The 142,668-nt window shown below is 52.4% G+C and overlaps 1 protein-coding gene across 1 annotated transcript; it reads left to right on the forward strand.

Moving 5' to 3' along the window:
* Positions 1–3,995: 3,995 nt before the first annotated feature.
* ZBTB7C (zinc finger and BTB domain containing 7C) lies at positions 3,996–107,321 on the forward strand (the record flags this gene model as incomplete). The annotated part of the gene is made up of 3 exons (XM_080821494.1): positions 3,996–4,122; positions 95,988–97,214; positions 106,670–107,321. The coding sequence occupies exons 2-3, from the start codon at positions 96,004–96,006 to the stop codon at positions 107,319–107,321; spliced, it is 1,863 nt and encodes a 620-aa protein (XP_080677620.1). The 5' UTR covers positions 3,996–4,122; positions 95,988–96,003.
* Positions 107,322–142,668: the final 35,347 nt, after the last annotated feature.

Below are 142,668 nucleotides of genomic sequence, written 5' to 3' on the forward strand. Positions count from 1 at the left end.
AGGGATTTTGCTGAGCCTTGAGGGCCACTGTGAACAGTTTGGATGGCATTTTAAGCGCCCTGTGGTACTGAGCTGAGGGAGCGGGACAGGAGCGGGAGCAGGGGGACCCTTGAGGAGGTCCCTGCAGAGGTCAGGGTGAGAGGGATGGTGGCCCAGCCAAGGGCATTGGAGGAGGAGGTGGCAGGAAGAGAGAGGACTGGAGATCTATTTTGGAGCTAAACTTGCAGATGGATGGATTGGCAGGGGTGGGGTGCAGAGCAGGCCGGAGAGGGAGGCAGCCAGGGTGGCTCGGAGTTTCCGGCTTAAGTAATCCTCAGGCCCAGGGCTGTGCAAATTCCCTAGGGAAGACTTGCTCCAGGGCTTTTTACCAGAGAGCTCCTCACCCCCCCCCCCCAATCTCAGCCTCCTCCTGGCTAATAATAGCCTCCTGGTGCAGGAAGAGTCATCAGCCTGCCTGTTCAGCAGCTGGAGAAACTGAGGCACACATCAGCAGAGCAAACTTCTCCTAAGAGAGCCAGCTATAGGAGCTAGACAGAGCCAGAGCTGAGCCCCAGAAACAGTCTTCGGGCACCAGAGTTCTGGAGACCTGGTGTCCTGTCCCGTTTTACAATTCATCGAGCCCCCTCACCTTGAACAAGTGGTGAGACCTCCGTGAGCCCATTTCCTCATCAGTAACATGGGGACATAAGAGTATCTACCTCATAGTGAGGTTGCAGAGGTGAAGAGGGTGGGGTACACCCTCAGTGGACATTGGCTGTTTCTGTTTCCGGATAGCACGGTCCAGATCCATCTCCACCTCTCTGTACCCGTGCACACAGGTGGTCTGTCTGTGTGCACACACCTTCAGAAGCCGCGGGCGTGTCTACGTCACAGCCCCGATGCGCAGGCACCACCGAGGTCGAGTCGGTAGCCGGTTTGCTCCCTGGGCTTCCGTTTAGCCTTCTGAGCCATGCTGGGTGGTTGGAGTAGGAGCTTTCATCCTCCCTGGACCAAGAGTGAGTTGTGGGTTTGGAGGCAGATGTGAAAAGCAAGGCGGCTGTAAGCCAGCCTGTTTCCAAGAGCTCTGATCAACCTGACCCAGGAAGAGGGGTGGGGGTGGGAAAGAGCAGGGAGAGGAGGAAGGGCTCAAGCCAGGGTGGGAGGGGAGGCAAAGAGGGCCTAGGAAGAAGCCACATCCCAAAAGGAAATGCACAACAACAGATCTAGAGTCTGGCCAGCCCAGAACCCCTTCTGTGGGTGGCTGTGCTAGCCTCCGCAGTCTCCGTCCCCCGCCCCAGCCCTCCGAAACTCCTTTCTGTTCCCTTTCCCAGCAGGCACCTGGCACGGGGACTGAGAACAAGGAGGCAAGGCTGGAGGGGGCCGTAGGGTAGGGCTCCCCACTTTTTGCCCAGAGTCCTTCCGAAGGGCGTGCCCCAACTGGGCACACACAGACAGTGATTAAGGGGGAGGGAGGAGGGAGGAATGACATTGACTGTCCACTGCGGGGCCGGTGGGCTGGCCAGTGGCCAGCTCTCCCCCCAGGCTCTTGGCTGCAGCGTCCCAGGCCCTGGCCCCACCCACTGGCCTACTCAGACACTCCTTCAGGTTGGGGCTGGAGCCCCGCTAGGAGGGGCCGCCTGGGGACAGGCTGGGCTCCGCACCGCAGCTCTCCCCCACCCCTTCTGGCATCCTCCCTCCACCACCACTCTGCCCACATCCAGCTCCAGCTGGGGTTGAAAGAGGTGCTCCAATTCTCCCTCCCTCCCTCCCTCCCTCCCAAGCAGGCCCTGCCCTGCACTCTCTTTTTCAGCCAGAAGCTGCATCCCAGCAGAAGCTGCGTCCCTAAACTGGTTGCACCACACAGACCCCAGCCTGATGTTGCATTCACTGGGAGAACCTTCTATGCCTGGCCAGCTGCCTCCTCCCCAAGCCTTCACTCCTGCACCTGACATGCCCTCCTGCTCCCAGCAGCACTGACATCCCAACCAGCCCAGCCCCCCTCCTGCAGTCCTTTCCCTGAGCCCTGTCTTCATGTCTTCTCTTGGCTCCTTGTCTGCTCAGCAGAACTAGCGCCCTGCTCCTTAAGGACCATTTACAGGGTTGTAGGTGCCCTGCCGCACACTGACCGACCCCCTGTGCTCTATCTCCCCACAAGGCATGAGGCTTTGAGGGGGGCGCCCTTCTGCACCACCCCACCCTGTCTCCACACAGGCCATTGAGGTAAACCTCTTCCGGGCACACAGCAAACACTGCTGGATTGATACCACTCCATCCGGGTCCCAGACTGGCACTTTCACATACCGGGTCCGGGAGTGGAGTAGGAGTTCCAAATGACTGGATATTTAATTAGTGACTTTGTGGACAAAGGGATTTGGCTTTTTGTTCCTGGGTTTGGATGTTCCGGGAATACGTAGTTTTTGATAAAAACACACACACACACACACACACACACACACACACACACACACACACACACAAACTATGGAGTCACCCAACCTTGGAAACTGTCCACCTGCCCCGATGAAGTGCTTCCCCTTGTGAACTTCAGTGACTGATTCCCGGATGTTGCACCCCTTCCCCACTTTATTCTGCGCCTCCCTGGCCCGGAGGCTCTCTGTCCCCCCTACGCTGCTGTCCATGACCCTCCCACTGTAGCAAGGAGCACCTGACAAACCCATTCCTGCCTTCGCCCATGGATATTTACAGTTTTGGAAGCACAGAAAGAGACCCTTCCTGCCTTTCCAAAGCAATGTTGCCTCCCTGGTGCAGGCTATCTGCAGGGTGTGCCCCACGAAGGAATGAATCACTAAGACTGGAATTTCAGGCAGGGGGCACCTGTTGGAGAAAATGTTTTAGTCTGAACCATCTTCCTGGGGTTCTTGCCCTTCGTGGGCTGATGGACCTGTGGGATTTACCTTTGGCTTTGGGGTGCTTTATGGCTAGTGGCCTGCCCTTGGAAGAGTGGCAGAGGCCACAGACAGCCAGAACTCTGACTGGGCTCCTTCGTTTTGTGCTGATTCTCCATGGCACAGGGTGCCGCTGATCACCAGGGAAGAAGAGCTCCCCTTGGCTCCTTCTTATCTGAGGAGAGCCGGCATAGACACCAAGGGGTTAACGAGGATTTCCCCCTCCCCAGGTGAAAGAAGGTTCTCCGTGAAAGAGGGAGGCGGGGCCTCCCCAGCCGGCAGTTCTCAAAAAGGGTATGGTGTGTGGCTTTAAGGAACAGCCACACCTCTCTGTAGCTGGTGTTTGGCCCACCCCAGATGTGGACTGCTGGATCTCTGGTTGGCATTTCTGAGTCAGTCTTTGAATGGAGACAAAGCATCAGAGAGCCTGTATGACATGTTTGTTGCGGGGAGTGGGAGAGGTTGGGGGGGGGGTCCTGGCAATGGGCTCCCCCATCTTAGGCCTCCTGGCTCCACCTGGGCCAAGCCCAGCTGGACTCCCTGGGGGAGGGAGCTGCAGTTCTGCGCTTACTTCCTGCACTTTCCTCTTTTTTATTTGCCACTTGAACGCTCTCTCTGCAGTGTTTGATTTGGTGAAGTTACACTCAAGACCCTTTGAGAAGAAAACATAATTCTAGTAATTTTATTGGACTCAGGTTTCAGGCAAATGGAAATAAAATTGCCTCTAAAAATAAAAGACACACAGAATTGAGCAAAACAATAATAATAAAAAGCTGCCCTGATTTGAGATAAGTGGTAAGGCATTTTGTGAAATAGTAGAGGGAGAAATAAATAAACAAGGAGCCCCAGGGGCGGGGGCGGGGGATCCCCTCCATCGCCCCCCCCCGCCCTCCCCCCGCTTTCATTTCTGCTTTACCTTTACGAAAGCGTTTCATCTGCGTGTGATAAAGTGAAGCACAGAGCGCGGCTGGTGAAGTTGGTCCTTGCCCCGCGCTTAGCAGTACAGGTGGACGACAGGGGCTGCCTGCCAAATACTTTGGTTGGAGGGAGGGGTGGGAGTGCTCTCTCAAAACCACTCCTGGAATGGCTTAACTCGCCCAGCACGAATCAATGACAACCTCCCGCCGGCTGCGGCAGGCTCCCCTGAGCAGCGCTGCCGCGTGGATCCCCAGCCCGGGACCCTGGCGGCGCTCAGGACTCGGCTCGGGCACGAGCGCGGCGCCCCCGGGGCGGCCAGGTGGGTGTGCGGCGGCCGCGGCGGCTGGGAGCCGGGCGGAGGAGGGACAGCGGGGCGGCGGAGACGGGTAGGGAGGGGACCCCTTCTGGGCGCTGCGGGGACCCCCTGTCCCCGGCGTGCGCTCCCACCGTCCGGATGGGAGTGGCGGCGCCGGCAGCAATTTCAAACCCGCGCTGGGGCCGGACCGAGGGTCCCGGGGACACCAGGGCTGGGGTCCCCAGGGTGACCGCGGGGCGCGCGGCAGCGTCCCTCCCGGCCGAGGGACTCTGGAACTCTGTAGGCAACTCTTTTGGCTTGCTCCGTGCCCCGCCACCCCCGTGGACAGATTTCGGTGGCGGGGAGAGGGGACAGCAAGGCACGAGGGCCGCCCTGGAGGGGAGTGGACGCAGATCGATGTCCTCCCTCCAAAAAAGCTTGGGCTTCCCCAGTGTCAGATGCAAAACTCGGGGGGCAAGGGGGAGACAAGAGCCGTGACAACTCGGGGCAGAAGTCGAGGTCCGGACAGGAGCAGAAATTAAAGGGGCGACCGGCAGAAGTCCCCGGGCGAGCTGTAGGGAGTCGCGTTGCGATCCCCGGGCTCGAACCGCCCACCAAGCTGGGTGGGCAGGGGACCCTTCCCGGGGCCCCGACCTGCGCGGGGTGGGCGGGGCGACTCCCTCCGGCTGTGCAGTCCAGCCCGGGTCTCGGAGCCCCCGGCGCGGCTGTGTGCGCCCCCACCCCTGCCGGCGCCCTGGCGTCGCCCTCCCGATCGCCTGGTTCCCTGAGGCGGGGGCGCGAGGGCGGCGGGCCGCGGGGCTGGCCGGGGACTCACTCTGCGAAGAGCCCCTCGCTGAGCGTCCCTAGTGCGGGTGCAGTTTTCCGCGTGCCTGTGGTGAGGGCTCCGGGGTGCATCCGGTTCGGTTGCCCGCCTGAGTTTCTGGCTTCTGTTGTCCTGGCTGTGGGCAGGCGGGCAGGGCACGACTGCGCTCTTTCTTTGAACCCCCGGTGCTGGGTTGCACAGGGGGCAGCCCCATTCCCATGATTCATTGGCAGGCTGTTGGCATATCCCTTCCAATCCCTCCAAGTGCCGAATTTTGAAAATGTAAAGGAAGTGTTTGAAACAATCAGACTGTTTTCTCCAGATTCGATAGAAGGTTTTGTGGGAAGGGAGGGGAATGTCCTGCCAGGTTCAAGTTTAAGCTCCACTCCTTTACCCAGTGATGAACTGGGGGATCAGAAGGGCCAGGAACCCTCTCTGGATAGATCTCCAGGAAAAGAAGGTAACCTGGCTACCGCCCTTAAGGCCCAACCTGGGCTGAAAAGGAGAAGAAAGTCACTCTCCCTAAAATTGCCGGGGTCAGCCAGTGCTCTGTCTCATACTCTTGGCGCTGGTGTCTCATACTCTTTTCTAAACTCTCCCCAACTACCTCGGCGGCTGTGTGCGTCCCCACCCCTGCTGGCGCCCTGGCCAGTCACCCTCGGGATCACCTGGTTCCCTGAGGAGGGCACGCAAGGGCGGCGGCCGAGGGCCGGGGACTCACTCTGCGAAGAGCCCCTCGCTGGTGTCTCATACTCTTTTCTAAACTCTCCCCAACTACCACAACTAGGGCAGGTGTCTTCATCATCTGCATTTTACAGGTGAGGAAGGACTGAGGCCAAGGGGGCCTACTGAGTCCAGTGCGCCTTACCCAGATCCATGGGACACCAGTGCCACACCCGCCTGGGTTCCAGAACTTCATGAAACTGGTAGATTTGGATCCCACCCAGCACCTCTGAGACCTTGGGGAGATGCAGACAGGAATCAGGCCTGAGCCACTACCTCGGGACAACCACACAGAGATGAGGCTTACATAGAATAGTGAAGCTAGGTAGCCTGGAGACAGCCTGGAGAGGCCCTTTGCAATCAGATCACAGGCATTTCGGCAGCCAGAGGGTCAAGAAGGGCTTCTGATAGGAAATGATATTGAGACAGAGGAAGACCAAAAGAGCAAAGGCCTGGAGTTGCACAGAACTCAAAGCCTATCCTGCTGCGTCAGTGCTAGGAGTAAACCAGAGGGTACATGGCAGGGAAGGAGGAGATGGGACATTCAGAGATCAGGTGCCAGACTGTGCTTGGCACACACTATCTCCTGTAACCCACATCACTCATCAGATAACCACTAGTCCCACTTTGCAGATGTGGAAACTGAGGCTTAATGGGGTTAAGTCCAGCTTATCAGTGACCGAGCCAGGAATCAAAGCCGCCCATTACACCTACAGCCTTTAGAATCTTGCACTCCAGTTAGGGGAGGCAGGAATCCCCTGATGTCATTATAGCACAACACAAAATAGTGTGTAAGTGTTAACGGTAGTAACTGTTTTGAACCTTAGTTTCTTTCCACTCAGTCTGTCATTTATTCAACAACTACTGTGTTGTCTAATGCATGATTCCAGGCATGATGCAAAGCGTTAAGGGCTAAGGACTTCAGCAGGTGAAGTCTGCCCTGGTCCCGGGGCTCTGTCAGTGGGAATGGCAGTGACTCATCCTTTAGTGGGGACTCACTGGATTAATTTATTTATTTTGAATGAGTGGATTTAATGAGGCCATATGTGGGAGAAGGAGGAACGGCAGGAGACCTGGGTGAGGAGGCGGGTGGGCGGCTGGAAAGCTGGCCTGTCCCTATGCTGCAGTCACAAGGACTCATCCGCGGCCCTAGCGGACCCGTGGAAGGTACACAGTAGGCACGCAGCTTTTTGAACCCCTGCAGCTGCGATGATCAGTTCATGGTTGTGGGTTCTGAGATGGGCTTTTAGTTTTGGCACGTCCCAGCTGGAGATGTCAAGAGCCCCATGCAGCCTCCAGGAGGACTGGCCCCTTTCTGGAGCAGGGCCAACAGCCTGGGAACTGCCCCCAGAGCATCACCGTCCTGAGGCATCAGCCGCTTTACACACACACACACACACACACACACACACACACACATACAGGGCCGGAGCTGTGCTCCCAGCCCTCATCCGACCACTGGGGAGGCTCATCCATGTTCGCAGGACTTGGTAGCAAAGCCAGCACTAGAACCCATGTCTCTTGGCCATCTGTAATTCTCAGAGCAGCCCACACTAGCCTGCCAGGGCATTTCAGGGCTCAATGCCAAAGACCCTGTTCCACCTGCTTGTACCCCCACTTCAGGGCCATTTCCTGATGCTCCTGCCCATCTCCATTTTAGCTGACCTGACATATCTGTCCTAATAAAATGGTGGCAGATGAATCTTTGGGACAGAACAGCCATAAATATTCTAGGACATTTGGCCTGTTACCTGTCCTTCCATCTTGAATGGTGTAATAGGTGTAAGATCACTACCTCTAAAATTAACTATCACTTTTGTGAGGAAGGTGAACTGATAAATCTTGCCTTGAAGCCAAATCCCTCCGAGTAATGTTCTGGGGCCTTCCTTCTTTGGAACTGACACGGGCACTTCTGGGAGGACTTTTTTTTCTTCTTCTTTCTCCCCCTCCCATCCCCTTTAGAAAATATCTTGTGTTTGGGAGTCACAAGACCACATTGCACTCTGTTTTGATGTCAGAGTGCCCGGTTAAAGGCATTTCCTCCTGATCTGAGATTATCAGCCCGGTAAGGGCCGTGAGCACCCCACTGCCTGTCCCGTGTTTGCAGCAATCACACAGGTGTGCATTTGCACGGGGATGTTTGTCTGCTCAGCCCTTAGTCCTCTAGGCTGGGCCAGGGACAGAGCTGTTCGCTTTATTTTCCTTTGGCTGGGAACTGCAGAGATGAATAGAGGGAGGGGAATCTAGGGCTGAGAGATTGTTGCCAAGAGCAATTTGAAGTCTCCTTCATATTAGTCAGAGATTGTGTTTTTCCTTTCTGAAGCTGCCTGCCTCATAGTAACTTCCATGAAGGAAATTTTTCCCATCTTTGTGTGTTTGTGTGTGTGTGTGTGTGTGTGTGTTTTAACACGTGCACATGCGTCCTTGTTAGTTTTGGTTTGGTTTTTAACTTGCCAGACTTCTCATGACTTAGCACAAAAAAAGAAATAGCTTGGGGAATGGGGTGATGAAACAGGTCCTTTATACAATACATTCTGCATGTCATTGCTCAATAAATTTGAATAGTGATAGACCCCGAGGTATCATGACGGAGTGAGATGAGTAATTCCTATGGAGGGAGAGTTTATCTTTAGTGGATGACTTTGAGAATTGCCACATAATTTAACTTTCCCACTGCACATCTTGAGCCTGTGTTTAGAAAAAGAGGAATGTGGGCTGTCTTCTTTCGAATTCCCTTTTGTTCCGTAGGGAAGCCCCCTCTGTCGGTGTCTTGCCTGGGAGAGTACCAGTCGGCTCTGCCCCCTGCCCTCTCACGGTCTCCCCTATGCCCCCTCCACTACGCAGGAGGCCAGCTAGCGAGGGGGAAGCTTGCCCTGCGGGGTAAGAGCTCTTCCCCCATGGTGGCCTGGCTCACGCCCTCATGGAGGATGGAATAGGAAAGCTGGCGTGCGCCAAGCCTGCCCATCCTGGGACAGCAACCTGGGGCGGGATGTTTCTACACCAGCAGAGAAGTGAGTTCATCCTCTGAACAAATTGTGTGGAGCAACACCGAGACTCCAAGCTGGAAAAATTGCCTAATAATACAGTACGCAATCTAGGTCGGCTTTTTCAAATTAGATACAAACCAGAAGCAAATGTACACGTGACCCTCCCAAATGATATCACAGAACTGAACTTGGCACACTCCTTTTCCCAGGGCTCCTTCTTTTCTGGTTATGGATCCTGGCTGACAATCCTGTTAAGCTGTTTCTGGAGCGAACAGGTTGGCCTGTTGGTTGTTGCGAATTACGGGTAAAGGCCACTGGCGAGGGGAGAGTGACCCCAGCTTTTGTTGGTGCCTGCCTTCCTTAAGCCTTGGGGAAGTCGAGCAGAGGATGCGTCTGTTAAGCAGAACCTAGATACTGGGAAATTTTCTAGGTTTTGTTTTTTTTTAAAGGTTTTATTTATTTATTTGACAGACAGCAATCACAAGTAGGCAGAGAGGCAGACAGAGAGAGAGAGGAGGAAGCAGGCTCCTTGCTCAGCAGAGAACCCGATGCGGGGCTCGATCCCAGGACCCTGGGATCATGACCTGAGCCGAAGGCAGAGGCTTTAACCCACTGAGCCACCCAGGTGCCCCAATTTTCTAGGTTTTTAAAAATAACAGCCTTATTGAGATATAATGAATGGGTCGTACGAGTCACTCAGTTAAAGTTGTACAATTCAGTGGCTTTTAGTATATTCACGTATGTGCAACTATCACCACCAATAGTTTTAGGACACTTTCGTCCTGCAAAGCAGAACTCGGTCCCCCTTTAGCAGTCTCTCCCCATTTCCTCTCAACTCCCCACGTTCTAGGTCACCAATCATCTACTCCCTATCTCTAAACAGATTTGCCTCCTCTGGCCATTTTGTATGAACCGGATCATGTAACACGTGGCCTCTCGTGACTGGCTTCTTCCCCTTTGCGTGTTTTCAGGGCTCATGCACTCGTAGTATGTATCAGTACTTCATGGCTTTTTATTTGGGAATGACACTCCTTCTATGGGTAAGACCATATTTTATGTATCCATTCTTTAGTGGATGGATGTTTGGGTTGTTTCCACATGTGGCTCTTGTAGATGACGCTGCCGTGAACATTCATGTCCAGGTTTTTGTGTGCACGTAGGTTGGCATGTCTCTCGGGTGTTTACCTAACCCTGGAAATGCTGGGTCATTTGGTGACTCCACGTGTTACCTTCTGGGAAACCACCAGACTGTTCCTCATGGAGGCCACACCATTTTACATTCCCACCAGCCCATATATGAAGACCCCATATATGGGGAAGATGGTGAGAACACCATCTTCACCAACGCTTGGTAATATCTGCCTTTTTATTAGAGCCGGCACATCTTCTGAGGGTTTGTGTGCTCCGAGAGGCAACACCCAGGCAACGTTCTGGATCCCCCTCAGTTACACTGGCTTGCCATACTTGTAGGGAGAGCCGTCTCAACTTCTTGGTCATTCTGCCTGGCTGATGGTTCCTCTGCATGTCCCCGAGTTCTCTTCAGGTTTTCCGTCTGTGTTTCTGTAGGACAGCTCCCATGGTATGACTCAGGGGTTGGTGCTCTCCTTGTTTTCCTAAGGGATGCTTGAACGCTCCAGAGTGCTGGCAGCGGGACCCACTCCCTCAGCCCCACTTTTCCCAGCTAAGGCTGCTGCTGGTGGAAAGCCAGGCCCTGAGAAGGGAAGAAATGGGCCTAATGGAAGTGAATTTAGACACATTGTTCAATGTTTGGGTCTTTGAGTGGGGACTTAGTGGAGATCCTGATGTTTGTATCCTGCGGAGCGACCCCTTTGGGACCACAAAGGAAGCTGTTGGCGAGCCTTGACATCTTAGCCAGTGACAGCGAGGCAATCCAAGGCTACCTCCTTCCTTTCTTTTTGGGGCCTTGAGTCGCTGGCAAGACCCACTGGTTCATCCAGAATGGCTTGATGCAGCTGAGTGCTCCATTTCCTGCTGGCAGTTCAGCTCCAGGGTATAATAATTTTACCCCATTTTCATACCTGTGGGACTGACTTGGGGTAAGACTCCTCACAAAGACAAATTTGAGCTGAGAGGGACAGGGAAACTCGCCCAGCCTGAAAGACTCCCAAAGATGACAAAAAATTACCTGTTCACCAGAACGTGCTGAAAGCTTCGTCAGTGGCCATTCTGGGGCACCATGTTCAACACAAGCCAACCTCAGTACCAGAAATCCTTTCCAGTAGCTTCTGTGAAGTCATTGTCATCGACTTTGGTCTGCGTGACCCCAAGAGCTGCTGGGATCAGTCTCTGCTATTAATTTACTCTTCACCTTCAAGCCAATGCTTCATGCAGCAATTCCTAAACCTGATTAGAGGTAATGACCTATAAAACCTTTTAAAAGCTTACAGGCGTCCCAGGCCCCACTCGGGAAGAACAGGAGTCCAGTTGCCTGAAAGGTGGTTGTGACGGAGAATGAGGACACAGCTTGACCTCTTTGGGCCTTGATTTCCTTTTTCAGCATGAGAAGCTGGATTAGATTGGTGTTCTATTTTCTTTTTTAAAGATTGATTTATTGATGTGAGAGAGAGCGTAGAGGGAAAGACAGAGCTGAACGTGGAGACTGATGCAGGGCTTGATCCCGTGACTCGGAGATCCCAACCCCGCATCATGACCCCATCTGAAACCAAGAGTCAGATGCGCAACTGACCGTGCCACCCAGGCACCCCTAGTTTGATGTTCATTAAAGGGATTCACTGAGCTGATCCCAAACAGTTCTGTGTGGTCTGTTTTTGCACAAAATCTTATTTGTAACAAGGGGGCTTCTACAACTCTAAAAAAGTTGGGCAATCCCCTGAGTAGTTGGTTCCTGTGGTTGAGCTAAAGCAGTTCTGAGTATCACCTTCCCAGAGGAGGATTGTCCCAACTTCTCCGAGGAGGGTGGTGTATCAGGAGTGGCTGATAGCAGCCACTTACTTGATAATAGAGTCCTGCTCTTTGAGGAAAGTCCCCCTGCTGCCCTGGCTGGCCCAGGGTACAACAGTGACATGGCAGAATTTGACCTGGCACCCCTTTCTTCTCTCCACCCCCTTGGTGGCATCCCCACCTGTTTCCCTTGAAGGACCCAGAGCTTTCTGCCCCTACTTCTATTTCAAACAGGAGCTGTAGTGTCCTTTACTCACGCATTCATTCTTTTAACCCCTATTTCCCAAATATCTCCTATCAAAGACAAGTTGACTAACACTCCATGCTGTCCTCAATATGCCAGCATATTTTAACCGGAGAGGCCGCCCGAGGCTGATCCCTAGAGCTACAATTTCAGGGCTCTTGATTTGGAGGCAGATCAGGAGCGTTTTGGAGAGGCCCAAATTCCTGGCATGTAGGTAGGGTGACCCCACCTCCAAGCTGGTCAGCATGCTCTGCCTCCCTACCCTCCCCCACGAGGGCTCTGCCCTCATCTGGCTGCTGGGAAAATGCTTCTGTCATCCCAGGTCTCAGCCAGAGCCATGCCCTCCTCCTCAACTCCCACCTGGAGCGGGCAGGCGGAGGAGGGAAGGGAGGGCTGCTTTCCTCGGAGATCTCAGCTCCACGCTCCAGCCCTTGGCTCCCACCCCGTCACCCTGACTGGACAATTCACAGGACTGAAATAATCACTGTTTATGAAGGCTGTTGCAGGGAGGAGGGAGCAGGCGGAGGAGGGAAGGCAGGGTCGCATTTCTGCCTTCCAACAAGAGAGGCCAGGTGAGGCCCACAGCCCTCTCCCTCTCTTCCTGGGACTGTACACACCGCTCGCTGCCAGGATTTCGGAGCCTCGCTTTGGGGTGTTTTGAGAGATTTTTTTTTTTTTTCTAATGAAGGAAGAACCTGGAAGGCTCATTTGAATAGGGATTAATGTCTCTGTGGCCTGGACCTGCAGAGAAGGAGAAATTCTAGAAGGGTAGAAGTTGCAATAAAAGGAAGTGGGCCTGATCTGCCCCCTCCTGCTGATTAGTGCGGCCTCCTTGGCTGGGGACACGTGTTTGGGGAGGATTTCTGGGCATTGCCGTGTTTTCCTTGGGACCGTGTGTGTGCCCGCGTGTCCTCTGTGACCGCTCCACACTAAGGAAACTGACCATCTAAGCTTTGAGCTTCTGGCCAGGTGACGGGGACCCCGGGGAAGTTACAAACCACCCTGAGTGTCTGCAGCCCTGGCTTTTCCTCACTCTGCGTTGGCCATTTTTGTGGAGGGCAGTGAAACAGGCACTTACTGTCCACTTTTTTCTGGGTACTTCCATGCTCTTCATTCACAGCTCAAATTCCTCTCCCCCCTGGGGCCTGCCCAACTGGGAATTACTCTGTGTTCCCAAGTCACCCACCCCACCCCCCAACCTTCAAAACTCTCACTCGATGCCCCCCCTCTGATGATCTGACCCAGTTACTAGGAGAGAGCTGGTTCTTTGTGCTAATCCGCATGAAGGTGTAGAAGACACTGGCCGCTGAGTTACCCCCCCTTGGCAGGGGTGGGTAACTGTCTTTGAAAGAGGAGCCGTGCCAGCCCACGGTTCTCACGGTGGGTCATCCGGCATGAGGAGAAGGGAGAATCAGTAAGTCTGGGCAGAGCAGGGGGCAGTTCATGTGGGAATGGGGACCTCTGTTCTGGAGCTACTTCAGCCAAGCAACTTCAGCCCCGGCTTCTGATGCCTGGGCTCAGAGGTGGCCCTGGGCTGTGGGGGCAGGGATGGAGAGGAGGCTGAATGAGTGGAACCAGGGCACCCTGGGCTGCACTGTGGGGAGAACCAGGCAGGTGAGAATGGTTCCCCTCTCTACAGGTCAGGGGGTTGCTTCAAGGTGACACGGGGTGTGACCCGCGGGACCTGGGAAGGCTGGGGAACAAATGAGTGAGGGCCAAGATCAAGATAAGAGGCTCTGCAGAGGGTGCAGGCCTTGGGGCAGCGGGCCCCTTGGTGGGCACTGTACACAGCCAGCTGCGGGGTTCTCAGCTCGGAGGCTCCCTCCTTCTCGCCCTCTCCTGTCAGGGCTTGCTGCCTAGGGGTGTGTCCCCGCACCACCCCTGCCCTCCCTCCGCCCCCACTCCCGGGGTGCACCCTCTGAGTGAACCTGGCCTCCAGCTCTTGGAAGACTTTCCAATAACACGATGGTGAACTCTTTGCAGACCCAGGCAGAGGCGAGAGGCTGAGCGTGAGCCAACCTAGAGCCTGAGTCCATGCTGGGATGAAAGAGCAGGCCAAGTGAGCCTCCTGTGGAGGGAGCCAGAAGAGGATGGGAGGGGCCCTGTGTGGAGAAACTGCCCTGTGGTCAGAGGGGCCCCTGCAGGTGACAACGAGCCAGCAAGGACGGAAGTGGTGGGCCCATGTGCTGGCTCCAGAAAGGACAGGGGTGTGGCTCTTGCCCTCGCCCTCATCCTCCAAACATTGTCATCCATTTACCCAGTTAGGACCAGAACTTAAAATGAAGCAAGATTCTATAGAATCGAGTGTTACACTCGGCTGAGTGGTCCAGAAGGAGGCTGCCATTCAGTGTCAGAGCACAGGGTGAGAGGCGGAGCCTGCAGGACAGGCTTCATCAAGGTGCTCCCAGCTGGGGCGGAGGGTGAAAGAGTGCTGCACGGCCTTCTAGCACAGAGGCTCTGGGGCCGGGGCCAGGTACAAGCCACCGCTCTGTCATTTACATACTTTGTGGCCTTGGGCCAGTTACTTAACCTCTCTGTGCAATGGTTTTCCCATTTGTAGGAAGGCATGAGATCCCCCCACCCACAACCTGGGGTTGCTGTAAGCACCAGACAGGAGAGGCCCTCCAGGCCCAGCCTGTAAGTGTTGGCCTTCACCATTTGGGCAGGACGAACAGTGATGTATCACGATGGCCCATTTCAGGCAGGTGGCTGCAGGTGACATGAAGCTGGAGGGAGGCATCCTTTGGTCAGGATCTCCCCTGGAGCCTGGAACCATTGGAAATTTTGGAAATAAGCTGAGCAGCACCCCCTGGGAAACTGGAGATGTGAGCCCACTATAGGTTTCAGGTGACTGGATTAAAGCCACTGGTGGGCATGCTGGGCAGGGCTGGCCTCTGAGCCCTGCTCTGATGGGGATAGAGGGGGGACAGCACATTGGGACTATCTTTAAGTCCCCGGGTAGATGACAGATACAGTTCTTCTGGTGTACTTAATAAGAAACTCCTTAAACCTATGACAAAATCCTGGCCTGCTCTCAGACCCTGTCGATTTCCCAATGATGATGAAGGATTATCTTATCATGGGTATTTCCAAAGTAATGATTACCAGGCATCAAATCAGAGCAGGTAATAAAGGAGTGGGCAATCAGCATGAGAGATAATAAAGGAAATAGAAAACATCAGTATGGAAACTTTTAAAATTATACCCTCTGAAGAGGTCAAATGTTCTAGAAACGATGTATCATCGAGGAATGGCCCTAGAGCCAAGTCAGCAGAGCTTCCCAGAGCATATGTGTTGCCATGCTTGTGGCCCCGTGCCGGTCAGTCCTGGCTGCCCCGTTCTTGGCAGGGCCCTGCAGGGATCACTTGCCTGGAGCGCACCAGGGAAAGGGTTCTCCATGTCACCCATTCTTAGAATGCACCGCTGCCTACCACAGTGCAGTCACACCGCACCAGAGGGACATCTCCTGGACAGTGACTCCCACGGCTGTCTGACCCAGCTCAATGCTCTGCATGGCCAAGTCCACTGAGGCCACCACGGAGGAGAGGCAGACAATGTCGGACTGTCAGAAGGGCCTCTTGCTCCAAAAATTCTTCCCCACAGATGGCAAAGCCAGAACATGGGTCTACCTACCCCGAAGACCACACTCTTGCCATGGCCTTGACCACCTCTTAGAACCATTGCATTGGTACAGCGAGCACTCTCCGTTATGCTTCGCCAGCCTGCTCTGACCTGAGTACTGGAAAGTGCTGAAACAAGGTGCTGTGAGTGGTGGCTTCCCAGCACAGAGGGCTATCTGTACTCCCTGGGATCAAGGGGGCTCCCCAGCAGGGAGGCTGGAGCCAGTAGCTCGGTGGGGGGCGGGGGGGGTAGGGCAAGAACAGATGTCTGGGAGGCAGCCAAGAGGAGACACACCATTCAGGGCTGGGAACCTTGTTCTTAGGACACTGCTGACTCCAGAATCCCATTCAGGAGTGAGACCCCTTCTGTGGCTTCAGCAGCAGGAAGCACTTGCCCAGGTGAGGATCCCTTAGGCTGAGCTCCCGTCTCAGCTCACGCGCACCCACCTCCAGCCCAGTCACTGTGGACTTCTTGCAGCCTCAGAGCCTTGGATTAATTCATCTGTACAATGTGAAAATTATAGCTGCCTTCCGAGCCGATGGAAGAATTTAATAAAAGATAAATTATGCACCACATCTAGCACAGACTAGCCATAGTTTGAAAATAGTTTTAAACTCAGAACTTCCATACAGCCAATTTCTGGCCTGCTGTCCCCAGGCCCGCCAAGAGCCCCTGGTTTCCCCCATGTGTCCTGTGTTCTACCCGGGATCCTGGCCCTTCTCTTCGCGCCACTGCAAAGAGCCAGCGCCAGATCAGTGGCCACTGCTCCTAGGTTTCGCCCTCAGTGTCCTCCTGATTGTCCCTGTGCTGGTTCTTGCTGGAGCAGAGGGGCTGGGAGAGAGGGGGACAGCAAGGCTTTCTCCCCAACTAACTCTAAAACCCTTCCTTCCCATTTTGTAAAGAGGTGTCTTTGTTTTTGTGTTTTCTCACTCACCTCTGTGCTCTCTCTCTCTCTCTCTTTTAAAATTTATTTATTTTAGAGGGGGAGAGGGAGAGAGAGTGCAAGAGTGAGCCTGCACAAGTGGGGGAGGGGCTCAGGGGGATGGAGAGAGAGAGAATCTCAAGCAGACTCCCCGCTGAGAGCAGAGCCCATGGGGCTCTATCTCATCACCCTGGGATCATGACCTGAGCCAAAATCAAGAGTCAGAGGCTTAACCAACTGAGCCACCCAGGCACCCCACTCACCTCTGCTCCTCGAGGAGCAGGAGCCCCTCCAGGGTCAGCTTAGACAACTTGACAGACACCAACCAGTATCCCATGACTATTTCCAGGTCCTCAGCCAGTGAGGGCAAGTGCCCTGGCCTCACTCCCGAGGCCCTGGGACCAGCCAGCCACCACCCCCAAATCCCACTGCACCCCAAAGATCCTGTGGTCCTCCCATTGGTAGGGCTTCCGGTAGCTGGTTCCGCCGGCCAGGCCTGCAAGGATGGGCATGCAGACTGTCTCCCATCTGCTGCACCAGCCAGCGATCTGTAATGATGATGAATGTAATCAATAATAACATAAGGGATAATTTAGTAGTGGAAGCATCTGAAAAAGGTAATTAGTAACAAAACGCCGCAATTCTCCAAGGTAGTTGGTTGCATTTTGTTTGGCTCTGGGGACTACGGTGCAGATTCTCTTCCAGCACGTGCTGTTGGCTGCCGGTGAAGGTCTATGCTACCCTGTATCTCCTAACACATTCACATAGGGGCGCCCATTCTGGCCTCCTCCCATCCCAGGCTCACCCAGGGGTCTCAGGCGGGCAGACAGACTGCAGGCTTTGCTTGGTTCTTTCATCAACTCTGCAAAGTTCAGCATTACTAGGTAGGGGTCACCACGCCCCAAAGGAATGGATGCCAATTAAAGGCGCACAGTTTGCCTGGAGAGTTGGGGAGATAGTACCCAGTCTGTGATCCCCAGGTCGTGGGGTTAACATGACAACTGAAATGATTCCTCGCAGACAGCTTTGCCTTAATTGGCATTTTTCCTGGCTGGCTGAGCCCTGCAGGAAAGAAACCATCTCACTGTCCCCAGGCTACACCACCTCCTGTCCATCAGGGACCCCAGAGCTGAGCATCATACATAAAATACGAGAGAAGCAATGGTTCATATTAATAAATGAGACTCTAACGTATATGAATTTGTGCTTTACAGGTTAATTACTAAAAACTTAATAATTGCTAAGGAGAACTCTATTTTCAGGAAGCATCTCGCAGCATTTATTTCTACACCCACTGTTCTTCTAGCACTTAGAGTCTGAGCTATAGAATTAATGCTGAGAGCTACTGTATGAATTATGTTCGGTCTTGTAGTCCCTGTTGCTCCAAGACTGGGGGCTCTGGGCAGTGGCCAGAAGGCAAAGTTCAGTATGAGGACGTTAGTTAGGAGTGCCCCAGGGAATGGACTCCTACAGGAGGCTGAGGGAAGGAGCTGGAAGGGTGGAGGAGAAGCTGATGAGGCAGCCCCGGCAGCTTTAGCCAACCCCTGGGGACCTTTGCAGGCATCCTCAGACAGACACGACGTGGGGTCGGTGGCTCTGTAGCCCAGGCAGTCCTGCAAGGGCGGTTTGGAGCTGAGGGCTGACCACTGACTGCTTCCCAGCAGCCGGCACCACCAGGGAGTCTCAGAGGGGGATGGTGTGACTCAGCTCTGTGCCCTCTGTGGTGTGTATATGGCCTACCTTTCTCTGCAGACAGGAAGGATATCCCGCAGGGCTCTCTCCTCTCCCTGCGGCCCCAAGCACAGAGCGGAGCACGTAGCAGGTGGTCATGAAGCAGTCAGTGAGCCATGTGGCGCTAGAGGCATGGGTGGCAGGCTTGCTGGAGGTCTCTGTGTCTGGGGACCCCGCAACCCCAGCCACAGCTGCCAGGAGGGAGATGCTGCAGCTTTGGGGTCAGCCCCAGGAACAGGATCCCCCTGGCCCCACTCCTTATTTCGGCAGGGAGTCAAGGTCTGAGAGGGAATAGGCCGACTGTTTGGGGGGTGGGTAGTAAGGCTGTGAGCTACACACGCTGCTGCCATTGTGTCTGTTCCCTCACTCCTTCCTTTCTTTGTTCATTCATTCATTCATTCATTCACTCTTCCATTTACTGAGATCCTCCAGGGAAGCTGGTATCGTGCCTCGGGGCCTGGGGTGTGGGCTCTATGCACAGCTGGCCGGGAATCCTGGGCTGTGATAAATCCCCAGCCTGGAACCGCCCCCCCCCCCTCCGGGGAAATCTGGCTCTTGGCCTCCGGTTCTCTGCTCTCGCTTCGCATACCCCCACCCTGGTCCCACCCCTTACAGTTTGCTGCCCATTCCAGACACTTCTCCAGAGCGTGTTGTAACAGATCGAGTAAGCCCAAAGCTGTCTTCCCAGCCCTCACCAGCCTCGCGCCGTTCGGAGTCCTCTCAGTGAAATTGGCTTTCCCTGCAGGGCGCTGTGGGGGTGAATGCACCACGTGCTCCGAGGCCCCTTCTGCGGGGAAACTGGCACGTGGGCAGGACAGCGTGTATGGTCTTGGCCCTCACCCCGACACAGCTGGCTCCAGCAGTCCGTGTGCCTCTAGAATAAACCTCAAATAACCACTATGTCTTCCTAAGAAAGAAAGAAGGGAGTAACAGTCGAGGTGGTCCAGAATCGGAGAATGGTGATGTCAGTGTTCTCCCACCCACTCAGCTGGACATCGTGTGCCTGAAAAGGACAAAGGCAGACACTGCCCAGCACCACGGACATGGATTCGAGAAGCACCATTAAAAGAAGAAATGGAGCAAAGCTTGTGTTGCCCACAGGGCTCTCCCTCCCCTGGATTATGCTGACATCACCGGGGTCCCTGCGGCTCCCCCTTTCCAAGCCAGATCCACTGGCACCCAGCTCAGCTCCCCCGCAGCCCCCTCCCACTCTCTGGCCCCACAGTCCTCAGCCCCTCCTCTAAGCCCTAATTTCATAGACTCCAGCACACCTGGCCAGGTGGGTGCTCCGGGCACGGTCCTTGCCGTGTCTCCAGCCATCCCGGGGCCATCCCAGACCTGCAAGATGGCCTCTTTCACTCAGGTCAGGGCTTCAAGGCGAATGACTGCCCAGCTGCAGGCAGCTAAGTCCGGAATCGCATTCCTGGTAGAATGAGAAGGAAACGCAGGGAATAACCCGCTCAGAGGGAACTCAGAAACAGAAGCTGGTGTAGTGTGAGTAAATGGGAGTATGGGGCAGGGGTCCTAGTCCAGAGAAGAAGAGCGCTCCCAGGCCCAGCTCTGTGGGAAGTGTAGGAGCGGGCATGGGAAGTGGCTGCCTCCCTGGGAGGAGCCTTGGACCCCTCGAGACGGGCCAGGCTAGTCTGAAGTTCACGTCAGAGACCTGGTGCCCACTGGACTCTCCTGGAACCTTCCAGAGCCTATCTGCCACCTGCAGCCATGCGCCTTTCTTTCTGAGCTGATGCTCCAGGACTCAAGAGTGAAAACTTACCACGTGCCTTCCCAGCCCCTTCCGTCGGGAAGGCCTGGAGTTCACATTATGTGCGCATGGTGCTAAAAAGCCACGCAATTCAGTCCGAAGTAAATCCTTGATGGGTTGATGGGAAGATGAAGGTCAGCGTCGTCCTGCCCTTTGTTTTGGGGTTGTACAGACCCACCTGCTGGCTGGCGGGTTAAATCTCCTTTGCTTTCCCCCCACGCTCCTTCCCCAGTGCCTAGTTCCACAGTGTGTCCTGCGAGCCCTCGTTCCAACACACATTCTGGGACCCGGACCGTTTCTCCACACCTCCCCTGACACCTCCAGGGACCCAGCACCCTCCACTGGCCCCGGATCTCCTGCCTCTCTGCCTCTGCTCTGGAGCCTTCCACACATTCTCTCCCCCAGAATCATCTTTTTAAAACATAGATGGGATATCTGCCCCTCTCTAGCTTCAAACTCTCAGTGGACCCCCTTGTAATTAGACTGAATTCTAAACTCCCTACTATGGCCTAACTTTGTGCTACTCAGAGGTTGGTCCTTAGACCAGCAACTTGGAGCCCACTTGGGAGCTTGATGGAGATGAAGTGTCTCAGGCTCCAGCCCAGACCTATTGAATATTGAATTAAAATCGCTGGGCGGCATGATTGTTGCCCTTTGAGAAACACTAGCCTGGGAGACCCAGTGAGATCTGCTCTATTTGTCCCTTCCACCCTATGGAGGGCCAACACCATGCAGACTCAAAAGGCCCTCTCTGAGTCCTCAAATAAAGGAAACCCCCCATTACTTATAATTCTGTTCTTCCACTTTTTTTCCTTCGGAGCCCTCCTCCCCACCCATGAGATGATTATTTATCTTTTTGTGATACCGTACGCTTTCCCACTAGAATGAAAGTTTCATGAAGGTAAGGCCCAGCCAGTCCTGCTCTCCCACTGTGTCCTCCCAGCCGGAAACAGTCCCTGGAGCACAGGAGGGACCCAGTCAAACCAACACGCATCTACTGAGCACCTCTGACAGGCTTTTGCAGGGTTTCCCGGGCCCACTGAGAGTTTTTGGTCTGGCTGGGAGGACCCACCTGTCATGTGTGAAAGTTAATTCGAAATATGGGAGCTGGGGGCACCTGGGTGGCTCAGTTGGTTAAGTGTCTGCCTTTGGCTCAGGTCATGATCCCAGAGTCCTGGGATTGAGTCTCGCATCAGGCTCCCTGCTCAGCGTGGAGCCTGCTTCTCTTCTCTCTCCTGCCCACTTTGTTATGATCTCTGTCACTATCTCTGTTTCTCTCTCTTAAATAAATAAATAAATACTTTAAAGAAAAAATAAGGGAACTGCCTACTAATGAGAAATGTCCCCAGACTCCCCAAAGTTCATTTGGTTGGAAAATGAGAAGGAAAGGGATGTGCCTGGTAGCTTTAGGGAAGGAACGTGTGGACCATAGGTCTTCCAAGAAGGTGGGATTGACACTTGCCTGTTGGGCTTGTGGTGATGTTCTGGCTTCTTCTCAGTGAGTGGAAACAACCAGTCTTCAAAGATCAAGAAGAACAGACACCAGTGTTCTTCATCACTTTAACCTAAATAGAAACAGGGCAATGGGAGAGAAAAATACCCTTTAGTCTAGAGCCATGGTTCTCAAAGCATGTTGCCTGGACCAGCTGCACGACCAGGGGCCTTGTTAGAAATGCATAATCTCAGGAGCGCCCAGCTGGTGCAGTCGGTTTCAGCTCAGGTCGTGATCTCAGGGTCATGAGATCAAGCCCTGAGTCAGGCTCTGTGCTCAGTGCAAAGTCGGCTTAAGATTTTCTCTCCCTCCCTTCTGCGTTCTCTCCCCCTCCCCCATCCCCCCTCCTGCATGTCTCTCTCTCAAATAAATAAATAAATATTTTAAAAAAAAAAGAGAGAGAGAGAGAATCTGAGACCCCACCCCAGAAGTATTGAACCAGGAAGTCTGGGAGAGGGATCCAGTGATCTGTGTTTTAAGAAGCCTCCAAGTAAGGCATCTAGTGGGCACTGGAGTTTGAGAGAGTGATGTGATAACAATAATCTCTTTTTACAAAAACACATACAGTAATACATTTCTTATAGAAAATTTGGAAAATCGGAGAAGTGCAAAGATGAAGGGATCACTAATTCTAGCACTCAGAAATAACTTCAGTTAATACTATTAATATTTTGGTGTATCGTCCCGCAAGCTTTTCTAAAGCCCATGTGTAATTTTTTTATTTTATCCTAACTGGGATTCTGTTGGTCATTATGCTGCTTTTTTCACTTAGCAGGCTCCTAATCATTTCCAAATCATTCATAGGAAACTCATTCTAAGCACTTCGCACACATTAATATACCACAAACTCTTGGCTTCCAATGTCCTCTAAGGTAAATAGCACCAGAACCCACATCTCGGCTCCAAAAATCTGAATATTTTCTCTTTTTAAAATATTTAACTTCAAAAACAGTTTTAAAGTTTATTTATTTATTTAAGTGATCTCTGCACCCAACGTGGGGCTCAGACTCAGGAACCCAAGATCGAGAGCTGTAGGCTCCTCCGACTGGGCCAGCCACTATCCCAAATCTGAGTATTTTCTTAGGATAAAACGCTACAAGAGCAATACTTAGGCAAACACTGAATATTTTAGGTCTCCAGATGAACATTTTACTTTTTAAGAAGTTTTCAAAACAGGTACATATAACACATAGCAAAAAAAAAGTAAACGTATCAACCCTGTGAAGAGCTTCCAATAACCTTAGAGAAAGGCTCTCAGGGCCATAAAGGAGGAAAAGGAACCAACAGCTGACTGATGTGGGATTGCGTGTGGCAAGTGACCAATTCGCATATGCATAGTTGTTATGGCTCATTACCACTGAAAAACCCCAGGTTAAAGCCCCACGATTCCGCCTTTTTTTTTTTTTTAACTCATCTCTTTCACAATGCCAGCTCGACATTAATAAATAAATAAGGGCAGCGGGGACTGACAAGCAAAGGCCAAGTGAACTAGATATTCCCACCCATGTCTTCTGTACCGCCACTCTGGAGACCAGTTTGGTATGTTTTATTTTTGCTTATTTATTTATTTGAGAGAGAGAAGGAGCACAGGTGCTCTAGAACCGGGTGGGGAGAGGCAGCGGGAGAGGGAGAGAGAGAAACTCAGGCAGATTCCATGCTGAGCGTGGGGCTCGACACAGGGCTTCATTTCACGAGCCTGAGATCATGATCTGAGCTGAAATCAAGAGTCCGTCGCTGAACACGCTGAGCCACCCAGGAGCCCCAGTTTGGCATGTTTTTACTAAAGCTTCGCTCCGTGTGGCTGGCTCACGATGTCATCAAGGCTCCGTCCACAGAGCGTGTGATGCCCAGGTTCTGTTTTACGTGCTTCCCTTGTGTTGACGTGTTCTATCTTCATGACCGTCCAGAGCGGGGCTGGTTATTATTCCCATTCTACAGATGAGAAATTGAGGCCAAAGCTGTCAAGTAGTAGCTTGTCTGTGGTCACACAGTGGGAAAGCAGCTGAGCTAAGATTCGAACCCAGGGAGTCTCCTTCCAACACCTGTGCGTTTCACCTCCCTCTCTGCAGGGAGTCTGCCTTTCAGCAGGGCCAAAGCTGAGGGACAGAAGGACTAAGGGACCCTTCCTGAGCCATCCAAGACCGTAGGGCATTCATTCATCTCTCTCCATTGCCTTCCATCGGCTACAGGCCAGGGTTCCAGTCTGCCCTGCCTGCCAGACAGCCTCCCCCGCACCTTGAGGCATCTGCATTTCAGATAATTGATAAGAAAAGGCTCATGGGTTATAAAGAGCTGGAAGGTTGCTTTGTCCACGGAGGGACTGGTACACCCTGAGATAGTCTGTTTCTGCTTGGAAATAGACCCATGGTTTCCATGGCCGCTGGGTCACCAGAGCGAGGGCAGCAGCTGGCTAGACTCCCAGCTCTAACCCATCCCCAGGACAACAGCATCACTGGAACCTTCGGAAGGGGGAAAACGAAGTCTGTTCTCAGGTCACAGTTTTGTCCTCAGGAGCTCAGAGGTGTTAAGTGCCACGGGAGATGCAGAAGAATCTAAAAGCAGAGCTTCTACCCTTGAGGAATATAACATCCTTCTGGAAAGTTCAGACCTGCTCTCTCAATATGACTGGAGAAGAGCTACACAGGCTGAGTGATGCAGGCCCTGCGCTTTCTCTTCTTCAGACACAAGCTTCTGGTGGGATTAACCGGGAGGGCTTACTGGAGGAGGTGTCACCTGAATGGGTCCTTGAAGGATTTCAACAGCAATACACAAGGAATGCTAGGAACAAACCCATGGTGGTGGCAGGCTCAGGTGTCCTCAGAAAGTGAGCATTCCAGCTTGGCCGGATTAGGGGTCTAGGTGAGGGGGAGTCCAGAAATGCCTGTGGGATCTCCACAGAGGAGGGCACAGCTGAGGAGTGTGGCCTGTGTTCTTCTCTTTGTGGCCCCCAGCCCCTAGCACAGTCTGCAAGAGTGCCTAGGACTTGCTGAGGGCTCATTGTATGTTAGCAAGTGAGCAAGTGAGGAAACCAAATGACTAGGGGATGCTGAAGGCAGAGCCAGGGAGGGTCGTGATCAGAGCTATCTTGTTAAGACAGGTGTTGCTTCGCTCTGCCGATGGGAAGAGAAGTCCCGGGCAGGGAGGTGAAGGACAGGTAAGGTGATGCCCAGCGGAAGGGGATTGTGAGGCACCAGGACTAGGCGGAGAGCCTGCCAGTGCTGGCGGAGGCCATGGCCCCCCGGGAAACCACTGACAGGTGTGTGCCCATCCTTTCGCACCTGCCAGGATCTCTGAAGAATGGCCACACCTCTTTGGGACCCTGCCAGCCCAGCCCTCACCTAAAGAAGCCGCTGGGCACTGGATTCAGCCTGGCTCCTGTCTCGGTCTCAGAGTTTTCCTGGGCCACCTCTGCAAGACGGCCTCTAAACGCCAGGCGCCTAGGACTTTGCCACCCTGGGCAGGAGTGCTCGGGAGACACGAGTTGGGAGAGAAAGGGCTATCCGTGTCCGAGTCCTCGGCCAAGGGTGGTTTCGTTGGGTTGGAAGAATCAGCTCCATGGGATAGGGAGGCTGGAGAAGCCAGCTGGCTCTCGGTCATCATCCACTGGCACTCTCAGCTCTCACAATGTGACAGCAACACAGGAGCCAGACTTGTCCAGCGGCCCCCCACATGGGCGGGGAGAGGACCACGGGCTCAGAAAGGGCTGGGCCTATGTAAGCACTGGCACTGAAGATGGCATGTGCAGAGGGCCAACGTCCAGGCAGGCAGCAGCGAGGACGGCCAGCAGAGGTGAGGGGGTGAGAGCAAGGGCCCTCTGCGGCTGAGAGAAGGGTCAGGAAGCAGGAGAGCCACTGGCAGAGAGGGTGCAGGTCACGGTGGCAGCAGGTCACTGGCTGGCCCCAGTGCGTCCAGCATAGAGATGGGAGGGGAAAGTGACAGGAAGCAGCAAACCCAGCAGAGAGTGGGGCAGGAGCTCACTTTGGACCCAATAGGCCCTGCTTTTAGCTGTCATGCGGACTGAAGGGGAGGTGGCCTCAAGATAGATCTGGAAGCGTCTGGTGTGGATAGCAGGGAGCTTCTCTGTGCTCTGCATCAAGTAGTGGGATTGCTGGGTCAGAGGGCACATGTGTGTCCAGCTTCCTAAGATGCTGCCGAATTGTGTCCAGAACTGGTGGTACCCAGTTTCGCTCTCCCGGCTGTCTCTTGGCTCCTGGTTGCCCCATGTCTGCGGCAATAGCGTTGGCTCTTTCCTTGAACTCCTCTCCTGCCAGTACTCCTGCCTCCTGCAAATTTACATCCAGACCCACCTGTATGACATCAGTCACAGCGTTATGATGACCGCTGTCAAGGACAGAACTACGGCCTCTGGATTACCAAGCGATCCCAGGATCTCAAAAGCGCAAAGGGTCTTTCATAGGACAATACAGCCCTCATTTTACAGATGAGTACACAGAGACCCCAAGTGAAGGGGGACTTGGCCCAGGTCTCAGCCCCTACCCCTGGCCAGCGGTGTGTCCCCAGCACCCCCCCCCCATGTGCCATGAGCAGCCTGCTTCCTGGGTGGCTCCCCTAAGGGCAGGCCAGGAGCACGTCCCGCACACGGAGCTGGCAGAGCTCGTTACCGATAGAGCCGCGGAGCTGTGTTTATACTACCCGCAGCCAAAATGCAACTTGAGACCCAGTCCATGTTGAGGGCTGGGTTTGAGGATGAATTCATCATTTGCACATGTTCCATTTCTGAGATCCTGGAAGAAACTTAGACCTGCGGATTTGCCTGACTTTCCCCTTGATTTGGAGCCAGATGAAAAGCACCCCAGGTCAGGAGGCCGCCCCTGATGAGGGTGAGTGGTCCAGACCAGACAGAGCACCCCCCGACCCTTTCCTCCCGCTGGCCCTAGTGGGGCTAGCGTGAGTTCGGAGTGAGAGGCTCCGGGTTAAGCTGGTTCTGAAAACAATGTAGCTCCGAGGAGCCCGTTGAGCTTCTCTTCTGACTCTTCACTGGCTTGTCTAGTAACTTTACCTGTGATTGTTCTCTGTGTGTCTGGGGATTTTTTCCTTTTGCGTGTACTTCCACAAGCCAAGAAGAGGAGCAGCTCGCAGTATTATCCGCATCTGAGCAGGTGAGGAAGGCCAGGCTTGGAGGAAGATAGCCGTGAGCTGGTGTCATGAATGAGCCTGCGGGCCGGCAGCATGGGGGCCTTTCCCCTGACATCGCTTTCCTGTCCGCCGCAAAACGCCCTTTCGTAGGACCACAGGAAGGGCACCTTCAAAGAGGACTTGGGAAATAGCCCCTGTCTGCTTACTGGCTGTGTGTGGGCAGCTGGTCCCACAATGGGCCCTCGAAGCCGGGTGCCGTCCACGTGGACGACTCCGTGTTACCCTTTCTCTAAATCACTGAACCCACGAAGCACTTAAGGGGCCATGCAGTCTCCAAGTTCAAAGCAGCTTTTCATGTTAAAATACTCATTTTGTATAGAAAGATTTAAACAACAGAAACGCTCATCTTCCCACTGCTTAGAAATGCTATCTGTAATCCCGTTACATATTCTTAGAGTTTTCCTGTCTATTTTCCTCTCATTTTCCTCTCAGTGTACACAAGCGCACACAGCACGGGTTTCTGCACATACGCTTTGCAGACTTTTTTTTCTCAACTATCTGTAATGATCTTCTTTTCCTGGAAAAAGCGTACATAAAAGTAAACTTTTTTTTTTTTAATTGTAAAAGGAACACATGTGCATGGTGGAAAAAGAGAATTAGGAAACCCCAGACAGTAAGAGAAAGAGAATGAGACAACTGTAATCTCCTGCTGAGTGTGATTATTATAAATATATATTATTCTAGGCTTTTTTCGGTGAGCATGTATTTTGTTAAACAAATTGGGATAGCTCTGTGGGGCCGTGTTTGCACGTGTCACAACAGAGCATATCAACATGCCAGTAAAGTATTTATCTGCATTATTTAATGGCTACAAGTCATTTCGTTGTATAAATGTACAGTCTCATACTTTGACTTTTTTTTTTGGACATTTAAATTTTTACCCCACGACATAGCAATACTGAGATTAATATTGGGTAATAAAACCATCCCACATTCTCCGTTATTAGGATAGGCGGTGCGAAGTGGAACTGCTGGCTCAGAGAAAATGTACATCATGATTTTTGGGTCCTATGTTGCTAACTTGCCCACCAGAAAATTGTGTATATTTGTGGTTTTCTTTTTTTTCCTTGTCTGGCTGTGCCTGAGTTTCCTCTGTTTTAAAAGCACGCGTGTTTTGACCAGGTTGGACTCTAAAAATAAATGAGCATGGAGAAGTCCACCCACAGGAAGACCCCAGATTCAGGGTCACTGATGGGGTTTAGCTGGCTCTGCAGCCACGTCACCCTCTGTCACACGTGAGGTTAGGCAGAGCTTGCGTCCAGGACCCCTGTCCTGCCAGCCCCCCCGCCCCTGCCCGGGCCTCTCCCCTCTGCCTCCCTCCTGCGACAGCTGGGATGGGGTCAGCACAGTCCTGGGTTGTCATAAGTCACTCACTTTGGGCTATGAAATATTTAGAAAAGGGAGAAAATGCCATCTCGGGATTCTTTTGAAGGTTCGTATTGACTTTGTAATCTTTAATTGTTCATTTCACAAATATCCCAAAAATCCATTCCACTCCTTGAAGAAAAGGAAAGCATGATAGCGCCTTCCCCATTGACCTTCCCCCCAGGCCAAATACTCCAATTTGTGCTCTTGTTTTATGATATGTTGAATCTGGGCTTGTTTTTTTATTCCAGCTCCAATTCACAAACGGTTCCCGGAGCACCTTTGCCAGGGCTGAGAGAGGGATGCAGGTGTGAGTCAGGCACAGTCTTGGCCTCGGGGCAGCAGTGGGGTCAGTTTAGGGTGGAAAGGGGCTTGGAGGGAAGTGGGAGGTATCCTCGGGCTGCCGGAAGGCATCAGGCGCTGGAGGCTGGTCTGGCTTCCAGACCATCCCTACTGTCCTTGACACAACTAGAATTATCAGAAAGTCACTCCGGGATCCCGAATGGGACCCCCACACAACATATTCACTGATTCTGTTTCTGTCCTGGGGTGATGGAGTAATCCTAGTCTCTCTCGTCCCCGATGAGCCTGTCAGATTGCTGACCACATCTGTCCTCTGCTTCCCTGCCCTGTCTAGCATCCCCCCTAGTCTGGATCCCCTCCCTGCCCAGGCATCCCTCTCCAGGACAGGACCCGTGGGCACGGAGGGGACCCAGCCCCGTAGCCAGGCCGGTGGCTACAGGTGCTCTCGGGTCCAAGCAGAAAGCATGGCTGCTTGGCCAGATGGAGCCATTCCCCCCATCACCCTGAAGAAGAAAGATACTCAGAACTGTATATTCTAGGAAGGCCACACGACGAAAGAAATGAAGTCTCAGGGGTTCTGACGGGGAAAGGAGTGATTAAGAATTGTAATTAATAATTTGACACAGACAACCAGCCTGACAGCAAGGAGCCGCCTCACACAATTGTTCCGTGGGTTTTGCCTTATTATCAGCCTCATAACCTAAGCCTTCCTCTAGATGCACTAATTAGGTAATTAGCTCCCTAAAGAGAATGCCTCTTAAAAATGCTCTCTCTGCAGGCTGGATAAGAGGTGCCGGCAACGGAGAGGCTTTCTGAGGTCCACTCTTCCAACCACGTGAGGGGACAGGGTGACCGGCAAATGCAGACACAGTCACAGAAACCACAGGGCATTCACCCTCTGCTCAGTGTGGTGTGGGACTGCAAGGGGCCCAGAGGACTGTGTGCAAAAGACACACCCAAAGTGATCTCTCTTGTCAGTGTGAGATAAGAACATGGCACCTATGGAGAATGATGGTGATGGTGATGATGGTGATGATGGTGATGGTGGTGGTGATGGTGATGATGATGGTGGTGATGACAGTAAATTCAATCAAGTAGTATAGAGAATAGAAATGATCCTTGAGCTGCATTTAAGGATCCATGGTCTCTCCCACTAATGGCCACGAGCTTGTGGTTAAGTCACTTCATCTCTCTGAGCCTTAGTCTCCCAGCCCATGAAGTGGGGCCATGCCTCCAGCCTGTGGTTCCATCTGGGCTGAGTGGTCCCTGCCCCTTTAGTACCCCACATGTGTTTGCAGACCATCCCTGCTGCTCCTTGGGGCTGCGGCCCATTGGGAGTGGGAGGATACTGGGTTCCCCTAGTCTGGGGTAAGGCAGAGAAGAATTTGTGGGGTGAGGAGCTGCTTGTGTTTGAATCTCCTTCTGTATAAGAAGGCACGTCTTTCTCTTTTTTGGAAATATACATATTTTTTCTCCTTTCAATGAAGAATTGTTGTTTGCACCATGATAACAATAACACATGCTCCGTCTAGAACATCTAGGAAATAGAATATGCCTCTACAGTCCCTGTTCTGCTCCCCTTCTCCACCCTTTGCCCGGGCCCTGCATCAGACAGCCTCACTCAGCCTCTGGCCCCATGTATCTTGCCAGACGGGCACCGTTTGTGTGGTTTTCTGTTGCGATTCAGTGATGAGGACACTATATACAATTGTGTATCCTGCTTTCTCGCTCATCTTCATAAACGTGTTCAAGTTACCAACTGGTCACAAACATGATTTTTTAGAAAGATTTTATTTACTTGAGAGAGAAAGAGAGAGCTCGCCCGTTACGGGGGAGGTGGGAGCACAGGAGGAGGGAGAGGGAGAGAGAACATCGCAAGCAGGCTGCACGCTCAGCCCGGAGCCCGATGTGGGGCTCCGTCTCATGACCCCACGATCGTGACCTGAGCTGAGACCAAGAGCATCATTTTTAAAGGCAGAAGTCATCTCTGCATCTTTCCAATTTTGGAAAGAGAAGGGGCCCTGCAGGAAGGGGTATAAGCTCCAGGTGTTAAAAACAGGGAAGCCATGGGTGGGGCAAGGCCATCTGCATAGAGGGGTGTCGCTCCGCTCAGGGCCTTTCAGCATGGTGTTCCCTGCCCCCTCATTTTCTCCCATGAGCCTCATTCAGCCTGTGACAGCCACCTCTGGCCTGGGGTTCCCGTAGTGCCCCAAGAACCTCACCAGACTGCTACCCTTCTCCTCACTCCACACTTGGAACTCTGTGTCTTTCCCTCTTCCTGCTCCAAGCTCTTTTCTGCCAGGAAGTGTCCCTACTCCAGAAGCTTCTGAGATCTGTCCCCTGCCAGAGCTTTGTCTCACTACAGCTTAGTGCCCCCCCGACAAGTACGCCCTCTCCCCACTCTGCTGCAGCGTTCTAGGCACATTTAACACACCTTGGTCTGAACCAGGCCACTTCACTATTTGGATCACACCATAAGGCAGGATAAATTCAGTGCGCAAAAATCACAGTGCGTCGGTTTCCCCAGCATGGCAGCCTGGGGTTTACTCGGGCATTTTCCTCATTTTGCTGCTGCTGACTTCCCTGCTCACCTCCCTGGTCTTACCCCGGGGTCCCTGTAACTTGCCGGTGCTTACAAGCAGTTGGCCCTGGAGCAGAGAAGAGAGGTCACCAGGGGTCTGGGCCATCATCCCTGGCTTCCTGGGGTTACCCCTCTCTGAGTCTTCATATCCTCAGCTACAAAAATGGTGTCATTAGAGTAGATGAACCTTGAGGTCTGCAAAGCTTTGTCTTTCCCAAATCTGCTCTCTCCCTGGGTTCTCAGGCTTGGGCAAGCATTCCACCTTATGTGTCCTGCTCCCTTTGGCCTAACATTCCTGCTTAGCTGGGCTAGCCTCCTTGCACTTCAATCTCTTAAATCTCTGCACTGCAAGGTTCCGCCTTACTGCTTCTCGTTTCCCACTTTCCTACTTGCATGAGAAAACTCCAGGCCCTGCTGTCTCTCATTCCCTCCACACCAGCCTGCTGTTCCCCTTCCTGGGGCTTCACCCACTGAGGACAACCCTAAGATAAAAAGGGCATGGGCTCTGGAGTCAGACACTGGTGACCATGAGAAGTAACATCACTCTCCTAGCCTCAGATATACTCAAAGGAATGACTTTCTAATGGTGGAACTTCACCCTGACGAATATTTGGGGGGAAGGTTTTATTTCTTGAGGGGAGGAGGAAGAAGTAACATTTTTCTGGGCATAAAATCAAACCCTAGGAAATTCTGAGCTCCTTTTGAGAGCAAAAGAGGATGGTGGCTAAGGAAATTCTCTCTACCAGCTGGTTCTACAGCTACTCTCTGGTAGTCCTGGTCCCAGGGAGCTTGCCCTTTAGTTCACTGGGTAGGTGTGGCGTTTGCTGATGCTCCGTCTTAGTACCTGAGCCAAGCTCATGCTCTAGCTCCAAGGATGGCCCTAGATTCTGTCCTTATTTGAAAATGAGCCCCTAGGGCACGAGGGGACCCTGTCCAAGCAAGCTCCCACGTCAGTGTGACTTGCAGCCTGGGAGTACTCAAATGGCCTGAAGCACCAAAAGCCCTGCCAAGCTCCCAGGTTGTCCCAGGCCCAGCCTCTGGGCCCTGCCTCTGGCCGCCTCCCAAGCCCCTCCCAAGCCCCTGCTTATCTCCAGAAACATCGTCAGACTCCCCTTTCCCTGTTGGCTCCCTGAAAGGTGCTGGCAACCTCCAGGAATCTTCTCAGGGAGCCAGTCACTGAGTGACCTTCTCTTGGCCTTGCTGCATCAGCACCTTTCCCCACTAATTCTCAGCTCTCCTCCTCCCTCTCCTCCTCCTTCTTTCCCTCTCCTGGGCCCTTCTCCAGCCTTTCCTCTTCTCCTGTCCTTCTCAGCCCTTTTCCTCCCCTCCTCCTCAGCCTTCCCTACCTCCTTCCCTCCTCCTCAGCCTTCCCTCACACTCCTCCCTCCTCCTCAGTCTTCCCTCACACTCCAACCTCCTCCCCAGCCTTCCCCCACCTCCTCTCCTCAGCCTTCCCTCACACTCCTCCCTTCTCCTCAGCCTTCCCCCACCCTCCTCAGCCTTCCTCCACCCTCCTCAGCCTTCCCCACCCACCTACCCTCCTCCTCAGCCTTCCCCCACCCTCCTCCCTCTTCCTCAGCCTTCTCCTGCCCTTCTCCCTCTCCTTGGCCCACCCTCCACCCTCCTTCCTCCCTCCCTCCCTGCTTCTTCCTTTCCCTCCTTCCCTCCTCAGCCTTTCTTTCTCCCAACCTCCCCTCCTCTCTCTCCCACCCCTCCTCCATCCCTCTTCTCTCCAGAGCTCCCTCCCACATCTCCACCTCTCAGCCCTTCCTTCTCCCTCCCTCTCTCCTATTCCTTTGGTAAACTTTGCATCCTGGTATTTAAATCTCCACTCATTTCCTGGTTCAGCTGAGGCTCTGATTCCAATTATATCACCTTCATCTTCACAAACAGACAATTCAGGGCAGTCCCATGCTTGCCAGGCAGCTTATGTAAGCATTTCCTCCCCTCCTCCCTTCACCCCTCCCTGCCCCCCTAATCCCTGCAGTTTGGAGGTGGGGAGCCAGAGAGGTCCTGTCCCCCCACTTTCTCCCCCTTTCCAGATCCCTCGCCCTTGTTCTGAGCGCCACCTGAGCTGGTGAGCCAAGTAGCCATCTCCACAGTTTGCCTGAGGGACACTGGGTCACAGCTTCACAGGCAGTAAACTGCTGGAGTTTCATGAGTTCCACTGGATACATTTGCCTGGGAACAAACACATCACCCCAGTCAGGAGAGTGAACCCGTCCATTACCCCCCAGGCACCTCCTGCCCCTGGGACTCCCCGCCCCGCCCCCAGCCTCGAGGAGAGTCCTAAAGACCTTTCTCCTATAGAGATGTTAGTTTTTGCCTCTTCCTTCCGTTGCCACTTTTGGAAATGCAAGGTCCCCTAGGAGGGGGCACACCTGTCAAGTCAGTACCCACCCCCCCCCCATGGGGCTGAAGGGGCTTGTCAGGTGCTTTCTGAAGGGGAGGCCTGGGAAGAGGACATGGGTCCTGACAGGAAGGGAGGCGAAGAGGAAGGAGCCAGAATCACTCTGCCCCTCAGAGGGCCGGGCAGCAGCACTGCCTTTCCTTGAAGCATTTCTCAATTTTCCATAGCCTGCTTCAGGTCACAGTATGCTGTCAGGACTTTTATTAGTAGTATTATTATGGTTTCTAAACTATGACCATACAAAGAATATTCCAAATGATTTCTTAATTCAGTGTATACTTTAAAAAAAAAAAAAAAAGGTTTTATTTATTTGCCAGAGAGAGAGAGAGAGCCCATAGACAAGGGGAAGGGCAGGCATAGGCAGAAGCAGGCTCCCCGCTGAGCAAGGACTCAAACCCCTGACCCTGGGATCATGACCTGAGCAGAAGGCAGGCACTTAACTGACTGAGCCACCCAGGCATCTCTCCGTGTACACTTTTAATTAGCATTCAGAGCCTCCAGAAGACATTGGCCCGGGCCTGGGGTATGCTGGGGCCAGCTCAGGAGCGCTAGAACTGATTGTTAAGTCGTTAGAATTTTGTGAATCAGTTGTTCAATATAGCTGACCTTGGAATTCGTCATGGTGGGAGCCATTACTCCATGGCAATCAGTGCAGTCTCCACCGTCCTTTTACTGGAGAGCTGGTTGTTAAGCTTACCCATGGTGCCACCGATGGGTGCCTGGCAGAACCTTCGAGATCACCCGGGACGAGGCCCCACCCCCACGCACAGGAGCAGTACCTCAAGGACCCAGGGCTATTTGACAAGCGTAAGCAGGAATTCCTTTGGGGTTGTCCTACTGAGGGGAACCGGTGCTGGTTGGGGCCAGGAGCATGGGAGCTAGGTACCCTGCAAAACCCAGCACAGCCCCTGGATTGTCGCACCTGAGATGCTTCTGGGAAAAGCACGGAGATTCCTGGGGGGTTCCTGGCTTTGTAAGGGAGGTCTGACAGTCTAACTCCCTTCCGTCGAAGTGTATCAGGCACCTTGTGTGGTGGGAGGATGAAGGTCACAACTCTCAGTTCTGCCCTCCCGTGGGTCTGCGATCCCTTGGCTGTATACTGGTCGGCCGTGGGCACAGGAACCAAGGCTGCCCCTGTCCTAAATCCTATTCCAGTCTCTCCCAGCGCTGCAGAATTGGGGGCGAGAAAGGAGGGCTTTTCTTCCGAGGAAAGGACAGAGGTGAGGGGAATGAGGCCGTATAGCCTCTTGCAAACACTCTGGACAGTTCCATGGGGATCTGTCCAGACCGTCTCCTGCACCGCTGCTGCGACACTGATCAGGGTGTAGCCAGCCAGGCAAGCACTATGGGAATGTAGCTTTAACTGAGGTCAAGGCTGAATGATCCCAAGATAGCTGGGCGTGGGCTCTTCTTGTATAAGCCCCACACCCAGCAGCCCCATGCTGCGGGGAGTCAGTGCAGGTGTGCCCAGGCCTTGCACAACACACCTACACCCTGCCTGGCCCACTCCCTGTTCTCTGTGCCCCTCACTTTCCAGTCCCAGCTGGATATCCAACCATTCAGAGACCCCTGAAGCCTGCTGCTGGTTGGAAGACGGACTTAGGAACGAGTTTAGGTCCCCACGTTGCCAGCTTCTCTGGCCTCCTCATAGAGCATCAATAAGGATGAGCAGTGATCTTCTGATACAACTGGTAATTGCCAGACACCGCGTACGGATAAGTCCTCCCGTATCCACGGGGAATGCACTCCAAGACCCCCAGTGGAGGCCTGAAACCACAGACAGTACCAAGCCCTGTAGATGCGGTGTGTTTTCCTACATGGACCCATGATAAAGTTCATTTGTAAATTAAGCACAGTAAGAGATTAACCACCATGACTAGTAATAAAATAGAACAATTATGATGATATACTGCAAAGTTACGAGAATATGGTCTTTCTCTCAAAATATCTGATTGTACTGTACTCCCCCGTTTTTCTTCTTGTGATGGTGTGAGGGGAGCAAATGCCTGCGTGAGGAGCAGAAGGGAGGTGAATGACACAGGTGCTGGGATGTCGCATTCGGCTGACCGTGTGCCAAAAGGAGGACCCTCTGCATCTGGGTTGCAGTTGACCTTGGATATGAAACCGCAAGGAGCGGAAGTGCCAATAACAGGGGGCTACTGTGTGTGCCTTTTATATACCAGGCACTGGCTCGACTTTGTGTACACACACACACACACACACACACACACACACACACACAGGTCATTATTGAACTATAATTCACACCACACAACTCCCCCATTAAAAATGTACCATTCACACATTTAGTATATCCCGATTTTCCCAACAATTGCCACCATCATTTTTAGGACATGTTCATCCCCTCCTTTCAAAAGGAACTTCATACCTATTTCCACCTACAGCCCCTGGCAACCAGTAATCTCCTTTCCCTCTATAGATTTGCCAGTTCTGGGTGTTTCACAAAAGTGGAAGTCAACGCCATGCGGGGTCCTTCGTGAGCGGGCTTCTTTCACTTAGCACGCAGTTTCCAGGGCTCGTCCTGTTGTAGCAGGCATCGGTGATTCAGTCCTTTTTGTTGACAACTGATAACGCCACTGTGTCGATCAACCACATTTGGCTTCTTCTCGCATAGGGACATCTGGGTGGTTTCCACTTTGGGCATTTCGGAAGGACGCTCCTGGGCGCATTTACGTACAGGCTTTTTTGTGGACCGATGTTTTCATTTTCTCATATATACAGAGAGGAGCAGAAATGCTCAGTCCTCTGGTAACTCTGTTTTACATATATTTTTACCAATGTGGCCAACTTGCCAAGGCTGCTTGTCATTACCCCTGCTTTATAGATAAAGGAAGCAAAGCTCTGAGAGGCAGAGAAATTGCAGAAATTGCTTCAGACCACAGGGCAAGAGAGTTGCTCTGGCAACCCCGCGTTGTGTGACTCTTCTATGCTGCGATCCGTGCTGCTCTAGGTCAAAAGCATCTGCACCCCAGCAGGCCGATATTAACCTGTCCCTCAGCTCAGCTCAGTGAGCCTTTCATCTGTGCCAGAAGTTTCGGTTGCCAGTGGTGTCTTTGTTGTTTTTCTTTGAATCTTTGCCTTCCTGATGGGACCAGACCTGACCTCTCACTTCTCTTTCTGGGAATATGCTTTCCTGACCTTTGGAAGTCTCTGGCTGGTCTGTGACCCACTAGGACCCCAGCATTTTCTTCTATGGTCTATAAACACGACCACGTCTTCCCTGACTTATATTTGCCTTTCTTGCCTCTCTTCTTTATAAACGTCATCAGTTGAATTGGATTCTGATAGAATTCAAAAGCAAACAACGGTGCTGTGAATTAGGACTGTCTTTTTTTTTTTTTTTTTTAATGTTTTGTGCAAACCTAGTGAGGGCTGACTGGGCGAGCTATCAATACGACGTTGCCATGGGGCTCATGTTTTTTCCCCTTCCTGCCTTCATCCTCCACCAGAGCTCCTTCTCTCCTCTGGTGCAAACCTCCATCTGCTTCAATCACGCTATCTTATTTTCCTGGTTTCGATAACTGTTCCCAGTTGTGTCTGGATGAAAATAGTTACCCTCTCAAGCCCTGTCCACTCTCTCCAGAAAGACTGGGTTAGCTAATTCTTCCAGCCAGTTCTTACTGAGCATCTCCTAGGGCTGGAGTGTTCTGTACCGTTTACCGTTAATGAATATCATTTTCATAAGGTGGTGATGATAACGGTGAGAGCGGCTTCCTGTTATCTTTTTCTCTCCTACTGTGCCATTGTGGGTTTTAAGATGTTCTGCAATGCTTCAATGTCGGAAGTTGCCAGTGTCAGCAGCTTTTTAAGAAGTTGTTTTTTTTTAAAAAATGCTATCCTTTTAAGGCTAGCCTCTTGATTTTTTTTTTTTTTTTCAAAATAATGACTACATGTTGGGGAGTTTCCCAGGAGGAGGAGAATCTCCTGGTGTTAGACACATGCCCCCCTGACAGGCAGCTGGTGGTCACCTATGGCTTCCGTGCCTGGGGGATGTCAGCCACGCAGAGGCAGGGAACCTGCTGCTTCTAGATGGCTTGGTTTGGTGGGGAATTTGTCAGCCCATTCACCAGGTCAGCTGGGGCTCTGCTGAATCTAGAACGAGCAAGGGGCTGATGGTTAAGTATCAAATCTAGGCTGAGCCCAGACCTATAATGTACCCCATTTGGGTGGTAGCGCTCACAAGCTCTGAGCTCTTTGTGTGTGTTTGGAACAAGTAACCTAACCTCTGCCTGTCTCCGTTTTCTCATCTGTAAAATGGGTATAATCATAGTATCTACTCGATGGGGCTGTTGTGAGTGCTAAAGGAATTAATGTATGTCAACTGCTTAGAATGGTGCCTGGCACAGAGTACGTGCTCTGTGACCGTTACTTGGAAAATCAAATTTAAACCTGTTCTGTCCAATATGGTAGCCTCTACCCACATGGAGCTCTTGAGCACTTGAACTGTGGCTAGCCCAAATTAAGATATTTTGGAAGACTTTGTATAAAAAAAAAAAAAGGTAAAATAGTTCTTTAACCATTTTAAAATGCTGAAGTGATAATATGTGGGATATATTGGTTTGAACAAAATAAGCGATTAAAATTAAAGTTACCTATTTATTTTTACCCTTTAAATATGGCGACTAGAAAATTTGAAATCACACATGTGGCTCTGATTTGTGGCTCACGATTATATTTCTACTGGACAGTAACTGGCCCAGTTCGATAAAATGTAGCCAACAGGGATTGTCCAATTCCTGAGCCTTCGGTCTGGGAACATCCAGTATGGACTTGAGGCCTAGCTACATGGGCAATTCGAGTGTGCCTGTTGTAGGAGTCCAGAGGAAGGAGAAATAGGTCTCTGGTGGAGAAGGAAGGCCACAGACCGTGCTGGGCCTGCAGGCCACCCACTTGCCAGTGGCAAGGAGGCATCCAAGAGGGGAGGAGCTTCCAGGCCAAGGACACTGTGCACAAAGTTAGAGAAACAGATCAGAAAGCTGACATGATGCCTAATGAGGCCAGGACACCCCTCGATCTACCTTCTGCCTGTCCCGGGCGAGGGTGTAGTTCCAGTCTCCTGTGGCCAGACAGGCAGCCCTCCTCCCACTCAGGTTCCCAGATTTGCTCATCTGCACCCCCTTCCAGAGCTCAGTCTTGATTTGCGACCTTGTTTTCCAAAGGCAAGTCTGCCTCCTCCTCCCCCGGTCCCCAGGGGGTTGCTCCGGCCTCCATTACCAAACCCTGTGACAAGAAATGCGGCCCCCTTATTAAAATAATGTAATGTCTAACTAAAATAGAAACCCCAGATAACAGTTTTTGATGTTTTAATGACTGGGCTCATTAGACAGACTTCCCACTTAAAGTGTCTGTCTAGCAATTAAGGCTAAAAAAATCATAAATGATGACCACACCTTCTGTGGCTTAATGGTTACTCTGAAGGCTGGTCTTATTATCTCGGTGATACAGTCTGTGATAAAAAAGAATTTAAGATACTCTCCCAAGATTTATTTCCCCATTAGCAAGCTGGAGGAGGAAGGTTAAGAGTACTCTTAAGGTCAGAACTGGAAAGGGAGCGGGTGAATAATAAGATGCCTAGAATTTCCCTCCTGCAGAACCAAGCCTCCTCCTGCCCCGTGGGGAGGTCCTGCACGCCGAGGGGTTTAACTTTTGCCTGTCACAGGGAAGTCTGTGAATTGTTACTCTAAGTGACCCCAAGCAGTTTATTTAGTTAATTGTCAAGCGTGCAAAGCTGAACTGGAGAATCACCTACTTCCACGTAAATTATTTCCAATCCTAGTCTGCTGACGACGGAGGAACGGGCAGAAAGGGAGAGCTTGATGAGAAAACCCTGGGAGAATGCGTCCACCTCCCCCAAACCAAATGTCCAGGGTGAGGGGGCGTGAGATGGGAGAGGAGGAAAGGTAGCATGACTGCAGAGTTGGCTGGGGGCGGGGGCGTGGGGTGAGCGCCCCATCCCAGGAGTGGCTCTGGGCTCAGGCTTCCCTGGAGGAGCCTGTGAAGGCTTACAGATCTGCAGGTTAAAGGAGACACGAATAATTTAAAAGTGAATTGTGTTCAGAAGTAAGTATGAGAGGGAGTGCTTTTAGCCTTTTATTAGGCTTGTCTCAAGTGATGAATGATATTTGGACAACCGAGGCCATTAATGGAGCCATTGTACCTGTGCGGGTGGGCGGGGAAAGGCTCCGGCTACTTGAGATTGGACGCTGATAACCGGGCTCCTTATCAGAACCAGCTGGGGCTGCCTGACCTTAGCCCTCTGCCCCCAGCTAGCACGGGAGGTTGCTTGGTGGGGGCTGCACCTACCAGCTCATTAAGGAATCACACTGCATCAGCAGACTTGCCCAGTCCCTCCCCTGGATCTGTCACCTGCAACCTCTCCCAAACCCCTGGTGAAACAGGTAGGCCTGGGTGTTTCCAAACAGGTAGGCCTGGGTGTATATGGGGGACGGGAGGTGCTGGGTGGCCACAAAATTGAATCCAGAGCCAGAGTGAGAGTGGAACTCCACTGAGATGTTATCTACAGCATGGGGTCCCTTTGGGCTGCTGTCACCCTACGTGGAGTGATTTGGGAGAGCCCCCCGGGTCAATGGCAAAGCACTGGAAGTGTGTTCTTTCAACAGCTTTCAGCCCTTGGCTGTTTTTTGTGTTTTTTTTTTTTTTTTAGATTTTATTTATTTATTTGACAGACAGAGATCACAAGTAGGCAAAGAGGCAGGCAGAGAGGGAGAGGGAAGCAGGCTTCCCGCTGAGCAGAGAGCCAGTCGTGGGGCTCGATCCCAGGACCCTGGGGTCATGACCAGAGCTGAAGGTAGAGGCTTCAACCCACTGAGCCACCCAGGCGCCCCCCTTGGCTGTTATTCTTAAGCGTCTATCCTGGACTGGCATGTGCGAGGAGACATGTTGCAAAAGATGAGGTAACATATTTCACATTTATTTTTCTTTGAAGAACACTAGATGCCCCTTCCTAAAACCACTTATTGGAGTGGTGTTATCATTTATAGCCAGGGCCCCTTTGCTTATTAATACAGCATTTTATGCCCACTCAGTTATTCTTGGGCGCAGTCCCATGCAAAGGATAGCTGCTGTTCGTCCCGTTTTATTGACGAGGTGACTGACGCAGAGTGCAACTGCACTTTTTTTGGGTGCAAATGAGAGAAAACCCAAATCATACTGGCTTAAGGGAAACTATGAACTGGCTACGTACTGCAGGGATTCATGGGTATGGCTGGATTCAGATGCCCCTGCATCCAGACTGAGCAAACTCGGGATGCAGGTTTCTTTGTCTCCTGTTGGCAAGAGGGTAGCAGCAGGAACAGCCTCACGTCTCTCCAGTTCAGATCCAGTAGGAAAAAAAAAAAGAGAGACAACATTTCTTGGTGCCTATTAAAGACCAAGCCTTAGGATTCGTTTTGGTGGGGCTGATTGGCTGTCTTGAGTCAAATGTCCAGTCCCTGAACCAATCCCTGTAGCCAGAGCATGGAACGCATTGATTGGTTTATAGCCAGAGCATGGAACTCATTGACTGGCTTCTGCCCAGTCACGTGCTTCACCTCGGAACCAGTTATGGAGTCCTATCACACCATCTGGTCCAAAGTGGGAGCCAAGAGTGCACAACAGGAAATCAGAAACTCTGTCTAAAAAAGGTGGAATGGATTCTGGGAAGCCAAAGCACAACCTTCAGGACGGAGGGTGCACTGGTGATAAAGCCAGACCTGGAAACCAAGACGTACCAAGTCATTTGGTCCTTCCCCCAAGTCCACAGGGAACTGGGAAGCAGTGGAAGAACAAGCATCCCAGCTGTGACTGAGGCCAACTTTTGGCTTTATTTAGTACCCCCTTTCTACGCAGAACTTTCTAGAACATCCTAAACAACAGAAAAGTAACAAAAGAAGGTATTCCGAGAACCAAAGACAGCCCGGCAGTATGTGATTAGAAAGACACTAAGGCGAATATTGGGTCCTTCCCCGATACTGTGTTGTTGTCTCTCACCTAAAACGCATCTTGTCCCTCTCTGCCTGGATAAATCCCATTCAATGGTCAAGTCCATGCTCAGAATGGATCACTCCCTCCCATGTTCTTCTCTTGTACTTTTATGGTACTCTAGCCCAGCACAGACTTTGAGTTAGCCAGTTTGTGGGGTTTGCTTATGCCAGTAGATTTTATCTTATCTACTAACTTAGCTCAGTTGGTAGTGATTTCTCAATTGGTAGCTCAAAGGATTCTGCGCTTGCCAGAATACTGCTGTGCTTGATTAGTGATGGCTGCTGAGATAGGTGGGGTAGTAACCTTATATTAGTTAAGACACCTGGGATTGGAAATAAAACCAACTCAAGGTAGCTTAAGGCGAAAATACCATTTGTTATAAGGATACAGGGGCAGGTTATAGGTCTTAAACCCTGCAGGAAAACGCTACCCAGGACTCCATGAGCTACTTGAACCAGGAAAGCCGTCGGCAACCAATTATTTCCTCAATATTTGTCTTCCTGGGGCCCTGCCGCTGTCTCATCTTGGCTTGCATCTATACAATTGACTAATCCTTTCATCTCTACAGATTATCTGTCTTTGGCTTTCCTTGCACATGATAGAAGAAGGTCATACGAGATCCTTACTTATATGGCCATCAAGTCTAATCACATATAGAGAAAGTCTGGGCTAGTCTAGCCCAAGTTGTTTACCTAGCTTTGACCTAGTCAACAATGGTCAGAGAACAGGGTTCCCTAGTAAGGGGAACCTTATGCAGGAAGAGAGGAGCCAGATTTTAGGAAAAGGGGGTCATCAAGTTCTGGCCAGACACTCCCAAAGGAGTGTCTATTTATTCTGTATATTTGCTGACCACACCTTGATAGTAGCAATGGAGGCCATGGTGGTAATGGTTGTAGGGAAAATGGCGACGATAGCAGCAGGGGCAAAGATTCAGAAATCAGTACAACTCAGCCTTCCCTCAAGGGACTGGCAATCTTGGAATTCCAAGTCTACAAAGATGATTTAAACCCCACACCGACTCTGATAACTGCCAAAAAGCAGATCCTGGGTGCTGTATCACTGCGTCAGATTGGCTCACCACACCCCCTTGCCCTCTCCCCACCCATTTCTCTCAACCTCCACACAAGATGGAACAACGTTTCACAATCACGTCAAGATTCAGACTTTTGACCTCAGAGGAAAGTATCCTGTCAACTCCCCTTTCCCTACTGAGCTCCATCCCTGATGGTGAGAGCAGTGCCCTCAGCCCCCAAACAACCTAATATCTAGCCAGCCCCTGCCCTCCCTCTTCTCCATCTGCCTATCACGTGTTGTCACATCTTGACAATTATTTTACAAGAAAAGAAAGGATAAAGTCATGTCAGAGCCCGGGAAGCGATCTGCAGCCATGCTGATGTCACCAGGAGCCCCATTTTCTTTCTGTGTAAGTACCCTGCCCAGAAAGTGCATTTGCAGTCCGAGAACTTAGCAGTTCAGAGCCTTCATAAGAAGTGACAGCTCAGCTAGTGACCTGTGTTTAAGGGATCAGGCCTGTGATTCCGTTTCCTCTCTTTGGCTTATGCCTGCTCTCACTCTCTGAAGAAACCAAAATGCCTCTTGTTTTTTAGTTTTCTAATCAGATGTTCCCGCTTGGTGCATTCTCCGTTTTCTCTTTCCCGCTAAAAGAAGGTAACAGAGTTTACCTGCCTGAATTAAAAGGCACTTCTGTAAGAGGGGTGGGAGAGCATTCGTGGGACCAGGGTTCTGCACCCCCAATAAAGGCAGAGCTGCAGGTATCACAGGACTTTAACAGAAGCTTCCAGGGAAAGGGCGGCTTTGAGGAGAGGGTGGGTGGCTGCCTTGATTGCCGCCCGCCTCTCTGATTGAAATATGGCTTTCTGTGCCTTGCCGGGTTCCGCATAGGAGGTTACCAGCTGTCTGTCAGCTTGCAGACCATAGGCTTTCCTCCATCTGGATACTCAGGGGGAAGCAAGGGCAGGAGACAGCCATCTGTCCCTCAGTTATGGGTTTCAGGAGGACAGCTCGGTAAGGCCCATTCATTCATTCATTTGTTTCTTCACCTTATAATCAGCTATTAAGACCCCAACGGGCCAGCCCTGCACCAGAATTCTCCTCAAAGCTTACACTCAGGCAGCTTGCCCTCTCCTGCCTTGACCACCAGGTGTCTGGCTTGAGGAAGAGTGCAGGTCTGTAAATTACTTTGCTTTTGCCGACTTCCGCTCCATCTCTGTGTAAAATGGCAACGCCAATGTGTGCTACACAACGCCTCAACATGGTCCTGGGAATTTAACGACTCCTTATATTTGTCCAGACCCAAGAATGCTGGAGTTCCGACACACAGCATCTTGAGAGTTGTGAGATAATCAGCAGCATTGCTTAGCCAGCCGAAGTTAAATTATGGTTGCTACTAGGAAGGGACAGGGGGGAGATTTTTGCACCAAATTTTCCTGCTCCAGAGTGAGAAGAATAACCTAGAAATGCCTGGCCAGGTTGAAAAGTGCTGTGAAGTGTGGTTGGAAATACAATTACTGCCTCTCAGGTAGGGCAGCTAATGTACGGGCATGGTTGGACGCTGCTTTTCATCACCTTGACTGCTGTTTCCCCAGAGCTGTATCCAGGTGGAACCATTCCGCTCCGTGCTCCTTTTCTCGTTTCAAAGTGTTCAATTTTAATGAAACAGATATGAGGTCAGGGAGCAGAAGTCACTTAAGAAGTAACAGCGTATGCAAACCCGTGTGTAACTCATTACAATTGAAAATGCAGTAAAACCTTGATTAAGGGCACCCCAAGTAACCAGAACTCTCAATTAACTAGGATTTATTTCTTAGAATTCTGCTTTGAGGGGTAAAAACATATGATAATGGGGGGAAAAAATCTCACCTGAGGAATTTTTTATCAGATGTCCTCCAAAGTCTGCCTGGACTCCATCTGCCTCCTCCCTAAGATCCCATTTTCGCCTTCACCACCATTTCGAAGCCTGTTCAATGAAAACTCATGTCAGAGGGATGACCCTAAAATGTATAAGGTCAGTACAGCTCCCTCTTTCACAGACAGGGACCCTGAGACCCAGGAGGTGGCGTGACCTGCCCTAAGACCCCCAGCTGCTGGCTGGTGGCCACATTGTCTCTTCGGTGCTAGTCAAGTGATTGTAACTGTGACATGCCACTCCCCACAACGTGAGCTGCCTAACCTTGCCGGTCCCCAAAAGGTCTTCACGTGGAGTAAAAACGTGAGAGGAAAATGAGAGGGGCCTGCCAGATGATCACATCATTATCCAGTCAGCCATGGCCACATCGCCCATCCGGGTCTGGAACGTCTGACTTTAGGACAGCCGTTGGACAAGAGCCAGAACAGAGGGCCGTGGCCATTTCAATTAGCTAGACTTTGGATTTGGGTTAGAATGGGCAAGAAGCCTCTGAAACTTCAAAAGCCTTGAAAAAAGAACTTGAAAAAGCTAGATGCAGCGTGGCATTGCCTCCCAGTGAAGACTCCTGATTTCCCTGGGCAGTTTGTTGCTTCCTCTTCTGGGAACTGCTATGTTTACATCCAAAGGAATCCCTGTCCCTGTTTTCCCCTCACAGCTGCTGTCAGGCCAGCCTCAGGGTAGGCAGTCGCTTCCTGTAGCACCCTTGTAAGGCACCAAGAAGACCACCTTCTCTCTGCCTTGCCCCCAGATCTTCACTTTTCTATGATCAACCTTAAATGCCACTTGAGTCACTTGGGGGGACTTTTTGGATTTTAGGAGATCTGGGCCAGTCCTGGGCCCATCTGTCCTCCGATTCATTTTTCCCCCTGCTCTCCTCTGTATCCTAAGCCCTGATCCACTACCACTGTTGCCTGGGCTTCCTTGCTGGGTTGGGGAAACTCTAGCTCAGGGCAGGAGAGCAGAAAGAAGGGAGGAGCCAGATATCCCTTCTTCTCCCCTCTCTACATTCGGTGTCTTCTCCATCATGCCTGTGTCTTTGTTGTGGCTCCAACTCCTCCTCCCAGATACCTCACCATGGTTCTGGCCTTAGAGTCTACTTCATTCTGCTAAGACCATCTCCCCTCTGGATAGTCTAGCAGCCTCCCACCCTTGTTAATCATGAGTTCCCTCGCATTGAATTCTCTCTGTTGAATTACCTGGTCTTGACTGGTCCTGACCAATACAAGCTCCCTGTATTAAAATGCAAACCCCGTATACCTCCAACCTCAGTATTCAGTGGAGACCAGCAGTATTTCATGGACTTCTTCTGGTGAGCAAAAATTTGACCCCATCAGCTTTTATTACTTGACCAGAACCTGTAGTTAATCAGTCAACCCAAAAAGTCAGTTAAAGCAGGCGTATACTAAAGGTGTATGAATACCTTCAATGTCTTATTTTAACTTAGAATCTTCTTCACCAAAGGTGGTCAAGGATTTTATTTGGTTATGGGTCTAGTGGTTGGGGTCCTCCACTGTTCTTCTTGAATAAACATCAGCATAAGTAAGACATCGTCTGAGGATTCTAGAATAGATTACAGTGAGGGACGTAAAGACACAAGCAAAGCCTGCTTGAGTGCAAAATCCTTCTAGGTTTCTGGTTTGCTTTCCAGTGTTTTCTTATCTCATGCACACCTAACCCAACAGCATTTTTGCAATGACTCACCCCTGAGACTATCAATTTAGTTTGCGTGAAAACTTGGACGTGGCTTTCTTTTTGCAATTCTGTTTCATCAGTTTACATTAAATTAAATTGTGAAATAATAGTAACAAGCTCAACTGGCATAAACAGGTTTGGGCATAGCTGCTCCCTGCAAGGGTGGGGGGGCGCTCCGCTGAGGGGTGCCCAAGTGTCCGGGCTCCCCAGGGGGGCCCGGTGAGCCTCTAGTGTTCAGAGTGTGGAGGGTGCTCAGAAGGTTTGCAGTGGGGGTGGGGAGCACTGATTACCACAGCAAGTGTAGTAAGTGGAGGTGGCCTGAAATCCCTGCCAGGGCTCTGCGTCTGGAGGTACAGACCCACTACGGGCAAACAAGCACTCAGGCCCGTTGGTTGGATGGTCCCCTCATTATTGCAATAGGAGTGCATTAATGATTCCCAGAATGCCATCTGCTGCCAAGAATTGTGATTGGCGTCCACACTCTGCTTGTTTGCCAACGTTTCTTCCTCCCAGCTCCTTATCTCTTCATGGCTTAACATAGGGTTGGAGGAGTTGTGGGGGGGGGGGGTTGGCCTCAGTGCGAACACTCAGAGCTCGGGCCTCAGCCAGATGGCTCAAGGGAGGCCACGGACTGGTCCCAAAGGTATCACTGGGCTCTGACCAATCGCCACATTTCTCAAGGACACACAGGGGGAGAAGGAGTGAGTCTTCCTGCGCCGGGGAGGCCACACAGACCAAGACAGCACCGCATGCAGAAAGATCATCGGGGTCCTGCTTGCACGATTAGAACTCTGGCCTGGCTGCTGGCTGTCCTCACCCGGGGATTGAGAGCCAGCCATGTCCCTCACAGGGCGGGTTGGTTGCTGGCCTTGCAGCTGAAGGAGTCAGGCAGGGTGGTCCCAAGACTTCCTTCAGCTTTCACATCCAATGTGCCCGTGACCCCTAGTACATGATTCCTGCCCTCAGAGTGAATACGGTCTAGAGACGCCCAGTGCGACAGCTGTGAGCTTCCTGTTCCTCTCAAGCACTTGAAGTGTGACGACCCCAAGTTGGGAAGCACCACGAAAATGAAATACTGGATTTCGATGACAGTCTCCCCCGCTCCCTGCCCCGGCACCTGGCAAAAAAAGACAAAGAGAAAAAGGAACATGCATCATGATTGCTACCTCTTGAAACAATCGTATCTTGGACATATTGGGTTAAAACATATTGTTAGAAATTGTTTCTTTTTACTTTTTTTAGACAGCTACCAGGCTATTTTAAATTGCATATGTGGCTTGTAATCGATGTCTGTGGGCAAGTACAGCCACGGAGGGAAACTGCGTAATGAGATAAGGGGCGCCCAGAGCGGCACCTGCCGCAGGAGCTCAGCGAGGAAAGAGCTGGGCCGGAGTCCCCCAAGAAGATGTGGCGGAAAGGGGGGGCTGGGCCTGATTCAGGTAACAGAGCAGGAACCATTCATCCTGCAGCCGGGCAGCTGGTTAGCCAACCTTTCTGGAAGTGGAGGCTTTGGGAGGGGATCGGGGGAGCAAAGGCTCCTCCTCGTGCCGGCCTGGCTTGGCTCCCCCAGCACGCACCGCTTGCTCTTCCTCCATCCTCCGTCCTTTTCCTTTCTCGAAGCCCCTCACTGAGCGTGCTCAGTCTGGCGCGGCCCGTCAGGATGAGCAGGAGCGGAGAGACAACGTGGGTCCTTCTTCCCACCTGGCTCACTTGGAAGGTCGGTTCAGCGAGGCTCATGGAGACTGTGATTGCTCAGGAAAGAGTGGAATGGCGTCCAGAACTCCGTGGGTGTCGTTTCAACTGACTTTTTTTTTTTTTTTAAAGATTTTATTTATTTATTTGACAGACAGAGATCACAAGTAGGCAGAGAGGCCGGCAGAGAGAGAGAGGGAGAAAGCAGGCCCCCCGCTGAGCAGAGAGCCCGATGCGGGGCTCGATCCCAGGACCCTGGGATCATGACCTGAGCTGAAGGCAGAGGCTTTAACCCACTGAGCCACCCGGTTGCCCCTCAACTGACTTTTAACTCCCTGGGTGAGACTCCCTTTGATAGAGATTCGAAGCGCAGGATTAGGATCTGGTCACCAAACCCCAAAAGAGAGCTCCCCTGGTTGCCAGCCAGCCCGCTGGTGGGGTTCTGCTGGGTGCACGTTTCCTCTCCCCAGGCCGGGCGCCCGCGCTTCATGGTTGGCTCTCAGAGACGGGACATGGGACATGTCCTGTGTGCTGCCGCCTTGCCTTCCCCTTTTATGACCTGACAAAATCCGGGGGCTTATAGGAAAAAGCACATGCTGTCTCTAGATGTGGGTGTTTTCCCGTCACTTTCCAGGCCTGTGTCCCACCCTGTGTGAGCCTTCCTGAGTGCGGGCTGCCAGCCAAGGGCTGGGAAGGGCTCAGGGCTGCCTACCCCACTGCCCTGCCTATTGGCCACACCCCTGCCAGCAGCACCCAGCTCTGGATCCTGGGACGACTCTTGACGCCCTTGCAGAGACCAGTGCTCACCTTCCAGAGTCAGGGATGGGACTCTCAGCCCTTGCCTGCCCCGGCTTCAGGGAGATTTAAGACTCTCCCAGGTCTGGCTGCACCCCCCAGAGTCTGATTCATTAGGCTGAAGGATCCAGGTAGCAGGGTGGTTTTTTAAGCCTTGAAGGGTGGAAAACAACTCTTTAGGTTTAGGACAAAAGACAAAACCTCATCTCCTGGCTGCTTAATCAGAGCGTGCCCTTAAACTAGCAGCACGGGCTTCCCAGGGAAGCAGATTCGAAATGCTAAGTCAGGCTCCTCCCTAGGCCTCTTGAATCGGAATCTGCATTTTAGCGATTCCAGTTCCAGGGTGGACAGCGTCCCCCGGGGAAGAGTGAGGAAGGAGCCCTGCTCTCAGGGACATCAGAACCACCTGGCAGAGTTGGGAAAATGACAAACCCAGGGCCCGGCTTTCTGAACCTGACCCTAAAGCCTGGGCGGGGGCACCATAGCCCTCACGTAAGCAGTGACCCAGATTGTTCTGATTAATTGAAATAATGGGTGTAGGGCAGGTCATCTTTTCAGGGCCCTTGTCCCTCTGTGACATCCAGAGACGTGGCTGACACACCCCCACCAGCTGATTTGTTTTCCAGTCCATCACTATTGCATCCAGATGTCGTCCATGGCTCCCCATTGCCTATCAGATTAAGGCCAGGTTCCCTAGGCTGGCATTGCAGAGGCCCCAGGATTTGACAGCCACGCCCCCGGCCTACTGTCCCGTTCACACCCACCGTTTCTATCAATCCATCCCTCGGATCAATATGGAACCCCTTGATCGTCTGGACACACCACCTGCGTTCTTGTTACTGTTCCTTTGTTTATACAGGTTTGATTTTTGTTTGTTTTTCATGGACCATCTGCCCAGCCCCTTCTCAGCCCAGAGCTTATCTGTCTGTAAATGTTGTCCATCCTTCAAGACCAAGGCTCTGTGACAGCCCAGGCCAGGGCAATGTGTCCTTCTTCCAGCTCCTGTGGGGCCAGCTTACAAGCTTACAACGGTTTCATTCACTTGGTGGGGCCCGGGGTAGCTGGAACCAAGGGAGAGCTTGCTTATTTGGGCGGCATGCGTTCTTCCTCTCCTGTTAGACTGTGAGACTCAATGAAGGCCCAGACCAAATCTTTATGCTGTTACCGTAACCATTTCTCCCATCCTAAGTCTGTCCGGCACTGTAGGCTCAGCCTGGCATGGATTTCGTTTCACCAAAAGTGGACGTTCAGAGTCCAACCTTCATGAAGGGAGGTGTCAGCACCGCTGTCGATCACACCTGTGTATGAATGCGTGTATATATGTAAATCTGCTATTATTGGTCTTTTTGAAAAGTAAAGGGTAGCTTTGAGGAATAGCGAGGAGAGAATGAAGTAGAATAAGGCAAAAGGCAAAAGCGAATCCTGAGAAATAAGAAACACTGGCGATGGCACCTTCCCTGGGATCTAATCCATCCTGGGCCCAAGACTAGTATTAGCAGGCACCGGATAGCAGCCACTGAGCAGCTCCCAGGAGCTGGGCAGGCTTGGGGGGTCAGGGGTAGGGGGGCACACTGGAGCCCAGCTCTCAGAGGGGACTTAGCTCTGACCACTTCAAACAAATCTGAGAAGTGGGAGAGTAACAAGTGTAAGAACATAGCCTATTTTTAAAGCAAGTGCATCCTGGAAAGGAGGCTCTAAGTCCCCCAACACTTAAGTGGCAGGAATCCTTTTTGGGGAGGAGGAGGGGCAGAGGGAGAGGGAGAAAGAAAATCCCCAGCGGGCTTCACACCCAGCCTGGAGACTGATATGGGGCTTGATCTCACAACGCTGAGATCATGACCTGAGCCCAAATAGAGTTGGATGCTCAACCGATGGATGCCCAGGTGCCCCAAGAATCATATTTTAAGGTTACACTTTATTCAGCTTCTTAACTTGGAGAATTTGCCTTCTCACAGGAAACCTAATGTCCTCCTTGTCACCTAAAGTCACAGGTACTTTTGCATATCTTGCCTTTGTTCATAGAACTTGGATGTCTTCCTTTTGGGGCTGGGGGGCTCTCTGGGTGCCTCCTCCAGGCCTGGGAGGATAGTGTGTTCTCAACAGCAAACAGCCAGGGCTGAGGAGTCAGACCTGGAGAACTCAGCGGTGGCTCCAAGCAGCTCCTGGGCAACTCCCTTAGTGTTCACATCTGGAGAGTGGGGGTACTTGAAGCTACTTCTCAGAATAGTGGGAAGGAATTACTGAGAAAATATATGTTAACCCTTTAGCACCGTGCCTGACACAGAGGCAGCACTTACTAAATGGGACCTATCATTATTATCATTATTGTTGTTTGCATCCTGGGACTAATAATACCCCCTCCAACACAGAATTGGATTAATTTGGATTAGAGCATGTGCCAAGTTCACAACCTGTTGCACATCCTATATTTGTTCATTTAACAAATAGTCGCAAGCCTGCTCGGGCAGCTGTAAGGTCAAGGATGCACAGAGGGGACCTTGGAATCCAATAGGGCAGGTGGAATGGTGTTCGCGTGCATCTCCAAAACAGCAAAGAGGGGAGGATGTCTTCTGCCTGAGCGGTAGAGCACTCTTCACTGATTCCATGTGACCCCCGAAGTGTGGACTACACTGCGGTGAGAGACTGGACTCTGGAGGGTGACAGGGTGTCCCGGGCAATGGAAGAGCAGATGTGAGCAGCAGGACCGTGTGCACGGGTGTTGGGGGAACAGGAAGCGAACCTGGCTGACGGAACACTGGGTGTGGCCCCACGGGACAGCAGATAGGAATGCCTGCTCTGAAGCCTGGCTTCTGGGGTTCAATCCCAGCTCCATCAATGAGCTTGGTGACCTTAAGTGTGTTTTCTAACCTCTGTGTGACTCAGTATCCTATCTCTACAAGGAGGATGGTGCTAGTATCTACCTCGTGAGGCTGTTCAGAGCATAGCCTCAGAGCTCAATGAATCTCACTGTAGCTATCGTGCTCGTACAGCAGGGAGGAAAAGAAAAGCCCAGGAAGAAGGTGGGGGCAAAGTGAATGCCCAGTTAAGGAATCGTCCTTCATGCCATGGGTGTGGTACTAAGCACCAAGTACCCATAGTTGGTACAAAGTACGAATCACCCATTGAAGGTGGCTGAGCTAGAGAATGACATGATCCAAATTGTTTGCTAAGGTGAATTGGCCAGTGATGTTCAGCGATGCAGGGAGAGAAGACAGGCAGCCCTGCTGCCCCTCTGCCCTCCCCCCTTAACCCAGGACAACCAGGAGTTGCCTGGGACAAGCCACCCATCAGTGGTGGCCTCTGATGACTTCTAGCTGAGACAGCCTGTGAATGGTCAGGAGGGATCTCCATGTAGCCGGGGATCCTGGAGAAGGAGCCAGAGCCCCTCAGAGGCCTCCCATCCTGGCCAGGGTCGCTGAGCCTGCCACTGGACACAGGCAGGGGCCCTGGCCGGAGGAGGGAGGGGGCTCTGAAGACTCCAGATATCTGTAAGAGGTTCCAGAGTCTGTCCCTGACCAGCATTCCTTATAGTGAGCCCAAAACCTAGTTCCGTACCGTCCACACTCAAGTTTCCCCTGAAGAGATTTGCCAGTGAATACTAAGTCTAGCTAATGTTTACGGAGAGCGTCCTACCAGCCGGGCACTGGACTCACATTATCAACTCTTTCCTCACAAGAATTAATTTTAGGAGGTAGCAAGAGAAGTATCAGTCTCTTCTTATTAACGTGATTTTTTTTTTTTACTTCCCAAGTTTTATTCATGAACATGTATAAATTTTAAAATCAAATATGTATGTGAGGATAAAAGTAAAATTCTATATTTAACAAGGTAGCATAATTTAGTGAAGGGAGCAGGAGGTTTGGAATCTGACCCGCAGCCGTATCCAAACTCTTGCATGAAGCAGCTGGAAAAAGGATGACATGATGCCATCCCTCTCCTGTTGGGACGTCGGGGCTTCCCTACCCCGCCCTCCAGCAGGGTGCTCACGCTCTTGCCTGCTCTTGTCCCTCCCTGTCTGGGGGACCTACCACCTGAGACATGCAGGTCTAGCTATATTCGCTTAGTGAGTGCCAAGTGTCATTTCCCCCTAATGATGCACTTTCATCATCTGGTAACCTGTGGCAAAGCCTGTGCCTCTCTCCGTTGGCCCCTTAGCCTTTCTGAATGGTATGTGGTCTCTGGATCCTATATGTTGCTTCCAGACCAAAGCTGCCCTCGGTAGTCACAGCCAGGCCCACCCTCTGCCCTTGCTGTCCTCTCTCAGAAACTTTAGTCTGTCCCTGGCTTTGCTGCTTCACCTGCCTCGTTATCATAAGCTGGGACACGCATACCACCGTTCCAGTATATGACAGCTCATCACCTTGTCCATGACCTTATCTGGGAGCAAGCACAATACACTGGCCCACTGATGAAGCAGGAGGCAATTGCATCTTTTTGCAGTGATTCTAGAAACTACTAATGATAAGTTCACCCAGCTTACGAACTCTTTTGATCTTCACAACAACCCTAGGAGGTAGACACTGCTAACCTCCCCGTTTGACAGAGGAGAACGCTAAAGCACAGAGAGGTTAGATCGTTTACTCAGAGTCGCAGCTAACAGAGCAGAGCAGGAATGCAAACTGTGGTCTAGGGGCTGTGTTTTTACATCCTCTACTCCTTATTAGTTCACATGTGTTCACACAGTGCAAATTCCCATCCATGATTAGCCTGTGACCGATGTTTCTGGTGAAGAAAATTCTACTGAGGGGGACGTGAAGAGTCCCCACGGGCATGCATCACAACGTGCCCAGGTGGGGAAATGGGGCTCTTCCTTCCCTCCCCCTCCTCCTCCTTTCTGCAGAACCTTCCCATCCCTTCTTCAAAGCCTGCTCTCAGAAAAAGAGCCCAAGGCCTATGGGCCTTTAAGCAAAGACTGCGTCTTCTCACCTTTCCATCCACCATAAGGCCCAGCAGAGGCCCAGACCAAGCTAGGCCCTTGAGTTCAGCTGAATTGATTTGAATGAACTCATTCATTCTAAGAGGTGAATGACTGATAAGATTTTAATGATACCACTCCCAGGGATGGGCATTTTAATACGAGCTAAAGTCCAAGTTTGGCTTGCCCCAAAGGTATGAAGCTTTGATTGTGGGATTATGGGCATCAGACAACCAAGGAGGCCCGGGGGTAAGTAGGAAAAGGTCAGGGTGAAAGAGGCTCTTTCTAGCTCCTGATACCCTACCCCAAGAAAGCAGCTGTCATTTCTGCCTGTGCGCTGCCAGGTGCTGCAAACTAGGTCCTCTAGAACCCAAGAAGCATGTGGGAGAGCTCCGCCCTGGCCCAGAGAGCCCCAGAAGCCCGTCTGGGCCCTGCCGGGTCTGAGTCTGTATAAGCAAAACCCAGACCTGGTGCTGGGGCCTGAGCCACTCACCCATCCCTGGCTCACGGTGCACTGGGATCTCCGGGGGTAGGCTGAATGGCCGGGGGCAAGTGTAGATTGCTGCCCACACTGGAGTCAGGCCTGAGGGGCACAGGAGCAGTGAAGGAAGGCTGGCCAGGACCCCAAGTGTCACCTGCCACCACTCCTAAGAGTTATCCCAAAGCCAAAGGTGGAATAGGTCCGAATATGACAATTGAAATAAAAGAAAGTGAGAAGTGAAACAGAGCACTAACTCGTCAAGGCGACAGGTAGAGGGTCACTAGAACATCCAGCAGTCGGGTCGGAGCGACATTTGTTTGGCAGGACCTCATTCTTTGTCTGCTCCTGGCTGCTGGTCTAGGCTCCTCACTGCTGGTTCCCTTCCCTGGCCTTCTGAAGGCTGAGCCTCCGCTGGGCTCCGGCCTTCCCCTAGCACCCGTCACCACCCTCCTTAGCTGCCATGGGGCTGGGAGCACGTGTCTCTGCTTGCCTCCCAGTTCAGGAAGCCACCCTTCCCAGCGGGACATCCACCCAGGGGTAATGAGCAAGAAACCTGGATGCAGAAGAGGCCACATGCCCACAGAAGCTTCCAGAATGCTCAGGTGTAGAGGCTTTCCACAGGCACTTGGCAGCAACTTCTTGCTTCTCTGGTTAAGGCTGTCCCTGCAACAAATCCCCAGACAGAATCTTGCTGTGTTTAAAGGTCTGTTACTGCCAACACAATTTAGCACTCATTGGTGGGATTAGGGCACGTTCAGCTCCTCATCCTAGGCCGCTGAAGGGACAAGGTAGGAAGAAAAGGGGTTGCTGAAATAAGGCAGTTTATTAACTGAAATCAGAAGGAATAACGGGGTCACCTTGTACAGGCACCACTTAACAATCCGGGGAACTACTCAGTTCCCTCTTTCTCTGGGCTCTGAAACACATTTTCCTGTAAACCCCTGTTACAACCAATTCCATCACAGAGAAGTGCTCCATTATAATACAGAGATTTCCATGTCTCAGCGAATGGCCTCCAGAAAGGACAATCTGGGGGTCAGAGGCAACATTTCATACGGCAGCCTCCTGGTCCCAATCTCTCGTCCCAGCCTGTTCTGGGGTGCAGACAATCGTGTTCTGTTCTCTGCCTCACCTGTGTGAGGAGGGGGGTGGCTGGTGCATGAGGGGGGGAGAAAAGGAGTTGGAGGGGCAGGAGGAATATTGAGAAGGAAGGAAAGCTGATCTGAGACGTGCTCACAGATTTTTGGTGTGGCGTCAGGAAGAGACCCTTAGGACATTAGTTCTGGAGAGGCACTTGGAAATCAATCATGTAGGACCATGTTTTTCAAACTGTAGGGGGGAACCTATGATGGGTCATTTAATTCATCTAGTGGATGGCAATCTCCCAGCTTAAAAACATAGAGACAGAAAATAGAATAGAAAATAACAACATGCCTCATTATGTAGTTAAAATAAATACTCAAACTTTTCACAGTTTTACACACATACAGATTTATTTCCTAATCATGAAGAGAATGTTATAATGAGTTATAGTCTTAAAGTTAAACACTAGTCTTATTCACCAATGCCTACATTTTCTTCTCAAGAACATTGAGTTTCGCATCCCCCAACAATTTCATCATCAGATCCTCTCCGTGGAGGGGCAGTGGGAAGCAGCCCACACTAGGCTGTGTCCCTGAACCTTCTGAGCCTTTATCGGCTTGTCCATAAACTGCGCCCACACCCACCCAGCAGGGGCGTGGTGAAGATAGTGGGGTTTCCTAAAACCCGCATCCGGCGTGTGGAAGGGACTCAGAGAGTGCAGTTTGCCTAGACTGTCTCTTCTTTTCTGAGTTTCCGGTCACATAATACAACTCCCCCAACCAATACCTCGCCACAGCTAAACATCCCAGAGGGCAGCCAAGGAGCTGAGACTGCACAGCCCTTCCCTCCTCAGCCAGATTCCGGCACTTCTCTGTGCTGGCTTCTTCTCCACGGAGGGTCTGCGTGACGGCTCCGTCTTGATTTGGTCCCTGCCGATAAGTGACATGATTGCTAGGAATGGAGGTGGGTTGAGAAGCTCCGAGCATGGCCAACCTTGTGCTCACAACCAGAGACCGTTGTGGGAGACTTTCACCTGTAAGCCTCACCTGTAGGAAAATGATGGATCAGACCCCCTGTCCAGTCCCAGATGCTCCCCCACTCTGCTGCCCCATTGAAGGTTTGGCACATTGGAGTCTTCTCCAAGCAAGTGGTGCAAGGGAATGGTGCACAGTTATGTGGCAAACAAATACTTTTGGGGGACTATTTTAATTTCAGCTCATTCAGAATGCCCCAGACCCCAAACCATTGTGAAGCCCAAAGTGTGGGAACAAGCTTTCCTCTCCTGGCATCCCTGGGGGTATAGACCATCACTGTCTTATAGGCACTTAAAAAATTTTCCTAGTAGTCACATTGAGAAAAGAAAAAGAAATAGGTGATATTAACCTGAGTGATGTATTTTATTAAACCCAGTATATTCAAAACATTATCTCAACATGTAATTCATATAAGAGTTATGAGCGCTCTATTTCCCCCCATCTTTTTTTTTTTTTTTTTTTTTTTTGGTACCAAGTCTTCGAAATCCTGTATCTATTTTAGACCCACAGCCCATCTTCATTTGACTGGCTGACTTTCAGGTGCCCACAGTGACTGAGGGCCAGTGGCTTCCATGGGGAAGCCTCAGACATAGAGTCGCAGGTAGCAGGGGTTCAAAATGTGTTGCTGAGCTGGACCCGACTCTGGCGCTGCTGACCTGCAAGCAGGAGGTGGGATTGGGGAAGGGGGACTGGGTAAAGCCAATGGGAGAAAGCCCCTGATGGGGGGTTGGAAAGAAGTCCCTAGAAGGAGCATCGTCACAACCCCATGCCCAGCCCTGATTCTGGAAGGCACAGGACTCTGAGAGGAAGTCCAGGGCCTCATGGGATCTATCATAAGAGGGCAAACCATCAGTATCAGGGGCGGAGAAATGCTCGTCATGGGTCTGTAGAGACAGGAAGGAGAGAGCCACTGTGGCCAGGGGGAAGAGGGGCTGCCTGGGGTGGTGATGGGGGTTGGTGGGTAAGGGGGAGTGTGGCTTCCTCCTGCTCTTTGGGAGGGCACTTCCCTGCCCCTAATTCCAGTAGGGGCAGCCAACCAGGGCCGCCTGGCTTTGGTGCTCCCTGCTCCCCAAGGGGCCACTTCCTCTAAGGTGGCTCCAATCCTCCCCCCGCCATTTATTCCCCAGTAAGCATGCTTATCCTCAGACGTGACCCCCCAGAGTCCGTTTACTGGAGCACAGGGCTGCCTGGTGCTCTCGTCTGTGGGCTCCCCAGGGAGAGTTGTAGGTCTGCTTGTCTCTGGCTCCCTGGGAGGCTGAAGGAAGGCTGCTGAGAGGTTGCACAGAGGAGGAGTGGACGGAAGAAGGCACGAACCCAGTGGGGAAGGAGATGATGGGAGGGGGCATGAGGGCTTGTCCGGGCTCTGTGGAGTGGCCGAGGCAAAGGAGGAGTGTGGAGAGGTTGGCAGCAGGTCTCAGCGAAGCATGGGGGGCGTCGTGGACTCAGGAGCTAGCTGTGTGCCATCGCGACAGGGATCGGCCATGCGCACACGGCAGCCTGCACGTCGCATTACAGCCACAGCCTGCTGTCACACATCCGTGTCAGGGGCACAAATGCCAGGGCATAGAGGTCACTGCCAAGGGCACTGTAGAGCTTCTGGGGATGGTACAGAGCCCGTTCCTTCCCTTACAGCTGCAGGAACAGAGCTCCACGGAGGTGAGATGACTGGTGCATCCAGGCAGGGACAGCACGGGGAATAGAGTGGGTAATGTGGACCCCGAGCCCCTCCTTGCTCCTTCCTTTTGTGGACAACCCTCCGTGACTCTTTTAGCTCCGTCCTCATGCCAGTACACAAAGCCTGTGGCCTTTCACTGGGGTCCACGGAAAACCGTGAGAGGTGTGAGGTGGAAGGGCACAGGCAAAGACCCACGCACCATCGTTTACGGGCGACCCCGATGACCTCAAGTGGCCCAGGGTCCCGAGTGCTGAGGTTGACAGCTGGCTCAGAAGTGCTTGTCCTCCACGTAGCGGTAGTCAGATCCGGGCTCTTGCCTTGCCGCTGGTAGAGACATGCGAAGGCGCTTCACTGTCAGGTGGGCTCCAGAGGAGCCATTAGGATGTCGGCGGGGCTTGCCAGTGTGTGGGAACGCCCCTTCCCTCCGTCTGGAGGAGCGGCAGGGTCATTAGGAGAGCCTTGTGCTGCTGGTGGAGGAGGCGGAAGAGCGAGGAAGGAGCTGGCCCGGGCCTTCTAACCCCTGGGCACGTGTTCACTGGCCAGTGGACTAGGCGATCTTGCCAGGGGAGACTCCTGGTGTCTACTAGCACAGACCCTTTTCCCAGACCCCCTGTCGCCTGCTGGGCAGGAAGACTTGGGACCCCATCATGCCCCACAAGATGGACTCGTTTGGTACCATGAGAACCCAATGGGATAGCTGGCCTATCCAGTGGGCTTGAGCCCACCACCCGGCCCAGAGGGTGCCTTCTGCTGTGCATGTGGATCCTAAGAGATTCTGGCTGAGGGGTGAGCTGACCACTTTCTCCTTGAGCCACAGTGGCTCACTCTAAGGCACGGCCAGCTTCACCCCCTCCTGAGGGAGGTGACAAAGAGAAGTGGAGGTAGCTGGGAAGGAACAGATGAGAGAATGGAGTGACAAGCAGGCCCTGATCCCACTCTGGTTGCATTTGTCTCCAAGGGACATGGACGCTGGGCTTATTTTATTCTGACCTCAAGATGATTTGACCCTTCGAGATGGGATAAGGGGCACTTCCCTTTTCATAGTGAGTCATATTTTTAAAAGCTAGAGGGAGTTTTGTTTTTTTTTTTTTTTTTGCATTCATCCACTCCATAAATATTCAGAGTCAATCACATGCAAGTGGGAGTGTATTAGACACCACGGAAGCCACATGGCAGGCCACAGACAGGTCACGACTTACATGTGGTTGAACTAAGAAGAGCCTCTGACACTCGGCTTCTGGCCACACCTCACATCCAGACGCATGGGTGACCCTCAGCAGGGAGGATTGTTTCTCCAGGCCTCAGTTTCCCTGTCTGTAAAATTGGAATAACTGACCTTTCAGTTCACTGTAGCTCCAGTAACTCTACAATCCCCCCTGCAGTTCCACTCTCGGACAGATGCTCAAACAAAGGGAAAGCAGGGACTCAGTCTAATGCTTGTGCACAAGTGCTCACGGCAGTATTTATCATAGCCAAAGGTAGAAACCATCCAACTATCCATCAGCAGGTAAATGAATAAACAAATTGTAGTATATCCATCCATACAATGGACTAGTACTCCACCATTAGAGGGAGTGAGGCACTGTTGCATGCCACAAAGTGGCTGAACCATGAAGACATTGCAGTAGGCGAGAGAAAGCAGACACAACAGTTGTGTGTTGTATCTCAATTTTTTTTTAAGATTTTATTTATTTATTTGACAGAGAGAGAGAGAGTGAGAACAGGAACACAAGCAGGGGGAATGGGAGAAGGAGAAGCAGGCTTCCCGCCAAGCAGAGAGCCCGATGTGGGGCTCAATCCCAGGACCCTGGGATCATGACCTGAGCCGAAGGCAGATGCCTAACAACTGAGCCACCCAGGCACCCTTGTTGTATCTCAATTATAAGAAGTATTTAGAAAGCAGACTGGTGTTTCTCAGACCTGAGGAAGAGGGAGTGGGGAGTAACTGGTAAATGGGTATGGGGTTTTCTTTTAGGGTGAGTGTTTCCAAATTAAATACAGGTGATGATGACAATCACACCTGTTGTTGATGACAATATTGTGAGTTGTTCATTTAAAATGACTGACTTTATGTTACGTGAATCTTACATCAATTAAAAAAAAAACACTATAATTCCTAACAACTGTTACATAAATACAGCCTACATCTCCCGTGCCATACTTGCAGGGTATATACTCCAGCCACAGTGGAAATCAGAAACAATATTTCTCCGGTTCTTTCTGCCACTCTAGTGTGAGAACACTGCGGTTCCAGCGGCTGGGCTTTCACCTGGTCTGGGGCTGCCTTCTCTGCCTTCTGGGGCTGCTGTGCCACAGGCTGGTCCACGACTTCTCCCCTGTGCACCTGCAAGCCTACTCCCACTGTGCTTCAGTCTGCAGCTCCCTGTGGAATGTGGGCCTGGGTGTCAGCTCCAGGGTCAAGGGTACCCTGACACACTGTGTTCTTCCCACAGAGGTGGGGCCTCCCACTTCCCCTTCTGTGTGTGGGCACCTGTAGATACCCAAGGGGGCCTGTGTTCCCATGTCAGAGATGTTAGAGACACAGCACCTTTAGATTTGACTGTGTGCGTCTACCCCTTTAGGACTCCTTCCCTAATGTAGAATCTAGATGAATGAAGGTCTTTTGGAATCCTGGGAGATGGGCCAATCTTAGAGACAAAAGCCAAGTATACCCAAATCTCCTGTCACCTCCAACCCTGAGGGAACCATCTGAGATCCATTCAGTCCTTCAACTCTCTCTGCCTCAAAAGACTCATGTTAGGTGGGCAGCTTGTTCCTTGAAACAACAGATCCTTGGCCACCTGGCCTCCAGCCCCTCCTGGGTACACCCCTGCACGCTATCATTCTGGGTGGATGTAGCTGACACTCAGGCTGGAAGCCAGCCATGGGAGCTGCGGAAGGTTAGGGGATGGAAGGAGCCTATGAGGAGTCCTCCCCACCATCTCATGCTGGCAACCAGGGAGGCAACAGTGCAGCAGGCAGGGCCGAAGTCCGGGCCATGGAAAGTGCTGGCGTGGAGCCCACACACTTACCATTATCATTGAGTGTTGTTTCTGCCACAGTTAACTGCGATGCCCTCCGATATTCATCTCCTGACACTTCCACACATACCTCTGATGCTAAAGGAGCTAAGCCCCCTGGTGTCGTTTATACATGCCCTGACTATACGTTCTCTGCTCGTTTCTCCATCTGTCCATTCATCTACCCATCTGTTCATCCATCCATCCATCCATCCATCCATTAATCCATCCCTCCGCCCGTCCATCCAGCTGTCTTAAGCATGGAGTGGCCTCTTCATGCCAGGCCCTGTACTAGGCTCGGTCTAGCTGGGTGGGGCAGGGATGCCCCACACATCCTGGTTTGGTGCATGAATTGCACAAGGAGAGGTAGGAGGTTTGGGGCGTATTTGGAGGGTTCCATAACAGAATCACCAATGGTAATTTTCAAGCGCCACCCAATTCCTTCTGCTAAATGTCACCCCCACTCATGCAAGGAAATTGACAACAATTTCCTGTATTGAAATGTTCATGGGCACAAGACCAAGAGGTCTCTGGGACACTCCCAAGTACTTCTGGAACTTTTTTGACCTTTGACTTTTGATTGGTTCACGCCATGCTCAGCTGTGGGAGAATTAGTCTCCAACATTCTATGGGAGGCAGGCCTGACTGTTATCTGGTTAATTCAGCCACACTAAATAGTTTAGATTCAAAACATTTACCTTTCAGGTGGGCCTGAAGTAGGACCATCTGCTTTGTCTCCATTGACCGAGTTTATCCGTTTCCCCTTTAATTCCCTTGGGAACACAGACTTCAGCAATTGGGTCCCCGGTGACTAAGGCACAGATCTCAGGGAATCCCAAGAGGTCAGGGACCCTTATCTGCTCACAGTTGCTTTCTAAATGTGTCCAGATATTCAAAAGACCCTCCTTATTTAGAGGAGATGGATGCTGGAAACCCAGAAGATGGAGAATTCTTCCAATATTTGTTCTGGGACAAAATTGTTCAACATGGCTGCCAGTATATGTTCCTAGACTGTAGGTTTCTTTCCAACGCTCTTCCAACAAGTCCAGTTAAATCAAGGAGGAGGCGTCAACTAACAACTTAGTCCTGACTTTAACACCCAAGGTGTTTATAATAGCCCCTAACCACTCCTTTCTAGCAAAGGCAGTGGAGACAGCATGGAAATTTATGAATATTGTTAAGTGGGGGCAAAAAGTATATTACAAGGCAGTTTATAGCATATAATCCCATTTTTGAAGTACCTATCTACATAAAAATATAGATATTGCACGTTGTGCTTGGGGCTGTCCCTGTGTCGCCAGGATAGACAGTGGTTTTTATTTTCTTTCTTTTCCTTTTCTGTATTTTCTGACTTCTTAGGAATGAGCCTGTATTGCCTTTCTTTACTCATTTCCCCCCCCCCCCACAAAACAGATCATAAATTTCTTTCCACTTTGTCTTCACTGCCTTTTCTAGAAGAGACCTTGGGTGCTCTCTCACTTAGAGGCTGTCAGACACATGCAGGATCTTAAGGAGAGGCATTAAAGCCAGGTTAGTATTTAACTGGAGCTTCCTTTTTGGTTTAATTAGATGACTGGAAAAGGGGGCACGGCCAGATCTCTGGGGGTTGGGGCATGCAGGGACCAAGTGCACTCAGGCTCCTGGAGCTCTCCATGGAGCAGTGCATTGCGGGACCCCTGGCTCTAGCCTGCAAGTCCAGAGGGTTCACCGTGGAACCCCATCACCGGTCGCTGTCCCGAGGCCTCAATGGGTCAGTGAGGATGCAAGTCCTTTGGTAACTTCAACTAGGTCCCTGCCAGGCCAGGACCCCCTCCCTGTTCTTCCTGCCCCTGGGGTTCCTGCTTCTACTCTGCTTGGGAGATCAGTCACTTGGCCAACCAGTATTTTCCTGAGCATCAACCTCCGCCTTAATCTCAGATCAAGGTGCTTAGAAAGCAAGGAGTCTTTGGAGTTAGTGTTCTGGATACCGAAAAGCTGCAGGTAGCCCTTCCCCCAAGGGAAGCCCCACCCACACCTCCCCTCCTCTGGGCCCTGGGGCACCTTCTGTTTTTCTTTCCCAGGCCCTTCCCACATTGACCTTTACGGTTATTAATGAAGAGCCCATTGCACTGCAGGATTGTGTCCTCAGAACTGTGGGAACAAAATCAGACCCAGGTATGGGAGTCAAGCCCTTCACAAAGGACTTGGGACATAGAGGCCACTCATTAGGTGGGGTCCTGACCCCCCACCGCCCACCTTGCTTTTTATTCCGGCAGCACCTGGCCCAGGTCTGTCACATGGAGAGGGCTCAGTGGGCATTGGTGAAGCTGCCCGAACCTGCCCTGGAGAGGATTAGGGAGGGAGAGGCAGGCAGCAAGCATTCCCTCTGCATGGAGTTCTGGTGCCAAGCGCTGCCTTAGGTGCCCATAGACCCACTCTGTGGGGGATGGCGGGGGTGTCCGTGGAGGCTGGAGCCCCTGGTCCCCATCTCTGCAGATGCTGAGGGATTAGCCAGCAGAGAAGGTGGACTCTCTCCAGCACCTGTGTTTCACCCGAGCACTGTCCCGTACAGATGCAGGAAGGAGGAAACGATCTCTGGGAAAAAGCTGGAGGAATTGATCTACCCCTTCCCGAGGAGAACCTAAAACAGGCCTGGAGTTCTTGCTGTCCCAGAGGCTAACAGGTTAAGCCCACGGATCCCATCCTGGTTGTGGGGAGGTGGGAAGTGGAACAAATCAGCCCACACCACATGATCATCACTGATCTCAGCCAAGTCCATGGTCAGGGAAGAAGGAACACTACTGGGCTTCCCGGAGCCCCAGGCACCAAACAGTCCCTGGAGGCTGAAACTCTCTGGGCTGGCTGTGATATTTCCATCTTGCTTCCGTCTAGCTTCTTTTTCTAGAAGCTGGGCTAGAAGCCCTTCCACACCTCCCCACCCCCCGCCCCGCCCCTCGCTGCCGCTACCACCACCGCCATCAAACAGAAGCAGCTAAAACCAGAGGGCCCCTCTTGTGCCCCTGGTCTCCCGTAGAGCAAGGTGGGCCTTTGGACCAGGAGACTGCGATAGGTTGAGCCCAAGTCTGCCTGCCGAGGAGTCTGCTTAGTGCTGGATTCTGAGGCGTTGCTCATACTAATGTTCAAACATCCCTTTCCTTGTAACGATCCCTGTCGCACGTGGGATAGGAAAAGCAGTGTTTGAGAAAATACACAGAAGCCTGTATATCAGGAAAGTTGTAACACACCTCTTTTCTCTTTTCTCTCCTTATTTATGATGCCTCTGTCTTCTCTATGCACTTTAACAGATGACCTAGTTTTGATACTGGCAAAGATGTAAGTTTAATTAACTAGAGGAGTCAATGGGTCAAGGAAGATTTGAGAATTTAAAAAAAAAAAAAAGTGCCAGAATATTAGTAACTATGTGACCCACCCCAGAACACCAGAGTGGGAAGGCTTTCGGATGGCAGGAGAGCTGGGCGCGCGTCCGCCAGTGAGACAAGTGTCCCTGATCCAGCCATCTCCCTCTCTCATTCCCCAGGCCACAGAGCTTGGAGACCTTCAGGCAAAAAATGTTTCCATTCTGTTCTCTGTGCCTCTTTGAGAGCAGGCTTTTATTCTCTCCTTTCCATCATGGGAAGGTTTGGGAGGGCTGGAAAACCAGGACGCTCTGTCCCAGGCTGACTTCTGTCTTTGACTCGAGGATATCACGAAAACCCTCCCCTTTATACAAGGAGCCACCAAGCCCACCTCAGAGGGGTGCTGGGATGTTCTAAGCCTTGATCCCCAGTGGTATTCATCCATTTGGATGGCAGACACTCACGGAGCCCCGCTTTGGGCCAGGCTCACTGCTGGATAGCTAGAAGGCCACCAAGACAGGGGAGCTCCATGCTCCAGAAAGCTCGCATTCTAGGAGACAGTGTCACCAGATCCCCCCACTGCTGGCTGAGACAGTAGCCAAGAGGCAGCAACAGGGCCTTCCCCCTAAGAGCTTGCATCTCCATTGGGGATCACAAGAAAGGGCATCAAAGAGCAGAGAGAAAAGGGAACTTGGAGGAGAGGGAGTAGAACCCAGCCCAGAGCAGGAGCCTGGGCGTGGGGGGAGGGGGGAGGGTCCCAGGGCTGAGCCACCCATGCCAGCGCCAGGATGGCCTGGCTCTTAGGGAAAGCGGGTGGGGAAGCAGGGGCGGAAACCAGCTGGCCAGCCACAGCCAGACTTAGCCGGGTGAATAGAGAATTGCAAGGTCTTATTGCGCCCGGGCAGGGAGGAGAGAAAGAGGCCGAGGGGGAGGAGAGGCCTTCTCTCTGCTCAGATGGAGGGCCTGTTTGGATTCTTTGGCGCAGAAGCGCGGCCTGCCGGGAACCTGTCTCTACCTGCCTGCAACACTGTGCCAGGCCCAGCCCTAAGGACTCTTCTGTTCTATTGTTTCCTGCACCCCACACACCAGCCCCAGAAGAAAGATAACCGCCCCCCTGCCCACCGCTGCCGCCCTCCCCACCCGGGGTGACTCAGGCTGGTGGCTGGATGGCAGTGGCCCTCCTCGGCCTGGCTCTGCTCGGCTGCCTCCATCTGGGGCTGATTTGCCGGCCCAACCAGTAGCCCTTTCTGTCTCTGCGACCTAAATCAGGGTGGGTTTTTTTCTCAGATTAAAAAAAAAAAGGTACCTTTTTTCCTCCTGTGGTGTACAGATTATTACAGTGTCTGCTTGCTTAGAGGAACAAGAAAGAACGTGACCTCGGACAAGTCCAGTTTAATTGCGACGTACAGCTGCTCGAGAGGTCTTCTGTCCACTCTGGCCAGTTCTGAGCCAAACCAGTTTTCCATGGCCAGACCGGGCCTGGTTTCCACAGCATTTCCTGTCAGGAAGTTCCCCCGCCCAGTATGCGCTATTAAATAGGATCCTTTTCATTCCTTTTCCTCTTATAAACTTCCCTTTCAGGTCATCCTGAAGGGAGAAGGGGGATGCGGCCATACAGGGGAAAGGGAACTCCAGGATCCCTTCCCCAGAGGTGGTTCTGGAAGGGATGGCAGGGCTCTGGCCAGAGGTTTGAACCCCCTGGGGGCCCTGGCCTCAGGACAAAGCATGGGGTCATTTCCTGCTCTGCAGGGGGTGCCGGCTGCCTCACCCCTCAGAGAGACCCCTGGGCTCCCCCCTCCTGCCCCCTGCTTCTCCCTTCCCCACAGAGGTGGCTCTTCTCGGTGAAGTGGGATCTGAGAAGTAGTGGGAAGAGTACCCTATCCTAAAAATACCTTCTTCCTTCTCCCATTCTAAAAATATATTTACCACAAGCTTCCCACAGAGAGTGAAATTCTACCTTTCCCATTTCAGCCTTCCCTTGTTTGCTTGTTGCCAGAGCTCTGGGGAGGCCCCAGGAGGGCTCTGCCCGCCACCCCCCTCCATCACGGGAGGCTGGCAGCTGCCCTTCAGGAGTGGGACTTGGGAGGGCTGCAGGTGCTGGGAAAGGTGAGCTGGATGTGGGCACCAAAGGCGCAGCTGGCCAGCGGAAATGACTCCCCAGGGACCCGCTGGGAGAAGGGTGACAGATGAGGGCTCAGGGGAGGCTGAACGCCTGGCCCTGGGCTATGCACCTCCTATCTAACATCTCCCTCAATCTTCAGATCTGTTTCATGAAGTGGGTATTTCTACCCCGTCTTTGGGGTATTCTTAGCCCATTTTACAGAGGAGGGACTTGATTCAGAGAGGCAGTGTCACCTGATCTCACACAGCTGGAACTAGACGTTATGGCTGCCTGATTCTAAAGAAATTAAAGAAATTCCTCAAAGAGGCATTCACACTCCATCCATTCCTTTATTCATTCATTTACAGTGAAACACACGTAACATGAAATTCACAGGGAAGTATATAATTCCGTGGCATTAAATATGTTTAGTGGTTGTGCAACCATCACCCCCATCCAGCTCCCCAACTTTCGATCATTCCAGACTGAAACTCTGCACCACTCAACACCCACTCCCCATTCCACTGTCCCCTTGGCCCTTGGTAACTGCCCTACTACATTCTGTCTCCACGAATTTGACTCTTCTAAGGAACTCGTACAAGTGGAAACACACAGTAGTTGTCTTTTTGTGACCGGCTTTGTTCACTCAGCATAACGTCCTCGAGGGTCATTCGTAATGTAGCCTGTGTCAGAACCTCGTTCCTTTTTCAGGGTGACTAATATTCCACCGTACGGAGGCACCCTACTTCTTTACCCAGCCATCTGTCTGTGGACTTCGGGGTGGTTCCTACCTTTGGCTATTGTGAATAATGCTGCTATGAACACGGGGGTACAGATACCGTTGAAGCTCGTGCTTTCAGTTCTATGGAGGATACACTCAGAATTGGAACTGCTGAGTCATACGGCCATTCTTCGTTTAGGTTTTGGGGAACCCCCATACTCTCCTCCACGCCAGCCGCATCACTGATGCCCCAACCAGCAATGCTCGAGGGTTGGGATTTCTCCACATCCTTGCCAATACCTGTTATGTTCTGTTTTTTGGTTTGGGGGTGTTTGTTTTTTTTTAAGTAGCCATCCTTATGGGTATTAGGTGGTATCTCGTGGTTTTGATTTGCCTGTCTGTAACAATTAGTGATATTGAGCATCTTTTCATGTGGTTGTGGGGTCATTCATATATCTTTGGAGAAATGTCGGTTCATGTCCTTTGTCCGTTTTGGGGCTGGGTGGTCCTTTGTTCTTTTGTGGTTGCATCCTCCAGGTTCCTTGACTCAAAATGACAAGCGATCGAGAGTTTTTCAGAGAATCTAACTTCATCATTTGTGTTCATTAACAAGGACCCCTGGGCAAGCGCCGTGCTCTCTGGATCTGCAGGACAGTTGTGTAGTGCGGTTGTGTCTGGTGTGTCTTGTTGCATTAGGAATGTCTGAAAATCCAGAGCTCTTGGGAAATTTTCTTCCATTTCTCCTGCGTGTGTTAAGTGCCTATGATGGACCAGGCATGGTGCCGCAGGCATAAAGGAAGGTGTCCCCGGTCCCTGCCCTTCAGGACCTCAGGCCATGCAGGGGAACCTAGTGGTAACACAACGTGACATGTGCACATTTTCTGAGCGAGAAGTCTTGGTGCGTAAGCTGATGGGAGCTCTGGGGCACTAGGCTGGGCTGACATGGGCTGGGAAGGGGGAGAACCCAGGCTCAGCATGAAGCTAAGCAAAGGATCAGCACAGAGATATCAGGAAAGAGGAAGGTTGCACAGCAGGGGTGGGGGTGATCTGGCTTTCTAGATGCTTCTCATTCAGGGGCTTCCATGATGGCACGTTTAGATGCTCTCCGCCCAACACGCACAGACATCTGTCCCCCTTGCCCCCCGACGGCTGCTCTGGGCTTCTGCTTCTAGGCCGATGCCGACTTGTAAGAGGATAGTCAGGGTATAGGGAGGCTAAGTGTGACTCAGCAGGCATCTCTGACCTCTTGGTGCTGTTTCAGGGCGGGGGATTTCCCTTCTCCGGGAGAACACTGCGTGGGAGAAGGTGTGGCCCCTACACTGAGACGGGCAGGTTCTTTCCAGCTTTGCTGGGGCCCTCGGCCGGTATCTGCTGGGATAGGGCACAGCCTTCCCCTGTCTTTTCCTCTGTCTCTTCCTCTGGCTGCCTCTGGACCTCCATGAGGAGGTGGCACTAATACCTGACTCCAGTGACAATGTCTGATGAGAGTGCCTTTGTGGTTTTCACAGTTGGGGGCCAGGTACCAGTCCACAGCCTGGGGCTCTGCATGCAAGGTCGTTGTGAAGACAGTCCTACAGCCGGGCAGGCAGGTCCAGCCTAGTGACCTTCCAGAATACCATGGTCTAAAAACATTCCAAATCCCTCAGTCACTCAACCCTAAAGTCCTTGTGCACTTTCGTTCCCTGCTATACGCCTAGCAATGCCCGGCACACCATACACATTTACCACATATTTATTGAGGGGGGAAGGAGAGAGTCCCCGCCTGCCTCCTTGTCATTTACTTAGTGGCCCCTTGAACTCACACGGACCGGCCACCCGGGTCCTGACCCTGCCACGCGGGAGTGCTGATGCCTTGAGTGAGTTACTTCAGCTCTGTGGGCTTCATTTGCCTCACCTGGAACGTGGGGTTGGTGGCTCGGGGAGCCTCCGGGAGCCTCACGGAGGGGATGTGCAAGGTCTCGCGGAGCGTGGCCCTCCTGAGGTCATGCCCAGTCCCCGGAAGTGGTTTCCCAACTAGCTGCCTAAGCCTCTGTCAGATCCTCCTTCTAATCTACATCCTTGACCCACATCCTCCTTTTCATTTTTGCCCTTCCTGGGGACAATAACTACCCTTTTCCTGCTCCACTCACAGGGCAGTGAGAAGGCCTGATAGTGTACTGGCTCAGAGCGTAGCCCTGGCTTCGGAAGGAACGGGGTCCAAGACAGAGCACATATACCCCAGAGCCCTGTTCCTGAAAGTAGAGGCTCCCCAAAATGGCGGGTGGGATGGTGCGAGAGGTTAGAGGGGCTGGCTGGCTTTCTTGAGCCTCTGTTGACCACAAAGCACAGATGTCTCCTGCACGTGCCATGCATTCTCCCAGCAGCCTGCCACAGGCCGGCCCCGGGTGAACCTGGAGGGGGGCTCATCCTCTAACTGCCCCCAGTCTGGAGATGACACACGGGAGAGGCACATAAGATGACTGGAGAGCTCTCAGGCCTGCCCCTAAGTTCAGTCAGACTCAGCGGTGGGAAAGAGAAGACTTGGCAAAGATCTTTCGAAGGGAGGACTGTAAGCCGGACCCTGGAGAATGGCCAGCTGCCAAGATGACAAGAAAGGGAAGGGCCTTCTAGATTGTAGCAGGGGAGACTAGCGGAAGGGGAGAGGCATGCCACCCACAGACACACCTGGACAGGGCTGAGCCCTGTGGTGAGGAGACAATGCGTTCATTCAGTCCATGAAGCAACAGAGACATGTGAGCACCTTGTCTGTGCCATGCCCTGCACGGGGGCTGGGGATATGAAGATGGGTGGGGACACGGTGTGTGCTCTCTACGAGGGCAGGTGATCTACCTGGCAGGTGCCACGTGCCCTTAGTAGGGGAGGGAAGGATGCCGAATGCATCCCCTTTTCAAATGATGGTGCTCTCCTGGCTTCTCTTGATGTGATATCCTTGGCCCACACCTGCGAGGCAGTTGTGTGTCCAGCCCCAAAACTCGGACCGCAGGGATGGGAGATGGTCAAAGCAGAGAGGGACCCGAGAGGGAATCCATGCCCAGAGTTCTCAGACTTTCAAGGGCAGCTGACCCTTGTGCCTGGGATAGGGTTCAGTCTGGTGCCCCCAAAGGTTCTGAATCATAGGTTCTGGGTGGAGCTCGGGGAATATACATTTTTAATAAGTTCCAAAGTGACTCAGCCATGGTTCTCAGCCCTGGTTGCCCATGGGGAGTTCCCGAGGAGTTTAAAACACTGATGCCCCAGCCCCCTCCCTGGAGAGGCTGATGCAACTGGTCTGGAGATAGGGCGTGGACATTGGTGGTTTTAACAGCTCCTGTGGTGATTCTGATGTGCAATCAGGGTGAAAACCCACAGGACGGGAGTCTGAGGACCACTAACTCATCCAGCTACCTCACATTAGCCAGAGTCATCTGGCATGTGTGTGTGTGTGTGTGAGAGAGAGAGAGAGAGAAAGAGAGAGAAAGAGAGAGAGAGAGAGAACAAGAGGACAGAGATTTATTTTAAGGAATTGGTTCATGTGATTTTTGGGGGTTGTCAAGTCCACGGGGCAGGCTGGCAGGCTGGAGACCCAGGGGAGAGGTGATGCAGCTCGAGTCTGAAGGCTGTCTGGAGGCAGAAAGGCTCTCCTCCTCCGGAGAGCTCTCTTTTTTCTCTTAGTGCCTTCAACTGATTAGATGAGACCCACCCACATTATAGAGTGTAGTCTACTTGACTCAAAGCCTACCGATAAAAATGTTAATTTCATCTAAAAAATACCTTTACAGCTACATCTAGGCTGATGCTTGACCAAATATCTGGAAACTGTGGCCTAGCCAAGTTGATAAATAATACCACATACCTCAGTTTACAAATAAAGGAACCAAGACCCACAGAAGTAGAACAGCTCATCCAGGGCTCTGCACCTGGTTCTTCCATGGCTGTTTTACTTGTCTGAGACTTGTAGGTTATAAAACCATGAAGAAACCTTAAAGGCAGGCCCAGCCCCTTCACTTATAGAAGGAAACAGGGACTCCAGGGGGCTGAGCTCCCTTTCCAGGTCACCCATTTGGGCAGAGAATAGAGCTGGTTCTTACATGGCAGACTCCCGACGTCTGGCGGCTGCTCCTCACTCTCTTGTGCACGTGACATGGTGAGGACCCCAAGAGAAGCACCTCTGTGACCCTGTGAGCCAGCCTCGCCTCTCTCTCTCCGGCCTGCGCACTTGCTCTTGGAGATCTTGGCCAAGAGGGCAGGGGAGGCTGTGCACTGACTGTCCCTCGACATGGAGGGGAGAGCTGGGTTGCTGACTCCCTGCGTGGGCATCCAGGCCCCGCTGCTCTCTATAATTCGTGGCTGCTTTGTTCATGCTCGGATGTGCGCTCTCGATGCTGTCGTCTGGAGATGGCGTCTGCGTCCCCGCCTCTTGTCCACCCTCAAATGTGGTGTATGCAATCGAGTTTGCTTTAAGTCAAAGCCCAGTAATGATGGTCGATCTTGTAAGTGGCATGTCGGCCTGACCCTTGCACCCCAAGGGCTTGGCAGCACGCATGTCAGCGGCATGGGCAGGCCCTCTGCAATACAGATGTGATGCTGGCCCGGGATAGGGGGCCAAGCAGGGTCTGGATGGAGCGGGCTGTGGGCAGAAGGAGGACTCCAGAGATGGGCTGGGAACCAGGGCTCTCAGCGCCACAGCGGGTACCGGGCCAGGCCCCAGTGGTGCCGTGTAACCATTGTGGGGCCCCAGAAGGTGCATAGCCTCGAAGGCGAAGGTTTGGCCAGCCAAGAGATGATTCCTGGCTGGCAGGGGAAGGACAAGAGCAGACACAGCGTGCTGGGGCGAGAAGCCTCCAAAGGCAGGGCTGCCTCACCCAGGAAGCTCCCAGAAGCTGCTGCTGGATCCAGGCTGTGGAGGCTGAGGAAGGGAGGGGGCTGACGACAGAGCTGGACGGCCCTGACCCTGAGCTAATTCCAGGGGCGGAGGGTGGATTGGTTGATGGGCTGCCTCACCCCGCCCTCCTCATCCCGTGACAGAAAACAGATGTCCTTGGATGAGAAGACCTCTTCTCCAAGAGCTCAGGACAGGAAGCTGTGTGATGTGGTAGAGGAAAGCCCAGGCAAGGTGTCCGTGACTACCTGTGTGACCTCAGCGAGGCTGATTTGAGCCAGAGCCAGGAGGTCGGGCCTCCAGGCTTTCATCCCAGAGGGCTCTGAGCTCTTTTCCAAGGCTTCCCGACCAGTAGCTCTGTGCCTGAACACGAATCAACGCCCCCTCATCCTGTCAGCTGAGTTGGCCAGCAACCCCCTGAGAAGCCCCATACTCCTGGGTGCCATGAAGACACGTTTCCTCTATGGATTCCGTGACTGAAAAAGTTTGGGAAGCACAGCTTCAAACCCGTGTCCCTGTGGGGTCCTTGCCATACAGGATATTGCAGGATATTGCAAGGTGTTAGGCAAAGCAGAAAGAGTAAATGAGTTTGGGAAACACCGAGTTAAAGTTAAACAGTTTCCTTTACTATGGGCTTTTTCAGGAGGGGGTGTATGTGTGTGTGTGTGTGTGTGTGTGTGTGTGTGAGAGAGAGAGAGAGAGAGAGAGAGATCGATCTCCATTTTGAATCTCCGGCGGGGCTCTGGTATTCAGGTGTCCCAAACACTTGTGTCGATCGAGTTCATAGTTGCAAATAAGAGACACAAACCAGTGCTGCTAGCTGTCACTCACTTAAGACTTAGAGTCCTGACCGCCATGTTCAATAGGCTGGACCAGGGTTACGTGCTCATGAGCTCACTGCCCGGGGGTGGGAGTGGAGGAGCCCCCTCTCCCCTAACAGGAGTTTCCTACGAAGGCTTTTACCGTGGAGGCCTCTCCCAAACCAGAGAGATGTGTCAGGTCTTGGCAGCTGAAGTCGTGGACCATGGAGTCCTGCTCTTGGATTGGGGAGGTTAGCTACTCAACAACACCCACAGGGAGCCAGTATTAGGCAAGATGAGGCCGTCCCCTGCTGTTTATCTCTAGAACAGATCTGCTAGGTCCCTCCTTCCCAGCCATCCTTCCTCCTTGCATTCCGTCCTCCCGGGGGGGTGCCCCAACTTAGCCCCCTTCCTTTCCCTGTTCCTGTCACCATTCTTCCCCTCCTTTGCCTCCCACAACTAGTGGCGTGGACAGTAGACCTGAGGTCCATAGGGCAGGCTCCCGGGGTCTTCCAAGGAGACAAGCACTCGGTCTGATGAGCTCACATCTACTATTCTTGGACTAATCCAGAAATCCTCACAAACTTGGGTGTGGCATAAAAAATGGCTTCGGTGTTCCCACCGAGTTCCTTATGAAAAATGCCCCCTGGCGGGAATTCCCAGGAGAGGGAACGGCGAGCCGGGTGGCATCGTATCGGGCTTGTGGAAGTACACTGGGGGAGGTGGGGGATAGGGCTCCATGAGGTGCCTCGAGTTACCCCATCCAGCAGCCACCCACATGTGGGGCCAATCCTGCTTATTTCCCAGTGGACTGGGGCCACCTTCCCATCCTTCATGGCCGTATTGCTCAAATTTCCAAGATAATTATCTAGCCTTCTGCTGACATTGACTTGGACAGACCTGCTTAATAGGTCTGGATTATCAGAGATAAATATCACTATTGTCACCATCCTTAGTAATGAACATTTAAGAACCTGCCACATGTGCTACCATGAAAGGTCTGCGTTGGGTACAAAAAGGAGTTTGGCATGGCTTTTACGGTGGAGGCTCTTAACCTCCCAGTTACAAGGCCTCAGTTTCCCCAAGACTTGCAAAACAAAGACATCAAACCAGGTGGTCTGCACAGCCCCATGTAACTCTAAACACATCCCCGCCCAGGTCTTGCCACCTTTCTCTTCTTTCTCCCTACCTCCCTTACCCCTGCCTCCGTTTGCTCCCTTTTCCCTCTGTCTCAATTTAATTACTTCCCCCTCCCTCCCTTCCTCCTGTGCCCATGATACCTGCCTCCCCCACTTCTGCCCCTCCCTGCCCTGTGCCCCTCTGGGAGCCCAAGGCAGAGAGCTGCCCCCTCCCAGGTAAAGCAGAGGTTGAGCCACCCAGGATGATGGCATCGATTAGGGCTGGGCTGTCCCTCCAGGGATGGGCAGGGGCCAAAGCCCCACACGGTTTTCTAGCGCACTCATGTCACATGACCATCCAAGGCGGCGGAGGAGGGGGTAGATACAAGAAGGTGGAGAGTCTAGGGCGACCAACTGTCTCTCCTTGCGGGGTACCGAGGGGATTCCCAGAATGTTTGAATGAGTAAACCAGGGAAGTCCTGGGAAAACCAGGATGAGTTGGTCTCCCCTCCGGGCTTTGGACAGTGAGAAGAAGGGAGAGTACCTCTGGGGTGAGAAGCGTTTGTTCTAATCGTCTCTGGAGTGCTGGCTGGCACAGTCACAGGCTTCTTCCCACCCATCGGGACCTGGGCCTCCAGCCCGCAGTGAAGAGCTGAGTTGCAGGGAGCCAAAGGCGGGCCCCATGTGGTCACCACAGTCCCCAGCCCAGAGCGGGCTCCTGACTGGGAGTACATGCTGAATTTGCTGCCGTAACTAGGCGGAAAAGACTTTTTGCCCCTCTGAGCCTCAGCATCTTCAACTAGAAAAGGTCCTGTCCAGCCCTGACATCCTAGCAACCGTCTTCAGATGTTTGCAGATGGTTCTTCCAGCTTGTTCCATCATTATCCCAGTTTGGGGCTTTCGGATGTTCTCCAGGGAGCTCGGAGGATGGAAGTCCATTCCTTCCTGCATGCCTGGGACATGGGACCTCCAACGTCCTGGCTTGGTCTCCTCATAGGAAAATGAGGGTAGAAAGAACCAGCTCACAGGGTCGTTTGTCAGAAGGATTGAATGAGGTTAATAACATACTATACATAATATGGGATACCTGGCATATAGTAGGTGCTCAAGAAATGGTGCATGGAGTGAAAAATACTCCGGATGCGTTGACATGCTCAGGGTTCAGTGGTTCTGTGGGTGGATGTGATGTGATGTTCAGCACAGAAGTGATACCGTAGACCAAATTATGTAGAAATCCCATGGGATGCACACTTGCGGCTCACTCTGGTCCTTCTGGGAGAGGGATAGATGGCCCTTGTCTCCTCCCAGGGATCGCACCTCTTCAGAGGAACCAACCGGATGCTCCCCTCCCCTCTCAAACTGAATACTGGAGAACAAAATGGAGCGTTTCACAGTGGTTGTGTTGGTTATGTTTTGAGGTTATAGCCTTTATGAAGCAGTGCTGGGCTGAAGGTTTTCAGAGGAAATCCTTTTTATTCCTAGCCGAAATTGTTTCATCGGAAGAAAGAAGATTCTCCCCTCCCCACCATTTTTTTCCCCTCTTGGGAGTTTTAGCTCATGTGAATTTTCTGGTTTAGCATTTTGCTCTGCTTGCTACTTGAAAGTGCAGGGGCCCAGTGCGTGGCTGGGCCCAGGGTTACAAGAAGGGTGAAGCAGACCCAAGTGTTTGCTGCTCACTGGGGGCTCTACCCTTCTTTGCTATTTATGCTCCCAGTCACTTCCTCCTTAGGAAGGTCAAGGTCATACTGACTACTTCAAGGTAACTGGGCCCACGCATGCTCAACAAGTCATTCAATGAACATAGGCCAGATGCCTGCCAAAGGCGAGAAGTTCTGTGCTCCATACCGTGTAGGGTACAGAGAAGCAAGTCTTACTGTCAAGGCACTTAGTTCTGGTCCTGGGGGCCCTATCCTTTTCAAAATGATGATCGTTTTTGAAGCTCAATACATTTCTTGGACCTCCAGCTGGCTGTACCTTTCTCTCACCATTCAGTCACGGTGTTACATGCATTTGTGTTGAATTCATTACATCCCATCTGCGTGCATTTGAAACCCAGCCATACGTGTGTGTGAAATCATTTGCTCAGCCTACGAATGGAGTTGGGGGTTCTTTTGGGTCTGAAGACCCCCCCAACCCTTGTCTCCAGCAGCCTGAGGGCCTTGCTTACTGAGTGCCCAGGACTATTGGAGGGACCCAGAGCTCAGTCTAGAGAGGGTGAGAGCGGCCCTAATAAAGGAGGGGCCGAGAATTCCAGGGCAGGACCGCACCAGTTGGCTGGCCCCTCCGTTGCAGACTGTGGTGAGTGTTGGGGTGAAGTGGAAAAGGAAGGAATGACCTTTCTTAGGGGAATATATAAGTATCCCAACTTTTGCCCCATTCTACTATTGTCTGTTAGGACACCTTCCTCCCTAACCCTTCTCCCTGATGAGGTTTGCATCTTGGTACACATTGTTCCTTTTACAATTTTAATAACTAAATCTTTATAAATCACCTGTAGCCACTTCCAAGATGTCCTGCCCACCCCCCATCACTGCATGGGAAATTCCTTGGCCTCTGCCACCCAGAGCAGGGTCGTACGTACTCTTGTCTCTACCTCTGTCCGATCCCATCCCAGCCCTAACACTCCATGGATGCTCAGGGTTGCACTAGGACACATTTCTCTCCCTCCTGGCAGCCCCTCCCACCCCATGGGTTAGGGGGATCCCTGATACTCGAGTGCCCATCCTGCCACACCCACTGTAGTCTGTCTACCCCTATCCTGACCTGTCACCCCCAGCACCTCCTATCCCAGGTCGATCACAATACTACCCATTTTCCAGTTGTATCTCCATGTGCTAAGGTCTAAGAGACAGGAAAGGAAAGGAGCATGGAGGCCAGGCACCTAATTCAGGAAGGCTTCCTGGAGGAGGTGACGCCTGTGCAAAGTCTCAAAGGTTGAGCAAGAATCAGCCCAATAGTGGTGCAAGAGGGTGAGGAGGTCAGGAGGGAGATTCAGCCGACAGGACAGATTGAGCAAGGCTGAGGTGGTAGGAGGCAGGCATGCTGGTAATGCCTTCCAGTTGTTGGAGGCAGGTTGTCTGCAGGAGACAGAGAAGCAAGGTGGACAAGGGCCATGTGATGGCACTGGTGGCTGCAGCAGGAATGGAGAGAAGAGCACAGATAAGAAAGACGGTGGCCCTGGGACGGCGCACTGATGTTGGGAGCAAGGGGACGAAAGAGAGGGAGACCATGATCTCAGCCAAGGTTTAGGACCTGGGTAGCTAACTTGGAAGCAGAGACATGGCGGAAGGAGCCCAGGGTGACCTCTTGAGTCTCCTGCTCTGTCTGCTCCCTACTCTTCCTTTCTTCCAGGGAGCCGCAGCTTATTTGTTTGTTCCTCCCCTCCTCTGCTGCCCCCGCTGGCACGAACTCCCCAGAAAAGCTAAAAATTCATCTCATCTGACCCAAATCAGAGGGTGGATGAGCTGGGGCTTTATTACACGCTGGTTAAAATGGGTCTCGCGGGAGAGGATGGGCTCCGTTATAATTGTGTCTTTGGTCACCTCCGCCCACCCAGCTGAAAAAAACGGGGGGGTCTGCGTCTGCGTAGACGCCATTTTACAAAAGGGCTCTCCTCCTCCCTTCAACCTTTTTTGATGAGTCTTGGAAAATCAGCCTGCTGGCCTGGGAAAGAGATGGGTGGTGGGAGGGAGCTTGGGAGGGGGAGAGTGGGGGTCACGTCCTCCCGCTGACAGCCTGTAGGGGAAAGAGCTTGGGCAGTTTCAGAGCTGTGTCTCTGGGGACAAGGCAGGCAGCTCTGGCTCCGAGAGGGGCTGGGGTGGGGTGGGGGGGGCTGCTTTAAAAGCAGCAGTTGCCTTTACAGTAGTTTTCTTTATGATTCTTAAACTCTTAAACTGTTCTTGGGGCTTAAGCACACCATCTATTCAGAATTGAGTGTCAGAAATGCTGAAAGGAGGTTGTCACTCTGGCTTTGAAAGAAATATTTTTGGAGAGGGTGTGGAGCAAGCAATAAATCACAAGTAGCACTCAGGGTAGTGAGTATGAGACAACAGCCCTTTCCAGGCTCTCTTCTCGCCCCCGCCCTCTGGGAGACCCCAGTTCGTGGGTTGTGCGTCTGACTCACTAGGAAACATTCAGATGGCTCCCCCATGAATGCTGTGGTGTGAGGGTGAGCTGTAGGTCTTAGACTGTGGGTTTACAGGTATTCTGTGAGTTGTGTACATACTTAGGTGGGTCCTGGTCGAGCAGGAAGCATCCCACACCCGTGTGCTGTGACCTCTCACTTACTTGCCTTCCCTTCACAAATAGGAAGCCAGAAAAATCACTGTGGCTCTCTCCCTCTGTCTCCAGCCCCCCTATTAGGCATGATGGCAGATCTAGGGGAATTATAACCCACACCTGTTTACAATTTTGTTGGGAAGCCGAGATTACACACATGAAAAGCTAGGCAAGAGAGTAAATGGGTGAGGGCCAAGGGGTAAGGTCCCAACTCCCAAAGGGTTTGAAAGAAATGTGCATTCGTTAGTTGTTGCTGCCTACCAAAAGTGCCCCGCAAACTTTAACAGCTTAAAATAATAGCATTTATTACCCTCATGATTTTTTTTTAGTCAGGGATTCGGGAGCTGCTTAGCTGGGGAGTTCCTGCCCAGGGTTTCTCATGAGGTGGCAGTCAAAATTTTGACTGATGGGGACAGCAGTCGTCTTAGGTCTTGTTTGGGACTGAAAGACCTGCTTCTAAGTTGGTTCACTCACACAGCTGGCAAGCTGGTGCTGGTTGCTGGTGGGACGCCTCAGTTCCTCCTTTTGGAGCTCTCCGTGGGCTGCTTAGATATCTCCCAACATGGCGGCTGGTTTCCCCCACAGCAAGAGTTCCAAGAGAAAGCCAGGCAAAAGTGGCAATGTCTCTTATAACCTAGCTTTGGAAGTCACGCACCATCACATCCTTGTGTTCTGTGGTCACACTGACCAACCCTGATACAATGTGAGAGGGAAGTCACAAGATGTGAATACCAGGAAGTGAGGATCCCTGGGGGACCATCTTGGAGGCTGACTGACACACAGTGGAAAGTCACCTTGGGTTAGACAGGGGCAAGTGAGATTCAGGGAGGGTCTTGAAAAGACTGGGATCACAGGACAGGTGTGAGCAGGCTCAGGAACAGGTGCAAAAGCTGAAATTAGCCTGGTGTGTTTGGAGGGCAATGCCAAGAGATAGTTGAGGTTAGACAACTCTGGGAAATAAGGTTAAGACCAGACTATAAAGGACCATGATGGGCAGACTGGGGTGGTGGGATGCCCTAAAGGGAGCCATAGAAAGTTCTGTACAGAACAGGGACCAGGGGCTCAGATTCTTACTATCTGGGCACCTTGAGTGGGTCACTTCAAGCCTCTAGAGCTCAGTGGCCACATCTGTCAAATGGGCATCATGAATGAGTTAATATATGTGAAATAGGTGGGGGATTAGGAAGCAGTAGGTTTTGATTATTGTGATGAACCCCATTTGCAGCCAGACCATCCTAGGAGTCCTGCCATTCACAAGATGCTAAAAACACATCAGGGTTCCTCCTCTTCCCTGCATCAGAACAGCAAACAGCATCCTGAGGCTGAAACCATGTGCTCTTTCGCTATAGAAGAATCTCCCTCTCACCCATGGCCTACCTTTTCTAGCCACGGGAATATTGCTGTGTGGCATGTAGGTGCTGGACAGAGCCTGGGCCACCCCTAATATCCCACAGTTGTATCCTACAAGACCCGATGACGGCTAAAGCTTATCCTCAACCAATTCTCATCTGATCTGCACAACCACCTCTGAGATAGACAGCCCAGTGTGATTAACCCCATTTTACAGACAGAAAAACTGAGCCAGAGTAGTTGAAATGTCCTTCAACAAATTGACAACGATCAGACGTTACAAAAAACCCCACAGAAGATTAGGGAGTTTGTGAAAGAGGGGAGAGAATCCAAATCACTCAATATTTTTAATAGTAATGGCTTTAAAATTCTAATATCATCTATATCAACTGTGGATATAGGAAAATAAATCTACCTTCCACCCCTCACTGGCAGTTCTCCAATCCTATCTTGAAGAGCGCCTGTAACCAGTTTTTAGTGTGTCTTTCCAAAGATAGCCCATGCACCTGCCAACGAATGTGTATGCAGTCATTTTTTCTTTCCAAACATGGCAACAAACCATGCACTAGACAGCACACTTTGCAGTAAATCTGAGAGATAGTTCTCTGTATAACAATACACAGGTGCCCCTCCTTTTTAAGGGCTGCCTAGAACTCCACCACATGTCAAGCTAGCCCCCCATTGATGAACATATGGTTTCTTCTTATCTTTGCCCATAGAATCAATGCTGCGAGGGGTGATCTTTGTCCATAAATGGGGCACATGTGATAATAAAACTATAAGATAAAAATCTAGAAGGGACATTTCTAGGTCATCAGAATTTATTTTTTGCCCATCTGACAGATGAAAATTAAAATCTATTTCTACTTCATTTTTATGTATTTAATGCTGAGTGATCTTGAGCATTTTTCGCATATTTAAAAGCTGTCTGTATTTCCTTTCTTGTGATCTTCCCGTTCGTGCCTTTTGCCAATCTTTCTAACAAGCTGTAGATCTTTTCCTGATTTAATATAAGCTCTCTTTATAAAGGAAATTAGTCCTTCATCATATGTTCTGCAAATATTTTTCCTGGTTTATTTGTGCTTTGATTTTGTTATGGGATTTTTGTTGTGCACAAATTTTTAAGCCATTATTTAGTCAGATTTATCAATCTTTTATGGCTTCTAGATTTTCCATCTGACTTAGAAAAGCAGTTCCCGGGGCACCTAGGTGGCTCAGCGGGTTAAAGCCTCTGTCTTCGGCTCAGGTCATGATCCCAGGGTCCTGGGATCGAGCCCCGCATCCGGCTCTCTGTTCAAGGGGGAGCCTGCTTCCCCCTCTCTCTCTGCCTGCCTCTCTGCCTACTTGTGATCTCTGTCTGTCAAATAAATAAAATCTTAAAAAAAAAAGAAAGAAAAGCAGTTCCCTTTGAGATTATAAACTCATTTCCCAATATTTCCTTTTTGTGATTTTTTTTAACTTGCAAATCTTTGCTGTACCTGTCATTTATTTTGGCATAAGAAGTGAGGAAGGGATCCAAGTTTTGTTTTGTTTGGTTTCCTATATGATTTGGCCGGTTGTCCCAGTCCCGTTTATTGGAAAATTCATCTTAAAATAGAAATTGAGTTCCCCCCTTTATTGTATGCTAAATTTATACAGATATGAATTTATATGAGGCCATTTATGGACTGTCTATGACTTTCTATTGATCTGTCTCACTGTTCAGGATCCAGAGCCAAATATTTTATGTTTATGGCTTTATAATGTGTTTTCCTATCTGGTAAGGCTAGTCTCCCTACTCCCGTCACTAATCTGCTTCAAAACTCTCTGAGCCATTCTTAAATGCTTATTTTTCTGCATGAACTTTAGAGTTCACTTATCTAATTTCAATAGAAATTCTGGTTGATATATTTATTGGGATCATATGGGATTTATTGAACAGTTTAGGAGGCCCTGGCGAGTTCCCAGCATTGTGGCTCCATACCCAAGAGCAGGGTGTATCTTTCCACTTAAATATCTCTAAAAAATGCTTCAGTCACTTCTCTTGTATGGATCTTGCACATTTCTTATGAGCTTATTCCTAGGTGTTACATCTACTTTTGTTGCCAAGTAAATGGGCTCCTCTAACGTATTTTTGAACTTGTCCATTGTTTATATAGGAAAGTATCCAATCCTATCCTCTGCAAATAATGGGTTTTTGCCAAACTCTCTTCTAACTTTTTAACTTTCTAACGCTTATTCAGTATGTTTGAACTTGAGACTTCAAAGGGGGACCAGACTTCCTTAGGTGTGAGGAAATCACGGAGCCCATTGCAGCTCCTCGGTCGGCCAACCAGGCTTCTTTGGGCTGGGGGCTACAGGGGGGTATGGGTGAGGATTCTTGTGCCTTGAGAATATTTTCAGTGTAATTTGGGATAATCTTGACCAAAACTCTCAGGGCAGATGGAAGATGAGTGATGAGTGGTGGTGGGTAGGGGAGGGCAGGGCGGGGCAGGAGAAGGGTTGGGGGTGGGGTAGTTACTCTGGAAGCTGTTGGCAGGTGAGGCCCCTCCCCAGAGGCTGGGAGAGCCCAGCACCCAGGCCTGGTGGCTGAGCGCGGCATGGTGGAGGGAAGACAGACTCCTGTTTTCGAGGTTTGCATCGGGAAACCAAACTACAGGGAAGGCCAGGAACTCCCAGGGCTGTGCTCGGTCACAAAGGGAAGCCTGTTGCACAGCATTATGAGGCCTCCCCATCCCCAGCCCAGCACTGGGGTCCTGGACCCCCACCTCTCCCTTCCTGGCCTCCCATTCCTGATTGTAGCTCCCAGACCACCCTAGATTCCTTCTTGGGTCCTATTTCTGTCTAGTATTTTGCTGTGGGTTAGTCTCACCTGCTCAGTGAGACCAGAAGCCCCTCAAAAGCAGGTTTGGGGTCTTGTTTAAAACCCCACACAGTGTGAAGCCCAGGTCAAGCACACATTTGAGTAACTGATGACCAGTATGAATTGACTGACTGATGTTCCGCTAGGAAACCACTTAAGACAAATGAGTTTCCACTCACATCCCAACTGTCCTTTCTTCCGAAAGGGCTCCTGGAACAGAACAGCCTTCGGCTTCTGCAGCAGGCAAGGAAGGACATTATAGCAAAGGAGAGACTGGGCTGGAGTATAAATAGGAAAAGGAAATGCTTGGACTTTCCCGGTGCAATAAAAGTTCTATATAATACTATTATACGTAACTGTGCAATTAAGCCTGAAAATTGCAAGTTTCTAGTTTGTTCTTCCCAGCCAAACACCAGGCGGTTCTCGTGGTGGATGGCGTCTGCTTAGAAGAAAAAAGCAAGATCGGAGGCAAATCTGAGGTTTCACTTCCTTTGGAAAACACAGGCTGAGCCGGGATCCTTGAGGCCATCCAGCTGGGCGGCTGACCTGGGCCCTGTCTGCAGGCTGAGGCGGACAATGGCAGGGAGGCAGAAGAGTTTTTCCAGGGCTGAGGCATAACTAGGACGTCCTACACCTGGGCCAAGGCCCCGGAGTGTGACTCTGCCCTCCTGCCTCCCACAGCTCCCACCTCAGCTGGAGCCCTTCCCCACCCTATCCCACCTGAGGTCTGGGAGGTCTGGCGCCCTGAGAAGGGCAGGGGCATGGCTGTGAGTAATGGGAACTAGCTCCTTCCTGGGTCCGAAAATACAGTCTCCTAGCTGGTTTCCAGCTGCCCTTCCCCAGCCCTCTTGCCGACACCGACCTCAAATGCAATGCCGGGCAGATTCCTCTCCCGTCCAGAACCTTCCCGGACTTCTGCCCCGTGGCCGCTTACGCAGTCCCGATGTTCCCGAGGCCTCACCTCCCTGCTTCCGCCTCCTCCCCATTCCCCCCAGGATTCCCCAAAGAGTGAACAGCAGCCATGACACCCAGCACCCCACTACCCATTGTTCCCGCAGTGTTCAACTCCAGCTTCTGTGCTTTGCTTTCCACACACTGTTCTCTCTGCCAGAATGCTCTTCTTTCCCTGCCCCAACCCCGGCTGCTTGGGTGCCTCTGAGGTCAACCCCCACATCATTTCGTGGGTGGAGCACCCTCCCTGACCCCCGCAGGGCCCCTGCCTCCTGCCCTCCGGGACCTGTCCACACCCCTGGGCTGGCCCTCCCCACTCCTAGTGTTAATTCTGTACTGAGAGTTCTTCGGGCCAGGAGTTCCAGCCTCCCCTCCCTGCTTCTCCAGCTCTCCCTAGAAAGGCCAAACCCCACCAGCTGAGAGGCGGCCTTGCGGCCTGTTCAGGAAATGTGGGGCTCAGCTGCCCGGATTCAAGTCACAGTTCTACCTCAGTCTCCCTGTTTGAAAAATGGGGTGACGATGATGGCACTGGCCACCTCTTGGGGTTTTTGAGAGGATTAAGTGACAGAATTACATAAAATATTTAGGACAGATGTGTATCTCAGTTACCAGTTTGATTCCCTTGCTCTCAGTTGGAGGCAGCTCAGAATTAACCCTCTGTCTCCCACAGAGGGTTGTCTCTCTGTCCATCTGTGTCTCTGTCTGCACCCCCACAGCCTCCCAAAAGGCCTGAGGGGTTGTTTGTGATGAATTAGTGCCCATTCTGGAGAAGCGGCTTCCAGACTCTGCCCTGCCACCACTCGGCTCCACGAGCATCCAACCATCCCCATCCCAGTGTCAGGTAGAAAGTGCTGGCTGTGTGCCCTCCCCGCCCTTGGGGGCAGGGAGAGGGCACACAGTCAGCACTTTCTACCAACCTCTTGGGTCTCCATCACTCTACCCAGTGTGGCCAAATGCTCATCCCTCCCTGAATTTATAGAACATCCATCCTTTGAAAGCCCAAAGTGTGTTCACGCTTCTTTCCCCGTATACCCTGGCCATGTCCCTGTGACACCTGGCAGGAGAGGGCTGGACAGAACCAGGAAACTCACAGTTGGGTGCAGCAGCCCCAAGATCACCCGAAGTGAGCTGTTCATGACCTTGGAATCCAAGGATCAACCCTGGAACCCAAATATTTAAGTGGGTTAGCTGGAGGAGAGCATAGAGCTGTCCAGTCTGAGGGCAGCAGCCTCCTGGTCTTCCAGTAAAGAAGAAACTGAAGCTCAGAGAGTGAACGTGGCTGCGCCTAGGTCACCTGGAATCCAGCTGCAGGGCAGAGATTAATTGTAAACAAGGGCTTTGATTGCCCTTCCTCCCCGAAAGGGGTTACCCCTCTTTGTAGACTGCGTACCGGGGCATTTCTCAGCCCTTACCCCACATTCTCTTTCCCAAAACCAACTTGTCCTTTCTCCATCCCAGCTACGGCCCTCTCACCTGGGCTCTGCTTTCCCCTCTTCCCCTTGCAAAGTCCCCTGGGGTGGCGGTGGCAGTGGCTTCGCACAGGGAACCCTTGGCACGCGGGTCACAGGGATGCGTAGGCAGAGGGATGGCCAGCTCTGCAAGCCACTTTGGTACTTCTAGAAAAGACACTAAAATATCCCCAGGAAGAATGCAAATTGGGTGCCACTTAACCCAAGAGTCCACGCACACCCCCTTAAATAACTAACAAACTTGAAGCTCTTCCCCTCCCCCGGCAGGAGAGAGCATCTCTGGACAGAGATACGAAGAGAAGAGCGCTCCCAGGGGACTGGCACAGCCCCTCCCCACCCCCCAGCCGAGCCCAGCAGCCAGTGCACCTGAAAAGGCGCCTCCCCCTCCCCAGAGGCAGCTGAGACTCAGACTCGCTAACATGGGGCCTGGAGCTGTTTATGGGAGACGAGTGATTTATTTTATTATCTAAATTTTCAGTGGCTTAATAAGGTTTAATAAGCCTCCCAAGGAGTTTTCTGGCTCAGGAAATCACCTGTAATAAACACAAGTAGTAAATCCTTTATTTTGAACATAAAGAGGTGTGCGATTTTTCTTAAAACAAGTCTCCCCTGCCCCCCTTCACCTCATCCTCTAATAAACAAAGGATCAGTAAATAATGAAAGGACAGCAGCTGGAAGGGGCAGCACTTTATTGTCTGGCTCAGACTCCCACCGCCAGTCGGCCAGTGCTCCAGCCGTCAGCAGGGGGTGCCTCCTGCTGGGTGCTCTGCCGGCCCCCAGCCTCCCTCCCGGCTCACTGGAGAAGGCCCTCATTGTGTTCCTGAGGCCATGCAGCCCCTTAGAGAACCCACTCTTTCTATCTTTCCTGCGAGGTCACTGCACAGCCTTAGAAAAATCGATGGCCCTGTTGGGGGGAAGGTGGGCATATGCACATTCTTCAACAGTCTTAACGACATTGCTTTATGACCTTGACCTCACTTTACTTCTGTTTCCTTTTCTGCAAAATGGGTATAATCTCAAGGAGGTGAAAGTACTTTTGCAAAGTGAAATGTTTCAAACCACCCCTTGGGTGAGGGGTTGGGGACAATGCCCTCATACACCCACTTTGGATTCACCCAGATGCTTGTGGGCCACTGCTGCCAAGAGGGAGGGGTTCCTCTATGGGGTAAGTGAGCAGCTCTGACATTCATATACCCCCATGTCCCGTCTATCACCAATGTCTGGGTATGGAGCCACCCCTCATTCTTCCTTGGCCATCTCTCAGGTCACCCTCCTAGGTACCCCTCAAGTCTGCCCCCTCAAACAGGTTTCACCCCAGTAAGAATTTAAGTAGGGAGAAGCCCACCTGGTCTTTGCTCCTACTCCAACCCCTATGGGAGGTCCTAGACCTTGTTCTCATCAAATCAAACCTGTGCAGGGTATGGGGGGAGGTGCAGGTGGTGATGATGGTGAGGGCGGACGTGGGCAAGAGACACAGCACAATACAGTGGATGGTCTGGGCTACAAGGCAGGAGGTCTGGGGTCTCTGTCCCTTACCTAGTTCTGTGACCTTGGGCTGGTGTGATTACCAGCCTGAGCTTAAATTTGTCATCAGCAAGGTGGGCCAAGTAATTCCTCCTGTCCCGGGGATCCTAGGGAAATGCATGGAGAAAAGCCAATGAGGATAAACCTCACAGAGTATAGAACTGGACAGGCACGAAGCACGATGGACACAGGGGTTTCAGCAGAGAACAGTGGAGCAGGAACCCAAGCGACTGATAACAGGAGAAAAACACTCAGACCCCCAGCCGCAGGGACAGAAAAACTCTGGCCGTGGCTGGGATGAGAACCCAGGAGGGCCTATCAGGCCTGGCCCTTGGCCCAGCCCTCACATGTCTTGTCCTGTGGATGGGGGGACGAGGCATTGGGGGGAAGAGAAGGGGAGACACAACTGTGTGAGGCGGGGTGGAGGGAGCTGAATTCCAACTATCAGGGAACTCCTGGTGTGGTCAGCACCTTCAGGAGGAGAGGGAAGATCAGAACTCATTTCGAAGAAACCAGCCAGCTCCAAGCCCCAGGCCCAAGGTGCACCGGAGACCGTGGGCCCTGGGTGTGTCCTGGCAGGGTAATAGAGCAGGCGGGACCAGCTTCTCCCAGCTGTGGGCACCCTGCCTGGGGTGCTCCGGGAGGCGGGCTGGAAGTCGAAGGGGCCCGGCCCAGCCTCCCAGCCCGCAAATTTGGCCCCGGCTTCTGGGGCAGCTGAGGCCCCGGGGCATTCTGGGGCCAAGAGGTGTGGCTGCCCTGCTTAAGGGACCTGCCAAGGGCTGGGTGGAGCATGCCCGGGCAGAGGTCTATGGGGCTGGCCAGCTGCTTGGGTCAGGCCTCCCTGCCCCTCTTTTGCTCCGGCCCACCAGCCCCTTGCAGGTTTCAGGACCCACACAGACCACTGCCCATAGGAGGCAGAGGCCGGCAGCCCAGCCTCCTGGCCAGGTCCGGAAAAGAGCGCCACGTCCCTTCTTGGCCCCTGTGCAGCCCCTCACCCTCACCGTGGCCACCTTCTGCCAGGTGGCTTTGAAGCTCCATGCCCAGGCTGGGGAGGAGCTGGGGCTCGAGACCAGTGGGGTCACTCCCAGGGCAGCAGGAGTCTGCCTGCCGGCTGGGGCCAGCCTGCCCTGGGAGTTTGGCAGATAGAAGCATAACCTGAGCCCCAGATTTGCTGAACCGAGAAGGACTCGGGGAGGTACTGGGCTTGTGGATCCAAACAATAGAACTGTCCTCAAAATCACAACACCAAGGCAGCCATGGAAGATGAGAAAGAGATGGGACGGAGTAGGCATCAAGGCCCAGTCCGCTGTTTTCTAGCTGTGTGACTTGGGGCAGGTCACTTAGCCTCTCTGATGCCATCAAATGGGGATCGTATAAGGATGAGACAAATGAATGTAAGTGCCTTATGAATGACAGGGCTCTGTTAAATGCTATGTGTTCCCAAGGCAGAGGGTTGGAGCCACCGTGCTGCCCTTTATGACTTCAAGTTTATGCCTACTGTATACTTGAATGGTTCTCATTCATTCAGCTGTTTCATGGCAATCTGAACATGACCCAGACATAGAAGCAAAGCCTGCCTTAGAGCAGGTGAGATCTAGGCAATTACTTCCCTGTTTCCCCGAAAAGCAAACCAAGGGCAGCCGGAGTATGTCATTTGCCTACATGCACGTCTTGTTTCCGGTAAAACCAGTCTGAGAACTTGGGTCCCTGACTAGCACCTGCACCTCGGGGGGGCGGGGGGCACTGTAATCTATCAGAGGAGCAGAGGCAGGGGCGTCGGGACACCTTGGTGCAAAGTCTGACTCGGGAACTAATCTGTTGTGTCACCTGGGGCACAGGCTCCTGTCTGTGCCTCATTTTCCTCATCTGTAAAATGGGCATAAAATGTCTCCCAGCCTTGCCTGTTTCCTGGGTTAGAAGTACATGAGACAGGAGCCCTGGAAGGGCCTTGGAAGATTATCACGCCCTACATGAGCCGGGGTGGCCCTGGGAGCACGTAAAGGCTGTTCTCGGGGTATCTCTGAGACAGGTGCTTAAATAGTGTGGACTTCTAGAAAACTATGCAAAAGACAAAACAGTTGCCAATAAGGTCCTACTTCCCTCTGCCAAGACATCAGTTAGGGGTCCGTGGCCTTCCTGGACTTCATCACTGCGGACACTGGTTGAGAGCTTACTGTGTACCAGGGGGCACTTCATGTGCCTCTCCTTATCCGAGCCACGGGATGACTCTGAGAGGTGGACGTGACCATCATGCCCTTCATACAGAGGATGAAACTGAGCTGGAGGACGGTGATACCGAGTCCCAGGGGCCGTCCGTGGGGGAGCCAGGAGGGGGACCCAGGCAGTCCGAGAAGAGGGCCTCCCCCTCCACCACTCTGAGCAGGGTCTTCTGTTCTCAGAAGGCCGTCTGTCCACTTCAGGCCCCTGCTGGCTGAAAACCAATTCCTGCATGAGGGGATTCTGGAAATCTTAAGTCTTCCAGATCCAAATGATGTGGGGCAGCTTCTTCTTGCCCCTCTGCCCAGTGAAATCCTCTCTGTCCTGCACAGCACAGACAAGGCCCCTCCTCCTGAAAGCCGGGCCTGATCGTCCAGGCCACCAGGGTCCAGTGCCTTTCTGTCCCTACTTCTCATTTGTGCTTGGTACGGAGCTGCCCTGATGTGCATGGGTCTTAGCCCCGAACCCCGCCTCCCCGGCCCACATCCCTCAGCCCTGACTCTGATAAATCTCTACAGTAAGATACGACCTTTGGGAAAGAGGGTTCAAATCCCAAGCTGGACTTTGTAGGAGGCAGCGTGGTGGAAGGGAATGAATATGAGTGTTGGACCCAGGTGCCGCGGGGTTCAAATCCTGCTCTGACCCCTGCTGGCCTGAGGCTCCAACGACTCACTCTCTCCATACCAGGCTCTGGATCTCTAAATTGGAGGTGACGATAAAATATAGGCACCTCTCAGAGCTGAGTCCGCTGAGGAAGGACTTGAGGCAGTGACCGGCATGTTACGAGCCATCCGTACAGGGTAGGTCGTAGCAGTGATTCTTGTAAATGCTCTAGCCAGCTTGCTTGACGGGTTATCAGAACAGGACACAAAAGAATACAAAAAGTCAAGTCACATTCAAGGAATTTGTACTGAAGGACTTCTAAAGCCAGATTTCTTTTTCCTTCCTTCCTTCCTTTGAGAGTGTGAGCCGGGGGAGGGGGGCGAGGGGGAGGGGCAGAAGGAGGGAGAGAGGTTTCAGCAGGGTCCACACTCAGCCTGGAGCCTGGCACGGGTTCAATCTCAGGACCCTGAGATCATGACCTGAGTTGAAATCAAGAGCTGGATGCTTAACTGACTGACCCACCCAGGCACCTCTAAAGCCAGGTTTCTCTAACGCATTGCTGTGGGTCGAAGGCCCTGGTGGCCTCTTCCAATAGCCCTGTCCCCACCACTTTTCTGTTTCTCTTATAGGAGCATCTCCTGGCCTCCTTAGATAGTACACTGGGGGCGTGCCCCATCCTCCTGGTTGGGAAAGAGGGGGACATGGGCACCGTACCTGGGACAAGTAGTGTTCCCATTCTGTAGCTGAATAAACAGAGGCTCGGAGAAGAGAAGTACTACTTTGGTCAGACAGGGCTGCTCAGACATCCCTGGGCTCTAGAACGTTCCCCGGAGGGCAGAGGCCCAGGGGAGGTCCCCTGGAATGATGAACACACAGGAGACGTTTTCAGCTGTCCTGCGTCCTTCCTCTTCCACCTCCTTTCTCCATCTCCAAGCTCCTCTTTCCCTCTCGCCTCTGTCCTGCTTCCCCCTGTATTTCTGAACTATGTTTTCTTCCTATCCCCTCCTAACCAGAGGTTTATGTTTTGCATTATGCCTCTCCTGGCTGCTAAGAGTGTGTGTGTGTGTGTGTGTGTGTGTGTGTAATTCTCTTTCCTGAGTGTGTTATTCTTGGAGACAGCACTGCCCTGGCTTGGGTGGTGAAGGGGATGCAGGGCCTGGGCGGGAAGGTAGGGGCGTGGTGTGGCATCCCCTTGGGGACACTGCTGTCTACAGGCCCTCCAGGGCCTGGGAATCTCAGGGTCACTGGGGAAGCTCCCAGAGTGCACGGAGGGGGCGATTCTTCCCAAAGAGACAATGAAATGGCAAACGGCAACCCCACCTCCTGCCCGGAAGAACGGCCCCCAGGGTCATGGTTACATCCGCTCCTCCGGGAATGGGACAAGAGCTCTGAACCGAGGCACAATGAGAAGTCGCTGCTGGGCAGGCAGGCCAGCCTTTGTGTCCAGGTCACCCCAGGCCCCAAGGATGAGGCCCTGTCCTCATCTCCCTTTTGCACATGTAGCTTCTGGAAATCATGACAACAGTCATCAGGTTTTCCGTGAACTTGAGATGATAAGATGAAGAACCAGAGGCCCAGAGAGGCCAAGGGCCCTCCCAAAGCCACACAGCTAAGGGCTCCCGATTCCCAGTCCCAACAGACGGGGCTCCCAGAGTGACGAGAGGGACAGTTAGTGTAGGAATGGCCAGCCTCCCTTCCTCAGGGGGCTCCTATGAGACACTGACCACCCACCCACAGTTCAGTGGGCTGCAACTCCTCTATTTTAAAAGGCAAGAGAAAGCTTAAAGAATTGTAAGAATTTTCTCTCAGAAACATTTAAAACATTTTTGTCCTTAAAGCAGTAAGCAAGCAAGAAAATGTGGCTCTCCATAAAGAACTGATTTTCTGGGACTTTTCTGATTTGAACTTGATGCTTAACACTCACGTTTCCATTTACAAACCTGAGCGGAGAGGGTGTCTCTGAGCACAAGGAACCTGCCACCCACATTGTAGCTGGGTGGGAATTTGGAGAAGGGGCCATTTCCTTACTGCATCAACTTGCATCTATCAAAACAGCCTTGTAATACACTGATTTTGTTAGACTGGAGCTTTTAACCACTGTCTGCTAAATAGCACAGATCTAGCATGTCTCCGAAGTCAGTAGGCCCTGTGTTAGCTACTGATAGCTGCATAACAAATCACTCTAAAATTTAGAAACTTAAATGGGGAGTAGATGTTCGCTGCCTCACAGGGTCTGTGGGACCGGAATTCAGGAGCAGCTCGGCTAGGTGGTTCCGGGTCAGCAGCTCTCAGAGAGTTGTAGCCGGGATATCAGTGGGGTCCCTGGCATCCGAAGGCTTGCCTGGGGCTGGATGGCCCCCTCTCACGGTGGCTCAGTCACACAGCGGGTGAGCCGGTGCTGGCTGCCGGCAGGAAGCCGTTGTCCCTTACCATTGGGCTGCTTGGGTGCTGAGTGTCCCTATAACATGTCAGCTGGCTTCCCCCAGAAGGCCCCTTATAACTTCCTCTCAGAAGTCGCACACCATCACGTCTGCAAATCCCACTGGTTACACAGGTCAGCCCTATTCACGAGGAAGTGGACCACACGAGGCCATGAGTCCTTGCTTCCAGGAGATAAGAATGACATCTTTGAGTCTGCCTTTAAGGGCAGTGCCATTGTATAGTGAGCAACATGCACAACGGTAATTTTGGTGCCACTGGGCCTCTGCCCTTGGCCCTCACCAGCTGCGCGCCGTAATGACAGTCTGATCTCGAGCAGCTTACAATCTAGCAGAAACACCGAGACGCAGAAAATAAGTCCGAGGCAGAGTGAAATCAATGGCAGGAGTCATCCTGGCATCTGAATTGAGAGCCGGAGAAAGGATCATCTGAGTGGAGTCTCGTAGTGTGGGTGGGCTGTGACCTCCTCGAGAAGGAGGATGATGGACGTGTGGGGTACTGGGTGCTCTCCAGCCAGGAGCTCAGCACAAGCAAAGGCACGGAGGCTGAGAAGCAGGTTTTGTGTCGGGGAATTAGAGAGGGAAGAGGGTACGGGGCTAGGGTGTGGGGCACATTTGAGACCAGTGCTGTGGGCCACCAGCTCAGAAGGTGCGATGGGAAAGCCTGACAGAGCCTCGGCTCCATCCCCTCCTCTCCTCTCCCCTCCTCTGCGGCCTGGCAGAGCTTTGCCAGAACCACCACAGGGCGGGGTGGGGGAGGTGCTTGTACGGAGCAGGGGAGGCTCCCCGGAAGCAAGTGGGCGAGTTCCAGGGTCCCCTCTGGGGTCTCAGAGCCACTCCGCCCCCTCGGAGGAAAGCCACAGTCTGGAGCTTGCTTGGGAAATCTTTCTGATGCTGCAGCTCCCGGGGTCGGCCAAGCCTTCATCCTCCTGCTGGCCCCGCCTGCTTGGCCTTCCTGGGAAGGGAGGACCAACCTCCCCTGCCGACCCAAATCCTTCCCACCCCTCCTACACAGAGGCAGTGCTGAGCATCTCTGAATGCCCGGGGTCTGGGCCCCTCGGGGGATAGCAGGGACCCTTCCCCTTCCTGGTGCCCTTTGTGGAGTGGAGGTAGGAGGTAGAGCGGTTGGGTTAAGAGCTTGGCCTGGGGAGCCGGCCTTCGGACTCAGAGCCTTATGCTGTAACTTAACATCTCTGCGATTTGTCCTTTTGTCCCTCCCTCTCCTCCTCTGTAAGGCAGGGACAGTGATGATTAGAGGAGCTAAATGCCAGCTGTTGTGAAGATGGGCAGGCCTGAGGCCAGGTGATGGTCCTGGTCCCTCATTTGGGAGCCCCACTGTGGGGGACAGGCACTTGGCCTATGGTCGGTCCGACCCTATCCTGCCATCCAGCGCTAAGAGGCCTGAGTGTCTGCGCTCACTGCACGGAAGGTCATGTGGGACATGCCTGCCACAGAGCAGCCCACCTGGGACCCCCGGCAGGCACAGAAGTGGAGAAGGAGCCACCCAGCAGGGAGCCTCGGAGCCTGCCAGGCATTCTCAAGCCGTCTGCTTTCCCTCTAGCCCCCACCATGACAGCAGGGAAACCTGGGGTGTCGGGGAAGGAAGGAGCCTCAGAACTCTCTCTGTAGCATGGACAATTGAGGCCTGCAGCCTGGGGTTGCCCTTCCTAGTCAGAGAGAAAGAAGGGAGTCCTACAAAGGACCTCAGGGGGACCTGAGCCTCCTGGAGGGATGTAGAAGTGGGATGGTTTTTCAGTAGACAAGAACCATGTTAAATGGGGCCATTCAGAGCAGAACCTGGCCCCCCAGACCTAGAGTGCCTTGGTGGAACTGCCCACTTTGCACTTGCTGTTCCCACAGCCCGGAACTCTGTTCCCTACATCGTCCTGTGGCTGGATTGTTCTTACCATCCAGGCAAAGGACACCTCCTCAAGGAGGTCCTCCCTGACCACTCTGAGTAAAGTAGTCTCCCTCTCCCCACCACCCCACCCACTACTATAGATAGATGATAAATAACATTGGGGTGGAAGAAGATTTATTGTTTGGTTTAGGTTGTTTCCTATCATTTGATTTTTTAAATTAAACTTTTTATTTTTGATGTCATTTGTTGATTCTCATGTGGTTTTAAGGATTGTCCAGATATCCCATGTCCACTTCACCCAGTTTTCTCCAATGGTAACACCTTTCAATATCATAGTATGACATCAGTCACAATCGTGACCTTGACACAGTCTAGGTACAGGACATTCCCATCGCCAGGAGGGTCCCCCGTGTTGCCCTTTTATAGCCACGCCCACCTCCCTCCTGCCCCACTCCTCCCAGGTTCCCCATCTCTATAAATATGCCACCTCAAGAACATTATGTAAATGGAATCATATAGGATGTAACCTACCAGTATTGTCTTTTTTCACTCTGGCTTTTCCAGGAATTTAATGCATCAGTAGCTCATTCCTTTTGATCGCTGCCTAGTCCTCCCTGGAATGGATGCACTGTGGCTTGGTGAACCAGTCACCCATTAAAGGAGATCGGGTGCTTTCCAGTTACTGACTACTGTGCACAAAGCTGCTGAGAACATTTGCATCGAGGTTGTGTGGACCTAAGTTTTTATTTCTCTGGGATAAATGCTCAAGAGTGCTTGCTGGGTCAAATGGTAGTTACATATTTGGTTTTTTTCAGAAGCCACCAAGTTGTTTTCCAGAGAGGCTATGCCGTTTTACATGCCCACCAGCAATGGCTGAGTACTCGTTTCCCCACATCCTCGCCAGCATTTAGTGTTATCACTGTTTTTATTTTATCCATTTTGAGAGGTGTGTAGGGAGTTCTCAGTTCTCTCTGGTGAATCTTGCTGTATCTTTATCACAGTTATGTCTGTAAGCTGGGTTAGAACAGGGGCTTTCTTGGTCTGCTCTCTGTGCATTCCCAGAGGTCAGGGCAGAGCCTGGCACTGGGAAAAACCCAGTGACTAGTTAGGGAATAAATGTCTGGCCTGTGAGGTCTCTGGCCCTCTTAAAGACGAGAAGGTAGGAAGGCAGTAAGGCTGTCACTCTGGGAAACCTGAGCCCCTCCCACCAATGGGATTGCTCAGGGAAGCCTTGGGCCCTTGGTGATGGGAGAGGATGCGAGGGGGAAGGAGCACCAGCACCCTGGACTTCCTGCCAAGCTCCTGGTACCTCCAGACCCCATTCGCACATACTGTGTGCCCAGCACTCCTCACTCCTCCCCTTCCTCCCCTCCCACTGCATCTGCCTTCCCAGAGTAGAAACATCCAGAAGATAAATGTGTGGGGATCCCCAAAACTCTTCCCACAGGGGCACAAGGATTTCAGGTTTTGTTTATATTTTTATCTTCTGTCCACTGTAATCGCACTGGGGTATGGCCCGGGTTTTGCTAGGATTTATCATGGGCCATAAATCAAGCTTTGCCCTAAGTAGAAGGGTCCTCCTCCAGGTGGTGACATAAAAATTGAGGTGGATTTTTGTCCGGGTCGAACCTGCTGACTTGGGCTGTGAGTCTTACTCCCTGCAGGGAGGTGATCCCTGGTGTCATCTGTCCTGTACTTTTCCCTTCTGGCGGCTCTCACTGGACGCACTTTGTATTTTATATGTAGAATGCTAAGGGGTCCCAGAAGAGGCTTCTCCCTGCAGGGGATGCATTTCCCCGAGGGTAGCAGAATACAGACATGATACATTAACGATGTACTTGAATTTAATGTGGAATTTAAATGTGTATTTTATATCTGAAACAGCTTACAGATACACATAAATAGGAGGTATATACAAGTATAGGAGGTCAGTATTCAAGAGAAAAAAAAGAGGTCAAGACATGCAAAAGAAGAGAAACTTCATCAGCTAAGATGAAGCCAGAAGGAAGTTCCAGAAGGCAAAACATGGGCTATAAGGTCCTCATTTTTCATGCTGAAAATGGGCCACAAAATTGGTTTTAAGATTCCTAGCGGCTGTATCCGTTTGCTCAGGCCGCCCCAACAAAGCAGCACAGCCCAGGGGGTTCCAACAACAGAGATCGATTTTGTCACGGTTCTGGAGGCTGGAGGTTCAAGGTCAAGGTGTCTGTGGGTTTGGTTTCTTGTGAGGCCTCCTTGACTCATCTTCTCACTGTGTCCTCGTGGGATGGCCCCTCCGTGTGTGTCTGTGGCCTCCTGCCCTCCTACAAGGCTCCCGGTCAGACCAGACGAGGGCTCGCTCATACGACCTCGCTGTAACTTTAATCACCTCCTTAAAGGCCTAACCTCCAAATACAGTCACATTCTGAGATACTGCGGGTTGAGAGTTCAACATAAACGGGGTGAGGGGGGGCACCCCAGCCCAGCTCTTCACGGGAGCCAGTAGGATCAAGATGTTCATCCATTACCTGAGTCAGAGTTTTTCTGGGGAAAAAAACCCAAAAACAGAGCATTTTCCCAGCAGGAGCCCCGAGAGGTGAGAGACCATTCCCCCTGTGGCTTGACCCACGGATGTCATGTGGGTAAGTGGTGGATGCTGTCCCCATAGCACACAGAGAGGTTGGGGTTCCCGTGGTCCATTCCGGTGTTTCTAAAGTTCCACGTCAGTGAAATGGAATTCAGTGGAAAACGTGCTTGCGAGAAGCTTCCACAGCCTTGGTGGCATGGTGGATGCCCATTGCCCAGGGAGAAGCCTAACTCTGAGGGCCTTCGGGGTCCCGGGAGAGAGCCTGCACATTGGACAGTGAAAAGCCTGGCTGGAGAGCTGGGCCCTGAACGGCAGGTGGGGTTTGGTAAAGCCGAGAAGGAGGAAGGCTGACCTCCTGGTGGAGGGGGAGAGGGCAGGGGAGGGTGGAGGTGCTGTGGCCACCATGCCCAGCAGCCTGGCCTCCCAGGGGCCCCAGCACCGGGGATCCCTTCCCAGGACGACACCTCTAACACCGGTCTCCTTTCCGTGCATCCCCGCAGGGCTCTGGCTGAGACCATGGCCAATGGCATCGACGAGCTCATCGGCATTCCCTTCCCCAACCACAGCAGTGAGGTCCTGTGCAGCCTGAACGAGCAGCGGCATGACGGCCTGCTCTGCGACGTGCTCCTGGTGGTCCAGGAGCAGGAGTACCGTACCCACCGCTCCGTCCTGGCCGCCTGCAGCAAGTACTTCAAGAAGCTCTTCACGGCCGGCGCCCTCGCCAGCCAGCCGTACGTCTATGAGATTGACTTCGTCCAGCCCGAGGCCCTGGCCGCCATCCTGGACTTCGCCTACACGTCCACGCTCACCATCACCGCCGCCAATGTCAAGCACATCCTCAACGCCGCCAGGATGCTGGAGATCCAGTGCATCGTGAACGTGTGTCTGGAGATCATGGAGCCCGGCGGGGACGGCGGGGAGGAGGATGACAAGGAGGACGATGATGACGACGACGAGGACGAGGATGAGGAGGATGAGGAGGAGGAGGAGGAGGAAGAGGAGGAGGATGAGGACGACGACACAGAGGACTTCGCCGATCAAGAAAACTTGCCTGACCCCCAGGACATCAACTGCCACCAAAGCCCTTCCAAGACAGACCATCTCACCGAGAAGGCCTATTCGGACATGCCCAGGGACTTCCCCGACTCCTTCCAGGCCGGCGGCCCTGGGCATCTGGGCGTGATCCGGGACTTCTCCATCGAATCTCTGCTGAGGGAGAACCTGTACCCCAAGGCCAACATCGCCGACAGGAGACCCTCTTTATCGCCGTTCGCCCCCGACTTCTTCCCGCACCTCTGGCCGGGGGACTTTGGTGCCTTCGCCCAGCTGCCCGAGCAGCCCATGGACAGTGGGCCGCTAGACCTGGTCATCAAGAACCGGAAGATCAAGGAAGAGGAGAAGGAGGAGCTGCCCCCACCCCCACCGCCCCCCTTCCCTAGCGACTTCTTCAAGGACATGTTTCCTGACCTTCCTGGGGGGCCGCTGGGCCCCATCAAGGCGGAGAGTGACTACGGTGCCTATCTCAACTTCCTGAGTGCCACCCACCTGGGGGGCCTCTTCCCACCGTGGCCGCTGGTGGAAGAGCGCAAGCTGAAGCCCAAGGCCTCCCAGCAGTGCCCCATCTGCCACAAGGTCATCATGGGGGCCGGGAAGCTGCCGCGGCACATGAGGACCCACACCGGGGAGAAGCCATACATGTGCAGTATCTGCGAGGTCCGCTTCACCAGGTGTGTATCGCCGCCCCCACGTCGGGGCGGGGCGGGGGGGGGTCGGGGCGGGGCGAGGGGGGGTCAGGGCCGGGCACGGGGGGCTGGGATGTGGAGACAGCCAGTTCCGGGGAGGCCCCGCTGGATCCGAGAGGCCTGTCAAGTTTATTTGCTAGAAGGCACGCGCGTGCACGTACAAGGCCTTACCTGGTGCAGGGATTTCCAAACCCGTTTCAAGAGCTAGAGGGTTTTCTGATATACAGATGAGGTGGAAGACCGAGATACAGCACAGGTGAGTGCAGAGCTGTTCCGGGTAAGGCAGAGCGAGGGGCCCCCCCCCCGTGCTGTGCTTGCTTGACCTCCCTCTCCCCTCCCCCACTGTGCACCCACGGGAGCCAGGCTGAAGCTCCCCAGTGGAGTGCCACCTCTTTAGTTTACTCCACGCATGCTCAGCCGCATCCTGAGCTGCTACAGGGACCGTCACCACAGCCCTGCCCTGGGACGAGGAGGCGGTGCCTGCCGTGGCCTTTGCTTGCAGAGGAGCAGTCCCCCTCTCCGTGGCTAGTTGGCCACCTGTAAGTGCATAGAGAGGAAAATGCCAGAGCTGGGACATGTATGACACCAAAATCTGTGACCGGGAGACTGCGGAGACCCCCTCCCTGCAGTCCTTTCAGTTCTCCTCTGGATGCGATCTAAAGGATCAGCCTCTTTTTTTTTTTTTTAATTTTTTTTTTTTTTTAATTTACTTATTTGTTAGAGAGAGAGCGAGCGAGCACAGGCAGACAGAGTGGTAGGCAGAGGCAGAGGGAGAAGCAGGCTCACCGCGGAGCAAGGAGCCCGATGTGGGACTCGATCCCAGGACGCTGGGATCATGACCTGAGCTGAAGGCAGCTGCTTAACCAACTGAGCCACCCAGGCGTCCCGGATCAGCCTCTTTTTATGTTCTCCTGCCGATTCTCCATGTCAGGACGAGGGTTCGCTCTATGTGGTTATAAAGTTTGAGATCTGAAATCAGGACATCACAAACCTTCCATCTGTCACAGACTCCATGCCATTCAGCAAGCGTGTGATACGTGCCTTCTCTCCATTGCAACATTTGGGTTCAGAATTGATTGGGAGGGTGCTGTGGGCTCAGATGTATTCCCTGCTCTGTTTTGCTGGTCCTCATATGGGAAAACAGGGTTTGTTGGTGCTGGGTGTGGTCACTGGTGTGAGGATGACCAGGGCACTGCGACAGTGGAGAAAGTTCCGGTGGGTGGTGTTGCATCAGGGCATTTCTGTGGATCGGATGCAGACAGAGCCTGGTGGACACCTGCCCTGTGACCATGACTTACTAGGTCATGGTCCTAGACTAGGTCCTTGCCCCACACTGCCCCATTCCCTGGCGAAGAACTCCCCTTGAGACCCACACTTGTTCCAAGGGCGCTGCCACTACCCCACATCCTCTTGGAGATTTCTCTTTGGGAATTGCTGGGGGCTCGTTGTTTTGAGTTTCCTCGGTGGGGCCCAGCTTTGGCCTTTGAGGAGAGAGTGACTTTTTTTTTTTTTTTTTTTTTTTTTTTTGGAGCCAAGTTGAATAATGGCAAATCAGGGGTGGTACTTTTCCGGGAAAAAAATAAGATGAGTCTTACAAAGTAATGAGACCCACTGTCTTCGGTGGCTTCAAAACTCTGAAGTTTCCCGAGAAGGGTATCAGAAATCTGTTCAAGTGACAGTGGCAGGGGTGTCAGAGCTCTGCAGGCTCTTTGGTGACTTGAAGGACGATACTGATTGTTTCCAAGGTGGCTTTGGGCCCCCGCACAGCTGCTTCTGAGACAGATACCCCAAACAGAATCTCTTCCAGATGCTTTGAGCTGACAGTGGAGGGAGAGTCTCCAGGTGCAGAGGGGCAGGGCCCCACTTACCCCAGGGGTGCCCCCATAGTCTTCCCCACAGCCCTGACCTCAGGGCACTCTGCTCCCCTTATTGGCACACAGCAGCTAGGCCCAAAGTCCCTGGGACTCGCCTCCCCTGGGATAGCCCTCACTAACGGCCCTGCCACTTGAATCATCCCCCAGCACCCCACCACCACCACCGCCTTCTCCTAAATTTACCTTAGCCCCACAGACCAGGCTCAAACACCTGGATGACCGGCAACAAAAGCACGGGGATCATTTTGGGGAGATAAACTAAGCCACAATCCACACTCGACTACCATTCGCCCATCTCCAGCCTGTGACTCCCAGCCCAGGCCCCTGGGAGTGACTTCAAAGACAAGGACACTCTTCACAGGCCAGATCCAGCCAGGCCCCAAGTCAGTCACAACACTCCCTCCTGCAATCCGGGGTCCATGTCCCTGATTTCCCATACCTGTTCCCATCCCACAGGGCTGACTCCGGGACCCCTCTCCCCTGCAGGGGAGCCCCGGCTCTGTGGCTCCAGAGGGAGTGCACATCTCAGCATGCCACACAGTGAGCCTGCCTAGCACCCCAAGTCCCTTCCTTTGCTGGCCCTCCCCTCCGGGCCTTTCCCACACACGCAGCCTTCTGCACAGGCCGTGCCAGTCTGTGGGCCCTGCCTTCCCTTGGGAAAATGTTAAACTTGGTCAGTCACTGCAGACAGACTTCTTGCCCTCCTGACACGAGAACATTCTCCGAGTAAGCCTCCTGGTTTTGGTAGGACACTGGGTTGTAGAAGAGGGCCGCATTCCAGAACCCTCCCTCCCAGCACATTCCTGATGATCACGTAGGGGGCGTAGGGGGCGGCTGTGTCTGCAGCCTCAACAGCCCTCACCAGCCCTCACCAGCCCTCCCAGCCAGATCCGGGCCGTGAGTCTGCCCTGCCACCCTCAGTCTGGTCAGCTCCTGCTCAGCTCAGCGACCTCCATCTGGGCCCCCTGAAGCAGCTGCGTTCCTGCCTCAGTCAGCACCTCCCCTCACCCAGCTCCCACTGGACTCTGACCCTGCTGAGAAAGATCAGAGTTGTTCTTGGGGCCCCCCCTTCCCAGGAGCAGGGGCGCCCCAGAGTGGGGGGAGGTTGGACATTTTCCTGGCCTCCTCACACAAGGGACTCTGGGGACTTGATTGCGTGCCGAAGGCTGCCGCTGACCACCCTCCCTGTCACATTCTTTGGAATGGCCGGCTGGCTCGGTGCTTCCCTCCTGCCCGCTCCCGGAGCTGGCCTGCAAGGCTTCTTCTCTGAGCCCTGGCCTCTCCCTGTAGTCAAATCCCTCACAGCCCGTCCGTGGAGACCCTCCTGGTGGCTGACTTCCTGCACCACCTCCCACAACACCTTCCCTCCCTCCCCAGATGGAGGCACTTCAGCAGCCCCTTAAAACAGCTGCTGCCTCCTTGACTCAGGATTCCCAGCCTCCCTTGCAAGGCCAAACCACTCCTGGGGACCGGGCCCCCCGGAGGCTGAGGGATCTCGGACGGGCCGCCCTCGACTCCTCCTCTTAGACACTATTTTCCCTCTCTTTCCTTAAACACAGCTGAGCTTCCGCTCTCTGGTCAGGGCTCCTTTCCCTTCCCCTTGATGCCGACCCCACCTCCCATCACCCCAGGGGGTGTTGGAGCGGCCCACCCTCCTCTGGCAAAGTGGCCCTTTGGCCCAGGCTCTGAGTTACGGCCTCAGATGTCAACTTCCAGAATGGCCACACGTCATTCCTGACGGCTTCGGCAGCAGCGGTGGTGGAAGGATCGGGGAGTCCTTCCCTCAGAGCCCCCGTTCTGTCCCGAGAGCCCAGCCTGTAGCTCTCATGCTGTGGTTCTCCAAGAAGAGAGGGGCAGACCTCCCCCACCACGGCATTGTCTCTTCCTTGGCGTCAGACCCTCACCTCGGAGACTGTGCTCAATTTCAAGCAGCCCTGGGGTCTGTTGTCTTTCCGCTGATGGTTCCAGATATGAGACACCCCTGGAGCCCCAGGCAGGGCCTTGAAGGCTTCAACCAGACTATGCTTCTTTGGCCCCATGCTGTCCTCTCCCAGCTCTGGTCACCCCACAATCACATGGAGTCCTTCTCCCTGAGTCTCGCACCCTGAGCATCACTGTCTGGCCAGCTGTGACCTCCTCAGTGTCCACCAGGCCTCCTGCCACCAGCCCATAAAGGCTGCAAAACTTCACCTCTGACCCCTGCTGCCCGAGGGAGCCCCATGCCGGTTGCTACACACACCCGCAGTGGTCTGCTCTCCAGACCAGGCCAGGAGCCCGGCAGCTGCCTTTTTCCCGTATTTCTCTTTTAGCCCTCCCACTCCTGGCAGCCCTGGGGACTTATTAAGACAATGCAATGTCATTAGCAGTGGTACCAGGAAGAGGGGTTGTCTCAGACTGTCAGGTTACCAAGAAGTGTGGGCGGATGGTGCTGGGAAAGCACTGTCGGGCCTGGGAGCCCTAGCGGAGGCCGGGGACCCCGAACGAGACCCCGTGGCCCTTTCCTTCACGCGAGGGAATGAGCTCATAAGGACCGGCACAGCTTTCCCATGACGTGCCCCACTGGAAGGGGGAATGCAGATCAAGGCTTGGGTGCATGGGGCCTGGGCTGGTCCCCATCACAGTGGTGGGGAAGGGGATGGCAGACAGGGAAGTCAGGGCGAGCCAGAGTGCACTGGAATCAGGAGCCAGGGGAGCTCTGGGAACTGCTCCTGCACCAGCTGGTCATGGGTCAGTCAGCAAAGGCTCCACGAGCGCCCCCTGCACGCTCCAGGTGGTGGACCAACCATGCAGAATACAGAAGCGTCAGACAGGTTCTCATCAAAGCAGGTCGGGTAACTTCGGTGCGACAGACTGAGTGAGGCTGGAAACGCAGTGCCCGGCACTCACCAAGTGATGCTGAATGGGTGTGTGTGTGTGTGTGTGTGTGTGTGTGTGTTGGTGGGGAGAAGGGGCTCCTTGCCCCACAGTGACCTAGCTCAAGGGACGGTATTCAGGTCAGGTGCCCTGGAAGGTGAGGGCCAAGGATAAGACCTGGGTGGACACGGAAAGTTTTGTAGAGGATTGCTCTTGAATTTGACCTTGAAGGGTGGAGGTGGGGAGTTGGGAGTGGGAAACATTTCCAGCAGTGCAGTTTGCCAAAGTAAACTGAGAAAGAGGCGCAGGGAGGAGGGGGGCCGGAACGAGGGTTCATGGCTGGGGAGGAAGGAGCACACACGCTGACATCTAGGCTTAAACCTCTGGTGGGAGCCTAGAGATGGTGCACTGGTGTCCAAATACGAGATCTGCACAGAAAGGGAAGGAGACAGGATTTACCAAGCATCCATTTCATAATACGGCAGGCTCTGCACTGGAGGGAGGGACGGCTGGAAGTCTGGCTCATGCCTCCCGGTGTTCAAAGACACAGAGTTGACCAGTTCCCCAGAGCGCAGCCTGCTGAGGGACCAGCATATATGTCTAGTGGGGGGTGGGGGGGAGGGGGCACTTCTCTGGGGAGGGGAGCTAGCAAGTAGAGGGGTAATCTTTTTTTCCCAGCTTTATTCAGATATAATGGACATAGAGCATAGAAGGCCAAGGTCTACAATGTCAGGATACCACACTAATGTGTGGTAGTGCACACATTAACACACCCATCGCCTCAGATGGTTACATTTTGTGTGTGTGTGTGGCAAGAACACTTCAGATCTACTCTCCTAACAACTTCCAAGTATACAACGCAGTATTGTTAACTGTAGTCACCGAGGTTTCCCCCGAACTTACTCAGTTAGTAACTGGAAGGGTAGCTCGTAAGGGCCTTCCAAGCCGTGCCAAGGAGCCAGTTAGCACATCAGCCATCAGACAGGGGCAGCCTCGAGAGATATTTAGTGGGACCACCAGACCTCCAGTCCCAAACGGAAGGGACAAAGAGCTCAGCTCCTGAGATTCAAGCTAGAACACTTTCTGGCTAAACTTAGGCCGCCTCCTCAAACAAACCAGATCCGTGAGGAAGCAGGGGTAGAACCATCATCTGCAAAGCCAATTAGTTAGGGGAGATTCAGTGTAAACCCATTCCCCAGATGCAAACACTCACAGAACACCAGAGGTCAAAATGGTGCAGCCTAGCCCCCCATTTTAGAGGTCAGGAAACTGAGGCCTGGGGCACCTAAGGACCTGGTCCAGTTCTTGGAGCCTGCCTGCCCCCGGGCCTGCCTCTGCCAATGGGCCTGCACATTATATCCACGTGCACAGGTCGTGACAGGGATGAGGAGGAGGTGTGACCTTAGAAGGCCATTCTCTCTCTGTCCTTGCCTTCCTCATCTTGAGCATTAAGTATTTAATTGAAATCAGTATTTTCAAGGTCCCAGCAAGCGTACTGCCAATAACGCAGGTGGCCCAGCCCACTGACTCGACTGTGAATCAGAACATACTAATGCGATCCTGGTAGACCAGATGATCTCTAAATTTTTTTTCCAGGACTAACTTATCATGGGCTTTGCAGCTCTACTAACCCTCCCCACTGCTCCCAGGAAAGAAAAGTCACAGTTAGGGCCAGCCGGCTCCTGCCCAGGGCTGAGCTCCTCCCACGCCTGCCCCTGTCTTCTGGCCCCAGAGGCAGAAAGCTGGCCACAAATGCTGACTATTCTGGTCCACACTTTCTGAGGCAGCCCTGCTGGGCCACAGGCTGGGAGTCCCTGGTTGGAAAATCGACCTTTCTCAACCTCAGAATAGCTTGCAAATAAAACCCTTCCCCAGATGGCTCCCCAGGCCTCTTTGCCCCTCATGGCCGGATACCTTTGGGAAAGCCGCTTGACTTCCCTGAGCCTCAACTCGTCCTCTCAGTGAGGCAATTATTCTAGCTATGTTGAATCTAACTCATTTGAACCCAGATTCTCTCATCAGTCCTAGACAATAGTAACTGATGTCTGGCCCTTGGTTCACTTCTGCACAGAGAGGTTAAGTACCTTGCTGAAGGTCACCCAGCAACTTAGTGGTGGGTCCGCAGCAACAGCAGGGACTCCCAGACCCCCCATGGCGGCCCCGGCCCTACACCACAACTTGCCTCTGAATGAATAACAACCTTCCAGGGTCCCTGAAATGGTGTATATTCATTTCATCAGCTCATAGCAGGTGCTCAGTAAAAGGAAGCAATCGTCACCTGAGCACTTCTTACACACTTCAGTTAAGTGCTGCTGAAATGTGACTTATTTTGGATGCTCTAATGAAAAGCTTGGGAGAAGTAATGGGTATTTACATCTGAATATCTGAAGCCTTACCATTTGCACTGTCCATTACTTGAGGGTGGCCCTCCACATCAATACTATTGATTACATGTGATCATGATTTTGAAAAATATCCAGCATATCAGTTCATGGAGAGGGTTAAATAAGGGCCTATACTGAACACCCCAGAGGTGACTCCTCACCGAACCCTCCACCAGGCCCAGGGAAAGACACAAGTCCCTGGCCAGTGACCAGCAAGCTTCAGCACTTCCCTGAGAGCCTTGAAAGTGTGGAGTCCCAGGACCTGTCCCCCACGACTAAATCGGCACTTAGCTCTTGAGGTACAAATGGTACCGTGCACCCCGCTCCTGCAGTGCTGAGGAACGAGGCCCGAGTTCTAGGCTCAGCGCTGCCATTACTCCTCTGGTGACCTTGGCAAGTTCCCCTCCTGAGACCCCAGTCTGCCCTCCAGCCAAGGTGGCTCTTCAGGTGGTGCGGGGACTAGCAGGGCGGGGCTGGGGTGGGGGGCAGTTGTGGCAGTAGTTGCAACTTGTTAAGAATGCAAATCTTCTGCTCTCCCCTACCCACCCCACCTCTCAAATCAGAAGCTCTGGGAGTGGGGCCCAGCACGCTGCCCATGGAGCCCTGAAGGCCCTTCTTAGGCAGCCTCGAGTTTGAGACCCGCTGGCCCAGTTGCTTGCCAAGACTGCTTCCCGTTCAGACCCCAAATCAACGGGATGAAATGTGGGTTGTAGATACCATAAGGGCAGTAAGCTGGCTGGGGAAGGGAACATGGGATGTCACAACAGGGTGCTACACAGCCTGGGCGTGGCTGGTGAGTTGTGGCAGGAACAGGGAGTGGGGACAAGAGGAGGGTCTGGAGTGTGGAGACACCTGCCCACTTTACTTCCTCCTCCCTGCCCATCCTGCTTCCCACCCCTATCTCCATCTCTTGGGTGCCCTTCTGCCTTCCTGGGAGCACAGGTGGAAGGGGTGGCTCTATCCTCCCTGGTCCTCCTCCCCTGGTCCCTGCCAGCGTACAGGAGAATGTCTTTTCCTCTCCTGCCCCACCCCTGGGGAACCAGTCCAGAAATGAGAGCCAGTGAGACCTCTAGCGGCCAGGAGACACCAGGAGACCAGGACCGTCTCCCGCTGTCCTGGGGTTCTACAGAGCGTAGTTTAAATCTGGCCACTTTAGGGCGGATGCCTGGGCTCCTCATCTGCTCTGACCTCAAACCCGAGCCCAAAATTACAGGCAGATGCTCCACCCGAGCCACACCTGCAGGGAGGACGTGGGAGACAGGACGAGGAGCTTGTTGGCCTGCCAGGCGTGGTCGGGGAAGGCTCCAGAAGGACTGTGAGATGAGTTCTTGCAGACCACCTGACCCCACTTCAGCCAGGCTGGAAGGTTCGATTGGCCGGCTTGTACAGAGCTCAGGCTTTAGGAAGACAACCCTATGAGGTCAGTTTTCTTTTCAAGATCACCAGGAGTTGTGTTGGATCTAGTCTGACACAAACCCAGATTCTTTCTATCAGTCCTGGACAACAGGAACCGATGTCTAATGCTAAGTTCAGCTCAGTGCAGAGATGTTAAGTAACTTGCCTGCAGACATTCAGCATGTTAGTGGTGGGCCCGCAGCTGGAGCCTCCCGAGCCCAGGGGGAGCCCCACCTTCACACATACCCTCCCTCTGAATAACAGATTTTTAAATCCTGAAAAGCTTTGCCCTAGATTAGGCTACATTCTTGTCGCACCTGGTTCTTTTGTAAACCCTGGGATTCTCGGCAGACAAAGAGGAGAGCCCATGACTCAGGATAAGAAACCACAGTGTGTTTGTTCAAGTGTGGAGACTTGAACAAGGTGTGCTCGGCTTCCTTGGCCTCCCAGATTAGTGCTGAGGACAGACAGATCTCAACAGTCCCCGGGGCCCATGGTGGCTCTAGGCAAAAGCTCAGGACCAACAGGAGGGAAGACTGTCACCTGGAGATAATGGGCATGAAAATAAGGTGCAACCCAGTATCGGAGGTTGTCACACCTTGCAGGGACGAAGGACAGACTGCTGACCTGTGGGGAGAAGTGTGCCCAGAAGGCCCATTTCCAGGCTGAGACAGGCCTCTGACGGAGAGGCTCTTGAAGATTCTGAGCCTAGGAGTAAAGGGAGTTGGGGGAGTGAAGCCCTCTAATCCCCGTGAGTAGCCACACCTGTTTGGAGCGAGGCAGGGGATGCGAGGAAGTCCCAGCACGGGCCCCCTTTCTGGATCTGGGTACCACAGCAGGGGCGGGCTTTGGCAGGTTCTGGAGGAAGGGGGCAGCGGCGTAGGGGTGGCTCGCGGCGTGGGGCGCGGGGACTGACGCCCGCTCTGCGTTGCAGGCAGGACAAGCTGAAGATCCACATGCGGAAGCACACGGGGGAGCGGCCCTACCTGTGCATCCACTGCAACGCCAAGTTCGTGCACAACTACGACCTCAAGAACCACATGCGCATCCACACGGGCGTGCGGCCCTACCAGTGCGAGTTCTGCTACAAGAGCTTCACGCGCTCCGACCACCTGCACCGCCACATCAAGCGCCAGAGTTGCCGCATGGCCCGGCCCCGGCGCGGCCGCAAGCCCGCCGCCTGGAGGGCCGCCAGCCTGCTCTTCGGGCCCAGCGGCCCGGCGCCCGACAAGGCGGCCTTCGTGATGCCGCCCGCGCTGGGCGAGGTGAGCGGCCACCTGGGCGGGGCGGCCGTGTGCCTCCCGGGCCCCAGCCCCGCCAAGCACTTCCTGGCGGCGCCCAAGGGCGCGCTGAGCCTGCAGGAGCTCGAGCGGCAGTTCGAGGAGACGCAGATGAAGCTGTTCGGGCGCGCGCAGCTGGAGGCCGAGAGGGACGCGGGGGGCCTGCTGGCCTTCGCGCTGGCGGAGAACGTGGCGGCCGCGCGGCCCTACTTCCCGCTGCCTGACCCGTGGGCCGCGGGCCTGGCCGGCCTCCCGGGGCTCGCGGGCCTCAACCACGTGGCCTCCATGTCTGAAGCCAACAACTAGGCTGGTCCTCGTCCACTCTCCCACCCCGTCCCGCGGCCCTGCCCCCTCTCCTGCCAGGCTCCCCCTGCGCTGTCCGGTGGGTCTGAACTTCATCTTTGAAATCACAAAGGAAACAAGAAAATATATTATCAGCAACAGTGGTACTTTCCAGGCCTCCTGGGGCCTCCTGCCTCCCTTTCGAAGGTGTCTGAGATGGACATCTCTTCCCGAAGGGCCTGGCGCCCGGGGCCTGGCCTCCACCTGTCTCTCGCTTTGGCTGTCACCCACAAACTCACAGGGGCCTGTACCACAGAGGAGGCCGCACCCCGGGTGCCCAGGGGCACTTTGGAGCTCTGTGGGGCTAGGTGGAGGGAGGGAGCTTGGCCAGAGGCAGACAGGATGGAGCAGGGCTGAGGCCTACCCTAAGGGCACACGTCCTCGCCTCCCCACAGTCCTGTGGCAGAGTCTCTATGACCGGCTCTGCTGGGTCATGTTTCTAGTCTCCGGCCATCCTGGGATCCTTATGGGAAATGCCCTGTTGTCGGGGAGGGCTCCTGGAAGCTGGGCCTATTTTTCCCCTCAGTGCCCTGTAACCTCGGACAGGTCAGTCCCCTCTACCCTGGTACGGAGGGGGGCCGCTAATTTAGTTTCCCCTCTGAAACCCACCCACCCACCCACCCACATATACACATCTGCACAGCTGTCCCTTACAAAGCATTCTGGAGAAGGTGGGAGCTTTGCACTCCTAAAGTCCTCTTGAAAACACCTATCCTACTGGATCTGGCTTAATCATGTTCACCTCTGTATTAGCACGGGTGAGAAATGTGGCCACACTAGGCAGGAGTGACAGAGAAGAGCTGCAGTGTGGCTTGTCCACAGGCAGCTCTGGGGAACTCCAGGTACTCCCCGCCTCTCCGGGCAGGTAGGCCACTGTGTCAGGGCCCCTGGGATGGCTTTTTAAGCATTTACCCCACCTCCACCCCCCACCCCCAAGGGCTGTACGAAGTCTCTTGGTACTCCTGGGGCCAATACAGAAGGGATGGGGGCCCCTTGTAACACCTGGTGGCTGCCCCCCCCCCCCCGCCCCATACCCTGATTCCTGGAAACAGACAAAACACCTGGTTACCTGGGGTTTGTGTTTATTGTCCCTTGGGGTTTTGGGATCGCTGGGGATTGCCTTCGGCTGTATTTGTGCACCCTCCACCTCTCCCTCATCCCTCGGGGCGGGGGGCGGGGGGGAGCTGGGGTGTTTGGCTTCCCTCAGGGGCAGGAGGCAGAGTCTTGGCTCCAGTATGGATTTGAAGGGCTCTGGGCATTAGGGTTGCCCGCATGCTCTCCCCGGTTCCTGAGTTTGTAGCAGGTTTGGAGGAGGGAGACCGCTTTGCCGGCCCCGCGCCTTCCTGTTCTTCTCCCCGCTTTCCTGCCCCTGCCCCCCCTTCTCTTGCTGAGTTGGCCTGTGTTTCTCAGCAGCCCCGACAGTGGGAGTGTCATCCGCACCGATTATCCAGGGCCAGTGCCCCCAGTCCAGGAGCCGTGGGCACAAGAGACTTCGGCTCTTCCTATCGCCTTGGCTTCTTCCTGAGCAAACAGGAAAACAAAAAACAAAAAACAACAAAAAGGCCAGAGAAGACCACAGACTCTGTTCCCCTCACAGCTCCCCAGAAGAGAACCCTGACTCCGCACTCCCCCGATGCCATTCCAATCAGAGGGAACTGCTTGGGACACCCTTCTGTCTTCAGATGCCATCGTTCTGGGCAGCCGCCTCTTAGATTCCCACCTCCATTTCTGACACTCGCTTCTGGAACCCATCCGCCAACATCCCCACGTTCCCCCCATCAGCCAAGGGATTGGGGCTGACCCAGACTTTAGAAAACAAGAAAAAATGAACAAATTGAAATCCAGTGGTGTTGGGGCTTTTGTTTTTATTTTGTAAAGGTAATGACTTCTTATAAACTCAATTTTTCAGACGACTTGTTACTTCTTTGTTTTCTCTCCGCTGCAGTTTGGAGTCGTACATTGTAAAATATCCAAAGATCTTGAGTACTGTATGATGGAGAAGAACTTGACGCAAATGGGTTGGGGGGGGCAGGGGTGCTTGCGTTTTGTTTCTTTTCTTTGTTTCTCTTCCCTTTTTTCTTTTCCTTTTCTTTTTTTTCCTTTGGTGTTTCAATTTCCCTGTCTGTCTGTGGGAAAACTTTGGAATTTTTCCTATTTATAACTTTTTTTTTATGTGATTGCTTTATGTAAAATGACACAACAGAGTTTGCCTTAGTGATTCAAAGGACAATCTTCCATAACTTTGGTCGCACGCTGCACCCCGCCGAGAAAAACTCTCAGCTAATTTTCTGGCCTATTTATTAAACAGTATTAATTGACTTGATTAAATTATTGAGAGTTGCACTTCTGTGAGAGGTGACCAGCAACAAGCCAATGGCTAGGGGTTCACCGCAAAAAAGGATCTGATGACTGGGTGTCACAGGGTTACGATAACGTCAAAGACGTCTTTGCAAAAACCACAAACCTTTGAGCCTTCACTAGTCACTTGAAGGACAGTGTCATGAGGAATAGAAAGCAAGGCTTATTCAGTCTCCTGGTTCGGATTGACTTCCTCGTTCCAGGGCTCATTTTAGGTGGCCGGGGTGGTACCATGGTGGGAAGGCCAGAGCTTAACTTCCTCAGCATCTCGTACCTTTCAGGTGTGGGAGGCACTGTGCTATCACAAGCTTTGGGGCATCCGTGAGCTCCAGTGCAACATGTGTGTGTGCGTGTGTGTGCACGTGCGTGTGTGCAGGGACAGCCTGTGGTGTGTGAGCTCGCGAAAGTCACGGAGTGCTGACCCTTTTGTCACCGCCAGTCCTCTGAGCTCCCCACCAAGGCATCCATGGTGGCCCCCGTTGGTCTAGCTCTGTCCTTACCCTCTCTCCTTTCCTGGCAATGGAGCTGGACTTCTCTTCCCTTCTCACCGAACCTCTTTCCCAAGCAGGGAACACGAGCTCCTGAAAGAGGTAAGGATTGCCATCGAACGGAGTCATCTCTACTCAGAACCCAGAGCACAAACTCTCTGAGTAAAACTGTTCTTTGAGCTGTGCTTTCTGGGTAACCCAGGGTTCCCCAGAGCCCCTTTTTCTGTTTGCAATCCCCTTTCTTGCCATGGTCAGCATTCTTTTTTTCTTTTCTTCTCTCTTTTTTTAAGATTTTATGTATTTATTTGTCAGAGAGAGAGAGAAAGGGCATAAGCAGGGGGAGCAGCAGGCAGAGGGAAAGGGAAAAGCAGGCTCCCCACGGAGCAGAGAGCCCAACACGGGACTCGATCGCAGGACCCTGGGATCCTGACCTGAGCTGAAGGCAGACGCTTAACCAACTGAGCCACCCCAGGCATCCCATGGCCAGTATTCTTATAAAGCAAATGCAGCATTTCTCCATGCAGAGGAAAGAACAAATGTGGGTTTCCAGCTCCTCCGGCACTGGTCCTCACGCGACTGTAGTAACAAAAGGGAACAATTACACCAGAGCATCTCCGAGTTTTCCACCCAAATGCCCTTCAATAGTGGGGGGTTAGTCAATCAAGGAATGGGGATTGAACTCTTAAAAAAATTGCCTGAAATATCCCTCCCATAGTATAAAATTCTGCAGTTGGAGGTTGTGGCTTTGAAATTCACATACCGACATTCTACCACATAATGTATATGCATTTGTCTTAATATAAAAATATCATCTTGGACTACTTGCGAGTTACATTACTTGTCTTCTGTCCCCTCCCCCCAAAATCTTCTAGTTAAGTCAGAACGTTCCCCAGCTACCCTGCAGACCATTGAGAGGCCCAAGCTCATGGCTGAGGGCTTTGGGGAGTCAGCACAACCCAGTGCAAGAAATACGAGGCCATGGATTCAAGATTTCACTCAGATCAGGCATCCTGGGCTCACTGGGTCCTCAGTCTGGGAGTCGATGTCCACCGAAGGCTGCAGGAAAACATGGAGGAGGGGTAGGGAATAGGTCCAATACACCTTGACCCCTGGGGACTCCTAAACTCATGTGGGTAAAATCTCTACTAGTCCTGGCCGGTGGGTATACCATGGAGACTTGCCAGGCATGACCTAGTCCCTCGGGTCCCAAGGTGCCAAGGAAGTTGGGGTGCTGACAACAAAGGGACCTCCAGGACAGAGAGGAGGGAAAGGTTGGAGGAGACCACTGAGGACAGAGAACCATGTGCATCTTAACCTGGAGAGGAACGCTTAACGGATATACGTATATAGACCTTGGAATTTCTAAAGCTCTGTCAGGTAGAGGGAAGATTTTACCCAAAGTCTGGCCAACTCCAACCAATAAGAGAGAGATTCCAGGAGGTAGCTGGATGTCCGAACAAAGGAAGGTAGCTTCTAACACGTACGGTGGTCCTAAAGAGGAGTGGGGTCCCTTGTGAGGCAGGGAGCTCTCAGTCAGCGGAAGGGTTCAACACAGCCTTTCAAGAATGCCGGAGATGAGAGTCCTCTACAGAAGGAGGTCTGTCCTTTGGGTCCCCTCCATCTGACTCGTGAAAGGATGAATACATATCCTCAGGTGACCGTGGAAGAAGGACTGTGCCAGGAAGAGGGGGTGACAAGTGAAAAAGATGTGATGGGACAAGTTCACAAAACCCAGCTTGGTGGCTCAGGGCCACCTACCCTCTCCCCACCCCCACTCCTTGTCCTGTGACCTGTAGCAACTTGGGGCCAGAGAAACAGGACTGTGTCGAAGAGGCCCTGACGTATTTTGAGACCCTGATTATGTGACAGAGGAGTAAGGGACCAACGGGAATGAAGAGAGTCTCTCCCCTTAGGCCTTTCTCTGCCCCCAGGGCCTGCCTTTACAGGACAAAAGTCTCCATTTGTAGGGCTGCAGAGGCCCAGGCCACGTCCTGGTGGACCTCTTCCGGGACCCCATTCCTCCGTCCTGGGACCTTGCCAGCTCTTCCTCCCTGAGGGCCTTCTGAGCTTACCGCAGAGTGGACGGGCGGGTATTTCCAGAAACACACCCAACTGCACGCTCCCCTGTGTGCACTTTCCCTTCCGAAAGCCACATGAAGTTAGGGCTCCGTGAGGGAAAGAGAAAGAACAGGGCCTCATGGCCACAGGCCCCCTCATGGGAAAAGTCTGTCACTCTTCAGGAGTGGAGGGTCAGGAGGTCCTATAGGACGCAAGATGCCCCCTGCCTACAAAAAGTCAGAGGCCCCTCCAGCGACCTGAGGTAAATTCTAGACTCGAAGATGTTTACATCCAGTGACCCACTCCCCAACACGTCACCCCCCATGTCACCCTCCCCCCCTTCTCCTGGTGCCCCTTCCTACCCCAGCTGCCCTTCAGAATGTGGCCACTCTGTCTTCTCTCGCCTCCCCTCTGTTTACACCCAGATAGGAGCCACCAAAGGGGAACATGACTCACAGGCTCCCTCTCCCGGCCTCCGCAGACCCCTGGTCCTCATTCAGGGTGGAGAGGAAGGCCCCAGAGCGAAGCCACACCAGGCCTCGAGCAGCCAACAAGGGTGGCTGATTTGCATGGACAGCCTGGAAATCACCCTAGCAGGCAGTTACCAGTCTGTCTGGACCTCCCCCTGTCCCACCTCTCCCCTACCCTGCCGAGGGGTGCAGGAGTGGAGGGGGATGCGGGAAGCCCGCAAACAGCCTCTTTCCCTCTTTTCAGCTCTAAAGCCCTGAAAACTGAGTCAAACATGCATTTCCAACAAGTGATGGGGAGAGGATTCCCTGGGGAGGCTTTGCTCATTTTTCCCTCCTTACCACATCCTGGGCAGGGGCTGTTGTGACCTTGAGGAACAGAGCCCACAGGGCTTAAACCCAAAACTCCGGGCCCCGAAATGGACTGACAAATAAGGACAAAACATCTCAAATCTGGACAATCCCGGGAAGCCTGGAAACTGATGACTCGATCTGCAGCCAGACATATACCCGCGCGTACACAAACACACACACACACACACACACACACACAGGCTCATCAGACAAGTGATACACGGGTTGATGTCATCCCTCCTCGTAACAATAGGAGATACGGCAGCGGCAGTGCGTAGATGAGACCCAGCACGGCCGCTTTCCCCACAAGCCTCCCTGCCGGAATATTCATAATGCACTCTCTCATCTTTATCCTCATGATTCCTCTGTTTAACCATGAACTTTGACCCTGACAACACATGCAAAAGAATAAACAAAGAGGTTTCTGGAAAAAGGAAGGAAGACAGAGTGAATCAGACCCTTTCCCGTGTTCCTCTAGAAATTAATACGTTAAGTGCAAACCCTCTGAGTAACATGAAGGGCTTTGTGTTTTCTCAGAGGACTCCTAACATCCATTGCTCAACTGGGTTTTAACCCAGGAGGCACATATCCTCATCCCTATCTGTATCAGTTGAGATTCTTAGTCAAACAGCAGAGCCCACCCAGGCAGCTTAAGTAGAAAAGGCATTTATTAAATGAAATGAGTCTCTTCCAGAATCTCCCCCAGGGCCAAAGTGTCAGGCATGCCGAGTCCCCAAGATCAGTTGTGCAGGTTGTGTACTGCACAACACCGCCACTTTTGAAGAGGCACTATTCACACCCTAGACAGATCTGTGTATTTGTTGTAAGAGACACTAGATTTGTATATCATAGCCAGTTTCCAGCAGATGGCAGTAAAGTGTACAGAAGGGGGTGCCACGGTCAAATTTGCACCCAGCCCATGGCCTGGAGGCCAGGAAGCCAGAACAACTCTGAGCCACCCGGTGCCATACTGCCACCCGGTGCCATACTGCTCCGGCAGAGTTGAGTTCTGCGGCTGCCTAGGCAGAGACCCCACAGATCCCCCTGCTGATGCTGGTCCCAAGACACCGGAGCTCCCCCCTGTGGCCCACTCTCCACCACCATCCTCCCAGAAAAAACAGATCCCACACACCCGGACTTCCTCACCTTGCTCTCTGGTAGTGGTGCGTCTGATGGCTAGAGGTCAAGGCCTCATTGCAGGCTGTCCGGGAAAAGTCAGCCTCTGGTTTCCACCTTGAAAAGAAAGGATTCGTGATGCGAATTCTCCAAACAGGAAAATAGTTTCAATAATGTGGTGTGGGCCCAAAACAGATCACATACCCGAGCAGTGTTCTGCAGACAAGGGACAGGCTCGAAGCCCAAAGTGGTCACATGGTGAGGACAGGGCGACAGGCATGCGAGCTCCAGCCGAGCCAGGGCTAGAGCCCAGACGTGCTGACTCCCGGCCACGGTGCCACGCCGTCCCTTCAGAAGCTGAGGCCCACAATGAGCGAAGGACCACCCAGAACAGAAGTCAATTTAGACAAAGCTGCTGGCTGGTCTCCTCCTGATGCCTCTGTGCCCAGCAGCTCTGGTCAATCCTCATTCAGAGCTTCCCCAGCCCCAGGCCTGTGGGACACATGAGTCTGCCATCACAGATAGCACACTTTGCCAGCCCGGGTCCTCTTTGTCCCCACTCTTCCTTCCTAGGGGGACCCAGAACTTGACCCCACATTCCTCTGCCAGTGCTGACATTCAGCCCTGTGCTCAGCCTCCCTTCTCAAAATGGGATTTTCTAATTTAATAGGCATGGTAGAGTCTCAGTGTGAGTTTTAATGAAAATGGCTTTTTATTTTGCCATTTCAACATCATTCCATGGGAATGGCATTCTGAAATGCAGAAATGCATTTCCATTTCCTAATGGCTGGGATTTCCCCACATAGGTGGGCCTTTGTGGGGTGGGGGTGGGATAACTGTTAGGGGGAGGAGGGGGGGTCTAGTAAGAAAGAATGGGGCAAAAAATGTGTCACTGTCGGGCATATAGGGGCTCAAGGACCTGGCTTCCTCCTCCAGACAGAGCCACTAGTGGCTGCAGAGGATCTCGAAGTCTCCCTCCCAGTCTGCACTCAGCCCAGCCTCAGCCCTTGGGGGTGCGGGTGTCCTGACCCAGAGCTTCTGTCTACACTGGAGTCCCCATGTCACTGAGCACCCTGGCTCGGCACAGCAGAGGACGAGGTGACATGGACCCAAAGGGCTCTCACGGGGCTGGAGCAGGATCGTGCAACACCGGCCCCGCCGGCCATGTAGTAGGTGCTCAGTCAACATCGGCTTCCTGTCATCTTTCCTCTCTGCTTCCTCAATAACATTTAAAATGATTATGCTTCCTTACGTTCTTTACCGTTTTCCTTTCGTTTTGCTTTTCTTCCTCCAGTGGGAAAGGAAGAGGGGAAGGGGCGAGGAAGGGAAGGAGGGAGGGAGGGGTGAGCACACATGACTTACCCCCCTGATTATCTGAGTTGTTTTGGATAATCTGATGACGGGGCATCATCCATGGCCAGGTCCCGTGGGCAAGCTGCAAGAAGCAAATGACAAGGACGTCCTCTTTTCAAATCCGAATGTAGAGCTGGTAATTTTCTCAGGGTTTGCCTGGCATGTGCAGCTGCTGGAAGACAACCAGGGAGGCCGTTCAGCGGCAGGACCTTGATGACATGTGGCCAAGCCTCCTCTCCAGATGGTGCCCAGTGACAGCCCAACCTCCCTTGCCACCCACCCCGCCGGGCACAACAGGACCCTCTCTGGGGCTAACAGTGGCCGCCACACCCATGCCGGGTAGGGAGGCCAGCAGAGGCTGCCGGGCCTGTCCGACATGCCAGGAAAGGAGCCATGAGTTCAGAATTGGAGCCTAAAAGTGGGGCTTGAGAAGTTGGGAATGGTTGTCAGTACAGCCCTTCGGCCTGGCAACCAGGCCCCGGCCCTGGGCTCCCCATGAGCCTAGAACGTAAGGAGCCTGAACCCTTTCCAGACGGCACATGCTCAGAGGGCCTGGGACCCCTCAACTCACCACCTCCACAACTTCAAGCCTGCTTCCAGGGCTCGAGCAGACCTCCCGCAGGACTTCCTGAGAGCAGATTGCCGCAGGAGGTTCCCCCCAAGCCCACCCACAAGCTGAAGGATGAGCAGAGGTGGCTGTTTGTTGGGGAGGAGGGACAGAACTTAGACCAGTAGTTTGCAGTGTTCACAAGCGACACCTCTCCGCACTGGGGATGGAGAAGCAGGGAGAGGTGGGCGGGGAGGAGGGGGTGTGGCTGTGGGCTGAAAGACGGCTTTGCCCCCCGGAACTTCAAGGATCCGGAGGACTCGTGAATCCAGCTTTCTAGATCTTTCTGAAGGTACGCTCTTCAAGATAGAGACTAGAACGCAGTTTAATTAATAATTTGTTACCTTGATTTATATGTTTAGACATATGACATGGGGACCTCTACTCATCTCCTCACCCAGGCCCTGCGAATGCTGGGGGAAGACCAAGGAAAGCCATCGTGGTCTATGAAGAAAGGGCACAGGGCAGGGGGAGTCTGTCTGCACCGACTTTCCATGGAGTCACCTGCATTTCATGGAGGGAGACAGACACAGTAGCGTGCCAGTGAGAGGGGGCTCCTTGTCCCCCAGCCCCTGCCCCTCACCCCACTTTGCTGGGTCTTTCTTCCCCGACTCCACATTCTGAGAAGATCCTGTGCATTTTCTGGTCACATTCAGACATAAGAAAAGTCATTTTCCGTGATGTAAACAGGCCAGCCCAAACCAACAGCAAAACTTCCATCCGTCTCCCATCGCTGCAGCCCTCCTACGCCGCCCTCCGCTCAGGCTCCTCTAGGGGGACAGGAACAGTGACTCCCTGTAACAAAGTGTCACACACTGGGTGGCTTACAAACCACAGGAATTTATGCCTCAGGGTTGTGGGGGGTGGAGGTCTAAGTCAGGGTGCCCGCACAGGATGGTTCTTCTGTGGTGTGGGTGACCATCTCCTTGTGTCCTGGGAGGACAGAGAGCAGGGAGAGGAAGAAGCTTCCTTGTGACTCTTCTAACAGCATGAATCCCATCATGAGGCCCCATCCTCATGACCCCATCTCATCCTACTTACCTCAAAGGCTGCATCTCCTAATGGCATCCCATGGTGGGGGAGGGGGTGTTTCAACATATGAATCTAAGGAAGACACAAGCACTCAGCCCCCCCAGTCACAGGCCACCCTGTGCCCCACATCCTCACACAGCCACTAGCCACTGGTCTGGTTCCTCCGGTGGGAGAGGCGATGGCTTCAGGTCCTCCCTCACCGCCTACATAGCTGCATAAATATTCCCCCGCCCACAGGGGTGTCTCTCCAATGGGGTGAGCAGTCCTGAGTCCCAGCGTTGGCCGCTCCATGAACGGGGAGACAGATGACAGGTGCTTGGGCTGTGCATGTAAGTTTCTGCGGGTTCCACTAGATGACCAGCTGGACACTGGGATGTGCTGACCTTTACAATTTCTCTCATGGGGCAAGGCTGTAGGCCCTGGTGAATGGTAACGATAGCCTCCAACTTAATTTTATTTGGACATCAAAGACCGGTGTCTCTCTAATCTTCCCGGGGAGATATGCGTGAACAGAACAGCGGGCCAACAAAGGCGTTAACACTGGGTCTGGTGTAGACTGTTCATTCTCTTTTGAGTGCGGCCGGCGAGGTGCTTGCTTACAAGCCACAGAAGACCAACAATGAGGCAGCAAACAGATCTGTTAAAAGGATATCATTGCTCTAAGGACTGATGGGAAATTGGAGAGCCAGCCCCCGAAAACTGGGAGAAACCAAAATAGGCATGACATCAGCATCCCCACCATCACCCCCAGGAGGCTGCCACGCCAAGAACGTCGCCTCCCCTGGGCACCACTGTCTCCAGGGGCAAAGTCCCAGGCGGGAGCATCCAATGAGCCTCAGCTATTGCACTGGTCTCCCACGTCTCCACATCTCCACAGGGAAGGGGATTCCTGGCCTCCGAGCTTCTGGCTCACACTAATACTCATTCATTGGAGGGGTCTCCCAAGTGGAGGAGTTGCCTGAATGCAGGAGCATGGAAAGGGGACAGAGGCCAACTGCAGTCAGTGGGCTTGGCCTGAGAACACGGTCCCCTGTTCATTTCTCTGTTCATACCAAGAAGAAGCACCATCCTGACTTTTGATGCTAACAGCAGGGTCCAACCATTAGTTTAGATTTTTCTGTTTCCAAGACACTTATCTATGATTTTGGGATTTTTGAGAGTTTCCTGGATCGTTTCCCATTCTCAGTCCCTCTTTACCCCACTAAGGACGGCCTGATAGGCTTACTGGAACATAGGAGGCTGCTTTCCCAGCCTTTCCGTGCCACTGATTCTCTGTGCAACCTTGAGAAAGTTACTTCAACTCTCTAAAATCTCGATTTTATCATCTGGAAAGTGGGGGGTGGGGTGGGAGGTAGGCCACATGAGCCGCAGGATATCTTTTGGCTGTCCCACCGCAGATCCTATGTCAAGGAGCACTTGAAAGGGGCATAATTCCCCAACCAAAGGCCATCCTCCCCTCTTTCCAGGATTAAAGATGCCCAACACTCAGCACTCGGGATGTGTGTAAGCCAAGGCTGTGTGATGTAAGAATTGTCAGGAATGACATTACTCCAGATCCAAAGTAACCCGCTGGGGATGCCATTGAATAACAAGCAAACAAGGCAAAAACACACCGGATCACTTCCCGCAAGGATGACACTTGTGTCTTCCTGCGGGGGACAAGCTTGCTGAACGTTCCATTTCTGGGCACACACGCGTGCAAGCATGCATGGAGGGTCATGCATACACACACATGCCTGTGTTGCCATCAAAGTGCTTAAAGTTGCATATGTAATTATCTCTGCAAAAAGCTTTATTTTTCATGGGCTTCGTTTTCACTGCAGACACAGAATAGGTTCTCGGGCTTGCTTTCTGTTCACACTCTGTTTTCTGCTTTATTCTCTATGCTGGATAGTCGCCTGGCCATAGGCATACTCATTAATGTCAGCCTGCAGAATTTATCATCTGTCCAGACACCGGACACCAGGGTTCTCTGTAGGGTGACCCTCTTCTCTCTCTACCCCCCACCTCCCTTCTGCGGAGGGGTGGGAAAGAGGGGAGTTGAGGGAGGAGTAGAAAGTGATGAAAAGTGCCTCTGAGTTGAACACTGGAGGGAGGATGAGTAGGTTTGTGTATCTGCTTCCCAGGGTTGTCTGAAGATAAACTAAATCTCCACGACTAGACTTCATGTCGTACCCTTCGGTACCCTGTCCGCACGCAGGTTACCAAGTCACGTGCCTTCCCCACCGGAAGGCTCCTGGAGAGCCTTTGCCATTCTTCCCGGATTGACACGGGGGCTGGCCCCAAAGAAGGGTTTAGGAGACAGCACGTTAATAAAGAATGCCGTCTTGTACTTGCACAGCACTTTCCCATCAGAGAGCTGCTGTTCTGGGTGATTTCACTTGATCGGTAAACGCGGTTGTCTCCATTCATCAGGCGAGGAGGCTGCGGCGTAGAGAAACGGAGGACACGGTGGTGGCCGGCCAGGGAGCGGATTAGGAGTGTTCCCTGCCTGCTCAAGCTTGTCCGGGACACTGCCTTGAGGATAGGGCTTATCTCTCCCCTGGATAGACCGGAACTCAGCTTCTCACAGAGCCCGGTCAGTGGGTCACAAAAAGATTTTTGGAACTCATTCTAGAACCTTTGCCTTGGCCTCTCCACCATATCCAATGCCTCCTCTCTAAAGCCAGGTTTTCTCCTGAGGACAGCTCTTCTCACTGCCCCAAGAGACCCCGCTGCTGATAGACCCCAGACCCAGATCACCAAATGCCAACAGCAAGCCAGCAGGGAGAACACTCCCCCCCCCCCAACACCACCCTGCTTTATAGGCTGTCCTCCCTGCTTCCCTCAGCACCTGCCCCCGGGATGCTAACTAGGGGGGAAAGGAGGTGGAGCTGGGAGGTGAACAGCCCAGCTGCTGTGCTGTTTCACGCTGGCTGGCCATGGGTCCAGGGATGTGTCCCCTTCTTCTCCTCCCTGACTCTCCTTGGAAGGGTCTCTGCAAACGCCAACCTCCCCAGCCTTCTAGGAGGGATAGTGATGGTGATCATAGCAGCAAGCTCACTTCTCTGTCCCCCTTTGGGATGGTGCCACTCACATCATCATCTGCCCCCTTTCCCTCCTCCCCCAACACATGTGCATTCCAGAGGCTTTCGTGGTAAGATTTATTGTCAAACCACACTGGCCTTCCACTGGGCCAGGAGCTAGCCCTTGGCCAGGACTTTGGCCCCAGCACCCCCAGAACTTAGGACCCTGTAGCCAGTATAGCCTTCGCTTGGGGGACTGGGTCTCCTGCCCTAAGCCCCATTTTCAGAGGCACACCGGGGCCTGTTTTCTGATGTGTCTCTCCCCAAGAACAGAAGTCCATTGAGTAGTGACATTGAGTAAAATACAGGGTACCCGGGGCACCTGGGTGGCTCAGTTGGTTAAGTGACTGCCTTCGGCTCAGGTCATGCATGATCCTGGAGTCCTGGGATCGAGTCCCATATCAGGATCCCTGCTTGGCAGGGAGTCTGCTTCTCCCTCTGACCCTTCCCCTTCTCATCCTCTCTCTCTGTCACTCTCATTCTCTCTCTCTCTCTCTCAAATAAATAAGTAAAATCTTTAAAAAAAAAAAAAAAACCAGGGTACCCGACCACATTTGAATTTCAGATAAACAGCAATAATCTTTCAGTTTAAGCACACACTTGAGATATCCTCAGAGTAAAAAGAATTATTTGTTGTTTATCTGAAATTTCAAATTCAGTCAGGTATTTTATACATCTATTTGCTAAAATCTAGTAAGTGTACCAGGTGGGCAAGGGGGTGTGCTCACTTGGAGCATATCCTGGGTACCCGGGACCCCACATCAAAGGCCCAGAACCCACTTCTAGGGACTCTGCTGTTTCCTTTTACTGTGGGCGTCTGGTCCTCCTCGTGTGTGCACTCCTGGGTCTGAGGAGTAGGCTGGAAGCAACAGTTCTAGGCTGGGCGTCAACACATGCTCTGGAATCAGGCCCTCATGAGGAGGTGGGAGTCCAGGGTGGGGAAAAGAAGGAGCAGACCACAGGCAGGGCCTCCATTTGTCCTCCACCAGTGGCCTACCCCTGCTGATGTGAGGGGTAGGCCACCAGCCTCCACCCCAGAGCAAAGCTGTGCCATCCACAACAGTTACACTTTCCCCTGAAGCAACATCCACACAGGACAGTGGGGTCCCCTGAGTGGGGTCCCCTGGGAAAGGGTGCCTGTTTGCTGACCAGGTTGAGGCCGTGCTATGGCGATGGGCTCCCGCAGGCTCTGCTGTCAAGTCACTACTGCCTTTATCGTTCAAGAGGGTGTCCCAGACCACAGACGCAGAGAGCCTGGGTGGCACGTGGAATTTAAGGACCCTCTTGCCAGGAAGCTCAGTAGATCCCGGGAACAGCCCAGTGCCTCAGTTTCTTCAAAGATAAAAAAAAAAAAAAAAAAAAAAAAAAAAAAAAAAAAAAACAGAAGAGCTCCTATGTCTTGGATAGTTGTGAAAATTAAGTGTGATTTGGCAAAACGATGGAGACAGTAAAAGGATGAGTGGTTCCCAGGGGCTGGGGGAGGACAGATGACTAGGGAGCATGTAAGGTTTTTAGGACCCGGAGATACCAGGATACCACAGTGGGGACACATGTTCTCCCACACCCGTCAAATCCCATAGACGGTACAAGGACAGGAGTGACGTCTCATGTAAACTACGGTCAGCCTAGGTCCCTCCACTGTAACAGGCAAGCCACTCTGCTCCAGGGTGACAACCGTGGGGGAGGCTGGGCCGGGGTAGGAGGCATTGGCCTATATGGGAACTCTGCATTTCTGCTCAATTTTGCCCTGAACCCAAAACTGCTCTAAAAACTTGGTATGCTAATGAATGCGTCAGCCCCCCCCCCACTCCACCCCGTACTACACTTAGCCCTGAGACAGACACTGAGCGCCTGCTGAGACCCAAGTATTTACAGAGAGCTAATCTGAGCAAAGTAGGTATTCCTTCTCAAGCTAGAGCGAGACTTGGGAGACGTCTCCCCAGGAGCAGAAAGCACCCCCACGGGACACGGAGACACGACGGCCCGCCAGGGGGTCGGGGACAGATACGACGGCGGGCGATGGAGGGGGAAGGCAGGGGTCGGGGAGCAGGACGGAGCGGGCTGGGCTCCTCGGCGGCGTACCCTGGGAGGCACAGAACGGGAGACGACTGCGAAGGCGCCCCCGCCGCCCGCGTCCTCCGATCCTCCCGGCAGCGCCGGAGCGCTCAGCGCTGAGCCCGAGTGGGCCGAGGCGGGTCCGCGGCGGAGAAGCAGCGGGGAGACGGGAGAAGGGAAGGGCTGGAGACCGCAGGCCAGCCCCCGCCGGCCGCCGCCGGCCCCGCAGCGCCCCCGTGTGGCTGCCGCACGCAGCTGCGCCGCTCAGGGAACAAAGCGCCGGGCGGGGGGCGGGGCCGGCGGGGCAGCGCGTGCTGGGGCCGGGGGCTCACAGACGCGGGTTGTTGGGGGGCAGGAAGCGCTGGGGCTCCCACGCCTTGGCCCTCGGGAGGGGTTTGGACCCCGGGAGCACTCACGCCCCACTTGAAAGGAACTGTGATTCTAGTCTCGGCTGCTGGAGATGACTCGTAGGGAGGCCAGCAGAGAGGGGAGGAGGCTGACACCCCACCCACCGGGCAAGATCGCCCCGCGCCCCAGAAGCTCCAGTGTGAGCGCTGAGCAGCTGGTAGAGAGCCGCTTCCGGACAATTGGATGCCGAGAGAGGGAAGGGCGCACTGCCTTGGATCGGAAGCTTCCGTTCATTCAGGGAGCTCCGGGAGTCGCAGAACCTTCGGAATAGAGCCGAGAGGGTGGTGGCCCCAGACGGAACCCCCTCCCTCTGAGGCCTCTGCTATGCCCTGAAGTTAGCAGCAGAGAAGCACATGGGAGAGGGTCCTCCACCCAAAGCGCCTGCACGCACAACCTGGAGACCCCGCCACAGAGTCACCATCTCCAGAGCAAGGGGGACCTCTCCTGCCAGAGTCTAAACAACCCTGTCGCACTGTGTCCCTTGGTCCTTTCCATGCCCTGCCCCCAGAGGCTCCCCTCGTCCTGCACCATTTCAGGAGGAGGAAATGCTTCCTTCCCCAGTAAAACAAAACCCGGAGCTGCCACAGTTGGCAAAGGGAGAAGACCCTGGTGCTGCCCCCCACAACTGGACACAGGACCCCACCCTTAACCTTCCTGCTTGGCTGAGTGCAGGCTGGGACAGCCACTAAGGTCTGATTGGAGGCTGGGGACGAGGGGGGAATTCAAGGGCAATGGAAGAGACACAGGTGCAGATCCTTTTCCCCAGAAACGATGACATCCCTGCAGGGTGGTGCTGTGGACCCCAGCAAGACAATCACTTCAGCCTAAGACACACACACACACACATTGAGCCAGGCCCCAGCAATCCTTTGGGAGGGATATGAACTTGTTCCTTTTCACACAGCATTTGGCCATGGGGCCCCAGTCTGCTGGAGCCCCCACCACCTACAAGACCCTGTGTGGGCACCTTGCACCAGCCGGTCCCGCCTGGTGGCTTCCTTCCCACACTGGAGCGTTAAGAGTCTGCTCTCACTCAAACCTGCCCCTCACCCCTACTCCCCAACTTCTAGCCTCAAATACCACCCTCTTCCTCTGGTGGTTGGTTCCTCAAAATTACCACCCTGTCTCACTAGTGGGCCTGCCTCAGGGGGGCGCTGGGTGTCATTAGCGGTTGATTAAATACCAGAGCCTGTGGTAGTTTACATCATTTCTGGGGACTCTTAGACATCCGGCCTTTGCTTAAGTAGTAACTTCCCTTATGACCTGCTTTCTTGGGGAAACTCATCTTGATTTAAAAATCCCATAACAGAGCACACTTGTTCTGCAGAGGGCCAGGTGGTAAGTATTTCCAGCTTTGTAGGTCACACCATCTCAGCTACAACTCAACTCTGCCTTTGTAGTAAGAGCAGCCACAATCAATAGGTAAATAAATAGATATGACTGTGTTCTAATAAAACTTTATTGATTAAAAACAAGCAGCAAACTGGGTTTGGCCCCCCAGACTGTAGATTTCTTCTCCCTGTTCTCCACCTGTGATCTGTATTTTGGCATCATGGCTTAGTCAAGAGATGAAGTGGGTCCAAAAGACCTCAGCATGGCCTCAGGCCATCACGGTGACAAAGCCAGGCCCAAATGTCACAACTTGGTGATCCCCAAATCTCAGAGGCCTCTGCTATGGGCTGCAGTTAGAGCTGAGAGTTAAATGTTGGTGAGCACGTTGCTAAACTCTGAGATACTCTGCCCGTACACATTGCTCACTGTGGCTCTGAGCTCCATCTGAGGACTAAATGGGGGCGGGGGGGAGGGCAGAGGGTCCTGGTATCACTGGCCTGAGGGTCTGTGCTTGACCTGGTGGGTTCATGCAGAAGCTAAAAACCTTGGGATATTATCACCTGCCTCCTGGTGCTCTCGAAGTCATGGGCAACAAGCTACTGGATTTGCACAGCTGTCTCAGTGTCCTGTGACCTCAGCTTCCACTCTCCCGGCTCCGGCTGGGCTGACTGCGGCCGCCGAGCAGACGTTCTTTCCAGAGTTATAGCAATAGTGAGCATAGCAAAACCACCTTCTGGGGCTGGATGACCTCGGGCACTGGGTCCAGCCGGGTCCTACCTGCCTCGCACGGTCTCCCTCCTCCATCTTGCCACATCACAAGGAGGCTGTAAGGGGAGGACGGAAGAGGAGGAGCCTCTTCGGCCCCTTCCTCCTCTCTCCCGGGACCTGGGCAGGCACCGCAAAGGTGCTCTGTCCGCACCAGGTCTGCCCAGAAGCAGACCGATACGCTGGCTGGGCCCCTAGAGCCTCAGAGAGGTTAGGCTACGTGGGCATCTGGGCACCATTCCAGGGGCCTCTGTGTCATTTCCTGGCGACCTTCACGCACACAGAAGTTGTTAGGTGGGGCAGGCCTTTAAAGGCCCAGGCTCGCTGGGAACCCAGCGCAGCATCGAGGGAAGGTACCAACCCGCTCAGTGTCCCTCTGTTGCAGCCGACAAACTCATTTTACAGATGAAGAAACTGAGACCCCAGAGAAGGGAGCGGCAAGCCCTTCTGATGAGCACCACCCCAGTTCTAGATTCTGTTCTCTCCCAATCCACGATGGCAGGCAGCTTCTCACATCAGCAGTAATGACTTTATTTATTATTTATTTATTTTTCCCCTCCGTACCCTTCCAGCCCAGCCCACCCCCCAACAGCAGGACGGCTGCTTGGGCCCTCTGGAGGTGAAGGGCTACAAAGGAGGGCTCGGGGCTGTTTGCAGATCCTTGGGGAAATGGAGCGGCCCAGCCAGAAGTTGGGGTTCTGTCCTCCCCTCTCAGGAGGCCAGGGTGGGTCCGACAGTGAAGCAGAGGAAAAGGTTAGGTCTAGAAGAGCGGCCTTCCCAGCCTGGGCCTGCGGGCTCTGCCTCTCCAAAGGGAGGTGGCAGGAAGTGTCAGCCACCAAGGGAACTGGCGGGGTCCAGTCCCCAGGGCCTGGGTGCAATGACCTCATCAAGCATTTCCAGCTTTTATGATCTGCCAGCAAGGCCCTCAAGTGACGCAGGCCGACCTCCCCTTGCAGCCTGTTCTCCCGGGCTCCGTGATCTCAGCCCCGTTGGAATGCCGCTGCCATTCGCACGCCCCTGCCCAGGCCACAGGCCACAAGGCACAGGCCGGGGCACGGAGCAGGGGCCAGAGGGAGTGGAATTGGTCTAGAAGAGGACAGGAAGTCAGCAGGTAGGTGAGTGGAAGATGTCACCCCAGAGGCCGGGAATGGGGTCCCAGAAGCAGAGAGCACCCGGCCCTGAGGAGGAAGAGTGAGGGGATTGAAATATGGAAGATGTCGGTGGTCCCCCAGCCTGGGGATCCCCAAACTGGCCCACATGGGGCACCTGCCAGCTGCTGCTCCCTCTCTGCTCACTTCCTCAGCCTGGGTGCCTGGCACGATCACCGTCTCCCGCCACATGCACACACATGCACGCACGCACAAATGCACACACGCACACACGCACACACGCACGGGACTGATGCGTCTGGCCAACAAAGCACGGGCATCGAGTTCAAATCCGGGATTGGACACTTGATCATAGAATGCCCGTGGGCAAATTGTGGGCCCTCCCTGAGCCTCCATTTCTGTGAAAAAGTGGGACTAGCACTAAGAGTGTCTTCTTAGGACCAACGTGAGGCAATGCACGAGGTAATGTGTGTGACCTGACACAGAGGACGCGTTCAGAAGACGGAAGTTACTGTCCTTACGGAGTGAGGAGAGCAGGTTCGAGAATCCTTGGAGGCCATGTCCCCGCCTTTGCACTCCCCGCCCCCCGGGTCAGGAGGCAGAGATTCCTGGCAAAGACAGTGATCTCAAAGTCACGTTAAGAGCTGGAGCCCCACACGGATGGACTCCAGGTGTGAAAGGGCAGCACCGTGAGATCTGAGTCACCATGGGTCTATCCCGTTGGACTTCGGATGCTTCGAGAAATGATTATCCCTGTTTTAACAAATGTCACAATTAAGGCTTCGAGAGTGCCAGCGGCTACGCACAGCGGCACAGCCAGCAGATGACAGAATCAGGATTTAAACCCAGCACTTCCCCACCCAGAGCCCCACCGGTCACCAAACCCTACTTTTCTAGGGTCGGGGACCCAATTGTGCAGATGTGTATTCATTCGGCACCTGTTAACTAGATCCTTGGCCCCTGCATGACCCCTATCTAGGTATTGTCTACACTCAAGAGACGAGGGGACAGTTGAGAAAAGCAACCCACAATGGATCAAAAAGAAAATGTAACAAGTCATTTTCTCACTGGAGGTAGTAGGGAGGGTATAGACGTCTGCCATTACCACGGCTTAAATACGACACATTTCTCTCCCTCCCACGACAGTTGAGAGGACAGTGGCCCGGACCCGTGGGCAGTTCTCTCCCATGGGGACATTCAGGGACCCAAGATCCATTCAGCTCTCTCCCCGCCACCCCCTAACGCCGGGGTTCTCTACCTAGACTCCACACGGAGAACTCAATGAGTTTGTGAAGTGACGTGAGGCAAACAAACAAACAAAAAAAAAATCACATCTCTATTTCCACGAACTTTTAAAAGAAATTTAGCATTTCCTTTTATCATGAGTGTGGCGATAAACCACCGCAAAAACAGTGGGATCGGGGACTCTGCTGCCAATAGACATCATGGCGACTTTCGTATCCTATGACAGTGTCACAGATATCTCAAACTATCATTTAACATTCGTTCCTATTTCAGAATTAGAGCTTGCTGTCTGTCCTGCTGCTGTCGGATGTCATTATTTAATGTCGACAAAGGCACACAATTCCACTGTCACTGGTGTGTGTGTGTGTGTGTGTCCCATTAGGTATTTTGACATCTACATGCCAAAAGCTTTCTTCTATAAACTCCTGTATTTTATTTTATGCATTAAAAAAATTAAAAAAAAAAAACTGTCCTGGTCAAGGGCACAGGCTTCACCAGGCTGCCAAGGAAGCTCATTTGTGACCCACTGGTGACCCAGCCCCTGGGAATGAAGAGACAGAGGAAGGACGGGACAAGCAGCTCCCTTCAAGGCGAGCAATGCACACGTTGCCCATGTCACTCCATGTTCACTCTGTGAGTGACAGCCTTGCACGGTGGCCGCGAGGGCTGGCTGCGGGGATGGCACAAGAATCAGGTCCCTGGTTTGGAGTCCATTCGCCAAGACACTATTGTATGGAAAGGGAAAAAAAAAAAAAAAAGGAAGAAGGAAGAAAGGAAGGGAGGGAGGGAGGAAGGAAGGAAAAATTTTTGAGTTTCATAATTTGGAGTTTTCTTATCTATAAAAGTAGGAGGTAGAAAAAAATAGTAGAATAAAAGCAACTACTTTTTTTTTTATTTGACCAGTTGATAACTTTTTTCAAATGAAATCCCATCATTCAGACAAAAGCAGGGTATCTTGGTTAAGTAGGGCCGGGGACCCAGGCCCCTGTTGGCCTGGCCTCCCGCTTCCTGCCCCTTTCCGAAGGGGGATCCCTTCGGAAACTCCAGGCCCAGAGGAGTTTGGCGTTGGAGGTCTGGGCGGTGTCCGAGGCCCCTGCCGGCCCCGCCTTCCCCTGAGGCTGCCACGGCCTGAGGACAGGTCATCTCCGACATCCAGCGACAGCTGCGGGCTCTCCCCAGACAGAGGCCCATCTCTGTGGGCATGAGACGAAAGGCAAGGGAAGGTTTGGGGGAAGAGATATGTCCTGAGGATACCGTGGACTTGAGAGTAGCCGACACTGAGACAGAGCATGGCAGTCTGGGCGTAGGATGAGAATGGCAGGTGCAAAGCCTCTGGGGTGGGAATGCAGAGGCTTCTTCGGGTCGTCGGGGGGCCAGGGGTGGGGCGGGGACTCGGTACAGCAGAAGGCGTCATGAGGACAAGAGGACCAGGCAGGTGGCAATCTGGAGGGACCAGCCCAGCCCACACCCACAGCCTTGCTCCCAGCAGCCGTGTCTCCGGGGCTCAGGGCCTCCTGCATGGAGACAGCAGAAGAAACAGAGCTTTGGTCTGGAGAACCTGGAATGCGCCACGAACGGTCAAACCTAGGATAGCACTCATTTTTTTCTTCCACTGTTATTTTTTTTTTAAGATTTTATTTATTCATTTGACAGACAGAGATCACAAGTAGGCAGAGAGAGAGGGGGAAGCAGGCTCCCCACCGAGCAGAGAGCCCGATGCGGGGCTCCATCCCAAGACCCTGGGATCATGACCTGAGCCGAAGGCAGAGGCTTTAACCCACTGAGCCACCCAGGCGCCCCTCTTTCACTGTTATTAAGCTCCTACTTCGTAGTGGGCATGAGGAGAGATTTTCATTCCAGCGAGGTGAGGCATTCAAGATACAATAAGTGTACGATAAATACATACATGTATAAGCAGGCAATTATAGTGACTTTGCTATTGATTTGAAAATACTATAATAATAAAATAATAATAATAATTAGCATTAAATAGATGTTAAAAAAATTCCCAGTGGTTGGTCTGAGAAGTACCAGTGAATGTAAGAAAAATATAGTATGTGTTGGGATTAATAAACACTCTTTTTTTATTGAAGTATAATTGACATACAATATTATATTAGTTTCAGGTGTATGACATAGTGATTCGACATTTATATACATTAGAAAATGCTCACCATGATAAGTCTAGTTACCATCTGTCACAGTACAAAGTGTTCATAATATTACAGACCAGATTTCCTGTGCTAGAAATTAGACCCCTGTGTCTTCTTTATTTTATAACTGGAAGATAGTACCTCATCGGCCCCTTTTTAATAAACACTCTTTGAAAAGGCAGAATTTTAGAATCAGTCACATTGCCTCCCGTCTTAACTCAGCCACTGCCAACGCGTCACCCTGGATTAAGTCACTTTGTCAATTTTCTCATCTATGAAATGTACCGACTGGTAAAATTTCTGTGACTATCCAGTGAGAGAACACCTATATGCTTTTAACTCAGAATCTAATATACTACGTACCTGGTAGATGTTTTTGTTTTATTATTATTATTATTATTATTATTATTAACTAAAGCCAGGAATCTTTAGTTAAACAAAAACTTTTTTGTTTAACTAAAAAAAAAGAAAGAGAAGGAGTTCACAGAGATTCCTGAAAACCAAGCTGAGAAGTGCAGAGATTCCATCTTTAAACCAGAGAATGGAAAGAGCATAGGCTTAACGTTTGGTGATGGGGCCCGGTGTCCCTTCTGTTATTGCCCCGTTTCTGTATTCCGTTTACAAAAATTAAACAAACTCCTCAATTCCATTTATATGAAATACCCAGGGTAGACAGTTTCACAAAGACAGAGGTGGATGGGTCATCACCAGGGGTTCGGGGAGAGTGGAGAGTGGGAGAAATGGCCAAATGGGGATGGGGTGTTATCCTGGAGTGATGGAAATGTTCTGGAACTAGCTACAGATGGAGTTTGCACAATATTGTGAATGTACTCCGTGCCACGGAATTGTTCACTCTAAAATGGTTCGTTTTATGCTATGTGAATTTCATCTCAATAAATTATCAAAAAATCTTTTTAATTATGTATAATATATTTAATTCAGAACTACTAAGACCTTCAGTTAGGATTGCTCTGTAATATGTGTTTGTAAATGTATGTTTCATGGATATCAGTTCATAATCTGTATGACCAGCTTTGGATACAAGAAAGGACCCTTTAATTTTGTGTGTCAAAGTAATTAAATGTGCAATCACCGCCCATAGGAACAAAAAATCCAGCACATCCCTCCAGACACCTTCCTCTCTACCCAGAATTGTCCAGGGCCTCCTTATTCCAAAAGACTCAGCCCAGGTTGTAAACACCAGGCACCGAGAAGGTCAAGTGTCCACTGAGCATTCTTGCTGTTTCCATGGCTGCCAGGAGAGGAGCTGCTGGTCACTGTCCCTGCTCTGCCCAGTGGAAGCGTGGTCAACATTGTAACAGCATCCCTGCTAGTAATATTATCATAGCAAGTGGTGCTGTCAGGGACCACAGATCCCAAACCCTGCGCTCTGCTCCAGGGGTGCTCTTCTTAACTGTGTACGCTCCTCTGCCCTTAGCCATTGCTTTTGCAAGGTAGCCTCTACCACAGAAACCGGATCAGGAGGGGCTTCCTGCCGCAGCCTTCCCTGCAGTTTCTAGATGCAGGGGACAGGTGGATAAGCAGTTTCCCTCTTTGCTCCTGCTTCATTCCTTTGACTCCTGTGCAAAATTGCTTCCTCCTTCCCTCCCCCTAACTAACACACTGGGAAGCCTTCCGATGGGCAGCAGTGGTCTAGCCTTAAAAGCTCTCATTAAACTTTGTATCCTGGGGCAGTGGGTATCTTTGCAACCCAAGGTATTTGCCTATAAGGAATATCCCCTGCCAGACAACATTCGCCCTTCACTTAGACCGAGAAGCAGCTGGCGCTCTCTCAGATGACAACAAAAAACGAGCATGTAGCTACCGTCTGTGAAGGGCCACGCGCCATGCTCTCTGTTACCTTCCCGCAGCTCACCGGGGGTGCAATCACTGACCCATTCCACGAAGGAGGAAATGGGGTTCGCTGTTTCTCTCCTGGGGAAGTCGATCCGTGAAATGGTTTACCTTACTTTTTTAATCTTTTTACCCGTATTCATTCTTTCTGTGCTTCTCTATTAAGGAAGCTTAAGAAATATTAGAGCAAAAAAATGGCAATGGGGCCAGAGTAACGGCTGGAGGGCGGAGTTCTAATCCCGGCTCCACCAATACCGGAATGTGTAAATTCGGGAGAAATCCTATAACCTCTATGAGCCTCAGTTTTGTCATCTGCGAAATGGACAGGTGGACCCCATGTGGTCTAGGCCCCTTCTAACTCTGACATTTTGCGCTTTGTGAACCAGCCACACTTTGAATCCTGAGCCAACGGGGATGTGACAACGTGTCCGCACACCGAGGCATGAAACGCTGCAGGAGCAACCATTTGGCTAAGCCATCCATTTGTTCATTCCTTCCAGACGGCTTGAAAGGAACCACTCAGAAAAGATTAGCAGCTTGAAGCAAATGACTGTGAAATCCCCAGGTGCCCTTAATCCTGGGCTGGTTATCAGATCGCTTCTGATTCATCTCCCTTGTCTGGTCTTCATTTGCCTGTTAATACTTTGTCCTCTTGCTCTCAGGCTTCCCACTCTGGTCCACTCTTGTTCCTTTCTGGGATCGTGATCGCCAAATGTCACTCTTCTACGGGGAGAGATGGTTCTGCAGAAGACCCAGGCCCTCCCCCGACCCCTCTAGTCAATCCAGACATAGAGTTTGTGCAAGGCTCAGGTGACTGTATGAGCTCTCACCTTTAAACCACCTCCTTGGGAGCTGAGTATAGAAATAGTCATTGGTACTTTCAAGTCTGGCAGGTGGTACCTTCATTGATTGTCTGTCCTACACCTGGATGCTGGTCGGTATCTCACGATGGGACTCCCACACTGTATTGGAAGAAACGAAAGCAGACAAACACACAAAACCATACATTTCAGAATGTCTAAAACTTGTAAAACCCAGCGTCAATGAAAGGCTGATGAAACAGTCACTTTTAAATGCTGCTGATGGACGTCTAGGTAGGTGTGGCATCTCTGGAAGGCAGCTGGACACTACGAATCCCCAGTTTTAAAACAGGCACAGTTTTCTTCAAGCCAGTGTTTCCTCCAAGAAAACAGAGTCCCAAGGGACGCCTGGGTGGCTCAATTGGTCGAGCATCTGACTTTTGGTCTCAGTTCAGTTCGTGATCTCAGGGTCACGAGATCGAGCCCCACGTTGGGCTCTGTGCTCAGCGGGGAGTCTGCTTGAGATTCTCTCCCTCTGCCTGTCTCCCTGCTCTCGCTCCCTCTCTCAAACAAATAAATTAATAAAATCTTAAAAAAGGAAAAAAACAGTCCCAAGAAATAATCGTAGAATGGCAACCTATAGATCCAAGGCTGTTCCTCAGAGCATGTTTGACATCAAAAAAGGTGGAACACAAAGCAAATTTCCAGGAATGAGGAATTCAAAATCTAAATTACAGTACAACCAAATAAGGGAATACCCTTCACCCATGACAAGTCATGTTGTAGGAGAGCGCTTCGTGACACGAGAAGATGCCCGTGGGACTGTAGATGAAACAACGGTGTTCCGAAATAATATACTTACGACAACTCCATAAAAATCTGTATGTGTGTTTGTATGTGTCGGAGAGAGTGTATTCTTTAAGACAAACAAACAAAACTAGATTATACACCGAAATGTTAACAGTGTTTATTTCTGCATGGTAGAATGATACGTGGTGTTTATTTTCTTTCTGGCCTCTTTTTAAAATTTAATTTTATGAAACAGGGAAAGGATATTTATATATACATACTTAACTAAAAAGAAAAAGCACATGGGAAAGATCTTGGAGTCCCAGGGCGGCAGGAAAGAGAAGGGCAGGCCGGGTGTACCTGGCCTCTGGGCCCTCAGACTTTCTGCTTCTCTGTCTCTTGGTGGGAGTCCTCAGGAGCTCGGCTCGGTGCGGGGTGGGGGGGGGTGACCCCATGTGTCGTGCTAGCAGACTCCCTGGGCTACAGGCCTGTCCCTTGCCAGGAAACCGTCCCTTCTTAGGTTGCTGAAAGAGCTGACTATGCATATCTTTTCCCAAGTTCAGTGGCATCACCTCTCGAAAGTGGCTATGATGGGAATATTTACAACACAGAAACTGGCAAGAGCTACCATCGGGGCCTTTTTTCTGGCCATTGTGGGGTGGAGGTCAGAGTTCCATGTTCTAATAAGCCCTGCAGGTGATTCGGACACACACCAAGTGTGCACAGGGTAGGACCTCTCCGTGCCCCAGGAAGGACCATTCACATCCACAGGAAGGTGGGTGGTGTTCTGGGCTGTTTTTCCCAAGATCTGGCTTTATGACACAAGGAAGTTCCAAACTTACCTCTGCCTCCCAGACAGGAAAATTCTTACACACACCCGCCCATTCTCCACCTTTCCGTGGGGGGAGAGGCTGTCTACCTCATTCAAGTCCCAGATCCCCAGGCCCCCTCCACACGTACATCTAAATTAAAGAGATAGAAAAAGAAGTTTGGTTTTTCCACATTGAGGGAAGTGTCAAATACCAAAAGTTTAAGAATTACCCCCCCTCTTTTTTTTTTCCACCCTGCTTTGCTGTTTCCCTAAATAAAGCCTTTGTAGCCTCTTGGGTAATCAGCCCAGCACAGATCTGCCACCAAGAAGTGGCATAAATTTTCATTCAAGGCCTCCCAAGCAAACCTTGGCAGCTCAAGTTCCCCAGACACATCCCTTCCGCAGATTCCGAGGAGGGGAGGACAAAGGATCCGTTTGACACCAGTCGCTTGCCTTGGGGGAACCGCTGAGGAACTACAGCCGCAAGACAGATGATTCTGGCCTTGATCTGACATGTCATGGGATGGATGGGACTTTGGGACAGGCATCTGACCAGTGCTCCGCGTGGGTGGGCATCCACACAGCAAACCTAGCCCCTTGCTTTTGATCAGGACGAGGCATCTGCTTCCTCTTTCAGAGTTTAGGTACAGTGGGATGTCTTGGGGGTCTGTGAGTCTCCCCGAGGTCCCGTCCTGCCTGTTGGACCATCACTCATCCCCTCTCCTCCCTGAGGCAGTCATCTACGTCTCCACATTCATAGAAGAGAGCAGTCACATAAATAACTTGCATACAAATAGAATCCCTTACAATTTGGCTCTGCTACGTACGTGCAGCCTGTTTCAGGAACAACAGATTTGCTCTTCTCATTTGCTTTGGCGGCAATTAATATTAAAACGAGGTGGCAGGGAGCAGGGACAGAGCCTGGCTTTGATGATCTGTCACAAGCAGAAAACGGAGAGCAGTCAGCAACTGGAATGGTGCCCTGGAACTGGGAATGGCTGGCTCAGCGGAGGCCGGTCATTAGCCCCTTCAGCAGCCTCCCCTATGGCTGCCTCCCCCTCAACACCCAACCCGGCGCTGGGATTCACCCAGCCCTCCGCAGTGCTCAAAGAAATCCCTGCTTTCCACTTGCCTGATGGGGGGCGAGGCCAGCGCTCGCAAGGGATGCCCACGTCCCCACAGCTGCGGCGGTTCTCAGATGGCGCTCGCATCCAGTGCACCATCCCTGGGGCACTCAGGATGCAGGCTCGTCCCCCCCCCCCCCATTCTTGATGGCTCAAGAAAAAAATCTCAACACAGAAGGAAGGGAGACAGGCGTTATTTTGAGATGATGTGCTGTCATTTCTTTTTTTAAAAGGAAATTATCTCCGTGTTCCAGTGCTTTATTATTAATAACAAACACCAGTACAAACTTCCAGTTATAAAGGAAGCCCTGGGAATGTAATGGAAAACACGGTGACCCTAGTTCATGGTATTGTATATGGTATATTTGAAGGTTGCTGAGATTAGATCTTAAAAACCCTCATCAGAGGGGCGCCCAGCTGGCTCAGTCAGTAGAGCACATGGCTCTTGATTTCGGGGTTCTAAGTTGGAGCCCACATGGGACGTAGTGATTATTTAAAAACAAAATCTTGGTGTGCCTGGGTGGCTTAGTTGTTAAGTATCTGCCTTTGGCTCAAGTCATGATCCCAGGGTCCTGGGATCCAGCCTGGCATCAGGCTCCCTGTTCAGCAAGAAGCATGCTTCTCCCTCTCCCACTCCCCCTGCTTGTGTTCCCCCTCTCACTGTCTCTCTCTCTGTCAAAATAAATAAATAAATAAATAAATAAATAAATAAATAAATAAAATCTTAAAAGGAAATAAATAAAAGTAAGATCTTAAAAAAAATACTCATCCTAAGAAAAAACTTTTATAACTACAGAGGATGAAGGTTCTGAACTACACTTGCTGTGGTGATCATTTTGCAATATACACGAATATTGGTCATTACATCGTACATCTGAAACTAATATAATGTTGCGTATCAATGCTATCTCAATTGAAAATATACCGAAAACTTTAGAAAAGAAGTAATAAAATTCTTGCAAACCGCTTCCTACTCTGCTCTTGAAACATCAGAGAGTGACCCTGCCAAGAGGGAAAAAAAAAAAAACCCAAGAGGACAGACCATGTCCTGTGTCTTTCTTGTCTCCTGGGCTGGACACAAGTTCGTTGCTCCCTTGATGTGGGGCAGGGAATGATAACCCAACAGCCCAATGGGCTGGAGGAGCTCCAGTTGAAGAGCTACATAAAAAGGCAGATAGGGCAGGAGAACAGGAGCCTCTATCCCCATGGAGCTGGGGTATAACATCCTCCCAGTACAACCAGGGACCTCCCTGAACCTCACTGTTCAAGAATGTTTATCCAACTTTCATCACGTAAACATGACCGATTGGCCATCCACGGTGGAGCTCAACCGCCAGCCCCACTCCCCTCCCTGGACATGGCGGGTGATGCCGAGACGGGGCCAACGCTCTGATCACGTGGCCATCCTGAAGCTACCTGGGGTTCTTGAAGAGTCCCCTCGATAGCACAAACTCAGGGGTGGTTGGGAAAGGGGGTCCTTATGAATAACAAAAGACAGATCCCTCAGGAAATCCCAAGAGTTTTAGGTGCTCTGGGCCACGAACTGGGGACAAATGCAAAATGTAATTTGTATGCCACCCCCCTCGGCTCCCCTCCACTCCCTCATTGGTTTCCCATGGCACCCTTCCTCAATAAGCTGTGTGCATGCAAATCCCCTTGCTAGAGATCTAAGACGGAATGCTCAACCGAGGGGAGACACTAAATCCAATGGCTTGATGGCCATCTCATGACCACACGGGGCCATTCCTTCAATCATGCAATCGCTCATTCAGCAAAAATGTGTTGGTGTGCCAGGCCGCAGGCCAGGCCCTGAACATGGAGTGGTATAGCCAAGTCAGCCACAGGCCCAGCCCTCGCTGAGGGCTGAGAACTATCAGGAAAGACCAACGCTGAGCTGGTAACTACTGTTCTGTCTGGCTGATCAGCGTGGGTCCAGAGAGGACTTGGGAACAGCGCTGAGGGCAAAGCCAAGCCACTGGAGCCTCTGGGGATGGGACCAGGTGAGCGAGACTGAGATCATCAGTGTTGCTTTTGGAAGAGAGCCCTCTGGCCAGGTGAATGGGTTGTGCTAGGGCGGGAACAGAAGCAGGAAACCACTTGAAAGGCTGTTACAGGGGCTCAGGGCCCAGAAGAGAGTGGTTGGGACGAGGCTGATGGCCTTGACCTGAGCAGGGAATGGGAAATAACAAAAAAAAGACCCATGGTGCCTGCTCACGAACTCAGAAGCCCAGACTCCCTCGTGCAGAAGATCAAACAGCACGCGTGTACAACCATGAGCCAACCCGGGTGCCTCCAACGAGCTAGCGGTCAGAAGAGAGGCTGGTGAGTCAGAGCTGGAGGGGTCAGGGTAGGCTGCATGGAGGAGGGGGACCTGAACACTGCTGAAGGTTTGGGAAGTGTTTGGATTGGCCAGAGGTGGGTTATTCCACACACTCAAGATAGTGAACTGGGATGGGATGCCTGGGTGGGCCAGTTGCTTAAGCATCTCGGCTCTTGGTTTTGGTTCAGGTCCTGATCTCACCGTTGTGGGATCCGCCCCGTGTTGGGTTCTGCCCTTAGCACAGCCTGCCTGAGATTCTTGCTCTCCCTCTGCCCCTCCTGCTGCTTCCATTCCCCTCAAATAAATCAATAAACCGGGGCACCTGGGTGGCTCAGTGGGTTAAAGCCTCTGCCTTCAGCTCAGGTCATGATCTCAGGGTCTTGGGATCGAGCCCCGCATCGGGGAGCCTGCTTCCCCCCAACCCCCGCCTGCCTCTCTGCCTACTTGTGATCTCTCTCTCTGTCAAATAAATAAATAAAATCTTAAAAAAATCAATAAACCTTAAAGAAGGAAGAAGGGGGAGGAGGAAGAGGAGAAGACTAAGAGTGCACTGGGGCGAGAGTCTAGAGGAGCAGGACCTGAGCCGAGAGGTTAATTGAAGGAAGTGCAGCTCATTCCTGCATAGACACCCTTGTGTCAGAGAGGAGAGAGTCCTGCCCACACAGAGACCATGAGCAGGACAGAAGCAGACCAGCCCAGAGCCCCTCTAAGAGCTCGTGATGTCTGTGCTGGAAAGGGTGGGTGGATTCTCCTGGCCTGGCCACTTCTGGAAAGCATGTGGCTTCCAAGCCCTGGGATCAGAGGCCGGGAGCTGTTGACTCCGGGGCCTGGTGGGGACTAATTACAGTGTCCACATCTACTCCAGACTCCCTTTCATCTCTGGGGAATCTGACAAAATGGGTTTTAATTTTCCACCAGATCTCGGCGTTTCAAAGTCAGAAGAGGAGGAAGGAAGTAACTCTGTGACCCCACAGAGTGGAGGGGTGGTGTGGGCTAATCTGAGGGTTGCCTCATCCGGGGGGGATCAGCCCCTGCATCCACGGATGACGCGGGGATCCCACAGGTCTCTCCCAGAGAGAGGCTGGGGTCCTGTGCTGGCGCTCCACTGTTAGAGGACCTCCCACCCACACAACCCAAGGGGGGTTTTCATTGGTGAATGCTGGAAATGCAACTCACCTAGGGACAGTGCTTGACAGAATTTAGTTCCCCAGTTACTTATTGAACATTTACTTGGACTTAGCTCTGGGGACAAATATTTGTTTAGAGACAACATAGACAGGACCTGAGCATCCATTCTTCCTAATGCTCACATGAACCCTTCAAGGCAGGTGTTAGAAACCCACCCTGCAGGTGAGAAAGAAACAGGGTTCTGAGGTCAATGCTGTCCCCACGGTCGCCGTCCGTGAACGGGAGCACCAGGAGTTCACTCACTGTCTGATTCCCAGACCCCCTCTTTCTGCTCTCTCTGCACACACGGAGCCCCGTTTCCTGCCTCCAGGTGCTTCTGTCTCCCCCAAGAGAGAAGATTACAGACGCGGAACAGTGACTAACAGCGTGAAAAGTGGCAAAGCTACGAACACCCAAGATGAGACAGGAAAGAAAGAAAGGAGCCAACTCCATGCGTGGGGCTTCATACTTACTATCATATCTAATTCTCCCTCAAGCTGATGCGAAAGGATAAATAATATTCTCTTTTGACAGACATTACAGAATACAATATCCCAGAAACACGGGTTGCCGGTAATGTTGGTGATGGTGCTGTAGTGACATTATTTTAAGTTGAATTTGCAGTGATTTTTTTTTTTAATCGATTCTAAAGCCCATGCTCTTTAACACACCGGGATAGCTGCTCTTGGCCTCCCCCCACCCCTGCAACTTCTCCAGCCGCCTGTGGTTCTGGAACTGCCCAGCCCCAGCTCTGCAGATGCCCTGTTTCTTCCTTCTGCAGGGGAACACACCCTTGTCCTGCTTCCCTCATCCTGTCCCCTGATTGTCCTCACTCTCAGGCCCCAGCAATCCCATCATAGTTCCTTTCTAAAAATGCACACATCCTCCGCCACCTTCCATTCTCTTTCCCATTTTTCTCAGAAAACATCTCTTCTGCCTCTTCTCTTCTCTCCCATCTTTACCGTCTCCCCCATCTCCTCTCCTCTGCTTCTCGGGGCCTTTCTCGGTGTGTGGCATTCGCAGCCTCCAAAGAGCATTCAGGTCAAGGTTGATAAAGGTTAAGTGCTATGCTAATAACGCTCTTCCTCCAGGGAAAGGCACGCCTTGAGTTTTGAAGTGAGATTAGACGTGATAAAAAGCCAGAGCCATCAGCCGCGGAAGCCTTGGCCAGCGCCTAGAAATTTCTGCCAGCATACCTACTCAGTTGAATCCTCTTCCATCTGACGTGAAGCCTGCTTGTCCCCGGTCGCCTTTCTGGTATGTACCAGACAGAGCGCAGAACGTGCCACACGACCCACTTCGCTTCCACCACAGGGTGAAACACTAGAAAACTGCTTCCTCTCAAGTCTGTCCAGAGACGACCTTTTTATGACTAAAAATCAGAGGCCATTTCCCATCAACAAGTTGGATCATTATATTTTAAAATACATTTTGGGGGGCGCCTGGGTGGCTCAGTGGGTTAAGCGTCTGCTTTCCGCTCAGGTCATGATCTCAGGGTCCTGGCATCAAGCATCAGGCTCTCTGCTCAGCAGAGAGCCTGCTTCCCCCTCTCTCTCCCTGCCTGCCTCTCTGCCTACTTGGGATCTCTGTCAAATAAATAAACAAAATCTTTAAAAATAAATAAATAAATAATAAAAATAAAATACACGTTTCCCCATGAGATTCATTCAAGTTGTTTTCCTTTGGGATGATGATATGTAGCCTATAAGTATTTAAATTTTTCCTGGATTGAGTCTCATGCCAAAAAAGAAAAAAAAAGGTTTCTTACCACTCCTATTTGGTGTCACACCGACTTCTATTTAATTCCTGCCTCTGTTGCTCACCTCCTGTGCAACCTCAGACAGGGTCTGTGAATGCCGTGTACAAATGGGGCTAGAAATAATCAACTCATGAGGCCACATGAGGAGTGAATCAGGTAGCATGTGACACCCACTATGATAGTTCAATTTATTCATTAATTTGGCTGGGCCAGGATGCTGGTATTTGTCAAACATTATTCTGGGTGTTTCTACGAGGATTTTTTTTAGATGATAGTAACATTTAAATCAGGGGGCTTTAAGTAAAGCAGATTGTCCTCCAGAATATGAGTGGGCCTCATCTAATCAGTTGAAGGTCTTAATAAAACAAGGACTGACCTCCCTTAAGCAAGAGAGAAATCCCCAGCACACTGCCTTTGTTTTCGTTTTCCTTTTCTTAAGATCTTATTTATTTATTTATGTGACAGAGAGAGAGAGCACAAGCAGCCAAAGCAGCAGGCAGAGGGAAAAACAAGCTCCATGCTAAGCAGAGAGCCCAACACAGTGCTTGATACCAGGGTCCTGGGATCATGACCTAAGATGAAGGCAGATGTTTAACCGACTGAGCCACCCAGGTACCCCTAGCAAAATGCCTTTGAACTTCTTTGAATTCTTTGAAAATTCTTTGAATTTTCTTCTTTCTGGTTCTACACCAGACAGCCCTCAGACAACCTCAAACTTGCCTCCTACCTACTGGCTCAGCCTCCATAATCATGTAAGCCAATTCCTTCTAATAATTATCTCTGTGTACATATACATCCTACTGGCTCTGTTTCTCAGGTGACTGATACATCCACCTAGCTCAATGCCTATCATCTAGCAAATGCCTACCAGGAATCGGCCGCCTGCAGATTTTGAAGTCCCCATCTTCCAATTTATCTGATGGTTGGATGGATTTCAGTTAAGCTTAGTTGGCAAACCCAGAGGTAAACGTGAAATGATAAATCAGGAAGCATATAATTGACAAATGGAACAGAATCTGTTCCTACTAAATTCCTACTCACTTCAGAAAACGATTGTTTTCAACCCTCTCCATTATCAAAAACACATAGTTATAAGACCTAACAAAATATTCTAAAACAAACATGCCTAACCACCATCAGGTTGGGAAGTGGAACATCACCAGGGTCCCTGAGGCATCCGGGTCCATCCCAGTGACTCTCAGAGTAACCCTCGCTCACGTTTCTCACGCCTCTCCCATGCAAGAGCACGTCGCTAAATCATTACCATGTCTGTTCTTCTGTATCTGACTTCCTTTTCCTGCCACATTACGTTCATGAGATTCATCCTTCCACGTGTTCATATCGTTGTCGCGTACTATTCTGTGATGTGGGTCAACATGCTTTGCTTATCCATTCTACAAACTTTCAGCATGACAAAGACCTAAATCCAGAGAACGTGCTGTGCAACAGAGCCAAGGTCCCTTTTCGATCAGATGCTAAAATCGTAAGGATGCTGAGGGGTTATAAATGTATCTGAAAATACTGGTATAAAACCAACAAAAAAAAGACAAACTCTGAGCTATGGACAAATGGATTCTTTGAGTGTGAAGTTCTTCTGTTGACAAATTAGAGACAGTGAATTATGAAGTGAGCCACAGGCGAACAAACACAAGACCGCCATAAGGTCTAGTAAAGAAGCAAGTTAGCAGCCAATGCAGTTCTGCTGTAGGTCATGTCACCATAACTGTTGGTTTTATACCCCAGGCCCAGGGTGGGGGGGAACAATCGTGAAGAAAGCCTTCCGGGGCTGAGAGACAGGCACCCATGGGCGCAGAAACAGGTGTAAGGGAACCATTCATGGCCACACTGAGCCGCAGTAGATCCTCAGCCCAAACCCTGACAGCCACTTTGTAAGGGGCAGAAAGACAGAGGATGGAGTTCAAGCCTCAAGTTCGCATTTGTGACCAGTTCCCCTCCCTGCTTTCGAAGAGCCAGCAACATTTGCCCCACACCAGCACACAGTGTTTGAGTTTTCCTGGAGCTCAAGTTCAAGGCTGGCATGGCCCTTCCTCAGCACCCCGCTCCCCTCAGGCCCAGGCTATTACTAAGGGAAACACAAATCCCTTTCCTAATCACTTTGCTTAATTATCAATATTATTTTCAACTAATATCTTTATTCCCATACATTCGTACAGAGTCTCTGGTGCATTCTGGTCTAAGGAAGTTTTTGTGGGTTAGCCTGGCACTGTTGTTTATACGTTAAGACTTGAGGTTTCAGGATTTCAACAGTCTCTGTTGGGAGGAGGCTGGGAGGCTATTTCTACATCATACCAGGGGAAAGGGAACCAGAATTTCATGAGCAATTGCTCAGTGCCCAGCCCATATGTGAGCCATCATATTTAATCTTTATAAACCACCGACCAGCTCTTTATTTGTCTCTATATCCCACAGTTGAGGAGAAGGAGGCCCAGAGAAGTTAAATACTCACTCGTGGTCACACAGCTCATGTCACTAGCAAGCAGTCATTAGGAATATGGCCTATGAACTTCAGGCTCAGGGGATGGTCCAGTTTTATCACTTACTAGGTGTGGGCCTGGGAAAATCACTTATTTGCTCCCTATGCGATGGGGACAATCATGGTCCCCATTCCGTGAGATAGTATATGTCGGGGACTTAGCACAAAGCCTGGTTCTGGAGAGCACTTTCCACAGTGCTTGCTAAATTGCAGAGCCAAGATTCAGTC

Source organism: Martes martes, assembly GCF_963455335.1.
Source record: "Martes martes genome assembly, chromosome: 13".
Classification (NCBI taxonomy): domain Eukaryota; kingdom Metazoa; phylum Chordata; class Mammalia; order Carnivora; family Mustelidae; genus Martes; species Martes martes.